This window comes from Bufo bufo, chromosome 4 (genome assembly GCF_905171765.1).
Source record: "Bufo bufo chromosome 4, aBufBuf1.1, whole genome shotgun sequence".
NCBI lineage: Eukaryota > Metazoa > Chordata > Amphibia > Anura > Bufonidae > Bufo > Bufo bufo.
Window position 1 is genome coordinate 141,793,820 of NC_053392.1, and position 144,179 is coordinate 141,937,998.

Sequence of the window (144,179 nt, forward strand, 5' to 3'; positions counted from 1 at the left end):
GATGTATGCGGCGCAGGCACAGTAAGGAAGTTCGCAGCCGGCGAGCATCCTTTCTTCACTACGCCTGCTCCACTATGGGGGACATTACATATACCATATTTTTCGCCCCATAAGACGCACTTTTTTCCCTAAAAGTGGGGGGAAAGTGCCCCTGCGTCTTATGGGGCGAATGCTGGCAATTTACATCGCAGACTGCGATGTATTAGTGAGGAGGGACTGTAGTAGGCGGGGAGAGCGGCGGGGCCGTGCAGGCACTGTACTCTGGCCCCGCAGCTCAGTATGTACTGTATTATACGTAGTGTTAATCATCAGATCTAAACCCAATAATGATGCGCTCCCCCTGCGCTTACCGGTACACGTCACGCTACTGTAGTAAGCACTAGCAGGCAGGCCGGGCGGCCGTAACTCACTGAGGTCACGTGCCTGCTCCGCCTACTTCATTCATAAAGTAGGCGGAGCAGGCACGTGACCTCAGTGAGTTACGGCTGCCCAGCCTGCCTGCTAGCTGCTAGTGCCTACTACAGGAGCGTGACGTGTACCGGTAAGTACGGTACACGTGGGGAGCAGTGGGAGCGCATCATTATTGTGTCTAGATCTGATGATTAACACTACGTATAACACAGTACATACTGAGCTGCGGGGCCAGAGTACAGTGCCTGCACGGCCCCGTCGCTTTCCCCGCCTACTACAGTCCCTCCCTAGGAATCTGTGAATGAGATAATGATGGGGGGGGGGGGGGTCTGTGGATGGCATTATGATGGGGGGGATCTGTGGATGGGACTGTTATGGGGGGGGAATCTGTGGATGACACATATAGCATTGTCATCCACAGATCCCCCCACCATCATAATGCCATCCACAGATCCCCCCCCACCATCATAATGCCATCCACAGCCCCCCCCCCCCCATCATAATGCCATCCACAGCTCCCCCAAAACAGTGCATCATCCACAGATCCCCTATAATAGTGTCATGCACAGACCGCCATTAGTCCAAACCCACCAAAAGCACACCTTTTGGTTAAAATATATATTTTTTGTCCTCAAAAACCTAGGTGCGTCTTATGGGCCGGTGCGTCTTATAGGGCGAAAAATACGGTACTGCAGCGGTTGAGCTTTAAATTTTAAAAAAAACGAATTCACTGACTTTAATCCCAGTCTGCAGATGAGAGAATATTTTTATTACCAAAGAATAAAATAACACTGCATGGATACTCAGAGGATTGAAAAACACTCAACACTTAGTTATTTTGCAAAAATAAATTGCAAGTTTATTGGAGCTCTAACTAAACAAGATTTGCACCAGATCAAAAACCAAGAAGTTTATACAAACAGTTGAATAAAGACACATGCTGTGTGGTCATATTGACACAGAAATTATCCAAAAATCTGAACGCCATCAGCAGGGTCTCCAGAATGTTCCAGACATTCCAATACAGTGATATTCTGTATTATCCAAGACAACCTGTGGCTCCCCAGATGTTGGCAAACAGCTCCCAGAATGGAGAGGTATGGCAAGGTATGCAATCTAATCGGATCAACAAATATGAGAAATGCAAAAACAACTTTACATTTGACTTTACATACAGCATAAGAAACAATCAGTGTCGTACAGCTGCACTCTATAAACCTCAGACTTTCTGTAGAAGGTTTATAACTGTAACCATTCTATAAGCTGCTCAAATATCTCTTTTCGTACTGCAGGTAACACTGTAGGCTCCTCAGGGCGGGCCGGATACATGTCTGCACAATGGGCAGCGTCTGGAACAAAACAAAATCTGGGTATATTACTATGACATATTACATAGTGAAAGTTACTGCCTGGATCAATGTGTGATTATACCCAACTCTTAATGTAATGCATGATGGACTTCTGATAATGAACATGTCATTTAAAAATATAAATACTGAATAAGACCAATCAACTTAAGTTGGTTAGGAGCTGGTTCATCACATTGTTAGATTCCTCTTCTTCTGTGACACCTCATACACTGATACTTTAGCCCCCCCCCCCCTTCCCCACTGATCCGTCCCCTATTGACTTTCAATGGTGTTCATGACGGATCAGTCATGGCTATTTAATACATAATACAACCGGATCCATTCATGACGGATGCATGTGGTTGTGTTATTGTAATGGAAACGTTTTTGCAGATCCATGATGGATCAGCAAAAAAACGCTAGTGTGAAAGTAGCCTTACACTAACGAACAAATCGGCACTACACACAATCAATTCATAAGTAGCAGCAGCCGTAATGGCGTTCTGTAAGAAGTTCACCTGATAGCAAGTGCTCAATGCTAGTGAAGACTCATGTACAGTCCAAAAGAATGGATCCATGGAACTTCAGCTTTTAGGTCTTTATTTAAAGCGGTATTCCCATCACATACAATGGGGGCATATCGCTAAGATATGCCACCATTGTCTGACAGGTGAGGGTCCCAACTCTGGGACCTGCACCTACAAGGAAAACAGAGCAGGGAGAGCTGTGGCTGGAGGACCCTGGGTTTCGTCCACCACAAAGCACTGCTCCCATAAAAGTGAATGGGAGCGCACCGTGCACTTACGGCCCCTGCTCCCATTTATTTCTATTTTCGGCTGCCCCATTGAAACGAATGGAGGGCGGCTGTGCATGCGCAGTGCACCCTCCAATAAATTCCCCGCTCCTAGCGATATGCCCCTGTTACGACACTCACCGCCAGGTAGATGAAGCCACCGTTTAGTGAATAAGCCCCTTTCTCCAGAAATGCAGTTTTTAATCCAGCCGATCGTCAAATTCCCGAATGGAGCATAGGAAGTGGCAACTCCCGATCAGCAATTCAGTCGAACTCTTTCCACAGCTAGCAATATACGAAAGCGCTGTCCCAATAAAAAATCCCTCCACAAACGAGACCAAGCTCAGTCTTGAAAGTCAAACAGGAATGTTTTATTGAGGGCTACCCGCCCGTATTTATGCAGGTCTCCATCTGGTGGACACGTCCCTAGGGGACCAGAATGGAGACTGACACAGGACAGACATGCAGCACTACAGAGACAATACATCCCCACAATGCATCATGGTCTCCTCCTCTCTGCCCTGGAGACACCCGAGGAGTAATCCCATTATCTCTCAAGACAGAGGGAAACCACAATACACATGTGGGGACAACAGAACAGACATCACCATTTAAACATACAATGTCACAACCCTTTTCAATACACAGACATTTAACATCCCAAAATGGCACGCATTAGACCAGGAGTTCAAGTTAGTTCAAGTCCTTTGTGAACAATGAGGCCATTTGGGTTAACTAGCAGCACACTCCTCTCCTGGGTGGCCGTCCGTTCAGTAGTTCCAATCTGTATTTGGGGAAACACACGAACAGGGGCATACGGGCAGGAAATCCAGCGAAATGAAGGCAAACAGACGAACCAGCAATATAGGTCTATACAGATGGATCTGTCACACGGCTCCCCCCTTGTGGGACACTGCGGCAGACCCGGCTTGAACCTTTAGCGGGTCAACTTGGGGATGACCGGACTAGGAGGTAGCAAGTACGTCGGTTTGCCGGGACAATCCATCTGCATTCCCATTCTGCTTACCGGGTCGGTAGCTGATGGTGAAGTTATACGGTTATAAAGCTAAACTCCACCGCAGCAGTCTACCATTGTCTCCTGAGACCCGGTTAAGCCAGACAAGGGGATTGTGGTCCGTCACAAGGGAAAATTCCTGTCCATACAAATAAGGGCTTAACTTTTTCAATGCCCAGACCAGGGCCAAGCATTCCTTCTCCACTGCCGCATAACTCACTTCTCGGGGTAACAGCTTTCTACTGAGATATGCGACAGGGTGCTCTCCTCCATCTTCCCCGACCTGGCTCAGCACAGCCCCCAGTCCATACATGGAAGCATCTGTATGGACGAGAAAACGTTTGTTAGGGACTGGGGCAGCCAGGACAGGGGCATTTACAAGAGCCTGTTTGAGTGCTTGAAACGCAGCTTCACAAGCCGGAGACCACAGGACCTGCTTAGGGAGATTTTTCTTAGTCAGGTCAGTCAGGGGCTTAGCAATAGTGCTGTAGTCTGGGACAAAGCGTCTGTAATACCCTGCTGTCCCTAGGAAGGCTAACACCTGGGTCTTAGTGATAGGTGTGGGCCAGTTAGCTACGGCCTCTATATTAGCCGGCTCCGGTCTCTGGCTCCCACACCCCACTCTGTGACCCAGGTATTGCACTTCAGCCATGCCTAGATGGCACTTCTCTGGCTTCAATGTCAGGCCAGCAGCCCGAATTTTGTCCAAAACTACGCCTACATGTACTAGGTGTTCCTCCCAGGACCCACTGTAGATCGCAATGTCATCCAGGTATGCACACGCAAATTCCTGGAATCCATCGAGAAGTCTATCCACCATACGCTGAAAGGTAGCCGGGGCATTCTTCATCCCAAATGGCATGACCTTAAATTGGTACAAGCCAAATGGGGTGACGAAGGCCGACTTGGGGATAGCATCCTCGGCCAGGGGAATCTGCCAATAGCCTTTACACAGGTCTATGGTGGTCAGATAGCGTCCCCTGGCAATACGATCTAATAATTCGTCTACCCGGGACATCGGGTAGGCGTCAGTGGTGGTCCGCTCGTTGAGCCGCCTGTAGTCTACACAGAACCGCGTGGTCCCATCTTTCTTAGGCACCAGGATTACAGGCGAAGCCCAAGGGCTATCGGAGTGTTCGATGACCCCAAGCTGGGTCATCTCCTGTATCTCCTTCCGCATTCCTTCTCGGACTGCTTCAGGGATAGGGTAAGGGGGTGTCACGACTGCTATCCCAGCAGCAGTCGTGTCGCACCAGACGGAGGGGAAGGAGGACCCTTATCTACGGATGGGAATAGAATGGCCACCCCTGACTAACCCTAAGCTGGCACCTGTCTGCCCTGATACCCTAGACGGGGTGTGAACCCGTGCGGCGAGCTGGATGCCTAAACCCTCAATCACCCTAACAAGCCTAGAGTGGGGAAAGGCCGATGGGAGCACTAGTCACCATCACTCATTTCTAGGAGAACAGCAGGGGAATACAGCAACAAACAAACTATAGCAGAGATAGACTTATCCAGTCACGAGCAGAGAAGGTGATCCCAATCACGACAGTCCACGCCGGACAAGAGGCTCCACAGCAACACCATCAAACGATCTCCTTCAATGGTCAGAATAGAACTGGAAGTAAGGACTATATCTGGCAATGACTGCAAGTGAAACTGAAACTAATATAGTAGCTGGGAGTGGCAGACAGGACTCACCTGAGAAGGATGCCTACAAACTCCCAGTCAGGACAAAAAGGTTCACAAGGCAAAACCCAGATGACATACCCTGAACCACGGAGCAAACTCACAAGCTATCGCGAGTAGCAAGTCGCTGCAACCTTCTCCTCCCAGACCTGTTTGGATCAGTCACAGTCGTGACAGGGGGCTGTCGCAGGGGGTTCTGTCCAGGGGTCTCTACCTTATGTACAGTTAGGGTAGTGTAGCCAGGCTCTTGGGAGAACGTCGCCTGCTTCTCCCACAGAAGCTGTCTTGCCTGTCCCTTCTCTGTGGGGCTTAATCTATCCCCTAGCTGTACAAGACTAGTAAGGTCAGTCTGGGAGTCCCTCTCTAACAAAATCGGGTAAGGGTAAACTCTCTGTATCGTCTGCAGCAGGGGCACATACTGCAGCGACATCCTCCGGTCTCTCCTGATACTCCTTTAGCATGTTCACATGAAAGGATCGCTGGATCCTTTCATCTGAACAGCTGGCTATGAGGTAGGTAGTATCACACACCTGAGCTACCACCTTATACGGGCCCTGCCAAGATGCTTGCATCTTGTTCGCCTTCACAGGTTTGAGCACTAGCACTTTCTGCCCAACCTGGAAGACTCGCTGCCGGGCACCCCGATCGTACCATCTCTTCTGTCTCCCCTGGGCCACCTGGAGATTCTCTCTTACCATCAGGGACAGTTTCTCCATGCGGTCCCGGAGTTCCAGGATATACGGTACTATAGGGGTCCCTTCCTGCTCTGTCTCCCCCTCCCAGTGGCCTCTAATGAGATCTAGGGGTCCGCGGACCCTCCTCCCATAGAGCAACTCAAAGGGGGAGAACCCAGTAGATTCCTGGGGCACCTCTCTGTAAGAAAACAACAGATGAGGCAGGAATCGCTCCCAGTCTCTGCAAGTGTCAGAAAAGGTCCTCAACATCTGTTTGAGGGTGCCATTAAATCGCTCGCAGAGGCAGTTAGTCTGTGGATGGTACGGGGAACTAAGTATCGGTTTAATGCCGCACACCCTCCACAGTTGCTGGGTGAGCACAGCTGTAAATTGGGTTCCCTGGTCAGAGAGAATCTCCTTAGGGAACCCGACCCTAGTAAAAATTCTAACCAGGGCATCAGCAACTGTCTCTGCCTCTATATTAGACAGCGCTACTGCCTTTGGATAGCGAGTGGCATAGTCCACCATGGTGAGAATATACTTCTTACCGGATGGACTAGCCCTGGCCAGTGGACCCACAATGTCAACGGCTATGCGGGCAAAGGGCTTCCCAATGATAGGCATAGACATAAGCCTAGCTCTTGGGTGGTCCCCGCGCTTTCCTACCCGTTGACAAGTGTCACACGTACTACAATATATCCGCACAGCCTGAATAAAATTTGGCCAAAAGAAGTTCTGCATGATCCTATAGGCTGTGCGGCGGGACCCTAGATGTCCGGCTAATGGAACATCATGCCCTATCCGCAGAATCTCCTGCCGGTATTTTGCGGGCACCACCAGCTGTCGATTCGGCGGATGGGCAACCCTTTTCTGGGACGGTTTAGGGATCCTATATAACCTGTCCCCCACCCATTCATACCGCTCCCCATCTACTCCTACCTCTCCAGTATCTGCTCTGTCTCTATACTTCTGGAGAGTCGGATATGCCTGAGTTTCCCTCCCAAACTCCTCTGGGGAATCCCAGCTAGCAAAGGTCTGTCCTAGGGTATCAGTCGGGGAATCGGGTCTTACCTGGGTCTCAGCAGCAGGTGGGCTGGTTCCAGCAGCACGGGTCTGAGCCCGGGTAGTCACTGGGTTGACATCAGCAGGTCCCATTGGAGCATAAGCAGAAACCAAAGGGGCCAGGTCATTCCCGAGCAAGACATCAGCAGGCAAGTCTTTCATAACCCCCACATTCACATGTCCAGAGCCCACTCCCCAATTCAAATGAACCCGGGCAACAGGTAGACGGAACACGGCGCCTCCTGCTACCCTCACTGCCACAGTATTTCCAGTGTGTTGGTGTTCCGAAACAAGGTTCTTTTGGAGCAGGGTCATAGTGGCTCCGGTGTCTCTCAGACCAGTGACCACTTTGCCATTTAGTCTAACGGTCTGCCTGTGCTGCTGCCAGTTATCCTGCTGGGCTGCTTGTACTGGATCCGCCTCATGTAGTATACCCCAAAATTCCTCCTGCTCAAGACAGTGAGCGGAAGGCTGGGGTGGCTGCTGATGTCCGCCGGCTGGTTTTCTCCACGACTGCGCTTGGTTGGTATTGTTCAATGGGCACTCCGGTCTCTTGTGCCCCAACTGTTTGCACCCATAGCACCGGATAGGCTGAGAGTAATCCCGGGCGTTGAACCGAGCTGGCTGAACATAATTGTTCGCTGGTGGTATTGTGGGGGTGCGTTGCGCTGGGGGGTGATACACAGTAGTGGTTGGAGGTGCTGCCGGTTTGTACTCCACTCGGGTAGGGACCTTGGCTGCTGTCTGGTCTAGCCTTCGTGCATCTGTGTATTCATCGGCCAGACGAGCAACTTCAGGTAAGGTAGCGGGTTTGCGGTCCCTAACCCACTCTCTGACTCCTGCAGGTAACCGATCAAAGCAGTGCTCCAACAAAAATACTTGCAGCACCTCTTCCCCAGTTACCGCTTGACACCCTGCCATCCAGTGGGCTGCGGTGCGGTGTACCCTGCATGCCCACTCCACATAAGAATCGCCAGCCTGCTTGTTAGTGTCCCGGAATCGCCACCGGTATGCCTCAGGGGTGACAGCGTATCTGGCCAAAAGGGCATCTTTTACTGCCCGGTAACTTGTAATTTCCTCCTCTGGGATGGCCCGAAAAGCCTCACTGGCCCGGCCGGATAATTTCCCAGAGAGGATAGTGACCCATTCCTCTGCGGGTACCTGGTGTAAGGCACACTGCCTTTCAAAATCGGCCAGGAACCCGTCAATCTCTCCCTCCGTTTCCACAAAATGTCTAAATGCAGCAAAAGGTACCTTTCTCCTTCCATTATTATTATGGGGTACCTCTGCTGCTGCAGCTCCTCTTCCCTGGAGCGCCTGTTGTGCTGCTACTGCTGCTTGCACCTGGACCACAATATCTGCTGCAGGGTTGGGGCCAAGGTGTGCCAGCCTTATCTGGACTGCCCGGTTAAATTGTACCTCCTCGGGTGTTAAATCCAGTATGCCAGGCACATTAGCTCTCTCCGTTCCCTGTGTTGCATCCATCTCCAATAATTTAGAAATAATCTCTCTCTTCTTGAGATTACTCGCTGATCGTCCTCTGCGTTCCAATATATCTTTAAAGGGTAGCACGCCTTAATTCCTCATACTGCATTTCCACCCTGGGATTTGTAGCTGGCCTTCTGGGCGGTGGGATTCATCCCGTTGCTTGCCACCAATTGTTACGACACTCACCGCCAGGTAGATGAAGCCGCCGTTTAGTGAATAAGCCCCTTTCTCCAGAAATGCAGTTTTTAATCCAGCCGATCGTCAAACTCCCGAATGGAGCATACGAAGTGGCAACTCCCGATCAGCAATTCAGTCGAACTCCTTCCACAGCTAGCAATATACGAAAGCGCTGTCCCAATAATAAATCCCTCCACAAACGAGACCAAGCTCCGTCTTGAAAGTCAAACAGGAATGTTTTATTGAGGGCTACCCGCCCGTATTTATGCAGGTCTCCATCTGGTGGACACGCCCCTTGGGGACCAGAATGGAGACTGACACAGGACAGACATGCAGCACTACAGAGACAATACATCCCCACAATGCATCATGGTCTCCTCCTCTCTGCCCTGGAGACACCCGAGGAGTAATCCCATTATCTCTCAAGACAGAGGGAAACCACAATACACATGTGGGGACAACAGAACAGACCACCATTTAAAGAGGACCTTTCACTAGAATAGAAAATCTAAACTAAGTATACAGACATGGAGAGTGGCGCCCAGGGATCCCCCTGCACTTACTGTTATACCTGGGCGCCGCTCCGTTCTCCCGGTATAGCCTCCGGTATCTTCATAGTTAGGCTCCACCCAGTTGAGCCTGCCGGCGTCTCTTTCTCCCATGCTGTAGCGCTGGCCAATCGCAGCGCTCAGCTCATAGCCTGAGAGAAAAAAAAAACTCTCAGGCTATGAGCTGAGCGCTGCGATTGGCCAGCGCTACAGCATAGGAGAAAGACGCCGGCAGGCTCAACTGGGTGGAGCCTAACTATGAAGATACCGGAGGCTATACCGGGCGAATTGAGCGGCGCCCAGGGATAATAGTAAGTGCAGGGAGATCCCTGGGCGCCGTTCTCCGTGTCTGTATAGTTAGTTTAGATTTTCTATTCTAGTGAAAGGTCCTCTTTAAACATACAATGTCACAACCCTTTTCAATACACAGACATTTAACATCCCAAAATGGCACGCATTAGACCAGGAGTTCAAGTTAGTTCAAGTCCTTTGTGAACAATGAGGCCATTTGGGTTAACTAGCAGCACACTCCTCTCCTGGGTGGCCGTCCGTTCAGTAGTTCCAATCTGTATTTGGGGAAACACACGAACAGGGGCATACGGGCAGGAAATCCAGCGAAATGAAGGCAAACAGACGAACCAGCAATATAGGTCTATACAGATGGATCTGTCACAGCCCCCATTGTATGTGATGGCAAAACCCCTTTAGTACATGTAATCAGGTCCATAATTGGGAAAAGATAGACAGTATACGGTGAAGACGAGTTGTTAATCAGAATTGTAGATCTTGGATTTTTTTTTCTAAAACTATATGGCCAAAGGATAACAGGTTTTTGTTTTCATTTAGGTACAACCATCTGGAGAATCAGATAAAACAAGCATTTGCATAGGATTGTAGAAGATGATAACTTGGCAGATCGGGCAAGCCAACCCCCAATTATCTTGTTCCGGAGGTTAGTTAATCGTGGTACATACTCGTAGTGAGAACTGGTTATGTATAGGGTTGAGCGAACCCAAACTGTAAAGTTCGGGTTCGTACCGAACTTCAGGATTTTGGGACCCCGGACCCGAACATTTCCGTAAAAGTTTGGGTTCAGTGTTCGCCGCTTTCTTGGCGCTTTTTGAAAGGATGCACAGCAGCCAATCAACGAACGTCATACTACTTGCCCCAAGAGGCCATCACAGCCATGCCTACTAACGGCATGGCTGTGATTGGCCAGTGCAGCATGTGACCCAGCCTCTATATAAGCTTGAGTCACCTAGCGCTGCACATCACTCTGCTGTTACAAGTGCAGGGAGAGGATGCTGCTGGACTTGTGATTTAAGGGAGAGCATAGAAGAGAATCTAACTCAGTGATCTACAGACAAATAGTTGTGTGGGTGCAGGGCACTATCATTTTACCCTGCCCTGAGCTATTGCGGATGTGCTAGCGACCATCTAGCAACCCATGTCCTCAGCTCTATACCCAAAATCCAGATGACAGGTTCCCTTTAAATACCGCCATTTGGTGCACCAATATTGAATTCAGGCCTACACTGGTTCAGGCCCTGTGAGATACCCCCTCTACATACAGGGGTTTGAATTAGGCATTTGAAATACAGCCATTTTGTGCAAAGATATATTTACTGCAGGCCTACACTGATTCAGACCGTGTGAGATACCCCCCTACATACAGGGGTTTGAATTAGGCATTTGAAATACAGCCATTTTGTGCAAAGATATATTTACTGCAGGCCTACACTGATTCAGACCGTTTGAGATACCCCCCTACATACAGGGGTTTGAATCAGGCATTTGAAATACAGCCATTTTGTGCAAATAAATCTTTAATTGAGGCCTAGTCTGGTTCAGTCTGTGTGAGATACACCCTTTACATACTGTCGTTCTTTTCTACTATTAAACACCCATTTAGGGCAAGATCCTAAATTCAAAAAATATGAGGAGAGCATCAAATAAGGGACGTGGCCCAGGTCGTGGTGCTGCTGGTGGAGCTCCTGTTGCAGGGAGAGGACGTGGTCGATCTGTGCCAGCTTCACGCACAAGTGAAACCCCTTCCTCAGGTGCGAGTAGGCGACAAAACCTGCAGCGGTATTTGGTCGGGCCTCATGCTTCTCTACGAATGGTGAGGCCTGAACAAGTACAGGCGATAGTAGATTGGGTTGCTGACAGTGGATCCAGTTCCTTCACATTGTCTCCCACCCAGTCTCCTGCTGAAAGACCACAGTTGGCACCTGAAGCCGATGTTAATTAGTCTTTCACCTCACCCCCTTGCAAATCAGCCAAGCAGTCTGAGCCCCAAGTCATGCAGCAGTCTCTTCTGCTTTTTGATGACTCTGTTAGCAGGGTTTCCCAGGGCCATCCACCTAGCCCTGCCCCAGAAGAGGAAGAGATTGAGTGCACCGATGCCCAACCACTTATTTTTCAAGATGAGTACATGGGAGGACCATCGCAGCACATCTCGGATGATGGCGAAACACAGGTGCCAACTGCTGGGGCTGTCGAAAGTGTGCAGACCGACAAGGAAGGCAGGGGTGAAGACTGGGTGGAAGATGATGTGGAGGACGATGGAATCAAGGTCATGCGAGTGACCGATGTAGTTCGGAGGAAGAGGCGGTGGTCGCACAGAGCCCCTAGCACAGCAGAAGAGGGAGCAGGGTGCAAAAGCGGAGCAGCCGTCCCCTAGACAGTACGCCTGCTACTGCCCACCGCAGCAAGGGACCGAGCACACCAAAGCCAGCTCCAAGGAGTTCCCTGGCATGGCAGTTCTTCAGACAATGTGCTGACGACAAGACACAAGTGGTTTGCACGCTGTGCAATCAGAGCCTGAATCGAGGCATAAACGTTCTCAACCTGAGCACAACCTGCATGACCAGGCATTTAAGTGCAAAGCACGAGCTGCAGTGGAGTAGACACCTCAAAAACCAAGAAAAGGTCTCTGGCTCCTCCTGCTTCCTATTCTGCTGCAGTCGCGGCCTCTTCATCCACCTCTGGAGTGACAGTGCCACCTGGCATCCCACAAACAGAGGATCTGCCAGCAACACCAACACCTGGGTCACCAGGCATCTCCACAATGTCCCACGCAAGCGTTCAGCTCTCCATATCCCAAATGCTGGAGAGGAAGAGGAAGTACCCCCCTAGCCACCCGCGATCCCTAGCCCTGAATGCCAGCATTTCTAAATTACTGGCATTTGAAATGCTGTCATTCCGTCTGGTGGAGACGGATAGTTTTAAAGGCCTTATGGCGGTGGCTGTCCCACAGTACGTCGTGCCCAGCCGCCACTACTTTTCAAGGCGAGCCATCCCTTCCCTGCACAACCAAGTAGGGGACTAAATCAGGTGTGCACTGCGCAACGCCATCTGTGGCAAGGTGCACCTGACTACGGATACATGGACCAGTAAGCACGGTCAGGGCCGTTATATCTCTATAACAGCACACTGGGTAAATGCAGTGGCGGCTGGGCCTGAGGCAGATAGCAGTTTGGCGCATGTCCTTCCACCACTGAGGATTGCAGGGGGCTTCAGTTTGCCTCCTGTTGCTTCCTCCTCCTACTCTGCTTTCCCATCCTCTACAAGCTCCTCATCCGGTCAGCGTAACACTTTCACCTGCAACTTCAGCACAGCCAGGGGTAAACGACAGCAGGCAGTTTTAAAACTTATCTGTTTGGGGGACAAACCCCACACCGCGCAGGAGCTGTAGACGGGTGATGATCCATGATGATGATCCATGATGATTATCCATGTTCACAGCAGGGTGGCACCCAGACCAGCTCATGGCCATCACTGGTGCGTGGATGGGGGGATACAGAGGACACAGACGATACACTTCCCACAGAGGACAGCTTTTCGTTGCCTCTGGGCAGCCTGGCACACATGAGTGATTACATGCTGCAGTGTCTTCGCAACGACCGTCGAGTTGCCTACATTCTAACTTGTGCTGATTACTGGGTGGCCACGCTGCTGGATCCCCGTTACAAGAAGTAGTGAATAGTGATCTGGATTAATTAAGACTTAACTTTTACTTTTGATACAATATAAAATAAATGAGATATATCCCTCAAAAAATACTAGAGGCTGAGTACACCATTTTCCACAGTCCCACACTCGGGGGGGCTCTTTTGGAAACAAAAACAACTGTGTCTACACTTGTACAACTGTGTCTACACTTGGACTAGCTTTGGCATAGGGCTCTGGACAATTCCTCTTATATTTTCATACATATAATCACTTTGTGTGCCGCCATATTAGGCATAGTTCCCAGGTTTTCAATTGGGCCATCCTAGGGTGGTCCACGGCTGGTTCCAGACTCCTCTATATATAATTATACAATTTCATACAATTTTTTATTGTTCACTTTGCATGGCACTTTTTGCACAACCCTCACCTCACTCGCACTTTCACTTTATGAGGTTTCCTTTTCTGCACGTATGCATATTAACATGTTGTTATTCACAGGGATCTCTTGCTCCCTGTTTAGCATTTTTTTCGTCCTACCATTCACTTGAATGTTACATTGTCAATTGTGCGTACCGTTGGACCTCTATGTAGGCTCAGCGGTGGCTCACCTTCATACATGCACACACCAATGTCTGGATGTGCCCATGATCTTATATGAATTGTTTTTATACTCTGTAGGCACTTACATCTGCTGGTTTACATTGTGATTGTCCATGCACTGATTGGCGGCTCATATTTATATTTGCTGTTTTATAACCTTATATTTATGGATTTTTATAATGTGTGTAACTGTCATTGCCCACTTACTGCACATGTGTGCTCTTATTGCAGGTAGCCAATAACCGGAGCTGTAGGCGGGTTCTCTGTTGTGACCTCTAATTGGGGTCATCTGTTACCTTTGATCATACTGTAGATGCGCTCAGGGCTAAGCGTTGCCACGATCCAAGATGGCGTTGATGTCTTCACCTGGGCTGATCAGATGACTCGTCAGCTGGTATGGGCGGTCCGGCACTACGTCTGTTACGGCCCACCACTCCAGCCACGCGTTAGGGGTTATGTGACTCTCCTCACGTTTCTTAGACATATGTGAGCGGTGGATCACAGTGCGCGCATGCGCCGCTGCCACGGCAGCATCGGGCGCACCTCTGTAGCATGACCACGTTGAATTCCCGTGGGATCTTGGACGTGTACGGAGAGTTACTCCTCCTCTATGTGGCGTGATTAGTTATGACACCTGGGAGGTAGCATTCGTTGTATTGTTATGGGGCGTATTGCTGACGCCTAGCTGGGTGGCACTCATAGCACACAAGTCTTTTATTGGTCTGAGGAGGGGGGAGGTCTGTGGGGAAGGGGGGTATTTATATCTGGCTGGTGATTAGGAACACTTATACGCCCCCTGAAGAAGCGAGGCGAAACGCGCATCGGGTTAGGAGCCATCATCTCCAATCCTCTCCTGGTCAGTACGGGCTGCTCCACTGTCAGTTTTTGTACCCATGTATTGCTCATTGCAGGCGGGTCAGCATTTGGTCACAGCACTGTGATCACACTTCTCCTGCTGACCTCCTTGCAACATTATTGCTACTTTTGTATTTTTCTGTGACATGTGGTGCTTTACATAGTTGCTTGTCTCCTGTGTGGTGACTTATAGGTAATTGTTACCATTTATCACATCAGTAGAGACATCGAACTTCTTTATTCAGCCCCTATGTACCATCTGTATTTCCAGCTTGAGGACTGCTGGTGACTGTGTACTTGTCACTTTATCCTCCTGCATTTTTTACCACTAATTGAAATCGCATTTTTTTGTACTACTTTATCTTTGTCTTTTAATTAATAAAGATTGATTGACTATATATGTGTGAGACTCTGAAGGTTTTCTATTTATTAACACACATATTATTTCACCTGCTAGCTTCAACATTTTTGGTTGTTTACACTTGTATAATCAGTGTCGGACACTAAGAGGTAACAAGAGCTGGTATGCACTAGTACCTAAGGTGCACAAAAACAAGGTAGCAGCAATCAATGTATACTGGCACCCCATGTGCACAATTCAAGCAGTAATGCAGACAAGACCACCCTAACCAGAAACATCGGAACGGAGGTGTCTGGAGAACCCACCATCTGTAGGGTAGGACACTGGGTTTCAATGGTGCCGCCGGGCAAACTTCTGCTGCAGCAACACTCCTGGTAGACAGGACCTTTGATGACCTCATAGCCATGTGACCAGTAATATTGCTAGGTTACTGGTCACAAACTCACATGGTGATGAGGTCATCTAAGGTCCTTTAGAATCATAGCTCTCACAGTTCACTGCCTGGAGTGCCGGCAGCCTGACAGCCTGACACCCGGGGCAGTGGCCAGCAGGGCTCAAGAGGCAGCTGCCTTGGGCCCCCCAGGAGCAACTTGGCCCGGGGCAGCTGCCCCTTTTGCCCCTTGTTAAAGACAGCCCTGCAAAAAAGACAGAACATGTCCTATTTGTGTCCATTTTACATGCAACACAGACATCATCTGTATTTTTTGCGGATCCGTGTTTTTCAGACCTCAAAATACATATGGTAGTATGAATGCAACCTTAAGGGCTTGACCACTTTCTGCTTGCTGTTCATCAATATGTTTGTAAGATAACTATTAGGCACTTACTAATGCAGCCTTGAAATTCTGTGCTTTTTTCTATATTTCCCAAGGTATGCCCCCTTGTTTGCCAAGTCTTTTGTGCTCTCCACCCAGAGGTTTTGTCCATAAAATGGCCGCTGATGGAGGGTCATGTGACCAGGCAAATCGCCTCCATGTGAAGTCTGCTCTATTCAGATACTCTGCACCTGCCATCTGTACCTGTGCTGCAGGGAGTTTAGTGCAGGTGTGTGCTTCAATAAAGGAGACATCACATGGAAGTGATTTGCCTGATCACATGACCCTCCAACAGCAGCCATCTTATGGACAGGACATCCATGCAGACAGCACAGAAGATTTTCCCAACAATGGGGGCATGCCTTATGAAATATAGCAAACGGAACAGAACATAAAAAAGGGCTATATTAGTAATATAGCCATCTTACATACACATTGGTCACAGGTAGCCAGAAAGTGGCCAACCCCTTTAAGGACCTCCATATGTCAGTTGTTATCTGTAGGGAGACCAGACTGCATGTTTATTGTGTTTCATTTCCCAACAGTGCCTCCACAGGGCTAAATAAAACATTACACTTTGCCCACTGAAAGAATAGGTTGAACATGCAATACATGGACATGGTAGGTCCTCCAGAGACACTCTTCATAGTCACTCTCTCCTCTGGCTCATATATGGACATGTCACCATTAACTTTGTTCCCAAGTAGGGTTAGTGGTTCAAACCTTTAAATCAACTAACCAGTTTCACATTCAAGTGAGGCATTGACATTCAGCTTTCTAGGACTCTTATATCACAATAAAAGTCTTACGGTTCTTCCAGAAGGGAGGAGAAAAGAGGTGTGTAGAAGAATAACTTAGGCCTCTTTCACAGGGGCGTTGCGGGAAAATGTGCGGATGCGTTGCGGGAACACCCACGATTTTTCCGCGCGAGTGCAAAACATTGTAATGCGTTTTGCACTCACGTGAGAAAAATCGCGCATGTTTGGTACCCAAACCCGAACTTCTTCACAGAAGTTCGGGCTTGGGATCGGTGTTCTGTAGATTGTATTATTTTCCCTTATAACATGGTTATAAGGGAAAATAATAGCATTCGGCATACAGAATGCATAGTAAAACAGCGCTGGAGGGGTTAAAAATAAAATAAAAAATTATTTAACTCACCTTAGTCCACTTGATCGCGTAGCCGGCATCTCCTTCTGTCTCCTTTGTTGAATAGGACCTGTGGTGAGCATTAATTCCAGGAACAGGACCTTTGATGACATCACTCCGGTCATCACATGGTACGTCACATGATCTTTTACCATGGGGATTCACCATGGTAAAAGATCATGTAACGTACCATGTGATGACCGGAGTGACGGCATCAAAGGTCCTGTTCCTGTATTTAATGCTCACCACAGGTCCTATTCAACAAAGGAGACAGAAGGAGATGCCGGGCCGCGATCAAGTGGACTAAGGTGAGTTAAATTTTTTTATATATTTTTTTTTAACCCCTCCAGCGATGTTTTACTTTGCATTCTGTATTCAGAATGCTATTATTTTCCCTTATAACCATGTTATAAGGGAAAATAATAATGATCGGGTCTCCAGCCCGATAGTCTAGCAACAGTGCGTGAAAAATCGCACCGCATCCGCACTTGCTTGCGATTTTCACGCAACCACATTCATTTCTATGGGGCCTGCGTTACGTGAAAAACGCACAAAGAGGAGCATGCTGCGATTTTCACGCAACACACAAGTGATGCGTGAAAATCACCGCTCATGTGAACAGCCCCATAGAAATGAATGGGTCGGTATTCAGTGCGGGTGCAATGCGTTCACCTCCCGCATCGCATCCGCGCGGAATACTCGCTCGTGTGAAAGGGGCCTAACTTTCTTCAAAATAAATAAATAAAAATAATGAAGTGTCATTTACTTCATGGATTTCAATAATTAACAATTAAGATAAATGATATAGAAAATAGTTACCTTGCATTGGAAAGGCTATAAGATCGCTGCTGAGATTTGTGTTAATCCCCAGGGCATGCCACGGGTCAATCAGGCCATTTGGAAAAATGATTCTGCTGCTCTGGACATTGAGAGCGCCATAATTTTCATTTGTTTGCTGAACTGCATCAGTGATCACAGATAATGTGAAGGCCTTCCCATAAATATCAGCGCACTGTTCGACATGGTAACTGCAGAAAGTGAGCACAATTGTAAAGCACGGTTTTATGGTTAAGCCTTGAAATGTTAAAGGGACAGGGCCGATTTTAGACAAAGTGTGGCTTTGGGCAAAATTGAAAGCGGAGCCCCAAATTCAGGAAAACTGTAAATATTGTACGTACAAAGATCACAATGTTAATAAAACACTTATGGCCTAAATTCTAAGGGGAATAGATATGTTTTGCAGGCACCAACATAATAAGTTGAGGGGCGCAACATTGTAGAGGAAGTGGATAAAAGTGGGAGACGTAGTTCTATGAAACACCACAGATAACAGTGACACAAAACTATCTGAGGGGAGGACCCCTTCTCCTTCAACCAACTACTTACTAAGGTGGGCACAGTAGAGTGGAGTCTCCCCATGCCTATGTACCCCGTGTCCTTCTGCCCTCCTATGCTGCATAGAGGGCCCACCAGTCACAGCCATGATGACGGCATGACATCCTGGAGGAGAAAACAAGCTTAGCACTGATGGGCTGAGGCTCCGCCAACCAGGCTTAGGCTTGTTTTGACACTAGTGGAGCTCCCCTGACCCCGGGCACCAGTAAATTCTTATCACTGTCTGCACGCTCACTATTGCAGAGGCAGCGCAAAAAGGTCAGGTGTCAGTGCAATGCTGGGCTGACATATTCTGCCTTCACACTATTCAATTGCAGGCTGCCACCATGAGCTGAGGGCCCTTCTGGGTTTGAGACCCTGGGCAGCTAGGGAATCATTTTGGATCTTCTCTTTAAAAGAGAACCTGTCACCGGTTTTTAACCATAAGAATCATCGGCATCCTGAGATAGTTCTCCCCCACCCTAATCATCCTAGGTTTTTGTTTTTTTAAAACACCTCCAAGTACTTCTTTTCCAGTCCACTGTCGCTTTTTTCAAGTTATGTATATTAAATGTCTACCTCGTCACTTCTCATTCCTAACCCCTCCAGTTACATGAGTGACAGAATCTAAAGATCCTACCCTCCTCCCGAACTCACGTCCCAAATCCTGCGCATGTGCAGAACCAGTCACCTCACACTGATCATATAATGTATACTGTGCAGCTGCGAGACTTGGAAGAGAAGGGGTGGAGATGAGCAATCGTAGAGGGTGTGTCTTATTCGTTTGTGGGCGTGGCTGCTCGCCAAGAGTCCGAGAACGGTGGACTTATCTCTGAAGCATGGAGGAGACCGGGTGCATTTACATATATGGCGGAAACATTTATTTTAGGTTTTCTCTGAACTGATTGTTTGTTCAGAATTGATTTTAATATTACTAATGTATTAAAAAGTATTTATGTAAAAGTGAGTGGATAAATAGGCTTAAAGTGATGACAGATTTCCTCCTAATGGCAAGAATAGCAGCTATGATCTTATTTTAGAATATTAATTTCTGTAGTAGTTTCTGCGATGCAGGGTTATATTTAAAGTGTTTCGGTCATCAAAAAAATGGTTATGTAGCTGGCTGACATTAGCAATGTGTTAATGTCAGCAGAACATAACTGTATGACTTGTATCACCCTGCCTGCTGCCGTTCGCGCTAAATAATGACTTTTATAATCTGCAAATGAGCCTCTATGAGCTAGTGGGGCGTTGCTGCAGCATCTAGAGGCTTCATCCTCTCACTGTTTGGCACGCCCTTGTAAAGGTGATTGACATCCTCTGTCTCCTCCGTGCCCCACAAATCCAGCGCCTTCCATTTTAGTATTAGGCGCAGGCGGAGTGAGTGAAGGACGCTCGCCTGCTGCCATCCTTCACTCACTGCGCCTAATACTAAAATGGCCGGAATTTGCGGGGCACGGAGGCGACCGAGGATGTCAATCACCTTTACAAGGGCGTATAAAATATTTTTGGGTTTCTACCTCTCCACAATACTCACTCCCATGCTGTGATTAATTAGAAACACTTGTTGAAGGGAGGCAGGCTAAATTGTGGAGTAGTAGTTTTAAACCAGTCAGTAAATGTGCTATGGTCATGATTATGTCAAAACGCGTAGACCGATTTGTACTCCGGTCAGCGAATGGATTTTAAGATAAAACTAAACGTTTGGATTTTAACAGTGGCCTGATTGCTGGAATTTTTGCACATTGGTTTGATAATTTTTCTTAATATAAAAATTCATCTTTTGGTGTAATGAGGGCTTCACAGTTGCTCTTGTAGCAGCCAAGCTCTCCTCCTTTCTGTGACCAACTCCTCCCTCGCTTTTATTGATAGGACCAGGCAGTAGTAAATCAGCAAGGGAGTGGCTAGCTGTTGTGTGGAAATAATTTGCTTTCAGCAGTCATCTCATTATTATCACAGACAGGATTACAAAAAAATATAATTCCTCTGTACAGATAAAACAGGATAACACCATTCACAATAGAGGATTGTCTTAGCATATCTACTCCCTCCCTGCACAATGACCTCTGCAGATTTCAGAGCATGCCTAGTAAACGCTCCCATAGAAGTCAAGGAATCACCTCTAGTTAGTAGTGTCCATGACTCATGTGGCTGCTGTAAAACATATCTAAATGCTGTCTGACATCTGTCAGGGCAAAAGTCACAAGCATACATGTTATAGACTATCAGACCAGTCTCGCTGAAAATGGCAGGTTCGGTCACTATTGGTTTATGGTTCCCAAGTAATTGGGTACAGTGTGTATATAGTTACTGCCATTGACTAAAGGCATGCAAAAAAATAATAATACATGAACAGCCATGAATTAAAGTAAACTTAAAAGTTCTGTAGGTCATTATCACTAGGTAAAGGTGGGCACTACACAAGGGTTAATATGTCTATTGCATTAATGTGATGTGTTATGTTCATTTCCCTGTGTTATCTGGGTGTCAGGCCTGTTAGGGTGTAGTCTCCTAGACATTAGAGGGAGCTAGAGAGCCCCGAGTATATATAGGTAGGCCCAGATAGGGGAGAGGTAGTGCATTCCAGGTGGCTAGTAGAGCAGTCTAGCCTGCCTGAAGTTCCTGAGCCTCTGTTAGCTCAGAAGATTCACCCCAAGAGAAGAGTTTGCCTCCTGGGAGAAACCTACAGTTCCCACAAGCAGAGCAGAGCCAGTGTTCCAGCTAAACAAGTAAGCTGAAGGGCAGAAGAATCATTAAATTAAAGCAAGGGATATATACCTGAGGAAGATTGTTTACCCAAGGATAAAAGCCAGCATTAGGGCATATGGGCCTTGGAATATAGCCAGCCAGAACAACTGAGGAATAGTGCAGCCTGGTCTGGAGTGTGGATTTTACCCTCTTAGTATCTTGCAAAGAACGTTATCTGCCATTTATAAAAAGCCTGCTAATCGTTACTGCTGCAATGTGGAACTGAACCTGAATTGTACAAAGTTGAACTGTTTCTCAGTAAAGCAAAGTTTGGTTCACCATAACACTGTGTTCCTCATTATAAATCGGTGTGCCACAGTTACAGGCACTGGCGTCACGTTTCTTAAAGGGACCTTGCCCCAGGCACATAAAACACCTGACACATCCAGGGCACCTCATCCACCATCAGGCCTGGTCCCTAAATACAGAGTGTGCCCCAGAGGACTACGGTGCCAGCCTCTCCTTCACTGCCGTACGCCTGCCCAGGGTTCTCCTACAAAACTGTGAGTAACCCTCGCTTTCCCAAGAACCGTGACCTCACAATCGCAATCCCTGCAGGTCTGGCGTGCTGCAAGGGGGGCCAATCTGCTCATGAGGAATCACCAACATTTACTTTTTGTTTATAAATGTAGCACCGAGATCTGTACATTTTCTAAGTCTAGTCTATGCTCTGATAACGCCCATGAGAGTCAGAAACTGGAAGACACAGACAATGCTAAATTGTTTAAGAGAATGTATCATCTTGTTTTCTTTTTCTTATTAATTCTTTTTATAATGTTTTTATTTTCTTGCTGTCAATTGCATCCTATTTACAAGAAACAGAACTTCATTTATTGAGCTCTATGTGGGAGGAGGGGGTTGTGAGCATGCTCTGCGGCTTCGAGCATGGAGGGAAAGACAAAGTTGTGTTATCTGACTCCAGCTTTATAATAGAGGTTACCTTTAGGCTCATGCACATGGCCATTGATCAGCCATTCCGTGCATTGGGGACCGCAATTTGTGGTCCATGCGGATTCCGCAGACTGATCTAGACCCATTCAACTTGAATGGGTGTGTGGTCTGTCCGCACCGCAAAAAAGTAGTGCATGCTCTACTTTTTTGCGGTGTGGAGGCACGGACAGAACCCCCACGGAGGTTTCATGCCTCCGTTCTGCACCAACCTTTCGGATTGCGATCTCATTTAGGGGAATGGGTCTGCATCCGTGATACGGGGTGCACACGGCCGCTGCCCGCATATAGTGGACCAACTGTTGGCGAGCAATGGCCATGTGCAGGAGCCCTTATTGAATTCCTATCTATTTTGTTAACGAGATAAAAAGTGATCTCTACAGAAGTATTGGCCAGTGTAAAAACCGCACCATTTCATGATATGTGTTCTATAACTTAGATAGTGGCACTGGAAATTAGAAGAAAAAAATATGTTTAAGATAATGTCTGTTTTTGCAGATTCCCTTTCCCTTTGTAATAACTATGGAATAGAAGAGGTTATATTTTAAAAGTAATATGGTTCATCATGTATCGTAACCATTGTGACTTTCACACAGTAGTACTTGTTAGGAATGTCACTGAATAATGTAACAGACAGGCAAGCAGGACTCAGGATTTCGGCACAGATGATTTAATGTTCCTGTAAGTCCAAAAATAAAATGCACAATTCTTGCCCCCATATCAGGCCCTGTACATGTTAAATGGCATCTGTCAGCAGATTTGTACCTATGAAATTGGCTGACCTGTTGCATGTGCACTTGGCAGCTGAAGGCATCTTTGTTCTGGCAGAGTGAGCTACAATACTGTACACTTCATTAATTGTAGTGTTACAGGTGTTAGATATCATGCCACATGTCCATGTGGCCTGATATATATCGGTATGACCACCCGTGAATTACGGATCCGCATACAGGAACATCAAAAAGATATTCGGGCGGCAGCCAAAATAGGTGATGGAGATAGGGACAAGCTCTTAAAGCTAAAACCGATTGCGAAACATTTTCACCAAAAACACAACAACTGTTGGAAAGATCTAAAATTTAGGGGGATAGATAGGGTTTCTTTAGGTGCGCGAGGCGGAGATTTGTTTAAACGGTTGGAGCAGGTTGAAAGCAAGTGGATTGTAAAATTAATTAAATACTCAGGTGCCTCATGGCCTGAATGACAAGATCCCATTTGCTTCGTTCTTGTAGGGTGCAGCATCATCCCTGAAGTGTGGTGTTTTAAGTAATAAAGATTTATTGTATTTTAGGTTCCTGTAGCCGGGATATTGTGGTCGTGTTGTATGATATCTATTAATATGTCTCTCTTTATTTGTACATGTAGGATATGTGTGTATTTTGGACATGGAATATGAACACTGAAAGTCCATAGTCTCCATGATGATCCCACTATTATTATTCGCTCTATGTGGATTTGTGATAAACAAATAGTTTGAATTAACTTAATTTATTTAATTACACGCGTTTTGTATAGGATGAATGTGTGTTTGGTTTTTATTTTTATTTTATGATGATGAGTGTAGGGGTGGAGTTTGGGGCTGCGTGATCCGGTTTACCGGATCACGCACTCCCAGTTCCTATGGATCTCTTGTATTCATATATATACTCCCTGCACTTATGCACATATATATATATATATATATATATATATATACACACACACTTTGGTACTTTTGATTTTCTTCTGTCACTTTACACAATCACTATTCATTACTGATTATAGTGATGTGGGTGTGCATGGTTATACTTATGCACACGTTCTTCACTTCTCACTGTTTTACTTTCCTCTTCTTCCCTTTTATTTATATTTTTTTCTGACTTCATCTGTGATGAATCACTCTGTGTTGGACTAAAAATTCAACACAAAGGGCTACTGTGTGATGGAAGAATTGTAATTTTGAACTAACACTTGCACTGACACTTTAAATGGATTGATAATGAACTCCTAATGTGTGGTTTTTTTAGGATATAATGTATATTGTGAGCTATAATAGGTTTACACAATTGACTATTGTCAGATTTTTATAAACATCAACTTAATGTATTGTCACTGTATTAACACCTTTATGATTATTTAGGATTATTTATGTAGGAAATGATTGGAGATATTATATATATGCTCACTATCACTATATGTACAGCATGTATCTATTGGCACTTAGTTTATAAATTTGGTGAATTTTATATATGACCACAAATATATTATATATATCTATGGAGAAACATGCCACATCTCATATGTATTCGTGCAATGCTTGGAAAATGGACATATGTGGACGATGGATACATACATATAGAGATGGGCCGTGATGACTACTTTCCCTCACCAAAGATGGGGCTCGTAGTGCGCGCGTCCTTCTGCGCAGCCGTGGGCGTGCTGACGCGGTCGTGGCTCTGACGTGGGACGCTCTGTGCTCCAAGGAGCGCGGCCGTCCTACGTCATCGCTGCGACCGCGTACGCGGGCACTGGCGGTGCGCGGCGGTTCGCACGCCACACTAGACTTTGCCATCAATTTAAATCCATACAGGTGAGGATTTATAGTATCCGGCCCATAATTGAATTGACTATTATTCATTGGTCCAACATAATCCATTCCGCCCACTCTTGTGACCATATATACCCGGCTATCTAGTTATTATCATTACCCCTTGAAAAAGCTGACGGCGAAACGCGTGTCGGGGCACAGTCTGACGGTGCTGTGGCAGATACTTGGGTCAGTATGCAAAGTTCTTTGCTGATTGTATGATAACTTAGCAAAGCAGTGTGTTTGACAATGTCCGTAGGATCCAGGGTCGGTAGTCTGGCTCTGTGACCATACATTGTGGACAGGATAACACCTCTTATATGCACTGATTGTATTCCTTTATATATACTTTTGCACTCGCACTTTATTTATATGAATTGTAACTGCCATACACCCAAAGTCTGACTGAAAATTTTATTTGTTCTTAATGTCTGTGAGGCCAGAAATGGTTATAACTCTGTAAGGACTAATAAAATTGATGATTATTTAAAAGCAATTATTGATGGAGTTAGAATTTGTGATTCAATTTGATCTATGTATCTATGGATTGGTTGCGCTAATGGTGATACTGGATTGCTGATATAGCAAGTTTAAGGGAAATAAGTGTTGGTTGTCTTTGTTCATATGTGCCCGCATTGCTGAGAGAAATGTTTTAATATATACAAATTAGTCTCTAGGAGCAACGGGGCATTGCTGTTACACCTAGAGGCTCTGTTCTCTGTGCAACTGCTGCACCTTTTGCACTTTGATTGACTGGGCCAGGCAGGGAAACTGTCATCACTGCCTGGTTCTATCAAAGCGGAGAGGGTGCAGCAGATGCAGAGAGAGCTCAGCCTCTAAGTGTAACAGCAATGCCCCCGTTGCTCCTAGAAGCACATTTGCATATATTAAAACCTTATTTTTCTCAGCAATGCGGACACACATGAACATGGGACCAACACAGATGCCTTCAGCTGCCAAGCGCACATGTAACAGGTCAGCCAGTTTCCAAAGGTACAAATCTGCTGATAGATGCCCTTTAAATTTATATGGCAATCCACACTAAACATTACCTTAATGGAAAACCGGAAAATGGTTGAGAAACAGAATCTGAAGACTGAAAATATCCAAATTCTGTGCATGTCTGGTACATCCACTGTCTACCTAAAAGAAGATAGAGACAAGGACTTGAATACACTGTAATAAGACTATACTGATAGGAGTGACATGTACAGCAGTGTAGAAATCAGATGCATGAGAACTTTTCTCCATAGTGTATTTTTGGCAGCTTAATACTTCCTTTTAGTGCAACTGAAATAACATTTGTAATGACAACCACATGGCGGTTTCACATATACTAAAGGAAGACGGAACTGAGGCTTCAATTTTCTGATGTGTGCTACTACTTCTATTCAAATCTACCAAGGGATAGAACTTGAAATCTTTGACTCTCATGAGAAAATAAACATATCTGTTTATGTTCTACCAAAGAGCAACATAGGTCATGGACCTAAGGCTACGGTTTACTGAGGTGGTTCCACGTTACAGTCAATAGCATGTGAAAAGAGCAGAGGCAAAGATGATAGGACGAGACAAGAAAAAAAAAAAAAAAAAAGAAGAAGGTTGACTTGGCCATTGAAACAAAGTCATGTTCAGACTCTTGTTCTCTTGTGCAGCTTTGCAGAGCAACGCAAAGTTTAGGCTTGTCTGTATTGGCCCCTTCATGATCAGGATCGGTGGAGATCTCAGAGGATAGACCCCTGCGATCAGTAGTGAAAACTTTTCTAACCATAATTATATCAATTCTAGGACTCTTTTACAAAGACATATCTAAAGTTCCAGACTATTTTTTGCCAAAGAAATAGACACGAATTGTTACAGAGCAAAGGAAAGAGTCAAGGAAAAAAGTTCTCATTGCGAAATGCAATCCCATTAGTGCAAATAAATACAGAAGGAGAACTAGACCTCAGATCCAGCTGTGTAAATGAGCCCTTGTACTGCTAATCTTCATTGGCTGAGGTCTGAAGACAAGGATTTTCATAACCGAGTGTATATAATTAGGGAGGAGCGCATCCGAAGTAGATTCGCATAAAACCTTGTTTGCATACTGTACGGAGCGAGCGTTCCGTACAGTATTAGAATGTATTGGCTCAGATTAGCCGAAGTTATTACTTTGCGAAGTCTCACCAGACTTCAGGTAATAACTTCAAAAATTAATTTCTACTGTTAAAAACCTTTTCCCGAACTCTTGTTAGGTTCCAAGGTACCACAAACGTTTTAGATGCTGGTCTTAATAAACCCCTAAGTTGGCAATGGATCTGCCGGAGTTATGAAGAGGCGCTAGCCTCTACATAACTTTGGCGGATCCTCCGCCACTTCTAAATGTAAGACAGCTTCCTTGCCATCTTACATTCCGACCATTTTCTACGCCTAAAACAGGTGTAGAAATTGGTTCCGACCCGTCCCCTTCCCCACCAGTGAAACGCCCACTTTTTTTATTTTAGACATGGCGTGAGTGGGGAGAAGCTACAGATTGCAGCGCTCCCCGATTTCGTTGGCTGGACAATCCTAAAACAAGCACAAAACATGCACTCTTCCTCTTTGAATGGTTTACTAGTTTATTACTGTGTAATGTCCGATTTTGGGTGTAAATGTGTACCCTCTGATTGTACTCCGATTGTAAACGGCTAAGGAATACAGTATATTGGTGCTATAGAATAATATTTATTATTCTCCTCTACGTTTTCCTTTCTATATCACCTCAGCCCTTAAACATTTCTTAACCATTACTGCTCTTACATTATGTATTACCCAAATGTTTTTGGTTGTACAAATAAAGCACACCAAGAACTGTACAATGTAATAATGAGGACATAGGGGGGTCATTAATCAATCTGAAATATGCCTAAAAACCTAGTTGCGCCACAATCTACGACTTATCCCCGCTCACACCAGTTCTAAAGTTGTGGGTGTGGTGGGAAAGGCGTAGGCATTGAAAAAAAAAAAGGTCTAAAAATGTAAGACAGGTCGGAAGCTGTCCTACATTTAGAAATAGCAGAGGATCTGCTGGTCTTAAAAAATGTGCCCGATAAACCACATTTTTGCCAATTCTCTCTTTTTCAATGCGCTACCAATCTTTTTCTTACAGCACTAATCTTTGGTTTATCCATATAAAATTAAAGAGGTTTCTGGGTTTCAGGTGTTTCTGACCTAACCATAGATACTATGGGTAAATTTGAATATATTTAGTATCCAAAATGTTGTCCTCCCAGTTCCTCAATGCCAGCATTCATGGTCTCTTATGATTTGGTCACAGTAACACTTTGTCCAAAATTACATAAAAGGTCAAATGACTGGTTCTTAAAGGCTCTCACAGAATATTACACCACGATGGGCAAATAGCATTGGACTTATTCATAGTGTCAAACCTACAGGCACCATCTAAGGATCACGGAGATAGAGCAGTCTGTCCATCTCTTCATAAGAAATTGCATAGATTCATATGTCAAAAGGCCTAGTTAACCATTGCTAGTTTACCAGTATGGAGGGTATACTGCTCTTTTTACCTCCAGATGAAGGTGACCCTTCCCAGTGGATGTCGCTCATGTCAATCACAAATTGCTGGTAATTTGCTTCAATGCACTTTTCTTCTCGGGCTTTCATGATTCTCTGGATAACTTCAACAAGTCTGTCATATGGAGAGCCAAAGGATTCATTGGACATAATGTCACAGACAACTTGGATAGTTATATTTCCACCCTTCACACCCTTAAAAAAAGAAACATATGGACAAATATAATATAATACACATGAATCAGTTTATATTACCTAGATAATCCTTTTAAATTATTAATCTGTGGTTCTATTCTTGTAGAGCGACAACTCCCTGTATACCCTGACTAACTTGATCCATCACTCCTTCTGGAGCCGGGAGCTCCCTATACACATTAGATTGTCTGCCAGTCCAGTAACAAACTGATTTGTCCAACAATATACTAATGTGCATGGGGAGGACAATCGGATAATAGGTTCAACCTGACTGTAAATACGTGAATAATCCCGATCTCCTAGTAGCCATGTGTGAAAATCGCACCGCATCCGCACTTGCTTGCGATTTTCACGCAGCCCCATTCACTTCTATGGGGCCTGCGTTCCATGAAAAACGCACAAAATAGAGCATGCTGCGATTTTCATGCAACGCACAAGTGATGCGTGAAAAATCACCGCTCATGTGCAGAGCCCCATAGAAATTAATGGGTCCAGATTTAGTGCGGGTGCAATGCGTTCACCTCATGCATTGCACCCGCGTGGAAATCTCACCCGTGTGAAAGAGGCCTAATAGGTGCCTGTCCAGTCTGATCATCAGGCACCGCAATATTACCTTTAGCTCATCAAATTAAGATGTCTTGAACACTCTACCCTCCTTGTTGTCCACCAACTCAGGCACTAATGAGCACAGCAGTTGGACTTCCCAAGACTTCCCTGAATCTAAGTGTTTTTTTTGTTTGTTTTTTTATTAAAAAGGTAATAGAAATTTTGCTGAAATTGGCAAAGCTGATTTGGAGCAATTATCACATTATACTTCTTTCTTTATTAAAAGAATGAAAAAAAAGCAACAAGTCCTATATAGGATATGGTTTTCATATCCTTCATCTACGGACACAGCTGACAGCAGGGAGGAAGTAAATGGCTGTAGTAATTCAGTACTTCTCCTATTCTGCACCATATAGAAATGAATTGAATTCATATTTTCTGAGAGGAGTTAACAGTATCTGAATCACTGGATGTATATTTTCATGAGTACTGAAAAATATAGTGATGGACGAACATCGTCCAGGACGATGCGAATGCGATCAAATGTTCGCGACCATAAGTTCGCAGCCAGCCCCATTCACTTTAATGGCAGGCGAACCTGAAAAACCTTCAGGTCATATTTGCAGCCACCAAATACTTAGAAGTGCACAAATGCACAAATAGTCCCACAACATGGACAGTGACATACTAGAGGGGGATTAATGACAAAAATTCCACCAAAAAAAATCTGCATCTTAAAATCAGGGGACATCTTTATGTGTCTTAAAAGAAAATTCTCAGAAACATGCCCGGCTGGAGCCTAGAAATTTTTTATTTTAGGCCACGAGAGTACAGGCCTTAAAAATTAGGCATTTACCTGACATAAAAGAAATTGTGATTATGTGGCTCAAGGTACATTATACGGTCAATGGATACAAATTTTACTGTAGGCCACTGGAGTACAGGCCCCAAACAGTATGCATTCACCGGACAGAAAGATCAAGTGATTATGTAGCTGGAGGTACATTAGGCAGTCGGCTGGATAAAAATTGTACTGTAGGCCAGTACAATGGGATAGGCATAAGGCCATCCTTCATATAAGATAGGGCCAGGGGCTATCCATAGTATTCAGTATATTGGGCAGACTAGATGGGCCAAATGGTTCTTATCTGCCGACACATTCTATGTTTCTATGTACAAATAAATGTCAAATACATATGTTTAACCCCTTAGGGACCCATGACGTATCGGTACGGCATGGTTCCCGAGTCCTTGAGGACCCATGACGTACAGGTACGTCATGTGTTGTTCCGATGACCACCGCCCGGTGATCGGAACAAGGTGCCTGCTCAAATCATTGAGCAGGCACCTCGGCTAAATGCGCGGGGGGGTCCCGTGACCGCAAACCGCAGGTCAATTCAGACATGCGGTTTGCGTTTTTTTGCCTGGTGCGGCGGCAGTGGTCGGCGGTGCCATCGGGTCCCCATGCGGCTGTAGGGGGGACCTGATGGCATGGAAGGCAGCATGATGCCTAAGGAAGGCATCGCGCTGCCTTCCGGTGAAGAGCCTGTGAGATCCAGCCCCCTGGATCTCACAGGCCGGAAGCTGTATGAGTAATACACACTGTATTACTCATACAGCCAATGCATTCCAATACAGAAGTATTGGAATGCATTGTAAAGGATTAGACCCCCAAAAGTTCAAGTCCCAAAGTGGGACAAAAAATAAAGTGAAAAAAAAAAAAAGTTGAAAAAATTACGTTTTCCCCAGAAACAATTAAAAGTTTCAAGTAAAAATAAACATAAACGTCATTTTACCCAAATAAAGTAAAAAAAAATTGGTAAAAAATAGGGGGGGGGGGGGGGGGGGGGAGTATACATATTAGGTATCGCCGCGTCCGTATCGACCGGCTCTATAAACCTATCACATGATCTAACCCCTCAGATGAACACTGTAAAAAAAAAAAAAAAAAAACACTGCTAAATAAACAATTTCTTGTCACCTTACATCACAAAAAGTGTAATAGCAAGGGATCAAAAAGTCATATGCACCCCAAAATAGTGCCAATAAAACTGTCATCTCATCCCGCAAAGAATAAGACCCTACCTAAGATAATCTCCCAAAAACTGAAAAAATTATGGCTCTCAGACTATAGAAACCCCTTTTTTTTTTTTTTTTGCTTCAAAAAAGAAATCATTGTGTAAAACTTACATAAATAAAAAAAATTATACATATTCAGTATCGCCGCATCCGTGACAACCTGGTCTATAAAAATATCACATGATCTAACCTGTCAGATGAATGTTGCAAATAACAAAAAATAAAAACGGTGCCAAAACAGCCATTTCCTGTTATCTTGCCTCACAAAAGGTGTAATATAGAGCAACCAAAAATCATATGTACCCTAAACTAGTACCAACAATACTGCCACCCTATCCCGTAATTTCTAAAATGGGGCCACCTTTCTGGAGTTTCTACTCTAGGGGTGCATCAGGGGGGCTTAAAATGGGACATGGTGTCAAAAAACCAGTCCAGCAAAATCTGCCTTCCAAAAACCGTATGGCATTCCTTTCCTTCTGCGCCCTGCCGTGTGCCCGTACAGTAGTTTACGACCACATATGGGGTGTTTCTGTAAACTACAGAATCAGGGCCATAAATATTGAGTTTGGTTTGGCTGTTAACCCTTGCTTTGTAACTGGAAAAAAAAAATATTAAAATTAAAATGGAAAATCTGCCAAAAAAGGGAAATTTTGATATTGTATCTCATTTTTCAATTAATTCTTGTGGAACACCTAAAGGGTTAACAAAGTTTGTAAAATCAGTTTTGAATACCTTGGAGGGGTGTAGTTTATAGAATGGGGTCATTTTTGGGTGGTTTCTATTATGCAAGCCTTGCAAAGTGACTTCAGACCTGAACTGGTCCCAATAAATTTGGTTTTTGAAAATTTCTGAAAAATTTGCTTCTAAAACTTCTAAGCCTTGTAACATCCCCCAAAAATAAAATATATAATTTCCAAAATGATCCAAACATGAAGTAGACATATGGGGAATGTAAAGTAATAACTATTTTTGGAGTTAAGAGAAATAGAGAAGTAGAGAAATTGAAACTTGGAAATTTGCAATTTTTTACAAATTTTGGGTAAATTTGGTATTTTTTTATAGATAAAAATGAACTTTTTTTACTTCATTTTACCAGTGTCATGAAGTACAATATGTGACGAAAAACAAATCTCAGAATGGCCTGGATAAGTCAAAAGCGTTTAAAAGTTAATCAGCACTTAAAGTGACACTGGTCAGATTTGCAAAAAATGGCCAAGTCCTTAAGGTGAAATAGGGCTTTGGGTTAAAAGAACAAAAAAAATATAAAGTTGGATTAAAAACATGGCTAACGAAATCGCCACTCTTGAATAAACCCCGTATGATAATAGGTAAAATTCAATAACACGTGGTCGTCACAGGTGTTGAATTCCTCCGAGGCCCCAAACATTAGGCATTTACCTGACAGAAAAGGCCTTTTATGCCGCTGTATTTACATAAGACAGGGACCATTATTTTTTCTGGGTGGTGGCGGATATGTGTGGGCTGGCATGAGGAAATTCAATTAAACGTGGTCGTCACAAGTGTTGAATTCCTCAGAGATCCATGCCTCATTCATTTTTATAAGTGTGAGGTAGTCATGAGCTAGGAGAGTGCACTTATAGATCACCATACCGCCTGCTGCGCTGAACGTCCTTTCGGACAGGACACTCGACGAGGAGCAAGCCAAGAGTTCCATGGCAAATTGTTCCAGCTCTGGCCACAGGTCAAGCCTGCACACCCAGTAGTCAAGGTGTTCCTTGCTTCTCAGAGAGTCCACATAGGCCGTTAACCCGATGTAGTCGGACACCTGACGGACTAAGCGTTGCCTGAGGCTGGATCCGTAGAGCAACTGTTGAAGGGGTTGGCTGCAAGAATGATCTCATATCCGAAGTGACCAACACATCTTCAAACCGCCCTCTTCTTGCAGGCGCTGTAGGATTGGTACCTGCAAATGTTTCTCTGCGGGTGGAAATTCCTCTGCCGGCGCCCGCAACAGCAGAATGCAGCATCTCTGGAAGCAAGGCCTGGAAATGCAGCATTGTGACAGCCCTCTGTGATGCTGGTAACATGTCCGCCATTTTGTGTTTGTACCGGGGGTCAGGGGCGTAGCTATAGGGGGTGCAGAGGTAGCAGTCGCTACCGGGCCCAGGAGCCTGAGGGGGCCTAAAGACCCTTGTGGTGCATAAGACACCAGTATTATAGAAAGTGCATGCTGCTCAAGTTACACCTCTGGCTCAAGGTGGTGCCGTTTCAATTTTTGCCTCAGGCAGCACAAAGGCCTTGTGCTTCCTGCCCCTGGCCACAAAGCACTGAGGGAAGGGGGGCCCCAAGCTGAACTCTTGCACCAGGGCCCATGAGCCATTAGCTACGCCCCTGCCGGGGGTCTAAGTACGTTGCCACCCACTACTGGTCCTTGACCTTTATGCTTTTTATACGGTGGTCCCTCTTGAAACACTGGAGCATGGCCCCCCATTTGCACTAAATTGGAAGCGGTGGAGCGGCCTGGCTCCTACTGTCGTCCTCAGTCTCCTTCCTCCATTAACGGACAACACCAGGGATCTCATTAAAGTTTAAAGCTTGCTCTTCTTGCTCCTCCTCCTCCTCCCAGGCACCATCCTCCTCTGACTCCTCTTCAGACTCCTGCTGACTTGTCTCAGATGGAGTAGCCCCCCCTGGGAATTCATTCAGAATTGCGACTTCCTCATCTTCCTGCTCCTCGACGGCTTGATCAATGACACAACGCAATGCACGCTCCAGAAAGGAGGCTTAAGGTACGATGTCACCCTGGCTGCGACAGACCAGTTTAGCGATCTTCTCAGATGGCCGCAGAAGTCTGCATGCGTCGCGGTAAAAAAAAAAAAAAAAAGCTCCCCAGAACCTGTCCTGCTGCAGAGTTCGTACAGGTAGTCGTTAACCGCACGTTTCTGCTGTAGCAGCCTATCAAGCATATACAAGGTGGAGTTCCAGCGCATCGGGCAGTCACAAATCAGACGTCTGACGGGCAAGTGGTGTCGCCGCTGAACGTCAGCAAGGCGAGCCATGGCCATGTAAGATCTTCTAAAATGGCCAGAGATTTTCCTGGCCTGTCCTAGACCCCAGGGTATTTGGCAACGAATCTCTGCACAACTAAGTTCAGGATGTGTACCATTCTGTTTCAGCTCGCTCAGCAGATTGGCACTGTTTTCTCACACCACTTTACCAACTGTCCAATAGAGTGGGGCTAGCCACTGATCGGCCTGTGACCGCAGAGCTGAAAGGAGTGCAGGACCAGTGTGGCTCTGGCTTCCAGGCACAACAGCAGCAGCACAGCATGGCAACGTCTCACCTGGCACGTCGAATAGGTTCTGGGGGGCTAGGGGGGGGGGGAGGGGTGCAGTGGAAGAGGCGGTAGCAGTGGAAAATGAGGAATCAGCCGAGGAGGAGATGGAGGATGGAGTAGAAAGAGGAGAAGAGGCAGGCCTGCATGCAATCCGTGGCAGTAACACCAAATCCACATGGGTTGCATGCTTGACAGCCGTCAGAAGGTTTACCTAGTGGGCAGTAAAAGTTATGTACCTTCCCTGCCCATGTTTGCTAGACCACGTGTCTGTGGTCAGATGTATCTTGGCACAGACACTGTGTGCCAGAGATACATTCACTTGCCGCTGGACATGGCCATATAGCTCTGGGATGCCCTTCTGGGAGAAATATTTCCTTCCGGGGACCTTCCATTGCGGTGTGCCAATGGCCACAAATTTTCTAAAGGCCTCCGTGTCCACCAGTTTATATAGCAGTAGTTGGCGGGCTAGCAGTTCCGACAAGTCGGCGGTCAGCCGTTGAACAAAAGGGTTATCCGGCGTCATCAACTTTTTACGTTCAAACATTTGGGCCACGGAAGCCTGCCTTTTGCCAGATGAACGCGACGACGGCACGGTGGAAGGTGGAGTGGAGAACAAATGGGAGGAGAGAGGAGAAGAGGCAAGACGTGGAGCTCCAGGAGTGTGGCTTTGTGGGTTCTGACGGTGTTGCTCTCATTAGGCTCGGTGATGGGAGGCCAGGTGTCTTCTTAAGGCAGTCATCCCTAGGCGAGTGTTGGGCTTACCGCGACTTATGCGTTGACAGCACAGGCTGCAGATGGCAACATTGTTGTCAGCAGCTGACACGTTAAAACAAGCCCACACTGCGGAGCCATGTGCCGGCATCCTGGGAACGCCAGATGTGACCATGCATGGCTTGCTCCAGATACATTTGCAGTCTGCTTTTTGTCTCCTGTGCACTGAGTTCTGCCTGCTTCTCCTACTTATACCCCATACCTGCTGCTCTGTCGCTCCCTCTGAACTCCCCTCTTCCTCTCTTGTGGGCACCCACGTGACATCCATCGACACGTCATAGTCACCTTCACCACCACTGACATTAGAGATCTCAGAGTAGGCAGAAACAGCGGGGACCTCCTTCCTTGGGCTGATCTGGGTACTGTCATCAGACCGCTGGGTGGTGGTCATTGCTACCTCCTCTTCCTGATCCGATGCCAAGAATGGCTGCACATTGGTAAGGTCTTGTAATGGATGAGAAAAAAAAAATTCTCTGACTCAAGTGGACGGGATATGGTGGTGGTGGTGTCTTTGGGGGTGCACACAGCAGAGAGTGAGGAGGGTCTCGATACAGAGGATGAGGAGGGTGCAGAATTGGAAGGCTGAGTGAGCCACTAAACCAACTCTGGTGCGTCCTTTAACGTAATCGCACGCACCTTCTCCAACTTACCACTTAGGTTCCGGCCTGGTGCACCTGACCGACCCCCTACCACCCCTGCGGAATGGCCTGCCTCTTCCTCTGCCTGTCATTTTCAAATTGACCCTGTGACAAAGTCCCTATAGAAGAGCAGTATTTGTGGAAGCAGGTATATCAAACCCCTTAAAATCAGTTTTTTGGGGGGCAACAGGTATATCACACCAGTTGCAATTAGTTGTTCCAATAGCGTTTGTCCCTCTGTATAGCTGCAGAATCTCAGCAGAACCGCACACAACTGCTGCACAGAAAGTATATTATAAGTATATGGCACCCCTCAGTATGCCACACCTATTGATAGCACACCTATATCAGTCCTTAAAAGGACTTTTGTGGCCTTATTAGCTAGCGTTTGGTGTCCCCAACAGTCTGTCAGATCGGGTTTATTTATAGGGTAGGGGGTATGTCCATGTGCTGAAACATCTCAATTGGCTGCCCTGTCCCACCTGATGGATGTGTCATGGGTCAAAGTTCTGAACAATGCAAAATAACATGGCGCCGCCAGACATCGCCATATGTTCGCCTCTTCGGCGAACCGCGAACGAGCAAAGTTCGCCGCGAAACGACCGCCGGGCGAACCGCAAGGCCATCTCTACTGAAAAATACTGTTTGACAGACAGTGAGCCATGTCTCCACTGAAGTATATGAAGAAAGCAGCGGGTGGTATCTCCTGGACTTTTATTCAGCAAAAAGGTCAGTATCCAAAGATGGCATCTAGGAGTCCCACCAAAAATGGTCACACCTGGGTTTCACAGATTTTATAGTTATAGTTGAGGAAATGGCTAGACCTCTACTGGTATTGGTGGCAGCTGCCTACTACCAGATGGATTCCCTAAGGTACCATGAACCTTGACATATATACCTTGAACTGGTGTGAAACCAATATATCTAATTGGGTGGCTAGCCACTTAGTGAAAGTGTGACAGCAATACCATACATACTTAATGTAGGGCAGAGGTGCCCTATAATACAGCCTACTAGTAAAACTACATTATGGGCCTACTGTGCATCCACACGCAATTATCACCTCACCGCTATTCCCAAAATTTCAGCCGCTGCATTCTTCAAACACTTCAATTAAAGAATAGCTGCTTTCACATGCAGCCATGTCTTTATAGAAGTATATGAAGAAAGTGGCAAGTGGTATCTGTTGGACTCATTATTTCAGTATTCAGAGCTGGCAAGTAGTTTTAGTGCAAAATGGTTGACTTTTCAAATTGTTTAATGCCTGTGACGTTTTAATGGGTGAAAAGAAATTAAAAGGGCATCTGTCAGCAGATTTGTGCCTATGAATCTGGCTGACCTGTTGCATGTGCTCCTGGCAGTTGAAGGCATCTGTTTTGCTTCCATATTCATATGTGCCCACACTGCTGAGAAAAAAAGTATATATGTAAATGAACCTCTAGGAGCAATGGGCTCAGCTCTCTTTGCAATGCCAACACCCCCATTGTTTCTAGAATCTTATTTGAATATATTAAAACTTCATTTTTCTCAGCAATGTGGGAACATATGAACACAAAAAAAAAAAAAGACAAAAACTCTATAAATACTATTTAGTCAAAAATTTGCATGACTTCCAAAATTTGGAATTTATTAGTGGCACATTTTTCTTGTGGTGGCCATTTCTGAAAACATGACACCAGGAAATGCAGCTATATTGGTTGTCAAATGTGACTTAGTTTCTCAGATACAGATGTTATAAACTGTTTTAAATGTTTGCTACTGATGGATTATGCTGGAAAAATGGCAGGTACTAGCCGAGAAGCAAATAAAATTTTGGCAAAAATGGTTGTCTTAAAGAGCATTTGTCAGCAGATTTGTACCTATGAAACAGGGTGACCTTTTGCATGCGCACTTGGCAGCTGAAGGCATCTGTGTTGCCCGCAAATTAACCTTTAGGAGCAATGGGGGAGTTACTAGTACACCAAAATACAATACACAGGAAACACGTAACAAACCAAGGTCTTATAAGCTAGCCACGAGCGGAAATGCTCACACTCTGCCCTTACCCCTGAAGACGCCGGTACACGGCGAAACATGTCGGGGGGCAGTGTGAGCCTCTAATTTTAACTCAGCATACCGCTGAAGCCTCTTACTACTGTGTTCAGTAGTCACACAGTGTCCACATGTTACACTGGCAGCGCGCAGCCAGTTAGACACTAGTGTGGAATCACACAGTAGCATATAACCCTGGTCAGGTGACATCCTGACAGTGCACTTTAAACGGATATTGAAAGGCCAGCGGACGCTGGAAGTTTTAACCATTTAGTTTAGTTAGTCACTTATTTAAGTATTAGCAGCAGTATCAATTAAAAGTTATGTCTTAGCTATTGGTAGGTACAGGATCAATAGGTGTTATCTAGCCCTAACAGGCATTAAAAGTAATAAATTGTTTGCACAATACACCTTATCCTTGTACTTAAAGGGAAAGTTTAGTAATTGAACTAGTACACCAAAAGGCTCTGCTCTCCCTGCAATTGCCTCGCTGTCTCCACTTGACAGGGCCAGGCAGTAAAAAAAGTCATCACACCTGGACCTGTTTTTTTTTTTTTTAACCAAATTATTTGGACAAAATGTTGGAAGGTTAAGAGAAGATCATTTTTGAGGATGCACGCTTTAATCTTCTCCCATGCAGACTTTAAGAGACTGCAGATAGTTTTACACACCATTCATTCCAAAACAAACAATAACAGTACAAATTTGGCTTCTTCCTTTCTAACGGGAAAACAATTTTATTTTATGCTGGGATACACTGTTCGAAGGAGTAGAAAACCACAACGTTCAGTCTGGAAATGAGTATTACGAGCTAACATCAAACATCTGATCAATTTAAATGTCAAAAGGAGGAGGAGGAGGCTACAGAGATGTCCAGGGGTTCAGGAAACTTCACGCTCTTAAATGTTGCAACAACAGGATAAACAGTTTGCAATACAAGGATGTCACGCAATTAAAAAAAATATAAAAAAATGAAATCTAATAAACCATTGGCAACTGGGGTGAACTTCATCAAATGCATATGGAGAGCAGAGCAGTAAAAACTATTTTTCAGAGTAGTTTATGCTCACTTCATACTTGCAGAATAATATTGGACAACAAATACCATAGTATATAGGGTGACAAAACTTCACCTTTCTATAAAGAAATGGTCAGAATCCGGTACACAGCGAGTACCTCTGATTGTTGGAATACCCCCCAGCTGTGCCAGACTATGGGCCCAATCATCATATTCGGAATAAAAAGATTTCCATGTATGGATTTGTGAGGCACAAAACTCTTCTCTTGATGCTTTTTAGGAGGCTGCCGACATCTGACACTTATTGCCCAGAGGTCAGTGATATTACTCTAGAGAAAATGTGGGCGGCCACAGTCAACTTTCTCATTCAGAATTTTCTCAGGAACAAGATGTGTAAAAGGATTCCCATAAAAATGGACATTGAAAAAGTGATCTTGAGCCACATGGGACACTACAAGTACGGTAGTTGGCCTGAGCATATAAATAGGTTCCTTATGTAGATTTTACTGTTACTTGGCGTTCTGCTACCCTCACACGTTGACAGGCAGCTCAACTCTTTCCTAACAATTCACCGAGGTAGACGCTGGGGGTCCTTTACAGCTTTTATTGAAAGTCAGTGAAAAACTACAACAAGGAATATAACAGTGCTTAATTATATATATATATATATATATATATATATATATACACACACACACATATATACACACATATATACACACACACATACACATACACACATACATATACACACACATATACACACACGACACAGTATAATAAGAGCATATGTAAATACAAACATATTGAAAAGCATATGGGCATGAATAAGGTGTAGGCAGATGTGGGCAAGATGGCCGACTAACCATGAGGGAGGCTGACCGCATGGTTTAACATGGGTACAGCAAAGAGCACAGCAATACAAAGATAACCAGTGTGGGATGATTAGAAAGGTAAGTATGACTCTCCAACTGTGCTATGGTTGAGGTTAAACATCAGGATGAAGCAAATGGTGGAGAGACAGACAACATGTCTGAATTCCATGAGGACAAGATGGCTTCTGCAAGAAGAAGAGGCAGATGGAAAAACCAAGGTGGCTGGAATGGCCAAACTTAAGAGAACTCAGCAGGAGCTAATTACTAGTATAGGAAGTGGTATAAACCGAGCTGCATCCTAACAGTAGATGGCGCTACAATACATTACAATGGGGAATATGAAATGCACACAATAAAAAAACAGATATTACTGCTTATGAAGGCATGACACTTAGAGAAAGCATAAAGTTATAGATAACTACAATTTAGTTGGAATCTTGCTCCATATTCTGTAATCTATAGGCATTAAAGGGGTTGTGCCCCTTTAATAGGTCATAGACATCTGATCAGTGGGGATCGCGACACCCCTGCCAATCAGCTGTTTGAAGAGTAGGCAGTGCTCCATGTCAGCGTTGCTTTCTCCTCATTAAACTTACAGCGGTGGCGCAGTGTAATTACAAGTGAATGGAGCAAGTACTTGTAATTACTCTGCACTGCCGAAACACTGTAGCTCCAGCCTTAAACAGTGTCAGAGTTGCCACAATGGCTGATGCTGGATGATAAATCTGGTGCACCCGTAGACTGTCCAGTCTAACTTTGTACCACTTATCTGTTGGCTTGGTTTTACTCCAAAAATGATCCAAAAGTTTGAGGCATTTTGTTACGCACATGACATTGCATGAAAGAGTCTTTAAATGTCTAAAACAGGGAGGCCCAACCTGCGGCCCGCCAGCTGTTGAACTGCACCTCCCACCATGCCCTGCTGTAGGCCAATAGCTGTAGGCTGTCCGGGCATGTTGGGTGTTGTAGTTTTGCAACAGCTGGAGGGCTGCAGGTTGGGCATCCGTGGTCTAAAACATTTGATAAATGTAGCACAAAGTATGCATGTGAGTGTTTTGGTGCAAACTGCGCCAAGAAACAGGCCCATTCTCAATAGAAATCTGGCTCAATGAGGTTTGTGTAACACAAGTGTCACAGAGCTACGTATGAGCTGGGATTTCCTAATCCGTACGATTTATCGGCAACTAGCTGTAACCTGTGGAGGAACATGGCAGCTAGGTTTCAACTTTCCTGTAGCGCTACCACAGAGAACATTAAAAATTATACCCCTTCCCCGTGAAACCAGCGGGCACTGCAGTTTATATCCAGATTTATTGGACCCCCAGGGCGAGGCACACACTCAATTTGTTTGTAGTTACTCTTTGCTCTTGCCAGTGCCAGGTGGCCTCCCTTCTAATAACTCTGGATTTTCTAATTTGAAAATGGGTTTTATAGACCATACAATGCCTTTGGGCTACATGCACATGAACGTTGTTTGTTTCCTTGTCCGTTCCGTTTTTTTTTGCAGATAGGATGCGGACCCATTCATTTCAATGGGTCCGCAAAAAAACACGGACAGCACACTGTGTGCTGTCTGCATCAGTATGTCCGTTCCGTAGCCCAAAATAAAAAATTTAAAAAAGAGAACATGTCCTATTCTTGTCCGTTTTAGGCATTGTTACAACAGATCCGCAAAAGAAAGGCATACGGATATAATCAGTTTTTTCAATGATCAAAACACATATGGTCGTGTGCATGTAGCCTAAAACAAATAAAGAAAAGGGTCAGAACAACAGACCTGCTCTTCTCACTACAGGGAGTGCAGAATTATTAGGCAAGTTGTATTTTTGAGGATTAATTTTATTATTGAACAACAACCATGTTCTCAATAAACCCAAAAAACTCATTAATATCAAAGCTGAATATTTTTGGAAGTAGTCTTTAGTTTGTTTTTAGTTTTAGCTATTTTAGGGGGATATCTGTGTGTGCAGATGACTATTACTGTGCATAATTATTAGGCAACTTAACAAAAAACAAATATATACCCATTTCAATTATTTATTTTTACCAGTGAAACCAATATAACATCTCAACATTCACAAATATACATTTCTGACATTCAAAAACAAAACAAAAACAAATCAGTGACCAATATAGCCACCTTTCTTTGCAAGGACACTCAAAAGCCTGCCATCCATGGATTCTGTCAGTGTTTTGATCTGTTCACCATCAACATTGCGTGCAGCAGCAACCACAGCCTCCCAGACACTGTTCAGAGAGGTGTACTGTTTTCCCTCCTTGTAAATCTCACATTTGATGATGGACCACAGGTTCTCAATGGGGTTCAGATCAGGTGAACAAGGAGGCCATGTCATTAGATTTTCTTCTTTTATACCCTTTCTTGCCAGCCACGCTGTGGAGTACTTGGACGCGTGTGATGGAGCATTGTCCTGCATGAAAATCATGTTTTTCTTGAAGGATGCAGACTTCTTCCTGTACCACTGCTTGAAGAAGGTGTCTTCCAGAAACTGGCAGTAGGACTGGGAGTTGAGCTTGACTCCATCCTCAACCCGAAAAGGCCCCACAAGCTCATCTTTGATGATACCAGCCAAAACCAGTACTCCACCTCCACCTTGCTGGCGTCTGAGTCGGACTGGAGCTCTCTGCCCTTTACCAATCCAGCCACGGGCCCATCCATCTGGCCCATCAAGACTCACTCTCATTTCATCAGTCCATAAAACCTTAGAAAAATCAGTCTTGAGATATTTCTTGGCCCAGTCTTGACGTTTCAGCTTGTGTGTCTTGTTCAGTGGTGGTCGTCTTTCAGCCTTTCTTACCTTGGCCATGTCTCTGAGTATTGCACACCTTGTGCTTTTGGGCACTCCAGTGATGTTGCAGCTCTGAAATATGGCCAAACTGGTGGCAAGTGGCATCTTGGCAGCTGCACGCTTGACTTTTCTGAGTTCATGGGCAGTTATTTTGCGCCTTCCACACGCTTCTTGCGACCCACACGCTTCTTGCGACCCTGTTGACTATTTTGAATGAAACGCTTGATTGTTCGATGATCACGCTTCAGAAGCTTTGCAATTTTAAGAGTGCTGCATCCCTCTGCAAGATATCTCACTATTTTTGACTTTTCTGAGCCTGTCAAGTCCTTCTTTTGACCCATTTTGCCAAAGGAAAGGAAGTTGCCTAATAATTATGCACACCTAATATAGGGTGTTGATGTCATTACACCACACCCCTTCTCATTACAGAGATGCACATCACCTAATATGCTTAATTGGTAGTAGGCTTTCGAGCCTATACAGCTTGGAGTAAGACAACATGCATAAAGAGGATGATGTGGTCAAAATACTCATTTGCCTAATAATTCTGCACGCAGTGTATTCTCCCACCTCCTATTTTTTCACATCACAGGTCCTCACTAGTTCCCATCAACACACAGGACATGACCGCTTAGCCAATCTGGCCGCAGCGGTGACCCACCTCAAGCTCTATTCACTACAATATACTGCAGCTAATATTTCACTGCTGACCAGTAGCGAACAATACCCTAGTATGTATTCATACACTGATTGTTGGGATTTTTAACTCTTTAGGTTGCTAAATAAAAGTGAAGGTTTATATCTGTAGACAGAAGTTACTGAGTATTACGTTAGTTTCTGGTCCTAGGGCAAAGGCCAGTGGGGATCCAGAAACTGTCAGTAAAGATGAGGTTGAGGAATTGGTGAAGAAAGTATTAGTTCTTTTTTCCCCTGCTATTCTGACATCCCAAAAAAGATAAAAAAAAAAAAAAAGAAGATTTCTCCAGCCAGACAAGCCCTTTAAAGTCTTGACTTGGCTACCAGCCTGACTTGGAGCTCAGCGCAGGCTCAAGCTGTTTTCTTTTTTGTTATGTTTATGTGTTCTTTTAAACAACAAAGGACTGAGTAAAGAAAAGATCATTTTTGGCATAGACTTCTCCATTCAGAGGCCTTCCAAAAACTGAAAGTGACTTCCTAAACAGAACAAATCCTAGTCCAAGCAATTAAATTAACTTGATAAAACTGGTTACAATTATTTCCTGGCCTTCTTTGTGGTGCTACACCCTGAAATATCATCCATAAAATCAACAAATATTAACAAATGTACTAGAGGAAAGTGAAAGGAGGGGAGCAGACAGGAGAACAAGAGAATTGTGTGTCAATGATCAAAAACTGCACAAAGTTTAGAATGGTAATGGTAGCAGTATAAGGGAAAACGCCTATCAGGAAATATTATATAAAAGGTGGCAATTAAAGAGGTTCTTTCATGGGTCCAGAAATTATGAAATAAGTAGGGGGTTGTGTAGGGCATAGTGCAAGATCACTTACTAGCTTATCTGTCCGGCGCTCCATTCCCCCACTGTGCCCCCTTTTACTTTTCCCGCCTGGTGTGGAAATGAATAGCATCGGTACAGGGAGGAGACTGCCCTGTTTTTCAATGGGTGTCTCCTTCTCCCTGGCTGTAGCGCGGTCCAATTGCAGCGGAGAGCGTCCAAGCCAGGTAGAAGAAAATAAATAAATAAAATATTTAAAAATAAATAAATAAATAAATGAATAAATAAATAAATAAATAAATAAATAAATAAATAAAGGGCTCACCTTCTTCCTGGCTGTGATGCTCTCCGCTACGATTGGACCGCACTACAGCCAGGGAGACTGACACGCCCAGGGCAGTCTCCTCCTCCCTGTACCGATTCTATTCATTTCCACACCAGGCAGGAAAAGTAAAAGGGGGGCACAGCGGGGGAACGGAGCACTGGACAGATAAGCTAGTAAGTGATCTTGCATGCCTGCACTATGCCCTACACAACCCCCTACTTATTTCATAATGTCTGGACCCATGAAAGGTCCTCTTTAAAGTAAAATCATAATTAGTAAAATTGTCCTATTGTCAAATAAAGGGGTTGTTCACTTTCATGATATAATAACAGATCAGTGGGGGGTGCTGGAAGTTGGACCCCCACTGTTCTGTTATTGATGACCTAGAGAATATCATGAAAGTGGACAACCCCTTTAGGCTGTTTTAAGGCACTGTGTGGCGTTCATGCGAGTGCTCTGTCCTCAACGTTTATATGCCGTGCAATGTTTGTCCCATTCACTTGAATAGGATAGGAAGCTATAAAGTAAACGGAGTGCCGGTAAACACTGAAGATGCAGCAGTCGCACAAATGGCACAACCCTTCAAAACAGCCGATTGGTTGGGGTGCCAGGAGCCTGAAACGTACCGATCTCATTAGTTGTTCAAACGGACTATACATGTTGAATTAAACCGGATGAGTAATGAGAGATCTTTTCTAGGAATGTTCTTTCCAAGAAATATCTTTTGCCCGACTATTGGATGAAAACTTTAAACATGGCTGACTTCTTTTCAGGCAAAAGTCTGAAACTATTATTCATTCATTGTTAAAATTTCAACCTATGAAAGTTTTGGTTGAAATCCCCGGTTTTGGTGTTCCTAACCCCCAAATGCAAGTTTCCAAAGTGCTCTGTACATTTTAGGTCAATGGCTCCACGGACAACAACCACTGCTGCACAATATTGGGCATACAGCAGAGGTTGACAATTCAAACCCCTTTCTGATTACAGTTACTGCTTTGCCATTGGTTGGAACTTCACAGCACTGATATTAGGCCCAACTCACACCCTGCATTATTTGTACGCAAAATACTGACAGCACACCCCTTCATGGTCTCCAATCAATAAATGTTTTAAACTTAGGGGGGATATAGTAGCAGAAAGAGCACAGAGCCGTAATAATTAGTAGCATATTGTAGCTACATAGCCACATTATCAAACCCACCCATGTGCACCCTCTGCTCACACAATACTACAAACAGAGTTATATTATCTTTCTTTTCTTTACCTATACTTTATATAGAATCCATCTTGTCTGCAATTTATGAAGTTCCACCTCTGGGACACTCAAATATTAGGAGAATGAGGTCCAACTGCCCATGTTTTCTAAAGTGTTCAATAAAGAGGCAGCTGTACACTTGTTCAGCTGTTTCAGTAAGTTACATAGACTTCAATGGAAAGCGTGAAACACAAAGCAAGGCCATCTCTTCACTGAGCAGTATGGACAATGCAGTGGTTTCACTACACCACAGGTGCGAGTATCACCTCTTAAGGCTAGTTTCACACTAGTGTTTAAGCAATCTGGCAGGCTGTTCCAGAAGAGGAGCATCTTGCTGGATTTTTCCAGACTCAGCCTAGCCAGATACTGCTATTTCCATCTGGGGCCCATTGACTATGGCTGGATCCCTGCCGGTTCCCATTACTCTCCAGCATTTATGCAGGGCTTCGGACAGTCAAAAACTGTTGCGCACAGTGATATTTTTCTTGCCAAATCCTGGCATAAGTGCCAGAACACAGCCGGATTCCCCCCCGGATCCCATTATAGTCTACGGAGTCTGGCAGGCACACAGCACTAGCTAGGTATGCTGGATCAGAAGAACTCCGGCGGGCTAGTCCTCTGCTGGAAAAGCCTGCCAGATTGCTTTAGCACTAGTGTGAAATTAGTCTAAACCTGCACTTATCAGAAAATATTTACAATGCACTAGTATTTCAAATTGGATTGTTCTGCTGGCTCTGTCACAAGGAAATAATCCAGATGGATCTCCACCCATGAACATACCCTCTCTTTGGTGATGTTCCCACACCATCTCCAAGCTACACAATTCTGCAGCCAAGTAACGCACGTCTACAGAATTGTGTAGATTGGACATGTGAAGGAACATCACCAAGCAGATTGGGCACTCATAGGTGGAGATCCATCTGGATTATTACCCTTTGGTTACAGAGCCAGTACCACAAATCAACATTTCCTGAATACCAGTGCACCGTTTCTACACCAGACTTAAACCAGGATACCAGGAAGGGTTGGCAGCCTGCAATGCCAATGGCCATTGCTTAATAAGTGCTCATGCTAGTTGTACCTCTATTAATACAACCGCAATAGGGGAGTTGTTACAATACAACTTTCCAACCTGGACAATTGTTGGAAATTTTCATCATCCATGAATCACCATTTCTATTTTTGCCTTGAGCTCTGCTGATCGGACATATCCTATTTATGTCAAGAATGTCTAAGATGGGAATGGCCTTTTAATACTGTGGAACACTACTGATTCTCATTCATCCACATTATCGGATACCTGTAATTAAGCAGTAGGTTCCCAGTACTTCATTAGTTACATTATTAGGTTATGATATAATGAACAGAGCACCCACTAAGGACAAACTTACCTCAAACTCTCGGTTGTCATTGTTATATTGAACTATATCACTTATATACTCAGCAATAGTGTCAAGGAGGAAGGCCTGGTCCATTTTTGTACGTATAATCAAAACTTCACATAAACTGAAGCAAAAAAATAAATAAATAGGAAGGAAATTAGAGAATATTTTTTTTTCGGAAATTGTAAACGCAGATAAAAAGGTATTACTTCATGTGAGAATAAGGATCCATATTAAGGAAGTTCTGTAAATGAATGGCAACAGTCTTTCAGGTGCAGGTCGCTATTGTACAAAGATTGTAAAATATGGAAGTCATGACAGATGTGTACAGAGCCTAGGTAACAGAATTATTCAACACACATGTTTAGACACAACTATAATAAAGTCTTAGATTTATCCCTACCTTAAAGGGTTTCTGTCACCCCATTAAACCGTTTTTTTTTTTTTCTTTAATAATAATCCCTATAGTGCGATCTCATGATACATAATCAAATTAATAATTTTGGTTCAGTAGATTTTGCTAAAAAACGATTTTTAAAATATGCTAATTACCTTGCTACCAGCAAGTAGGGCGGCTACTTGCTGGTAGCAGCCGCATCCTCCGATGGTAATGACGCCCCCTCGGCATGCTGATTGACAGGGCCAGGGAAGGTAATCCTTCTCTGCTGGCGCTGTTAGAATTTGAAATCTTGCGCTTGCGCCGTACCTGGCTTCAATCGGCGCAGGCGCACTGAGAGGCGGCCGCTCTGCTCGACCGCTCCATCCTCAATGCGCCTGAGTCGATGACGTCATCGCATACACCCGGAAGAAAAGACGCCGGCGTCTTCTCTTCCGGGTGTATGCGATGACGTCATCGACTCAGGCGCATTGAGGATGGAGCGGTCGAGCAGAGCGGCCGCCTCTCAGTGCGCCTGCGCCGATTGAAGCCAGGTACGGCGCAGGATTTCAAATTCTAACAGCGCCAGCAGAGAACGATTCCCATCCCTGGCCCTGTCAATCAGCATGCCGAGGGGGCGTCATTACCATCGGAGGATGCGGCTGCTACCAGCAAGTAGCCGCCCTACTTGCTGGTAGCAAGGTAATTAGCATATTTTAAAAATCGTTTTTTAGCAAAATCTACTGAACCAAAATTATTAATTTGATTATGTATCATGAGATCGCACTATAGGGATTATTATTAAAGAAAAAAAAAAAAACGGTTTAATGGGGTGACAGAAACCCTTTAAAGGATCTAATTAATGACATAAATTCATTTACTGTCAATTCCAGAAAGCAGATCCCTGAAGAAGTTTGAAGTTATGATGTTTAAGGAGTAGCTACAGTCTTTGGAGAAAAGGAGCAGTAATCTTTATACAGGCTTCAATACAGGACTGCAGAGTATACTCAAACAGCAAATTAAATTGAAATATATCCAAAATTATAACTTGGCTCTGGCCTACAGGCAAGAGAAAATTGTATGCAGATTGTAACAGTACTGTAGAAGTTTCTAAATTCTCCCATAGTTTGCTGTCCCAAGTGACCGATAGCTTCAGTTTTGTAGGACACCCACCAAATATCTAATAGGACAACTGTAGAAGCTAAAACTGCACCCCTGTCTCTTCCGAGTCCTGAATGGCAAGTGCCTAATTATGTAGTGATAGGAGGGTGGGTGGAATCCATCACAATGAAACTGCAGCCCAATCTGCAAGATTTAGTCCAACTACTAATTAATTCATTTACCTTTAAGTTTATTCTGGGCAGTCCTACTTTGTGATTGACAACTGTGTACTTATACAGGGAAGACTATTAATCACTGAATAGGACCACCTACTGGACTCCTAAGCCCACAATGACCAAAGGTGTAAATGAATAAGTTACACCAAGTCTTTTTCCCAAAATATACAGTATATTACAACATGCTCAGCTCAGTCTGCTCTACAACATGTTGCCCACAGTCCGGACTGCAATTTTTAATGTGATCGATTTCCTTTAAAGGCATTTTCCTGGGATTATTAACAAATACTGTATGTTCATCTAGTTTTTCCTTATCTACATCTTCCCCATGTTTTTTTTTTCTACAATTTGGACCCCCCTGACCTGTTTTCAACATGTAAATTAATCACTCTGGTTTGTTCACACCTTGTACGTAGCACTTCCTGTTCCTGCATCCAACCAAACCCATGATGCACTTCTCCTTTCTCTGCCACAGCTTCAGCACCTCCCCAACAACACTCAGCTAGTTTATAGCTCTTCCCACCCAGCTTGTGACAGACACTCCCCCTTATCACAACCAGAATGGGAGATACAGCAATGAAGATAAATGAAATGCATCACAAAATTACAGCTACCTTTATAAATTATTATTTTAAGGGATGTTGATGCAAACCAGAAATCCCCTTTAAGGAAACCTTGGTGGAAGTCCTAGTAGAAGTGGTCACTGAGGCTATATAGCCCAGTGCGATTCCCAGAAAGAGGCTTAAAGGGGTTGTCCAGTTTACAGTGGAAACCTGACAACTCAGGGGATCGACTTGCAATAAAGAATAGATCATTACTTACTGGCAGATTCCTCGCTGCCCAATCTGGTTCTCCTGGCAGGGCTTTGTGATCCTAGCTGCAATGGTTACATCACATTGACCACATGTAACTGCTACAGTCAATCACTGGCCTCAGAGATGCACTGTAGAGGCTAGTGATTTGCTCCAGCTTTCACAGGATGTTGATCTGACATCACCATTGCAACTGGGGAAAAAAAGTGTGACAGCGCAGGATCCGTAAGGCAAGTAATCATCTATTCTTTATTGCAGGTAAATCCCCTTAGTTGTCTGGTTTCCTCTTGAAAATGGACAACCCCTTTAACTTTTGTTATAAACTGGTTACTAAAAGACAAATGGCTGACAACAAAGTTTACACAATTTAAAATCTATAGCGTGCACGATATTTAAAAACAAATTCTTACATAAACCACTTACTAAAAGTCTTTGGTTATTTTTACATAATTCTCCTTGTAATCCAAGAGCTGGAGCAACGTGTCCGAGGCCAACTTGACCATCCTAGGGCACTCGGAATGATTTCTTGACAGAGAAGCCTGAACAACTTCCAGGTATTCTACAAAGAAAAAGTGAAAAACCTTGACACTACATACAGCAAGTAAAACCACACAACACCCTTGTCACAAAGTCAGATTCCATATTTAATTCCTCTAATTGGACTTGAAAAATGAAATTCATTTGTTGGGATTTGGTACATGAGACTCAATTCTATGTCAGGCCATCACTTTGAATGCTTACATAAAGACAAATTTAAAGGGTTTGTCCACCTTTCATTCTCAGGAAAGGCCATGACTAGCTGATCAGCCAGTGCTGGTACCCCGCACCCCCATTGACTTCAGCGGGAGCAGCACTGCAGTGGTGAGCTCAGTCCACTACAAAGTAGACAGAACTGTCTACTTTCAGGGAGCCATTGATGGATGTTGGACCCCCACGATCAGCTAGTGATAGTTTATTCTTAGGATAGGTCATCACTTAAAGGGGTTGTGCAGGATTTGATAAGTCATTTAATTGTGCAAACCTTGTCTAGCTATGTCTTCATTTCAATCTCCATGCTCCCGCAGTGCTCCATTGTTTATGACCCGAACTTCCAGGTTGTGGGCGTCAGCCACAACACTTCTCATAGTGCTATGCACTGCAAGATCAGGCAAACATTTGAATGCCTACTACATCCTTCCCAGGACTGAAAGGTTTCCTCCCACACTGCTTTGATATGACAAGCTGTGGACTCTGCTCGTGGATTGAGAGCATCGACCAGCCCATTCCAAGATTATGACCATTTGGCCAGGGATTCTGACAGAGGGCCTGATGGGAGGTTTGGTTATGATGCGCAGTCGCGCAACCACTCACCCGATCTCCGGAGTGAGACAGAAAAAGTAGTGCAAATACATTAGTAAGTAGCAGGACCTGATAGGGTTAGCACAGGGAAAGGGAATAAGAAAATGATACAGGATAACCCCTTTAATAATAATAATGGGTGTACAACTCTTTTAAAGCAAAGAAGTTACTATTCCATCTAAATCTCAATGCGTACACACTAACACTCAAACTTTAAGGGTAGGTGCACACAATGCAGATTTATAATGGTATTCCTGCACTGATTTTTGTGCATAAAAAAAAAAAGTTTAATACAGTACCAGCAAACAGAATGAGAGTTGATAAATCTCATGTTCACTTTGTTTTTTTTTTCTTCCATGTGAAAATTGACCTGCTGTGTGGATTTTAAAACTGTTTGTACGATTCCACACCTTTTGTAGTGTGGCTTTCCCCAGACTTCAATGGGGTTGTTGACAAACCAAAAAAAAAAACAAAAAAAAACGAACACACATAAAAAAGGTACCAAAACGGCTATAAATAGTGCAGCTGTATGTGCATTTTTGTGCAGATTTACTGCATACAACTCTACACCATGTGCAAGTACCCTAACCGGATATTCACACAACGGATTTTAAAAACACAATGATTTTCTGCACAGATTTGGTGCATTCTTTTCAGCTTCCTATTATTTCATTTGGAGAAACAGAGTGGATTCTGCTCTAAGGTAGAGCATGCTACTTCTTTTTTTCCATGCTGAAATGAATTGGGAGGCTTTTTAGAGGTGGTCTTTGGTGCAGATTCCGCGTAAAAAAAAAAAAAAATAAGTCAAAATAGGTTGTTTGAACTGGCCCTAAGGGTCCATTCACACGTCCGTAGAATGTGTCTGCACCCATTCTGGAGCCGAACTTCTGGTCCGCGGCTCCGTAAAAAAAATTGCAGACAAGAATAGGCAGTTCTATGGGGGTGCCGGACGGGTGTATTGCGGATCCGCAATACACTACGGACGTGTGAATGGACCCCAACAGTGCAAAATAACTTTAAAATGTATGCCAAAAGAGTGTCCATACAGTTAGTCAGTAAATGTCAGGATACTAGTTACAACTGTACTGGAGCTCCACCTGAATTCTATAATGGGGATCTCTAGTAGAGATGGCCTTGCGGTTCGCCCGGCAGTCGTTTCGTGGCAAACTTTGCGTGTTCGCGATTCACCGAACATATGGAGATATTCTCGTCCGCTATATTCTTTTACATTGTGAAGAACTTTAACCCATGACACATCCATCAGGTGGTACAGGACAGCCAATTGAGATATTTCAGCACATGGACATATCCCCTACCTTATAAATAAAGCTGATCTGGCCGCCATTTTACATTCAGTCTTTTGCCAGTGTAGGGAGAGGTTGCTGTGTGGAGCAGGGACAGACTGTTAGAGACACCAAACGCTAGCTAATAGGGCCACAAAAGTCCATTCAAGGACTGGTATAGGTGTGCTATCGATAGGTGTGACTTACTGAGGGGTGTAATATACTTATAATATACTTTTATAATGAGTTAAAAAAACACATAGATCTATATAGCGATCACCTTGAAGTCAGGGGGCTAGGGGGTCTGTGGTTAGGCTATCAGGGCCAGAATAGCACCCCCCTGTAGGGCAATATCAGGGACAGTTCTTTGCCCACCCTGTCCTTCAATACCACATCATCATCTAGCCCAGGGATATATGTTTTTTGCTTTCCCTCCGGGATTCATGGATGTGCACTGGAACCCCCCGGATTGTGGTAGGACATATGGTTTCTGATTTAGTGCCGCCGAGCACTTGTTATTGCCTACCACATCTATGCTTTTTGGTTAACTTTAATAATTAAATTTATTTTCATTTTGAGGTATTTTTTTTTTCCATTTACATGTCCGCAAAATGGGTTCGCATCCATTCCGCAACTTTGCGGAACGGGTGCACACATTTATTTTCAATGGGGCCAGAATGTGCTGTCAGCATCCGCATTTGCCGATCCGCTTCCGTTTCAGCAAAAAAATAGAACATGTCCTTTTCTTGTCCGCAATTGCAGACAAGATTAGGCATTTTCTATTATAGTGCCAGCGATGTGCAGTCCGCAAATTGTGGAATTCACATTGCCGGTGTCCATGTTTTGCGGATCCGCAAAACACTTACGGACGTGTGAATGGACCCTCATAGTAAAATTATTAAAGGTTACGTTTTATCTTCATGTATATTCTAATGGATTGCCTTCCTTGTACAATGCTATAATATACTTTCTATGTTAGAAAGTATATTATAGTGCATTTGTATTGTGCGGCAGTTGTGTGAGGTTCTGCTGCGATACTGCAGGTATATAGAGGGACAAGCGTAATTAGGACAAATAATTTCTACTGGTGTGATATACCAGTCGTCCCCCAAAAAAAATAGATTGAAGCGGGGTGTTATATACCAATATACTTTCTTTATAGTGCATTTGGGTACTGTATAGTGCATTTGCGCATGCACGTACGTGAAAATTATATTGCCGATATTTCACATTGAAAAAAAATTATGACTGGAGATCGCAAATTTGAATAATACATCTGGTATGTCACTGTCCATGTTGTGGGACTATTTGTGCACTTCTAGTAATTATTTCTTGGCTGCAAATATGAGCTGAAGGTTTTTCAGGTTCGCCTGCCATTAAAATGAATGGGACCCGGCGCGAACTTGCGGTTCGCGAACATTTGATAGTGTTCGCGAACTGTCCCAGCAGATGTTCGTCCATCACTAATCTCTAGTCGCTGTCCTCCCCACCAGCATATTGTGTGAATTGGTGACTTAACTCTCGGCAATGAATGCTCACGGGTGGAAAGCCCCTATATAAGCTGTATCTGTGCTGTACATCAGCAGCTGGGTTATTAATGCACTGCTAGCCACAAGGGCATTTAAATTTTTTTTTTTACATATCCCTGAATGAGATTTATACATTTCATTGGAGAGAAATATATACACAGCTGCCTTTGTAGAAAAGCCTTCATTTTCTATATCATTTCTGGTCATGCACTGGACTTAAAATCCTTCTGGGAAAGTTTGGCATTGTTGTTGAGCAGGGTATAAAGATATAACAGCAAGCTGGACCCCTGGCTCTATACAGAGGAGTAACTAGAAATTTTAATTATATTATATAATACATTTACTTTATTATAAATATATTCTCAAATACCTCATTAGTTATAGCAGGTGCTCCGTACAGTATTCGAATGTATTGGCTCTGTTGAGTCAAAGTTATTGCTTCGTGAAGTCTCTCGAGACTTCGTGTAATAACTTCATAAATTTGTACTGTTAAAAAATAAAAAACATTTCCCGAACTCTGGTTCGGTTCCAAGCGGTACGGAAATGCCTGCTGGAATCCAACAACACGAGTGTGAAAGTACCCTAACAATTAAAATTCAGAGAAGGTCAGAGCTCAGCTATACAACTAGCAATTATTACTACGAGCTCAGCTGCTACATGGCCTCTGCTACCAGAGATGCACCATTGAATCAGCTGCACAGGAAACCAGCCTGCATCACATTTGCCACATGGATAGAGCTGGGTTTTAACTGTGGAAAGAAAAAAACATTGCACTTGTCTCCATACAGCTGTCATCAGTCAAAAAAACAAAACAAAAAGCCTATATACAGGAACACACCTATACAAAAAATGTGGGAGACATTTATCAAAACTGGTGAAGGTAAAAATGGCTGGGCTACCAACCAATCACATTCCAACTTTAAATTTTTAGAGCTCCTTTGGAAAATAAAAGGTGAAATTTGATTTATTGCTATGGACAACTAAACCAGTTTTCCTTTACACCAGTTTTGATAAATCTACCCGTGTTCCATCTGTACCGGCTAGTGCATGATATTAATGGGGAACATAATATAGGTAAAGTGACAAACACAGAAATAATCACAACCTATCAAAAAAAAAAAAGGCAGCCTACTTCACACTTCAGTTATTGAGAGCCAAAACCAGGTGTGGGTCAAAAAATACATACAGTAACTGGTGCAAATCTTTTCATTATACCTCATCTCTGTAGCCACCACTCATGATGTATGAACTGGGCCTTTATTGTATTACATGATTAAAATGGAATTTATAAACAGTGAAGGAAAAATGGCTGCATCACTGAAGAGGAGACACCAAACAGGTGGTTTGCCATTCCCGGACAAAGGCATGCTGAAACACACATCGGGGTTGGCGCTATCCTGAATTGGTGGACACACCATGGGTTATATGCGATTCCTGAGTCCTATAGTTCTTTATTATTCCCTTTGCAGTGTGGCAGGGTAATTATTTTATATGCACTTTAGATCGACCTTTATTGCATTGTGGATATATATTTCTTTACACTTTAAAAGGGAACGTGTCATCAGAAAATGACCTGCTGTTTAAATTGCTTTTTTGTGTTTAACTTTGTTTTAAAAAAATAAAATTGGATGATTTTTAAAAAAAAAATTTCCATATATTTAAAGCAAAAAGATAAAATCATGCAGTTTTCACACTGGCCACTAGGTATAATAAAGGCTACTATCTGATTTTAACTGGCAGATTAAATTTTTTATGACATATTTCCTTTACTATATATTATTGCTCCTTTTTTGTGTCTCCTCTCCAGTGATGCCGCCTTTTTCTGCACTCTTTTTTTAAAGAGGCTCTGTCCATACGATCATCCCTATTAAACCAGGTGTTCCGTTATATTTCCCTACCCTCGTCACTTCCTGCTGTGACGCGGCCGCACCGGACATGACGTGAGGAGGTGTGCTGGAGGTGTGGCGCGCCGCATAACGACGGGGTAGGGAAATTTCACAGTAGAGTTAGCTGGACAGCTAATATAACGAAACAGGCATAGTTTTAATCAGCATTAGGCCTCATGCATATGGCCTTTGTGGGTCCGTTCCGTGCACGGGGGACTGCAATTTGCAGTCCCTAATGTACAGGCAACGTCCGTGCGGCAGATGGATCGAGACCAATTCAACTTCAATGGGTTCGTGATCCGTCCACACCATATTTATTTTTTTGCAGTGCGGAGGAACGGCCAAAAACACCACAGAAGCACTCCGTAGTGCTTAAGTGGGGTTCCGATCCGTGCTTCCGTTCTGCATCTCCGTGACTGCAGACCCATTTAAGTGAATGGGTCCACATCCGTGATGCGGAGTGCACACGGGCCAGTGCCCATGTATTGCGGACCCGCCGTATGCGGGCCACAATACGGAAACACAATGTTCGTGTACAAGAGGCCTTATGAACCCTTTCTTTTGTCTATATGATAAATAGCTGCAGGGATATTTCCATTTTTATTCATATGCAATAAAGCACAAGGAGGTGGGACTGAATCCTTTGAGCACAGCTTTGTAACACCCCCTGTCCTCTGCACTCCCCTTACACCTTGATTGACAGAGCTAAACATCAGCATACTGAGGGTGGAGATGTGTCCTAAAGCTGTCTCCTAGCATCTACATATATACACTATGGGCCAGATTCATCATTAGCTCAAGTCAAAATAATGGAGTGAAAAAGTCGCAAGTTTTTGCGCAATACCTAAAACTGCGCAAAAATTTGCTACTTTTATTGGCTCTGCTCGCCAGTTTTATAAAAAGTGGGCGTGTCTTCTTATGTAAATGAATCTCTAGACAGGATTTACTATTGCGACAATTTTAAAAAAAGTCAAAAAAATTGCACAATTTCACTCTAGTCAGGACCATGCTTATCTTATGCGAATTTTTAATAGAACATGCGACTTTTTCGTAAAGACGTGCGACTTTTGTAAAGCCGCTTACTGAAGGAAAAACTGCCGTCAAACCACATTTATCACAGTATTAAAGGACCATTAATAAAAGGGACTTTGGACATATGTAAAAGTGGAGTAAGATGTAAGTGTAATGATAAATCTGGCCTATATGTACTATAGCTTTACTACATTGAGACATGTATATTAGCTTTCTGAGCATCCTTTATTCACAGGCAGAATATATAATTATAAAAGACACCAGTAATGTGGATCAGAACATGCAGATCTACGTAAGTACGCCTTCACACGCTGCTGATTTTTGAGCAGAATTTTCAACGACTGAAAAGGAGTTACATTAATTTCACTGGGGCAGCAAGCCCCATCCAGGTGAATTAAACAGATTTTCAGTCGTGGACGTTTCTGAAACAAACTACGCAGCATGTGAAGGCGTCCTTACATAGCTGTGACAAGCTACACGGTACTGATGGAGAACCGCAGCAGAAAGCCAGTCTACTCTCAGAGAGGGTTGGGGCAAAGTACAATGAAAACCAGAGGGCTGATACAGACTTTAAACACAACTCCGGCCACAGTAAGTAGGGTTGCAAGCTAGTGAGTGGCCAGGTAAGTCTATTTAGGTTGCCAGTCCGATTTAGTCTCATTTACTAAAATTGTACTTTCGATCTATACAGTACTTCACATTAGACAGTATCTCATATCCAAGTACCAACTTTTAGTATCACAAATACAAAAAAGCTTTTTTTTCAGTTAAAGGGGTTGTCCGGGTTCAGAGCTGAACACATCCCCATTTTCACCCAGGCAGCCCTCCTGACTTGAGCATCCAAGCAATTCATGCTCCGATGCTCTCCTCCCGTGCTAAATCGTGCAGGGCAAAGGCATTTTCTGGAGTTCCGGTGACTAACTGGGCTCTCCATAGGGCTGCCAGGCGGAGACTGGCTGTCCTAGCCTATAAAACGGCTAGGGCAGCGCTAAAACCGGCCCATCAGAGCCAGTGACGTCACCGAACACACTGCCGTCTGTTATTGTAAATAAAAAAGACCGCAGGGCAAGTCAGAGCATCGAAGCATGAAATGCTCCGATGCCAACATCATGGGGGCTGCCTGCATGAAATGATGGCTATGTCCGGGTTCAGCTCTGAACCCGGACAACCCCTTTAAAGCAATACAACCATACAAGTCAGCAAGGCATAGGTACACCAAGACTTCTAGTGCTATAGGAAATGGGTATACTCAACCTATGATTTGCACAGAAATGAAATTAAAGAAATCATTCAGTACAGTTAATATTATAAACAGACATGAAAACTGAAAGATGCCATCACTGTCTTGGCAGAAACCGGTCTAGCACATCATGAATGAGAAGGGTGGGCATTTCCCCGAGTCTGCAGTGGTGACTCCTGGTTAGATGGCTACTTCTTAAAAATTGAACATTGAAGACACAGAATTAGGGCTCAGGCACACGAACATATTTTCTTTCCGTGTCTGGTCCGTTTTTTTTTTGCAGTCCATTATTCCGTGTATATTCCTTTTCCGTTCCGCAAAAAAAAAAAAAAAAAAATTTAAATACAACATGTCCTATTATTGTCTTTGTACTGGATAGTACTGTTCTATTAGGGGCCAGCTGTCCTGTTCTGCAAAATACGGAGTGCACACAGATGTCATCTGTATTTTTTGCGGATTCATTTTTTTCTGACCGCAAAATACATATATCGTGTGCATGAGCCCTTAAACCCTTAAGGATCGGGCTCATTTCGGGCTCATTTTCATCTTAACCCCTTAAGTACACAGCCTTATTTCACCTTAAGGACCAGGCCATTTTTTGCAAATCTGACCAGTGTCACTTTAAGTGCTGATAACTTTAAAACACCTTGACTTATCCAGGCCATTCTGAGATAGTTTTTTCGTCACATATTGTACTTCATGACAGTAATAAAAAAAAATTTGCATAGAAAAATACCTCATTTACCAAAAATTTAGAAAAATTTGAATTTTTCAAAGTTTCAGTTTCTCTACTTCTGTAATACATAGTAATACCCCCAAAAATTGTGATGACTTTACATTCCCCATATGTCTACTTCATGTCTGAATTATTTTGGGAATGATATTTTTTTTTTGGGGGATGTTACAAGGCTTAGAAGCAAATCTTGAAATTTTTCAGAAATCCAATTTTTAGGGACCACTACAGGTCTGAAGTCACTTTGTAAGGCTTCCATAATAGAAACCACCCAAAAATTACCCCATTATATAAACTACACCCCTCAATGTATTCAAAACTGATTTTACAAACTTCGTTAACCCTTTAGGTGCTGCACAAGAGTTATTGGCAAATGGGGATGAAATTTGTGAAATTTCATTTTTTTGCCTAATTTTCCATTTTAACCCATTTTTTCCACTAACAAAGCAAGGGTTAAGAGCCAAACAAGACTGTATCTTTATTGCCCTGACTCTGCCGTTTACAGAAACACCCCATATGTGGCCGTAAACTACTGTACGGCCACACAGCGGGGCGTAGAGTGAAAGGTGCGCTGTTTTGTTTTTGGAAGGCAGATTTTGCTGGACTGGTTTATTTACACCATGTCCCATTTGAAGCCCCCCTGATGCAACCCTAGAGGAGAAACTCCCTAAAAGTGACCCCATCTAAGAAACTACACCCCTCAAGGTATTCAAAACTGATTTGACAAACTTTGTTAACCCTTTAGGTGTTGCACAAGATTTAATGGAAAATAGAGATACAATTTCCAAATTTCAGTTTTTTGGCATATTTTCCATTTTAATATTTTTTTTCCAGTTACAAAGCAAGGGTTAACAGCCAAACAAAACTCATTATTTATGGCCCTAATTCTGTAGTTTACAGAAACACCCCATATGTGGTCGTAAACAGCTGTACGGTCACACGGCAGGGCGCAGAAGGAAAGGAATGCCATACGGTTTTTGGAAGGCAGATTTTGCTGGACTGGTTTTTTTTGACACCCTGTCCCATTTGAAGCCCCCCTGATGCACCCCTAGAGTAGAAACTCCAAAAAAGTGACCCCATTTTAGAAATTACGGGATAGGGTGGCAGTTTTGTTGGTACTAGTTTAGGGTACATATGATTTTTGGTTGCTCTATATTACACTTTGTGCGGCAAGGTAACAAGAAATAGCTTTTTTGGCACAGTTTTTTTTTTGTTATTTACAACATTCATCTGACAGGTTAGAACATGTGGTAATTTTATAGAGCAGGTTGTCATGGACGCGGCGATACCTAATATGTATACTTTTTTTATTTAAGTTTTACACAATTATTTCATTTTTAAAACAAAAAAAAGTTTAGTGTCTGTATAGTCTAAGAGCCATAGTTTTTTCAGTTTTTGGGCGATTATCTTAAGTAGGGTCTCATTTTTTGCGGGATGAGATGACTGTTTGATTGGCACTATTTTGGGGTGCATATGACCTTTTGATCGCTTGCTATTACACTTTTTGTGACGTAAGATGACAAAAAAATAGCTTTTTTTACACAGTTTTTATTTTAATTTTTTTTACGGTGGTCATCTGAGGGGTTAGGTCATGTGATTTTTTTTATAGAGACGGTCGATACGGACGCGGCGATACCCAATATGTATACTTTTTTTTAATTTATGTAAGTTTTACACAAGGATTTCATTTTTGAAACAAAAAAAAATATATAAAAATCATGTTTTAGTGTTTCCATAGTCTAAGAGCCATAGTTTTTCAGTTTATGGGCGATTATCTTGGGTAGGGTATGATTTTTGTGGGATGGTGGGCAAAATTTCAATTTTATCATGTTTTTTATTTTTATGGCGTTCACCGTTCGGGTAAAGTAACAAAGTAACATGACCGTTTTATATATCAGGTCGTTACGGACGCGGCGATACCAAACATGTGTAGAAAACTTTATTTTTTTCATTTTTAATCAGTGATAAGTGTTTTTTTATTTTTCCATATTTTTTTCACTTTTTTTTTTTACTTTTTTTGACCCAGATCCACTTGGTTCTTGAAAATCCAGTGGGTCTGATGTCTGTATAATACAGTACAGTACACTATATAGGGTACTGCACTGTATTTTACTTACACTTTGTCTGAACAGATCTCTGCCTTTAGCACAGATCTGTTCAGCACCATGGACAGCAGGATGCCTGAGAAAGCATCCTGTTGCCATGGGAACCTTCCCTGTCTGCCACAACTTCGCAGACGGGGAAGGGTAAGGACGGGTCTGTCGGGGGGCTGTCTGGGGGCTCTCTCCCTCTCCATCGGGGGGCTGCAAAGGCACAGCAGCCCCCCGATGGGAGAGGGAGGGAGCTCCCTGCGCTGTTAATCTTTTCCATACAGCGGTCTGTACGGACCGCGGTATGGAAAGGGTTAAACGGCTGACATCGCAGCACAGATGTCAGCCGTTTATACCAGGGTGCCAGCAATGTGCTGGCACCCTGGTATACCCACTAGCCACCAACGATTATTCAAGGGGAGGCGGGCGGGGGATCGCGATCCCACCTGCCGCACCGCCTGCCTCCCGCAACCCTCCCCCTGCACCTCCCACCGGGCTAAAATCATTCAGGGGTGCAGGGGGGAGGTGAAATATATATATATATTTTGGGCATTATAAAGTTTCTGATCCCCGCGGATCAGAAACTGCAGAAAGCGCATCAAACCGCAGGTCTGAATTGACCTGCGGTTTGTTGCAATTGCTGACATGGGGGGGATCACGGGACCCCCCCGCGCATTTAGCCTAGGTGCCTGCTCAATGATTTGAGCAGGCACCTTGTTCCGATCACCGCCGGCCGGGCGGCAGTGATTGGAACACCACATGACGTACCGGTACGTCATGTGTCCTTAAGGACTCGGGAAACATGCCGTACCGAAACGTCATGTGTCCTTAAGGAGTTAAGGACCAGGCCATTTTTTGCAAATCTGACCAGTGTCACTTTATGTGTGAATAAAGTTATATCTGACCAGCAACAGGTTTCCACTGGTAAGGGCATGGGTCTCAACCCTGGGGATAGGTACCTGGAGGGGGTGGGTAGGGAGGCCGCGCTGATTTTTTCCCCGCACGGTCCCACAAGCAGACGGATCTGGCGGCGAGGTACTGGAACAAGGGGATACTAGTTCAAAAGTTATCCAGGTACAGTGTGTGCGTAAAACTTTACTGTGCGTGTGTGTGGGGGGGACGGGTGTTCATGGTCACTTATACCCTACCCTAACCCACCCTAAACCTAACAGAAAAAGTTAAAAATGAAAGCCCCAAAAAAGCTTGCACCCCAAAAATGTGTCGGGGGGGCAAGCTGCAGCACCCCTGGGGGGGTCTAGGGTCGCACAGCTGAGTGTGCTGTGGACCCCAGACACCCGATCAGGGTGAAGCCCAAAAAAAAAAAAAAAAACTTTTTTTCCACCCTAAAACTATCCCTCACTCTCCCTGCCTAATCTAACCTTTCCCTAAACCTGTCCCTAATAACTTGAATGTCAGATGGCACTATGGTGGCTCACGTGGGGGGGGGTGCTGGGCTCAGAGATGGATGGACGGACTCCTCTCTCCTGGCTCTACGGAAGCAGTGTGGAGGAGAGCAGGTCACCACCACCTCTCAGGATCTAAGGATGGTGAACACACCACTGATGATCACCATCCTAGGGGGGGGGGGGGACGACCCCCCTCGGCATTGTCACAGAGTGCCTGCTGAATTATTTCAGCAGGCACTCTGTTCCGATCACTGCCCGCCGGTGATCGGAAATACACAGGGCGTACCTGTACGCCCTGTGTCCTTAAGGACTCGGACATCAGGGTGTACCTGTATGCCCTGTGTACTTAAGAGGTTAAAGGGGTTTTCTGGGAGTAGAATATCTGAACGGTGGAGATCTCACTCCGAATCTGATGTCACTGGTCTAGGGAGCGACCACAGTGCACGTCATGTTAATTTTTCACATGGCCTATGTGCAGCTCAGTCCCATTGAAGTAAATGGACCTGGGTTGCAATTCCAAGCACAGCCACTATGCAATGTATGGTGCTGTGCTATGAGGAGGCCATATCACTCACCAGAGTGCCGCTGCCTCTTCAAAACAGCTGATCGGTGGCGGCCCCAGGAGTTGGACTTCCACCCGAGGATAGATCATCAATATTCTAATATTCTGCTCCAAAAAAAACCCTTTACAGGTGCCTTCCCAAGAGGCAGATTTTGATGTGTAAATTTCTCAGATTTTTGTAAGCCTTATTTAGATGGAACTGATTTTCAGTTGAAGACATTTCAGTAACAAGATCTGCCACATGTGAAGGTACCCCAAGCTGGCAAAACACAATAGATCGATGTCACAAGCCTGTGAATTTAGGAGGGACTGACTAACATCTAATGTGTATAGGGTCCTCCTGATTCTTCCCCAACAGCAGGTCGCTAGACAGCTTTTTTCAGTGAACAGCTTAGACAGCCATTTTTCATCAGTAAAAAGATCTCGGAAAACCTTTTTAATATTATGGTAATTTTAGACAACTTAAAACCAGACCAGTGTTAGGGTTAGAGTTGCACCAAATGTATTACAAGTTTTTGTGCATCTTGCTGCTAGATGATCTGATACTTTTCTCTTGCGATTTTATTTGCCATTTATATTAATAAAGATGTATTGCTTTACAGTTTTGCAAGGAGTATTTATTTTTGCTATTTTAGTATTTTTTTGTGTGGATCATTATGGATGTCAATATACCATACTAAATATGTGGAAGGGTTTTAGGTTTGCAACTTGTTGCATTGAAAAGCATTTTTTTTTTCCAATGGAAAAAGGGTGTATTTTTTTAACTTGAAGTTTTTTTTATTTAATTAAACTTTAACGCTTATTTTCACCACTCATTAGTCCGATAAGGGGACTTTGATATGTGATCCTTGTGATATATTGATCGCTCACATAGTACACTGTACTTATTTAGTACAGTCTACTATACACTGTCGGTACTGACAGACACTGTATGTACACCTGGGGGCATTCATTAGGCCCCCAGCTGCCATACTAAGATACAAGCACCCCTCGATCACATTTGTGGCTGTGCCGATGACAGAGGAAGCTCCCTCCCTCTAAACCACTTAGATGGTACGGTCGCTATTGATAACGGTATCTAAGGGGTTAAGCGGCCCAGTCCAGGCTGTTGGAGCAGGAGCCCGGCTGTAGTACAGAGCCTATCTCCTGCTCTCCGCTGCACAGGATAACTGTGGCTGTAAAAAGGCAGCAGCCTAGCCTAAGGCCTGTTAGTGACTGTAGAAAAAAAATAAAAAAAAATTATATATATATATATATATATATATATATATATATATATATATATATATATATATATATATATATATATATATATATATATATATATATATAATTAACAACAGGTTAAGGCAAAAATCTGGCATTTACATATGCCAAGTAGCAGCAGATTGTCTGGTAGGAAGCATTCCTTCCCGACAGTCTGCTGATCGTTCCGTGTAGGTGACTGCTGCATTTACATGACAGCCATATTTTAAAAAGTCAATTTATTCACCCTTACCTGAAAAATTGAGGACAGCATTAACAGGTGCGCTGCTAGCAACAGCTGCATGTGCTAGGTGAGGATACTTTAGCCGATACCATGCAGCAAGATTCCCAGGATAAGAACCTCCAAAAACAATCCATTTCCTGTCACCTAATCCCAGTTTGTCAGTCATTACAGTCTGGAAATGGGCAAGATCTGCCAAGGCTTGCTGACTGCTCAGGTAACGTAAATTCTCCAAACTCATATCCCTGTAGGTAAAAAAAAAAAACAGCCTGTCAAATGGAAGACATCTCAGTTGAAATATCATTCACGGTGATTTACTATTCTCCTGTATTCCAAAAACTGGTGTTAAAAAATAAAAGAAAAAACAACAAGGGGCGTTTCTACGTCACTTTAACATAGGGAGAGTAGCAGGTGCAGTGCATTGGTATAAATGATGATGAAGTCTACTACTAGCTACCAGCTGGAGTAGATGTCAATCTAGGCACACAGATTGTCAGAGGATGTGCTTCATTTCTAACGATGCTTGCACCTTTTCATAAATTCAAATGGTTTTCCAAGATTTTTTAATTGATATCCCATCCTCTGAACAGGTCATCAGTATATATGATCAGTGGGGGTCTGACACCAGTGACCCCCACTGATCAGCTGTTCGAAAATGTACTGGCGCCCCTGTGAGGACTGCGGCCTTCTCACAGTTCACCAAGCACAGCACAGCATTCACTTCTATGGGGCCGAGCTGTGCCTAGGCCGCATAACCAATGAATGTGTCGTCACCCGGCCTAGGAATAGCTGGTGAAGGCCGCCCCCAGAGGCTAGGTCATCAGTATTCAAATCTAAAAAAAATAAACCTTTAAGCACATCTTCTAGTGGTGCAGAGGGTATCAAAGACTGACGTAAAAGGTCAGGCTTTGATAAGTTGCCCCATTACGCTCTACTCAAAACTCAAGAGTGACACAGGCCATCAATGAGCATATCATGCCAACTACCGTATCCATAATGTTGGATTTTGATACGGATCTGCAGCCAATGTCGTCTTATGGATACCAAGTGGCCGCAAGTGCCCTCCTGAATGCAAGTGTATCACCATCTTTAGTATGGTGATCAGGCAACATTTTATGCTGCACTGGGATATTTGGATTTGCTGGGTGGCATTTTGTGCTGTACTACTGTATTGTTGTCCCTGTCTACTTGTGGTTTGTGTTGGCCATGCCTACGTGTGTTGCCCCACCTTCTGTCAGTTTTGACACATCTACAACATAGGGCCACTTTTGTCTTTTTCCAGGGGCACTTTACGTTCCCAGTCCACCCCTGGTTCAGATGACAGTAAAGCTAATGTTACGATTACAGGATCTACTACTAGCCACCAATTTCCATTGCAAATCATTAGCATTCTAGACATAGTGATTATTATTCTTAAAGGGTTTGTCAGTTGTTTTATTATAGATCTAACCTGCCATGAACCACTAGTGGACCGGGTGTCTTAATCATAAAATATAACTTACTAAATATACCTTAAAAGCCAATAACTAACAAAGACAGTAAGAAAACAAATTACAACAGAATCTCAATCCACATATCAGCATGCTGTCTAGGTCAGAACAATAGTAGTAAGATACGGTCTTACCACTCTCTGACGTTTGGACAATAGACCAGCAACTGGTGTGCAATTACAATACATCCTTCACTGCAGTGGCCGAAGTATGTTGGTGGCTGGTGCTTCTGATGTTAGCAGCATAAGGTTGGAATACTCCTATAGTACCCTTGTCATAATGCCCTACTTTGAGTGGCTAAGATTTGGCGGCCTAAGGCCTCTTTCACACTTGCGTTGTCCGGATCCGGCATGTACTCCACTTGCCGGAATTACACTCCGGATCCGGAAAAACGCAAGTGTACTGAAAGCATTTGAAGACGGAACCGTCTTCAAAATGCTTTCAGTGTTACTATGGCACCCAGGACGCTATTAAAGTCCTGGTTGCCATAGTAGGAGCGGGGAGCGGGGGAGCGGTATACTCACAATCCGTGCGGCTCCCGGGGCGCTCCAGAATGACGTCAGAGCGCCCCATGCACATGGATGACGTGTCCATGCGATCACATGATCCATGCGCTTGGGGCGCCCTGACGTCACTCTGGAGCGCCTGGGGAGCCGCACGGACGGTAAGTATGCTGCTCTCCCGCTCCCCGCTCCACTTTACCATGGCTGCCAGGACTTTAGCGTCCCGGCAGCCATGGTAACCATTCAGAAAAAGCTAAATGTCGGCTCCGGCAATGCGCCGAAACGACGTTTAGCTTAAGGCCGGATCCGGATCAATGCCTTTCAATGGGCATTAATTCCGGATCTGGCATTGCGGCAAGTGTTCCGGATTTTTGGCCGGAGCAAAAAGCGCAGCATGCTGCGGTATTTTCTCCGGCCAAAAAACGTTCCGTTCCGGAACTGAAGACATCCTGATGCATCCTGAACGGATTTCACTCCATTCAGAATGCATTAGGATAATCCTGATCAGGATTCTTCCGGCATAGAGCCCCGACGACGGAACTCTATGCCGGAAGACAAGAACGCAGGTGTGAAAGAGCCCTAACAGACACAGAGCACCCGCCCCGATCGGGATGGTCACTGGTTTTAAGATAGTCTTGAGATGTCCTGGACAGAAAATGGGCAAAGCCAACGCCAACATCGTATACAAGTTGACATTCTTGGGTAGAGCTGGGGCATCGGCTGTGAAGTCCTGTATAGCACTGTAGTCAATCACTGGCTTCAGTTATCTCGTACCTTACACTGCTGTGGCCAGTGGTTGGCTGCAGCAGTGTATGGGCGTGACCACTGCAGCCCCCAAAAAATACATCACGGCAGAGAAGCCCTGATGGAAGGTAAGATATGTTTTGTTTTCATTATCTCAACATGTCCCTGGCAGGTTAGATCTATAATAAAAACTGTAAAATCCTACAATGATTATAAAACCTTTTGGTTGCCCTGATCCTAAAAATTCACTGAATCATAGCCAATAACAGGGAATATATTTTAATAAACCAAGCATCATGGGAGGAACTGGTGCAGCAGGCACAGCAACTGCTATGGGCCCCCCTCAACTTACAGGTGAGGGGCCTTTCAAGTCCTGAATTTAATTGCAGGTGGAGTGGGGCTGCATTTCCTGCTTTGTATGGGGCATCGTGGTTACTTTCTACAGCCTGCCTGTGTTTTGGTGTATTCCAACAAAATTTTGTGACAATGTACTTGATGGGAATATTGTGGAAAAGTTAACTTCGATAATGTTAGAGTTATTGCTGATTCTGGGATTTTATGAGGAGAGTAGTTGGATAAGTGGTAAAGAGTAATATGCCACTGTTTCCCTCGGTGGAGTATACAAAGTCACTGTTTATTTTTCAACCAATTCAGAAATATGCCATCTGACCCCAACTCCATATATTTTCATTGCAAACGCAGCAATAAATCAGCTTTGTTAATTTATTTCCTGCTTTGTTACTTTGCCATACCCTCAGTTTATGTGGGTTAGGGTGCTGCCACATGTTCAGGTTTATTGATGCAGATTTTGAAGCCAAAATCAGGAGTGGAATAGGAAATAAAAAAAATAAAAAAAAACACGCCCTGATGTCCCGGTACTTAAGGACACACCTGTACCTGTACGCCCTGTGTATTTCCGATCACCGCCGCGCGGTGATCGAAACAGAGTGCCTGCTGAAATCATTCAGCAGGCACTCTGACAATGCCGAGGGGGGGGTCCTGTGACCCTTCCCCCCCCCCCCCCATATCGGTGATCGCGGCAAACCGGTGGTCAATTCAGACCTGCGGTTTGCTGCGTTTACGGGTTATTTGGGTCTCTGGTGACCCGATAACCGGGAATAGGATGGTGATCAGTGGTGTGATAATACACCACCAAATCACTATCCTTAGATCCTGAGAGGTGATGGTGACATCACCTCTCTGGATCGCTTACGATTGGCTGCACGGGTGGTTGACTTCCCCCAGCTCTGCCTCCTCCTCCACACTGCGTCCTGGAGCATGGAGAGAGGAGCCTCGTGGAGCCCAGCACCCCCAGAACCCCTCATCTGTGCCCAGCACCCCCCACAGGTACCTAGGGACAGCTTAGATTAGGCAGGGAGATTAGGGAGAGTTTAGAGGCGCAGGCACTTTTTTTGTGTGCGTGCGCTGACTGTGGCCGGCGCTCTTAGCGTCCAGCCACTATTAGCGCATCGCCCACCCCACCGCTGATAAGAGAGTTTGAATTTTGTTTTCACATTTTTTTGGGCTTCTTTTTTTTTTATTGAGTTTTTTTTTTTCTGTTAGGTTTAGGGTAAGTACGCAAACACCCGTGCCCCCACACACACCAAATAAAGTTTTCCCCACACACACTTCCCTATGGCCGGCCAGATGTTCTTGGCCGAAGAGGCATACGCCCTGCGTGCCTCCGACTCTTCTCTTGTCATCCACGTCCTCTTAATCATCTTGTGATGAGCCCCCAAGGAGGCGGAGCAAGGGGACCCCCATGCCAGGGACCCTGTGGCCCACACTAGTATGAGCAGCACTGGGGCTCGTACTAGCTTTCCGGCCCACCAGATAAGTCCACCTGAGCCCCCTACCGGTGAACTTGCATGGTGTACCCCAGAGGATTTTGAACCAGCGATTCCTGATTTTGTTGGCCAATCAGGAATCCAGATTCCCACAGTGGGCTTCACTGAATATGACTATTTTAGTTTTTTTTTTTTTTCAGTGACCATTTTGTGAATCTGATGGTGGAGCAAACGAACTTGTTCGCCCAACAGTTCATTGCTGAACACCCAGGCTCCTTTTTGGCTAGGTCCAGTGGCTGGACTCCGGCCAGTGCAGCCGAGATGAGGACATTTTGGGGCCTCTTGCTGCACATGGGCCTAGTCAAAAAACCCAGTGAGGCAGTACTGGAGTGGGGACGTCCTCTACCAGACCCCACTCTACTGTATGGCCATGACACGTTTCCGTTTTGAGGCCATTCGGAAATGCCTGCATTATGCATGTCCTGCCTATGACCGCTTGTACAAAATCAGGCCGGTCATCGATCACTTCGGGGCCAAATTTTTGAAAGCCTATGTACCTGGAAGGGAGGTCACTGTTGATGAGTCTCTCATGGCTTTCAAGGGGAGACTCATTTTCCGCCAGTATGTTTCCTCTAAGCGGGCGAGGTATGGCGTGAAGCTGTACAAACTTTGAGAGAGTACCTCAGGGCACACTTACAAGTTTCGTGTGTACGAGGGGCGAGATTCCCGTATTCAACCCCCAGAATGTCCCCCCACTCTAGGTGTTAGCGGGAAACTTGTGTGGGACCTTATGCACCCACTGCTAGATAAGGGTTACCACCTGTACGTAGATAACTTTTATACTATTATCCTTGTTCCAGTCCCTCGCCGCCAGATCCACGTCCGCTTGTGGGACCGTGCGGAAAAATCAACGCGGCCTCCCTACCCACCCCCTCCAGGTACCTATCCCCAGGGGCGAGACCCATGCCCTTACCAGTGGAAACCTGTTGCTGGTCAGATATAAGGACAAGAGGGATGTTCTTGTACTGTCCACAATTCACGGTAACGGCATCACCCCTGTCCCTGTGCGAGGTATCGCGGCAACGGTCCTCAAGCCCGATTGTATAGTCGACTTTAAATCGGTATATGGGAGGAGTTGATCTCTCTGATCAAGTCCTCAAGCCATACAACACCATGCGCAAAACCCAGGCATGGTACAAAAAAAGTTGCGATCTACTTGGTACAGGTTGCCTTGTACAACTCTTTTGTGCTGTCCCAGAGCGGGAAATTCCTCCAATTCTATGAGGCAGTCCTCAAAGCCCTGATCTTTTCTGACTGGGAAAGAGCAGGCCGAAGTACCTCAGGAACTGGAGGCGCCTGGCCAACACATTCCAGGTGTGGTCCCCCATACTGGAAAGAGGGGACGGACCCAAAAAAAGTGCAGAGAGTGTGTCACAGGAGGGGGATACGGAAGGACACCACCACTCATCCAGGCGTCTGCATTGACGGTTGCTTCAGGGGAGTACCACACTTCCATGGAGTACTAAATTGATAATCCGCTTCCTCAATTCTAATTCTATTTAGCCACTAACAATCGCACAAAAAAAAAAAAAAAAAAAGGCTTTTTACACAGTTTTTTTTTTTTTTGACGGTGTTCATCTAAAGGGTTAGGTCATGTGTTATTTTTATAGAGCAGATTCTTACGGACGCAGCAATACCTAATATGTCTACTTTTAAAATAAAAAAAATTAGGTTTTACACTATTATATCCTTTTTTTTAAAAAAAGGAAAAACATTTTAGTATCTCCATAGTCATTTTTTGCGGGATGAGAGTACGGTTTTATTGGTACCATTTTTGGGGTGAATATCACTTTTTGATCGCTTGCTATTAACTTTTTTGTGATGTAAGGTGTGGCGAAACCAACCTCGCCACTGGGTTTTAGAGAGGCCTGGCTGCTGGCCTCTTGCCCCAGGATTATGGGCCATATACTAACTTTTAAACCCCTGAACCTATTCAAGTGAATTTTGGATAGGTTTGTCCCCAAGTTATACTGTTTAAATTGATGTAAGTTATATGTATGGCCAATGTAAACTCACAAAGTTGTAACAATTTATAATAAGTGTAACTTGTCAGCTTGGGAAGAAAATGCTGGGTGTGTTTCTATTGTGCCATTGTCCCATTGTGTGTTTAAAGGGTGATGTCTGTCCTGTTGTCTGCACATGTGTATTGGTGACTTCTCTTTGTCTTGAGAGATAATTGGATTACGCCTCGGGTGTCTCCAGGGCAGAGAGGAGGAAACCATGATGCATTGTGGGGATGTATTGTCTCTGTGTATCCTACAGTGCTGCATATCTGTCCTATGTCACAAGTCTTCATTCTGGTCCCCTAGGGGCGTGTACACCAGATGGGCTTGGTTGTTTTATACCTCCCTGTGGGCAGACCTGTAATTGCAACTGTAATAAAAAACAGGCTGGGTGTGCCAGCACCTCAGACCACTGCTTGACCCTCAACACGGAGCTTTGTCTCGTTATTGGGGGAATCCGCTGTATGCTGTTAGAGACTGATTGCCAGGAGTGTAAGATGATTCCTGTTCGTCTGCTAGCAGCTATTCGTGAGGTTCCAGTTTGGAGTGCTATTTTGTATCCAGTTCGGGAGTTGGTGTTCTGCAGTAGCTGGGCCTGTCTCTCAGAAAGGGGCATATCGCCTAAACGGATTTTAACCCCTTGTCTGCTGAAACGGTCCATTACATAAGGTGACCAAAAAAATGGCTTGTCTGTCACCTTACATCACAAAAAGTGTAATAGCAAGCAATCAGAAAGTCATATGCACCCCAAAATATTGCCAACAGTCCTCATCCCAAAAAAAAAAAAAAAAAAAAAATGAGCCCCTACTTAACCACCTCAGCCCCCAGTGCTTAAACACCCTGAAAGACCAGGCCACTTTTTACACTTCTGACCTACACTACTTTCACCGTTTATTGCTCGGTCATGCAACTTACCACCCAAATGAATTTTACCTCCTTTTCTTCTCACTAATAGAGCTTTCATTTGGTGGTATTTCATTGCTGCTGACATTTTTACTTTTTTTGTTATTAATCGAAATTTAACGATTTTTTTTGCAAAAAAATGACATTTTTCACTTTCAGTTGTAAAATTTTGCAAAAAAAACGACATCCATATAGAAATTTTGCTCTAAATTTATAGTTCTACATGTCTTTGATAAAAAAAAAATGTTTGGGTAAAAAAAAAATGGTTTGGGTAAAAGTTATAGCGTTTACAAACTATGGTACAAAAATGTGAATTTCCGCTTTTTGAAGCAGCTCTGACTTTCTGAGCACCTGTCATGTTTCCTGAGGTTCTACAATGCCCAGACAGTACAAACACCCCACAAATGACCCCATTTCTGAAAGTACACACCCTAAGGTATTCGCTGATGGGCATAGTGAGTTGATAGAACTTTTTATTTTTTGTCACAAGTTAGCGGAAAATGATGATTTTTTTTTTTTTTTTTTTTTCCTTACAAAGTCTCATATTCCACTAACTTGTGACAAAAAATAAAAACTTCTATGAACTCACTATGCCCATCAGCGAATACCTTGGGGTCTCTTCTTTCCAAAATGGGGTCACTTGTGGGGTAGTTATACTGCCCTGGCATTCTAGGGGCCCAAATGTGTGGTAAGGAGTTTGAAATCAAATTCTGTAAAAAATGACCTGTGAAATCCGAAAGGTGCTCTTTGGAATATGGGCCCCTTTGCCCACCTAGGCTGCAAAAAAGTGTCACACATCTGGTATCTCCGTACTCAGGAGAAGGTGGGGAATGTGTTTTGGGGTGTCATTTTATATATACCCATGCTGGGTGAGAGAAATATCTTGGCAAAAGACAACTTTTCCCATTTTTTTATACAAAGTTGTCATTTGACCAAGATATTTATCTCACCCAGCATGGGTATATGTAAAAAGACACCCCAAAACACATTCCTCAACTTCTCCTGAGTACGGGGATACCAGATGTGTGACACTTTTTTGCAGCCTAGGTGGGCAAAGGGGCCCATATTCCAAAGAGCACCTTTCGGATTTCACTCCTCATTTTTTCCTGAATTTGATTTCAAACTCCTTACCACACATTTGGGCCCCTAGAATACCAGGGCAGTATAACTACCCCACAAGTGACCCCATTTTGGAAAGAAGACACCCCAAGGTATTCCGTGAGGGGCATGGCGAGTTCCTAGAATTTTTTATTTTTTGTCACAAGTTAGTGGAAAATGATGATTTTTTTTTTTTTTTTTTTTTCATTCAAAGTCTCATATTCCACAAACTTGTGACAAAAAATAAAAACTTCCATGAACTCACTATGCCCATCAGCGAATACCTTGGGGTCTCTTCTTTCCAAAATGGGGTCACTTGTGGGGTAGTTATACTGCCCTGGCATTCTAGGGGCCCAAATGTGTGGTAAGTAGGTAAATGACCTGTGAAATCCGAAAGGTGCTCTTTGGAATGTGGGCCCCTTTGCCCACCTAGGCTGCAAAAAAGTGTCACACATCTGGTATCTCTGTATTCAGGAGAAGTTGAGGAATGTGTTTTGGGGTGTCTTTTTACATATACCCATGCTGGGTGAGATAAATATCTTGGTCAAATGCCAACTTTGTATAAAAAAATGGGAAAAGTTGTCTTTTGCCAAGATATTTCTCTCACCCAGCATGGGTATATGTAAAATGACACCCCAAAACACATTCCCCAACTTCTCCCGATTACGGAGATACCAGATGTGTGACACTTTTTTGCAGCCGAGGTGGGCAAAGGGGCCCATATTCAAAAGAGCACCTTTCGGATTTCACAGGTCATTTTTTACAGAATTTGATTTCAAACTCCTTACCACACATTTGGGCCCCTAGAATGCCAGGGCAGTATAACTACCCCACAAGTGACCCCATTTTGGAAAGAAGAGACCCCAAGGTATTCGCTGATGGGCAAAGTGAGTTCATGGAAGTTTTTATTTTTTGTCACAAGTTAGTGGAATATGAGACTTTGTATGAAAAAAAAAAAAAAAAAAAAAAATAAGCATTTTCCACTAACTTGTGACAAAAAATAAAAAATTCTAGGAACTCGCCATGCCCCTCACGGAATACCTTGGGGTGTCTTCTTTCCAAAATGGGGTCACTTGTGGGGTAGTTATACTGCCCTGGCATTTTCCAGGGGCCCTAATGTGTGGTAAGTAGGTAAATGACCTGTGAAATCCTAAAGGTGCTCTTTGGAATATGGGCCCCTTTGCCCACCTAGGCTGCAAAAAAGTGTCACACATGTGGTATCGCCGTATTCAGGAGAAGTTGGGGAATGTGTTTTGGGGTGTCATTTTACATATACCCATGCTGGGTGAGAGAAATATCTTGGCAAAAGACAACTTTTCCCATTTTTTTATACAAAGTTGGCATTTGACCAAGATATTTCTCTCACCCAGCATGGGTATATGTAAAATGACACCCCAAAACACATTCCCCAACTTCTCCTGAGTACGGCGATACCAGATGTGTGACACTTTTTTGCAGCCTAGATGCGCAAAGGTGCCCAAATTCCTTTTAGGAGGGCATTTTTAGACATTTGGATACCAGACTTCTTCTCACGCTTTGAGGCCCCTAGAATGCCAGGGCAGTATAAATACCCCACATGTGACCCCATTTTGGAAAGAAGACACCCCAAGGTATTCAATGAGGGGCATGGCGAGTTCATAGAAATTTTTTTTTTTTGGCACAAGTTAGCGGAAATTGATATTTTTAATTTTTTTCTCACAAAGTCTCCCGTTCCGCTAACTTGGGACAAAAATTTCAATCTTTTATGGACTCAATATGCCCCTCACGGAATACCTGGGGGTGTCTTCTTTCCGAAATGGGGTCACATGTGGGGTATTTATACTGCCCTGGCATTCTAGGGGCCCTAAAGCGTGAGAAGAAGTCTGGAATATAAATGTCTAAAAAATTTTACGCATTTGGATTCCGTGAGGGGTAGGGTGAGTTCATGTGAGATTTTATTTTTTGACACAAGTTAGTGGAATATGAGACTTTGTAAGAAAAAAAAAAAAAAATTCTGCTAACTTGGGCCAAAAAAATATCTGAATGGAGCCTTACAGAGGGGTGCTAAATGACAGGGGGGTGATAAATGACAGGGGGGTGATCAATGACAGGGGGGTGATCAATGACAGGGGGGTGATCAATGACAGGGGGGTGATCAGGGAGTCTATATGGGGTGATAACCACAGTCATTGATCACGCCCGTGTAAGGCTTCATTCAGACGTCCGGATGCGTTTTGCGGATCCGATCCATCTATCAGTGCATCCGTAAAAATCATGCGGACATCTGAATGGAGCTTTACAGGGGGGTAATCAATGACAGGGGGGTGATCAATGACAGGGGGGTGATCAGGGAGTCTATATGGGGTGATCACCACAGTCATTGATCACGCCCCTGTAAGGCTTCATTCAGACGTCCGGATGCGTTTTGCGGATCCGATCCATCTATCAGTGCATCCGTAAAAATCATGCGGACATCTGAATGGAGCTTTACAGGGGGGTAATCAATGACAGGGGGGTGATCAATGACAGGGGGGTGATCAATGACAGGGGGGTGATCAGGGAGTCTATATGGGGTGATCACCACAGTCATTGATCATGCCCCTGTAAGGCTTCATTCAGACGTCCGGATGCGTTTTGCGGATCGGATCCATCTATCAGTGCATCCGTAAAAATCATGCGGACATCTGAATGGAGCTTTACAGGGGGGTAATCAATGACAGGGGGGTGATCACCACAGTCATTGATCATGCCCCTGTAAGGCTTCATTCAGACGACCGGATGCGTTTTGCGGATCCGATCCATGTATCAGTGCATCCGTAAAAATCATGCGGACATCTGAATGGAGCTTTACAGGGGGGTGATCAGGGAGTCTATATGGGGTGATCACCACAGTCATTGATCATGCCCCTGTAAGGCTTCATTCAGACGTCCGGATGCGTTTTGCGGATCCGATCCATCTATCAGTGCATCCGTAAAAATCATGCGGACATCTGAATGGAGCTTTACAGGGGGGTAATCAATGACAGGGGGGTGATCAGGGAGTCTATATGGGGTGATCACCACAGTCATTGATCACGCCCCTGTAAGGCTTCATTCAGACGTCCGGATGCGTTTTGCGGATCCGATCCATCTATCAGTGCATCCGTAAAAATCATGCGGACATCTGAATGGAGCTTTACAGGGGGGTAATCAATGACAGGGGGGTGATCACCACAGTCATTGATCATGCCCCTGTAAGGCTTCATTCAGACGACCGGATGCGTTTTGCGGATCCGATCCATGTATCAGTGCATCCGTAAAAATCATGCGGACATCTGAATGGAGCTTTACAGGGGGGTAATCAATGACAGGGGGGTAATCAATGACAGGGGGGTGATCAGGGAGTCTATATGGGGTGATCACCACAGTCATTGATCATGCCCCTGTAAGGCTTCATTCAGACGTCCGGATGCGTTTTGCGGATCCGATCCATCTATCAGTGGATCCGTAAAAATCATGCGGACGTCTGAATGGAGCTTTACAGGGGGTTGATCAATGACAGGGGGGTAATCAATGACAGGGGGGTGATCAGGGAGTCTATATGGGGTGATCAGGGGTGATTAGGGGTGATCAGGGGCTAATAAGGGGTTAATAAGTGATGGGGGGGGGGTGTAGTGTAGTGTAGTGGTGCTTGGTGCTACTTTACTGAGCTACCTGTGTCCTCTGGTGGTCGATCCAAACAAAGGGGACCACCAGAGGACCAGGTAGCAGGTATATTAGACGCTGTTATCAAAACAGCGTCTAATATACCTGTTAGGGGTTAAAAAAAACACATCTCCAGCCTGCCAGCGAACGATCGCCGCTGGCAGGCTGGAGATCAACTCTCTTACCTTCCGTTCCTGTGAGCGCGCGCGCCTGTGTGCGCGCGTTCACAGGAAATCTCGCGTCTCGCGAGATGACGCGTATATGCGTGACTGTGCGCAGCGCTGCCACCTCCGGAACGCGATCCTGCGTTAGGCGGTCCGGAGGTGGTTAAGACAATAGGCAAAAAAAAAATAAAAAATTATGGAGATACTAAAATGTATGTATTTTTTTGGTTTAAAAAAAAAAAAAAAAAGATATAACAGTGTAAAACCGAAATAAATTTAAAAAAGGAGATTAGGTACTGCCCCGTCCGTACGAATCTGCTCTATAAAAAAGAACTCCTAACTCCTCAAATGAACACAGAAAAAAAAAAAAAAAAAAAAAGCTATTTTTTGCCATATTTTCCATTTTAATCCATTTTTTCTGTGAACAAAGCAAGGGTTAAAAGTCAAACAAAACTCAATATTTATTGCCCTGATTCTGTAGTTTTCAGAAACACCCCATATGTGGTCGTTAAATGCTGTATGGCCAAACGGCAGGGCGCAGAAGGAAATATATGGTTTTTGGAAGGCAGATTTTGCTGGACTGTTTTTTTTGACACCATGTCTCATTTGAAGCCCCCCTGATGCACCCCTACAGTAGAAACTCCATAAAAGTGACCCCATCTAAGAAACTACATCCCTCAAGGTATTCAAAACTGATTTTACAAAGTTTAACCCTTTAGGTGTTCCACAAGAGTTATTGGCAAATGGAGATGAAATTTCAGAATTAAAATTTTTTGTAACCTTGCCTCAAAAAAATGTAATATAGAGCAACCAAAAATCATATGTACCCTAAAATAGTCCCAACTAAACTGCCACCTTATCTCGTAGTTCCCAAAATGGGGTCACTTTTGTGGAGTTTCTACTCTAGGGGTGCATCAGGGGGGCTTCAAATGGGACATGGTGTAAATAAACCAGTCCAGCAAAATCTGCCTTCCAGAAACCATATGATGTTCCTTTCCTTCTGCGCCCTGCCATGTGCCCGTACAGTAGTTTACAACCCCATAAGGGGTGTTTCTATAAACTACAGAATTAGGGCAAATATTGAGTTTTGTTTGGCTGTTAACCCTTGCTTTGTTACTGGAAAAAAAAATGGAAAATTTGCCCAACAAACTGGAAATTCTGAAATTTCATCTCCATTTGCCAATAACTCTTGTGGAACACCTAAAGGGTTAACAAAGTTTGTAAAAATCTGTTTTGAATACCTTGAGGGGTGTAGTTTCCAAAATGGGGTAATTTTTTGGGTGGTTTCTATTATGCAAGCCTCACAAAGGGACTTCAGACATGAACTGGTCCTTAAAAAGTGGGTTTTGGAAAATTTCTGAAAAATTTCAAGATTTGCTTCTAAACTTCTAAGCCTTGTAACGTCCCCAAAAAAATAAAATGGCATTCCCAAAATGATCCACACATGAAGTAGACATATGGGGAATGTAAATTAATAACTATTTTTGGAGGTACCGGTATTATAGAAGTAGAGAAATTGAAACTTGGAAATTTGCAAATTTTTCTAAATCTTTGGTAAATTTTGTATTTTTTTTTATTAATAAAAATGAATTTTTTGGACTCCATTTTACCAGTGTCATGAAGTTCAACATGTGACGGAAAAAAAAAAAAGTCTCAGAATAGCCTGGTCAGATTTGCAAAAAATGGCCTGGTCCTTAAGGTGAAATAGGGCTGTGTCCTTAAGGTGCTAATACTTTCTTTCCTATTGTGGCGCACTCCTGATTTTCTCCTGCATAAAAATACAGAACGTGTAGCCATACCCTCAGGGTTAACTAACAGCCTAATCTAGTGTAATAACATTTTATAAGGCAATACATGTCATTATTAGTCATACTTAGTTGGGTGACTTTTGCCGTAGAACCTGTGCTCCAATAGTAGACAAATGGCACCCATCTTCTCTGCATACGTTATCCAAGTGCCCTGCGTCATCCATCCTGGATTAGCGGCACCTTCTCCTCCAATCATCAGGAACACGGGTCCATCACTATGGCTGAAGGAGTCATTCATAAAATATCTCTGGAGAAGAAAATACTATCTGATCAACACAAAAGTAATTGAATAGATAAACCACATTACTATTGAACACAGCCAACTGGTTTTAAAAAGTGACAATTCCACCTGTTTAACACAAAAATGCTCAGAGTAACATGTTTTATTGGCGCAGTATTTTCTTCTTACCTTCTAAAAGTATAATCCACATTTTTAAAGCTTACTTCTAACAAATCTCTTTAATAAAAAAAAAAGGTTATCATACAATTTAATGGCTGCTAAAGTAATAAGCAAGATAATTATTTCATAACAGATTATATTATTGCAATATATGACCCCAGCCCTACCACCCTTGCTCGCCTATGAAATACTGTAGGACTGCAAAAGGCTAAAAGTTTTTTTCCAGGTTTTGGTTGACACCTGGTGGTCATTTTGAGAATTACACTGTATAATTCCTTCCACCTACAATATGACTTTGCACATGGATCTAGCGACCGATGTTGCAGCAATATTTGATTTAAGGTTAAACATCGTTGCTTCCCATGATTTGCGTAACAGACTGTCAGCTTTCCTGTCCATGGGATCCCGTAACTGGGATGAGTCTTCAAAGGGTAATGCTGTCTTCTTATTGACCTTTGCCACTTGCACGTCTATCTTAAGTATCTCATCTAATATCTTAGATTCTGTTGGATCAAAGAGCAGACGGTTTTTGAAAGCCTTGGACACACCCAGACGTTTTTCAGGGTCCGAACATTCCTCCAAAATCATGTGTCTTAGGTATTCATTAATGGGAAATACACGTGTCTTTATATAAATGTTAAAAAGTATAAATCTGAAGGTGTCGGCCCTTTAAAGAGTAATGAGGGGGGAGTTGCAGAGAGCGACGAGGAGAAAGCAAAGCTGTTAAATATTTTTTTCTCCAATGTATTCACTGAGGAAAATAAACTGTCAGATGACATGCAGAATGTAAAAATAAATTCCCCATTAAAAAAGTGTCCTGTCTGACCCAGGAAGAAGTACATCAGCGACTTAAAAAGATTAAAATAGACAAATCGCCAGGACCGGATGGCATACACCCCCGTATCCTAAGGGAATTAAGTAATGTGGGGCGAAGACTTTTGGAAGATGGCAACAAAGAAGCCACTTCTCTCCAAAAAAAACATCAGGGACAGATTGATCTTCTGCAGAAAGTATGGTGAATGGACTGCTGAGGACTGGGGCAAAGTCATATTCTCCGATGAAGCCTCTTTCGGATTGTTTGGGGCATCTGGAAAAAGGCTTGTCCAGAGAAGAAAAGGTGAGCGCTACCATCAGTCCTGTGTCATGCCAACAGTAAAGCATCCTGAGACCATTCATGTGTGGGGTTGCTTCTCATCCAAGGGAGTGGGCTCACTCACAATTTTGCCCAAAAACACAGCCATGAATAAAGAATGATACCAAAACACCCTCCAACAGCAACTTCTTCCAACAATCCAACAACAGTTTGGTGAAGAACAATACATTTTCCCAGCACGATGGAGCACCGTGCCATAAGGCAAGAGTGATAACTAAGTGGCTCGGGGACCAAAAGGTTGACATTTTGGGCCCATGGCCTGGAAACTCCCCAGATCTTAATCCCATTGAGAACTTGTGGTCAATCCTCAAGAGGCGGGTGGACAAACAAAAACCCACTAATTCTGACAAACTCCAAGAAGTGATTATGAAAGAATGGGTTGCTATCAGTCAGGAATTGGCCCAGAAGTTGATTGAGAGCATGCCCAGTCGAATTGCAGAGGTCCTGAAAAAGAAGGGCCAACACTGCAAATACTGACTCTTTGCATAAATGTCATGTAATTGTCGATAAAAGCCTTTGAAACGTATGAAGTGCGTGTAATTATATTTCACTACATCACAGAAACAACTGAAACAAAGATCTAAAAGCAGTTTAGCAGCAAACTTTGTGAAAACTAATATTTGTGTCATTCTCAAAACTTTTGGCCATGTATACTTTGACGGATTTTTAGGTTTCTTCTTCGCCCCCTTGGAAACCTAAGAGGCGAGAACAGACCATAATATATTTATATATATATATATATATATATATATATATATATATCCCAGGGGTTTGGGGGAATCAATTCCCAAAATGACAGTAAATTCTTCAGTCTCCCCCCTACAGAAAGGCTCTAGTGTGGAGCCAAAACGTTGCTTTTCTTCCACTATAGGTGAATAAAGTTTTTTTTATATACTTTCATCTCTGGAGTGCTGCCCGGTTCTTGTTTTTTTTTTTTTGGGACTGTGCTGGTCCCTCATTTGGGCTCTGCACCCGCATTCATTTTGGACGGTGCTGCCGCTGGTTTTTTATATATATCTCCCAAAAAACACACAAGTGTATTGACAAGAGGAGAGGGGGATCAAATGACACCCTGACCAGACATAGCACACTCGACAGAGTGGACATGAATAATTTCTCCCCACAGGGGAACTTACAGAGAGCGGTGCTGGAATATCTCCTGGTGATCGCGGCTCTGGACCCGACATGAAGCCAGTCGCAGCGGTTTGGCAGCCTCCATGTGCTCTGCCGCTTATGCCAGTCAGGACACTGCTTTCAAAGCACCAAACGCGCTGGGCATGCAAACCCCGCTTAACCCACCAAGGGCAAGGCGGGAGACGTGGCCCTGGGAGCAGGCTCCAGATCAACTGAAGCAAGCCCTCCCGATCCTCCCCCAGCCCAGCGTTAGTACTAGACCACTGGAGAGCAGGGGGACACCATGATCCAAATATGATGTAGCGGTAAGCATCTTAATCTCAATCTCACACTGGTGTTGGTGGGGGGGGGGGGGGGGGGGGAATTTAAACTTCTCTCTGTTCCTGCCCCTGCAGAGGTCAATCTCCTCGTGTACCATTGTGGTGATGATATGAAAAAATAGAAACCCAGTGGGTTGAGAGAGTATAAGGGAAGACTAGTACATACCTCACAACTTTTGAAAAGAAGAGGGACATTATGTGTGGCGTGAGACTTTTTTCCACACTAGGCCATGCCTTTAACTCTGCCCAAAACATAAACTATATACCTAATCCCAACCAGTCCCCTAAATGCCCCCACACAGTAATTATTCCACCTTTATGTAACCACACAGTAGTCATGCCCATATTGTGCCCCTTCACAGAATATGCCCCAGATATGTACCCCCCCCTCCCCCCCTCACAGTAGTTATGGCAGATATGTGCTCCCATCAAAGTATTATGCCCAGGTATATACCCCCTTCACAAGAAGGTGCCAGAAGAACCTGTTGTCACAGTTCCCCTGGCCGGCGCTGCTGTGACATTACCACTGCCACTGCTGTAGGCTTACGGTTACCAGGGGAACCAAAACAATGAAGCGGCCAGCCTCAGGATAATTTAGGGGCATCAGAGCACCAGCACGCTCAGCTGTCGGCTCCACCAGAGGCACACAAAAGCCAGCAGCTAGTGATTGCTGGCACACTATATAAGGCCAGTTTATGTATGTTCAGGTGCTGGTGAATTTCTTGTCCCGTGGCTCCCCTTGCTGTTCCCTTGTGGTATTTCTGAAGACTCCACTGGCTTGTGAATTTCTGGGCAGGTTTTGGGACTACTCTTTGGCTTCTGGCGATTTTGGTACTACTCTTTGGCTTCCGGCGATTTTGGTACTTCTTCATCCGTCTGTTTTTTTTAACCATTTCCATATGACTACTCTTTGCATGTCTGTGTGTGGCTCCCTACTTGGGATTTGTCCATGCACGTATATATCAACAAAAAGGGACTGCCGCCCAGTTGTGGGGTCACTGCCTAGGGAGACTGTGCAAGTAGGTAGGGATAGTGAGTCTGGGTAGTTTTAGGGCTGCACTATCCCTGTTTCTGTGTGACAGTTGTCTTGACAACTGTTCCTAGCCCCCCCAAGAGCTTCAGGCCTGGGTTTGTCGATTTGGTTCATAGCAGTGGGCTGGAAGCTGGAACAAGTGCAGGCTGCACAATGGGTCACTTGAAGATGACACAGACCTGGAGGACCTGAGGTACTGGAACAGGACCACATAGCTCTGTTGGATCTCAGGGTCTCTACCTCTCTGCAGGCTCAGCTCTAATCCCAGATTCTACTCATTGTGCACCAACCACCAGTTTGTTCACCAAGGCTCAGCATCACGTACTGGTCATACAGACTGACTACAAGATGCTGTAGCTCCTCCTGTTTATAACCTGGCTCGACCTAGGAACCAATCCATGCTTTGCAACACTACAGCATCAGCATGTGTGCCCATGACAACAGATGCATGGAGTTTATATGTTCTCCCAGACATACTGATAGGGAACTCGGATTGTCAGCCCCGATGGGGGACAGCGTGATGCTACTGGCTGTAAAGCGCTGCAGAATATGTCAGCGCTAGATAAGTGAGTAAAATAAACCTCCACAGTCTTAAATAGTACAGAACATCACAATAAAGGTTCCTGGGGGGAAAAAAATGCATGTTAAAGGGAACCTGTCACATTGAACATGGTGTTGAGGCTGCAGGCAGCAAGTAATAGAGCAGGAGGAGCTGAGCAGAATGATATTAGTTTTGTGGGAAAATATTAAGTATTTTATACATTTAAAGATGACCTATCCTTGAGTCCCAGCGCTCCTGCCGATCAGCTATTTCAGGGAGCCGCTGAGGGTCCCGGTAGCTCTGCAAGCACAGCACCATACATACTACAGAGGCTGTGCTTGGCATTGCAGCTCAGCCCTATTCATTTTAATGGAGCTGAGCTGCAACTAGAACATTTGACCAATGTACAGTGATAGACACATGGTCTAGTAAGAGGCCGCGGCGCTCACAGAGCGCCAGTCTCTTCTATCAGCTGATTGGCCAGGCTCCCGGGTGTCAGACCCCTGGCAATCTGATTCTAATTGAAAGTGATCCGGTCAGCACCAGGTCGCAGATAAGAGTTGCTAGCGGGAAGGAGCGAACTTCACAATCACTTCAAAATAAAATCCCGGCAACTGTAGCTTGCTTGCGAGTCTTGTACTTTAAATTGTAGATCCAATAATACATAGCGTATACAAATGAAGTTGATTAAGGCTTATCAGCCGAAAGGAGTCCTTGTATACACAATTAAAGTATAAGACTCGCAAGCAAGCTACAGTTGCTGGGATTTTCTTTCCAATCTGATAACCTATCTAGAGGATAAATCATCAATATTACTTATTGGATAGCTCCTTTAAATTCCCGCACATTCAGGTCCTTGAAGTCTAAGAGAGGTCCCATCAGTGATTGACAGTCATCTCTGTATACACAGTCATAGAGGGTAGGCTGTCAATCACTTCAAAGCCCAGAATGAGCAGGAATTTAAATGATTAAATATTTTCTTATAAAACTAAAGATTAATTTGCTCAGCTCCACCTGCTCTATATCATGCTCGTGTACTACACAGATGTCACAGTCGTGTGCATGAGGCCTTCGGATTCTCATAAAGTCCCCTTGTTACTTCACTGGCTTATATAGTTTGGTCCAGTATATGGCTAGGAAACAGTTAAATCATGTAGATGTTATTTTTGAAGAGGAACCAAATAACATGACAATGAGGTGAGTTTTATTTTTTTCACATTACACAAGCCAGCATAGCTGAGAACCGCCTGCACAGCAAACATTCAGCAATACAGAGTTATAAAGTTCAAGAGCAAGAAAAGAACAGGTGGAGCAAACATTACTAAAAAATGGACAAAAGAAGCCTAAATAGGTGTAGATTTTGGTGAATCATCTGGTATATGTCTGCATAGAATTATATTACTGTCCATACATCTGGGGGAAAATGTGTTGCGATTTTGGTGCAGAGGGGATAACCTCAAACAACCAGAATACCCCTTTAATACAAAGCACTTACTAATGTATTATTATTCATATTGCCTCCCTTGCTGGCTGGATTCATTTTTCCATCACATTATATCAGACATCCCAACCTGCAAAAACTCATTTCAGGGAGTTTTTTTTTTTTCTTTCACAAACTTTTTATTACATTTTCCAAACATATGCAGTATCTGCACACTTTTCTCTATGGTGTGGAGGACTGGGCTCATTACCCTGCCCCAATTTATCATATTTATGTATATGATTGAAGGGTTTCTGTCACCACCTATAAGCCCTGTGAGCTAAACAGATGCTCATGTTTAGCATTCTGATTTCTAAGGTGGCCTTATAAAAGCTATTTGTGGCTTTATTCTGCGGAAAAACAGGTTTTACTAACCTGTCAATCATTGAATTAGGGTGCCCAAGCAGGGGAGGTCTGTGGATGCATGGTGCCCGGCCGCACGCATCGCCGTTCGTGCCCAGCGCCGCCTTCTACTCCTCAGTGCCGCCTCTCCCTCCCCCCGCTTTGAGATCCCGCACGTGCGCACAGGCTCAGCCTGATACGCCGTTGCGGACTACTGTCATCTGCTTCTTCTTGCACTGTGCTCACGCGCCGAGAAGGGGATACTGCTACAGGTTGCCGGAAAGGTTTACTGCGAGTAAACTAGAGATGGGAAGTTCGGATCTTTCACATGAATCGGTTCATTCGCTGAGCTGACAAGAAGCAAGTGAACCGAAGCTTAGGTTGCGCAATGCGCATGCGCGGATGCTTCGATTCACTTGCTGACTCGCTGAGTCGGCTCTTGGTCTGAGTCAGGAAGTTTATTCTTTAAAACCCTGCGTGTAATTATCTACCCCACTGTAGGAAAAAAAAAAAAAGCATCCGGGGGGTGTGAATTTAACACTGGGGTAAATAATATAATTAAAATGGAGGGTTAAATGTGTAAATGTATTTAAAAAAAAAAATACATCTCTCTCAATAGTTATATAGCTACTGAATGAGACAGAAGAAGGGATGCCTTTAACATATATATCTCCTTGAGAAGCCAATTTGACCCTAAAGGGTTAATTCAACCTGTAATCTAAACTCTGTCCTGTCACTTCTCTTATCTCTCTGCTCTGCTATAAGTAAACCTTTCCGGGATATATGGTTTCACATGTGGGCGTCAGGGAGCCGCTATCAAATAGCGGGAGACTCCCTGAACGTCCGGGAGACTTGAGATCCCTGTTATATACTACTCGTATCCAGGGGTTACGACCACCACTGCAGTGCAGATATGAGGTGGTCGGGAAGGGAACTGCTGCGCATGTGTCTATGCACGCTCCCACAGTCCTGGCCACCAGAGAGGCTGACACTTTCCTATAGTGTGCAAGCACGGCCACCGATGCAGGAAATGAGCAGTGTATAATGTGATGGAAAGATGAATCCAGCCAGCAAAGGAGGCAATATGGACAACAATACATTAGTAAGTGGGTGGTATTAACGTTGTCTACGTGATAAATGCCATTTGCTGAAGACAGACAACTCCTTTAAAACTCTGCACAGCAGGTCAATTTAGGTTTGCAAATATTCTGCAAATTTGTTAATAATGAGATTTTGGATCTCTCAAACTTTAAGCTGTGGATTTGCCCACAAAAAAAAAAAAAATCTGTGCTTAATATGCAATGTGTGCATGTGGCCAACCCCTTAAAGTGGTTATCCAAGACTAACAAATGACCCTTCCCCCCTCCATATGCTGAGCCCCTCACACTGCATCTATGTACCTGCCTGGCTCCCGTGCCACTCCCGATCCCCGCACTGCCGCAGCTGATTCTTCCCTTGCACAGATGAAAACATCTGATGCCGGGGAGGGGGCAGGTGACGCCAGGGAGGCTCCACCCCGTCGCAGCCTGCTATTTGCCCCCTTGCTATTTGTTTTCATCCACACACGGGGAGAAGCAGCTGAGGCAGTGTGGGGACCAGGTAAGTAGATTCAGTGTGAGGGGCATATGTTAGTCTCGGATAACCCCTTTAAATATTATATTCCAGCTCCTCACAGGTTATGGTCCTAATGCAAGTAACGGTTATTGTTTTTATTGCATACTGATAGATAACTATACTACATCTGTGTGTATATATCTAACACACATGCCTTATGACACGTGTTATCTAAACTAAATGCGTTAAGCAAACACCTTCAAATGCTTTTGTTTCAAGATAACGCGATGAGTTCAGGCTACTTTCACACTCTCGTTTGGTGCGGATCCGTCATCGATATGCACAGACGGATCCGTTCAGATAATACAACAGTCTTCATCCGTTCAGAACAGATCCGTTTGTATAATTTGTAACAGCCAAAACGGATCCGTCTTGAACACCATTGAAAGTCAATGGGGGACGGATCCGTTTTCTATTGTGCCATATTGTGTCAGTGAAAAGGGATCCTTCCCCATTGACTTACATTGTGTGCCAGGACGGATCCGTTTGGCTCAGTTTCGCCAGACTGACGCCAAAATGCTGCAAGCCGCGTTTTGGTGTCCGCCTCCAAAGCGGAACGGAGCCAAACTGATGCATTCTGAGCGGATCCTTATCTATTTAGAATGCATTAAGGGCAAAACTGATCCGTTTTGGACCGCTTGTGAGAGCCCTGAACGGATCTCACAAACGGAAACCAAAACGCCGGTGTGAAAGTAGCCTTAAGACATTTCAGTTAAGAGTTTGTGTCACCCTGCTACACATATATATAATTTTATTTTTTATTCTTGTTGTACAGGTCCTGATGGTCTGCTGAGGTAGGTGTAGGTCACCCTTTGTCCAAACTAAGATAATGAGGAAATATGACCCCGAACAACATGACTGGCAGGAATAAAGCTACTTTGACACTCTCGTTTTGGGCGGATCAGTCAATAATACAACCGCACGTTTGTATAATCTGGAACATAGCCAAGATGGATCCATCTTGAACACCATTGATGACTTACATTGTGTGCCAGGACGGATCCGTTTGGCTCAGTTTCGTCAAGCAGACAGCAAAACGCTGCAGGCAGTATTTTGGTGTCCACTTCCAGAGCAGAATGGAGACTGATCGGAGACAAACTGATGCATTCTGAGCGGAGCCTTTTCCATTCAGAATGCATTAGGGCAAAACTGATCCGTTTTGGACCGCTTGTGAGAGGCCATGACGGATCTCACAAACGGAAAGCCAAAACGCGAGTGTGAAAGTAGCCTAATATGGTAGTTATGCAGTACCGCAGACCTGGGGTATATGCATTTGTTTAGCAATGTACTATAATGTAATGTTGTTATACACTGCTATGTCATGTGACAACCCCAATATAAGCATGAGCCAGGCCTGGCCAGAGTTAGCTATCCTGGACCAGCCATCTCTGGAGCTTAGGGTGTGGGCTGGTTCCATCCATCCTGGAGAATATTCTAGTTGTGCTACTAGGCAGTGTGAGGACAGGCCTGGAGGAGGCAGAGAGCAAATAGTATGTGTTCCTCTTCTCAGGCATTCAGCTTCAATGCTTCCAAAGACTAACAGATCTATGCTCGTCCTCCACTACCAAGAAGATACTAGATAATTTTCATGGCTACAGCATGAGAGTCAAAGTAACCAGCATAAAGCATTACAGACTTTGTTGCTGCATTGGGGAAACAAGTTAAGACACCCTATGAGCCCCAAATTAGTGGTTTCAACAGCTACAACATTTTAGTCAGTAATGTGATCAGAATTCTCAGGCCCTGCTGCAATAAAGGGATAATGAGTTAAGACACCCTGCACACTTCAGGTATGATTTGGCCAGTCATATTATTGAAACCGTATGCCACAGTACAAATTGTGGACACTGACAGATCACGGTTGCTAGCCAAAGATCCCAGTATTAGAGATTGTAAAAGAAAGAGTAATGAGAGGGCCATTGCTGCAAACAACTTGCTTAGTTCAGGCTTGGGCATCTGGGTGGAATTTACACTGTGTACAGATAATTTCTGGATGTACTACAATTTGGTGCACAGTAAAAACAGACTTTTGTTAAGTTTAATCTGGTTACTAACCCTCCTAACACTACACGCTATCCGGTGTATCATTTCAAGCCCTGCCTTGCACCCACATCGACATTTCACAACAAGGGCAGGCCAAACTACCATCAGCCAGGAGTCCTAGCTTCGGGGTGTGCGTCAAGGGAATATAGGGTGCCCCTCCTTCACTGTACAGCACCCTGGGAGCGACGGCCTGTGGGAGTACACCAGGACATATCACCATGAGTTCCACTACATCTCCCATCCTCCACTTTGGCTCCTAAGGGGCTCTATGCAGTTAGGCCCAGTAGAGGGTAAGAACACATAGGCATGGTTATGTAGGCAGATCAATTAGTCTTTTAGAGGAATGACCCTTCCCTCCAGCGGGAGCTCGGCATATGCTAGTAGTGAATGAGTGTCCTTGTGTAAAGGTAGGTTGTGCTAGATGGTAGTGGAGTGGATGCAGAAGGGGAGTGTGTCTCCGCAAATGGTCATGCTAGCAGGTGCAGAATGTGTCTTCCCCAAATGGTGCGACTTCGTGGGTGCAGAGTGTGTCTCCCCATAAATAAAGAGACTGTAGAGTCTGTGAAACTGGCAGAAAATATATATATATGTGCTGGCAGAGTCCAATGGACAAAACAGCTGACGACCAGTGAAAGAGCAGCAGTCTACAGCATCCAATAAAGTCACCTAAAAAGAGCTGCCTCATGAAGGATTGTTGTCCTGACCATTTAAATATACACTGTTGGTTATGAAATCAGATGCAAATAAGAGCAATGGTGTCACTAACTGTACATATCGTAGATGTCTGGAAGGGCAACAATATGCGATTTCCTCTGCCATACCCACATAACGGGACTGAACGTGAATACATAGGGGTGTTGAGCGGGTGCTATGCTGCACATCAGAACTACTACCTAAGCACAGTTCGCTGATCGTCTGGGACGGTCAAATTGCAAAAATAATAGATTAGGCTACATTCACATTGCAAGATCAGCAGCAGATTACGATCTGAAAGCAGTTTGCTTTCGGTGGCAAATTTGTAGGGAGTTTTTACAAAAGTATTAGAATAGAATTTGGTTGAGGTTTCTCTGCCTCCCCATTGACTTCTATGGAATCCTCAATCAAATTGGTTTCCAAGAAGCAACGTGTCACTTCTCAATTGTTTTTCAAATCAGCTCCTGAGAAAACCTCTACCATTTTACGCTGCGTGCACAAGGTGGAGTTTAACATTAAAGTCAAGTTTTGATTGTGGATTTAGCAGCTCAAAATGCCAGTTTTCCGCTGCAGAATCAGTGGCAGATTTTAGCCGTGTGAAGATACCCTCAGAGATCCGCTACTAGCATAGTTCCCCATTCCTACCACTACTGGGTCTGGAAACCTTGGTTTAGGTGCTATCTTTAGTCTATGCAATATTCTCTGCAACAGAAAAGCAGTATATGAGTGCCCCACTGTAACTTGCCTGCTCCCACTCTCTGGGGTCAGCCCCATTGAAGTGATCCAGTCTTTGTGTAAACCAGCGATCCTGTTCTGTGACCAGCACTTCTGATCTGGTTGGAAACCTCCTGCGTGTGTATGCATGGCTGGCTGCCAACCAGAGACAGGCCAGGAGCAGCACTAGCTGTGTGCTCGCCATATCCTCACTGCTGTCTCCTGCTCTGTCACATGACCACTTATATCAGCTGACAACCCCCCTCCTTCCTCAGAAGGGTGATGACGTCTGGGGGGATCAGTTCCTTTGTGAAGTCAATGTTTCAGCTATGCTGTGCACTCTGAAAAGTAATCTGAATAAGGGTACGGCCACACGTACAGGTTTTTTGAAGCCAAAACCTGGATAGAATTAAAATATGTAGAGAAGTCGTATCTTTCTTTTATACTTTCTCTCCTTTTATGATCCACTCCTCATTTTTAGTGTTGAGCGAACTTGTGTTTTAAGTTCGGCGTCTAAAGTTCGGGTTATCGAAGAATCGCGTTATGGATTCCACCGGTAGCGGAATCCATAACGCCATTCTTCGATAACCCGAAATTTGGACGCAGAACTTAAAACACAAGTTAGCTCAACACTACTCCTTTTGACTTCCAAAATTGCACCAGAAAACCAGGTGTTTCAAAATCAGGTGTTTCAGCTCCAGATATTAGCTGAACACCTGTGGGTAATAGGAAAGGCAGGCTACACAAGTCTTTTTGTTTGTTTTGCCTAGTGACATTTTTTTTTCTGGTTGGTGTTTTTTTTTTTGTCTGGTGTGTTTTATTTTTTTATGCAGCATGTTGAAGCTTTTGGTGTTTTTTCGTCCTCTTCCCTATAGTGAAATAATGCCATCCATCCATTTGTTGCACAAAAAATGCTACCTAAAAACCACCATAAAAATCACATCCAGTACGGAAACGCCTCAAGCGCTCTATATGGCATTTTTTTTTTTTTTTGTGGCTGAGAAACACAATGCATGTAGGTACCCTATGGTTGTTGTCACACAGATTTTTTTGCAATATTTTAGTTCAAAAACCTCACCTCCAGATGTGGCAAAGAAGGCTATGGGTATTTACAAAAGCAGGACACTGAAAGGGCTCATGCACACGGCCGTTCCGTGCATTGGGGACCGCAATTTGCGGTCCCCAATTGACGGGCAACATCCATTTTGATTCCGCAGACAGATGCAGACCCATTCAACTTGAATGGGTCCGTGATCCTTCAGCGTTTTATGATAGTTTCCTGTTTTGTTTTTGTCCCTTGGTGTTTTTTCAAATCTCAGCATGTGGCGTTTTTTTTTCCGGACATTTACCCATATCCCACATCCTTATAGGAAAAATAAATTATTTGTGTGCCTTTTTTTTTTACTTGTACTGTGCTCTTTGTGACCATGGCGTTTTCTAAAGATCACAGTATGTTGTAGCAATGGCTTTTGCCCAAACCATTAAAAAAAAATTGCTTGAAAAAAAATCTTTTTCAACTTGAGTTAACTTTTATGTGTGCAGGAGAACATAGGGTCTTTTCATACACAGAGTTTTATTGGACAAACACTGCAGTTTTTGTGGCAGTTTTTCATGTTTCGCAGCCAGCCCAGGAGGCTGATACTTCTCACTCTATTTAAAATCTGTAAAGTGACGTCATCACGTCTCCTGCACCGTTTGCTTTCTAACCGCCTGCACCGTTGATTCAGCATATCATAGGCTTCAGGCCTAGTGGCTTGCAGCCTATAATTTTAAATGGCAGGACAGGGAGCCATCAGCTCCAGTGTCCCACAGCAGTATGCAACTGTATCACTACCTCTGCAATACAGTTGAATTCAGGAAGGTGGCCTGTATCTGACCCCCCGACCTTTCCGGCCACAGGCCAGGTACATAATGACCTGATGCTCCCAATGTTAATTAATTCTGGTAGCATCAGGTCGTTACCTACCTGGCCAGTGGCCGTGAGGAGGGTGCTGGTGGCTCGGATGGCCCTACAGGCATTGGCCCACCCAGAGGTTTCACAGTGGGGTCTATGGCCAGTTTGCCCTTGGGTGTGAATCATAAAGGGAGAGAACATTTAAAAGATAGATATTAATTATTTTTTTTCCAATCCACTCCTGGTTTTGGCTTTAAAAAGTGCATCTAAAAACCTGAATGTGTAAGGGTCCATTCACACGTCCATAGTGTATTGCGGATCCTCAATACACCCGGCCGGCACCCCCATAGAACTGCCTATTCTTGTCAATTGCGGACAAGAATAGGACATGTTCTATTTTTTCCGCAGGGCGCGCTCCGGAAATGCGGATGCGGAGAGCACATAGGGTGATGTCCGCATCCATTCCGTCTCCATAGAAAATGAATGGGTCCGCCCCCGTTCTGCACAATTGCGGAACGGATGCGGGCCACAATTGCAGACGTGTGAATGGAGCCTAAGTGTCCATTCACACGTCCGCAAAATGGTTCCGCATCCGTTCTGCAATTTTGCGGAACAGGTGTGGACCCATTCATTTTCAATGGGGCCGGAATGTTCTGTCCGCATCCGCATTTGCGGATCCGCACTTCCAGATCCGCACTTCCGTTCCGCAAAAAAATAGAACATGTCCTATTCTTGTCCGCAATTTGCAGATCCGCAAAACACACACGGACGTGTGAATGGACCCTAAACACAGTCTTGATATTTCAATCTTGTTTCGGTTGCCACAGTAAGATGTGATATTGTAGTGAATAGAGTTTTTTAAAATTCTGGTCAGAGAAACTGAAAACTGTGTTGGGAATTTATCAACTGTGGCAGTTGTGCAAAAATCGGAAACAAAATGCTAATTGCACACACATTCACTTTTTACGCGATGCTTGACGAAAGTTGAAAAAGTGAGTATGGGTTACCCCAAGGAAGCATTTCTTAATACTAAAGTCAGAAATTGGAGCGCCTGCTCATTTTATCTCGTTAGAAAAGTACTAAATGTGCCAAATTTTTGCCCATGTTTATGCAAATGAGTTTTTACATGACAAAACCATATAGAAAGGTCATTGAATATTATGTTAGGACAATCAGAAAACTTTTTGTCTCCCTAATGATATTGATCTAGGTGCGCAGGTCCTCCTAAGCCATCCAACAGATCTGAAGTAACTTTGAGGTTTACTGGCTCTCAGTCGGATGAGAGCTGGTTTGGAATGTCTCATAGTGCACAAGACTGCCATTGTAAGGTATGCGGACTGTTATCTGTCTCATGGATAGATTGATGGCTTGCATATACCTGGCTTTTGACATATAGCCTTTGTGTGGTTGTCTATTGTATTTAGTAGATAATAGGAGTCCAAGATGCATCCAGCCATCCTCTTAATGCTGTTTCCAAACCATTTTGATGGGGTTTCCATCAATTTCTAACCTTTTTTTGTGAACCAGACACCCCCTCTTCTTCAGAGCAAGGGGTGCCTGGTTTGATGCTCGTGTCTCCCATTGATTTTCATTGTATTAAATTGTACTCGAGCACTCGCAGTATTCGGCTGAGCACTCGGATGTGCCGAGCATATCGATGCTCGAGCCGAACATCAGGTGAGCATGCTCGCTCAACACTTTTAATGACTAGAGTTGAGCAGACACCTGGATGTTCGGGTTAGACGAGTTCGGCCGAACTTGAAAAAAAAGTTCGGGTTCGGGACCTGAACTTGACCCAAACTTGACCCCGAACCCGATTGAAGTCAATGGGGACCCAAACTTTTGGGCACTAAAATGGCTCTAAAATAGTCCTGGGAAGGGCTAGAGGGCTGCAAAAGGCATCAAAATGTGCTTAAGAGCATGGCAACTGTTCTGCAAACAAATGTGGATAGGGAAATGACTTAAAATAACAAAATACAGAAAAATTAAAAATAACAATCTGGATCTAGGAGTAGGAGGTTGAGGAGGTGGTGTAGGTGGAAGCGGCGGTGAAGGGGGAATAGGTAGCCAACACTGATTTGTGTTATTTTTTATTTTTAAATTGGCGTATCCCCCAAAATATTGGGACATATAACAAAATAAAACAAAGAATAAGTGCACTTGAGTACAAGAATGGATGGTTGAGGCTGGTATAAATGTCTATTCTGCACAAGGTACGGACAAGTCCTGTGGGATCCATGCCTGGTTCATTTTAATAAACGTAAGCTTGTCCACATTGGCTGCGGCCTGTGATAATGCTCTCTGCCGTGCTAAACACACGTTCACACTATACACTGTCTGCAGGGCAGGTCAGCACCTCCAAGGCTGACAAAGCTTTTCCATATTTTGGCCATGCCAACCCTGCCTTCTCAGGTGCTGGCGGTGCCCCAGCTGCGTTGGCAACCTCTTCCTCCTCCTCTGCCTTCGCCTTGTGCTTCCACTGTGCCCCCGCTGTCAGGTGGGAATGCCATCATCAGCGTGCGCTTGTAGTCGCGCATCTTCCGATCAGTAACAGATGTTTTCACTAAATTTACTTCCCTGTCAGCAATGCAGAGCAGGCGTTCATTCACGGCAAAAGGGGGTTCATGTCCCCCAGCAATAGAACAGAGGATTTTGAGAGATTTAGGCCCATGTCACCCAGGCACAGCAGGGGTTCATTCACGGCAAAAGGGGGTTCATGTCACCCAGCAATAGAACAGAGGATTTTGAGAGATTTAGGCCCCTGTCACCCAGGCACATCAGGGGTTTATTCACGGCAAAACTAGCTTCATGTCACCCAGCAATAGAACAGAGGATTTTGAGAGATTTAGGCCCATGTGTAGTGTACGGGGACTGTAATACCCGTCACTACAAAGGGTCACTTGATGTGCTGTCGTCCCTCCTTAATTATGGGGAAGTTGGTATATGTCAGTTTTATAAAATGTCATGTAATGTAATGCTATGTATTTTTCTGTTACTGGAAACTTGCACGTACAGGCCTGCTAGGGGTGTCATTCCAGCTTCTAGTCACTAGAGGGAGCTAGAGAGCCCTAGTTTATATAAGGCCCAGTCAGGGAAAAGAAAGTCAGTCTAAGAGAGTCTAGTCTAGAGTTGGAGTTGGAGTCTGTAGTCTAGTCTAACCAGAGATTAGACTATGTCAGAGACCAGTCCAGGCCTGAAGCCTGCAGACCAGGAGAGGGTATTGCAGTCCCTGTAACCGGGTTCCAAATCCAAGGAGAAGGTTCCCCTCCTGAATATATAGAAATGCAGAAGCAGGAAGACCACTGTGCAGAAGTTTCTAGAGCCTAAGGAAGCTGAGAGGGACAGAGGCAAAGTGCAGAGAAGTAAGAGGTACTCAAAATAACAGAGGAGGTACTTTCTAAAGCTACAACCAAGGATATAAAGCCAGAACTAGGTTATTGGGCCTTGGTGAAGATTTGCTACATTCCAGGATCAGTCAGAGATAGAGTGCAAGCTCCTGTACTGCAAGTCCTGTGTTCAACACTCTGTAATCACCTTGCTCAATCTGTAATTGCCTGCATCAACCGTATTGCAAAATCGACTGTATGCCAAGGAACTGCGATTCCATTATTGTCTCTATGAAACCTACTAAAGTTGGAGTTCTGTTTTAAGATCACGTGGTCCCTCATTTATTCCTGCTATCCGCAAACGGCGTGCCACCGTTTACTTGGCACTGGCGTCACGAACAATTTCTACCATCACCTGCCTATGCAGAGAGTCAGCCGTCTCAGGTTAGTGTTTATTGCACTACTACATCCAGGAACATTATTACACACAACTTGAGTACGCTGCACCTCTCTTTTGGCGGTCACGAACAGGATACGCACGCTTTATAGTGCAAGAAGCGTGAACTTTGTGCCTTATACAGTTGCCCTGTGACCAAAGTGACAAAATTACCTGTTTATTGAAAGTGGACTTTGTGGACTGAAAAACATACCCAAAGTGTACCTAAAACTTCTAAAAAGCGCTGTGCAGTGTTGCGATACCAAGAGGAAGAAAATCGCCGCATTGGAGTGTGGTTTTGTGGACTTTTTACAATCCTGCTTGCTGTCAGTGAATGGACAGCGTTTTGCTAAAGATGGCCACCGGCTGCCTGGAGTAAAGTTTCCCGCGCCGCTGAGGACCTTCGTGGGCGGATCCCTGCAAAGACACAGCGAGTCCCGCCCTCTTCATCATCGCACCGCCGCGGCCCTGTTTCTTCTACGTCATCGGGTGCTCAGGACGTCCGGAACCTCGCGAGACTTGGCCTGCGCAAGACCAGCGATACCGGTAAGCACTTGTAACCGGAGGGAAGGGGAGTGTACCGGCCCCTTTAGTCGCCAGCGGCCACCTCTCAATAGACTTCCATGTCAGAGCCAGGAGTGCCTGAGCAGCCGGCCCCAAGAGAGCTTGCGGCCCCTAATCATCCTACAGCCCCCAGCATGATGCCCTTTACCATGCCTTACTATTTCGGGGCCCCATGGTTCCCTCGCTACAGGGGAGAGACCCATACCCTAAGGGACTTTAAAGAAAAGTTGCTGGCACTATTCCGATTGTACCCTATAAATGCCGACCAGCAAATTGAAATCCTGCTGGCACAACTGGAGGGAGCTGCCCGTAGAGAAGTGTTATCCTGGCCGGCTACTGAGCGGAGTACTCTAGAACAGATATTCACCCGCCTCAGAGCCACTTTTGAAACTAGGACTGCCTCAGAGATAAAGATGCACTTCTTTGGCAAGAAACAGAAGTCCGGTGAGTCCCTCCGTGATTATGCCCTATCACTTCAGGAGGCTTTAGGGGCTGTAGTTCAGATAGATCCCAAAGAGGCCGATAACCGGGACCAGACCCTAAGGGAACAATTTATAACCGGGGTGTCTAGTGAGCAAATAAGGACCCAATTAAAGATGCTGTCCGCCCAGCACCCTAACAGTACCTTTCTGGACTTTAAAGAACTGGCTATAAAAATTCTGGGGCCAGCAGTATCTCCAGAGTTGAACACCCCACCTGAGTCGTCAGCCTGCATACCGAAACCGCTTGTCCCTAACCAAGCTCAGGTCGGTCAAGCTGTTCAAGCTTCAGCTACTGAGACTATCGCCATGCTGACAGAGCAAGTAAATCACCTCACTAAAAGTCTAGAGAGAGTGTGCAGAAAAATAGAGGAATGGGAAAAACCCATAATGCTAGAAGAAGAGTTCCTGTCACCTCCTAGGCCGTTCCCACCTCCTTACCAAGAGACTCACCCCAGGGATCCTGGGAGGCGTAATAGAGATCGCAAGCGGCCCGTGTGTACATACTGCAAAAAGCTGGGACACACAGAATCCACGTGCTGGCAGTTAAACGGGCATCCCTGAGGCTGAGGACCACCCCTCGGGAGGTAGAACACTAGGTCCAGAGGATCCAAATTGGATGCCACGGTATGTAGGATCCCATCCTAAAATCAATATAGAGATCAACGGGGTCCCCTTTGAAGCCCTATTAGATACTGGGTCTCAGGTCACTACTATTCAGCTGCCTGCATTTGAAAAGTTCTGGGACACCAACCAGTTGACCCAACCGCCTGAATCCTGGGTGGAAATTATCGCCAGCAATGGCAAACCAGTAAAGGTTCATGGATACTGGGAACCCACCCTGCAGGTGGGAGAAGTAACCCTGCCTCAACAGGGAGTGATCGTAGTACAGGCCGGTGACAGAGGAGGACATCCTGTCATTCTAGGCACCAATGTCTTCAAAAACTGTTATTCAGAAATACTTGCTGTATTACATCAGACTTTGCCCACAGCTTCCTCTGCATCCAGGAGGGTGATTCAAAAGACTATTACTGTGTTAAGTGCCCAGCAGAGGTTTGCTAATGGGAGAGGAGAAATTTGTACTGCCAGGATTAGTGATATTAAGCCTGTGACTTTGCCTCCTAATTCTCAAACTCTTTTATGGTGTCGTGCTGTCCTGGGAGTCCAAGGCCGAGACTATCCAGCCCTGGTGGAACCAATCCAGATGGAGGATTACCCTTTTGTGAGAGCTGCCAAGTCCCTGGTGAATGTCTCCCAAGGTAAAGTACCTGTCCGTCTGATTAACCTGAGTGATCATCCTGTGGCGCTTAATAAGCATTGCCGTGTTGCCCAGCTTTCTCAGGTATCCTTCCAAGACATCATTCGTCTTCCAGTGACAGAAAAGCCGCCAGCCGCAGTCAGCGGATGCTCGCCGGTGACCCAGCCACAAGTGCCCTGGTGGGAAGAGCTCCATGTCGGGGACGAGACTACCCCCCAACAACAACAAGAAGGGATCCTACAGCTGGTCAAAGAGTACCACCAGGCCTTCAGTAAGCATGCTACGGATTATGGAGAGGTGAGTGCCATACAACACACCATACCTACTGGCTCTCATCCTCCTATCAAGGAGAGATACAGACCCTTACCGCCTACTTCATATCAGACTGTAAAGGAAATGATCCAAGAGATGAAAGACTCTAATGTGATCCGGGACAGCCGTAGTCCGTGGGCTTCACCCCTGGTTCTTGTAAAGAAGAACGACGGTAGTATCCGTTTCTGTGTGGATTATAGGAAAATTAATCAAATAACCCACAAAGATGCATACCCACTGCCCCGCATTGAGGAGTCACTAACTGCTCTGGGCTCTTCTGTCTATTTCTCCACATTGGACTTGACCAGCGGCTACTGGCAAGTACCCATGGCCCCCGAGGATAGGGAAAAGACTGCTTTCACTACTCCCATGGGCCTGTTTGAATTCAATTGTATGCCGTTCGGGCTATGTAATGCCCCAGGAACTTTCCAGAGATTAATGGAACGGTGTTTGGGTCACAAAAACTTCGAAACAGTGCTGCTGTATCTAGATGACGTCATTGTGTACTCAAAAACATATGAGGACCATCTGAAACATTTGGCAGAAGTATTTGAAATCCTTATCAAATATGGCTTGAAGGTAAAGCCATCCAAGTGTCACCTGCTCAAACCTGCAGTAAGATACCTGGGGCATGTGGTAAGCGGAGAGGGCGTGCAACCTGACCCTGATAAGTTAGCAGCTGTCCGTAATTGTCCGGTTCCTACTACTGTCAAGGAAGTGAGGGGTTTCCTTGGTTTTGCCGGCTACTATAGACGTTTTATCCCCCATTTTGCTCAAATAGCTGATCCTATCCAGGAACTTCTGAGGGGACAACCCAAGAAAAGTCCTAGAACTCCTGTGCCCATTGAGTGGAATGAGGAAAGAGAGATAGCGTTCCAACTGCTAAAAAAGAAACTGACCGAGCCTCCTGTGTTAGGTTATCCAGATTATAGCAAGCCTTTCCATCTTTATACCGATGCTAGCAAGCGAGGCCTGGGAGCTGTGTTAGCCCAAATCCAAGAGGGAAAGGAGAGAGTGATAGCATATGCAAGCCGTTCCCTGAAAGGAGCTGAGAAAAATGACCAGAATTATAGTTCCTTCAAACTAGAGTTCCTGGCATTAGTGTGGGCAGTGACAGAAAAATTCAAGGATTATCTAGCCGCCACCCCGTTCATTGCATTCACTGACAATAACCCTCTGGCGCATCTAAATACAGCTAAATTGGGGGCCTTGGAGCAGAGATGGGCCTCTCGCCTTGCCAACTATGATTTCTCTGTAAAGTATCGTGCTGGACGCACTAATGATAATGCTGATGCTTTATCTAGACTTCCCACAGAGACAGCTCCTGATGATGTACGAGATGCTTGGGAAGATGTAGAGATGCCGGCTTTCTATAACAAGTTTGCTCAACAGGACCAGGCTCGAGCTACCAATGGCAGAGCTGCAGTTCCTTCACCCTCCAGTAGGCCTGATCCTAAAGAAGAAAGGTGGGTGAAACTACAGTCTGAAAGTAGAGTGCTGGGTGAGTTGTTGGACTTCATTACTAGTGGCAGAGCCCCTGAGAGGATTCGGCGTAAGAGTGCAGATCCTGAGCTCATCAAACTGTGGAGACAGCGCCATCAACTCTTCATACAAAAGGGCCTATTGCTACGGAGAAGCCTAGACCCAGTGTCCAACGAAAGAGTACACCAGATTCTCATACCCCGACGAGATGCAGGTATGGTGTTGGAGATGTACCACAATCAATCCGGTCACTTTGGGGTCCAAAAGACTGAGGCTACTATCCGCCAGCGGTTTTATTGGGTGGGCATGAGAGAAGACATGGAGAAGTGGTGTCGAGAGTGTGTAGCCTGTGCCTTGAAACGAAGTGAGCACCATGATCAGAGGGCACCACTGAGACCCATTGTAAGTACCCGTCCTCTTGAACTTGTCGCCATCGACCATGTGAAATTGGAGCCTAGTCGCTCAGGGTATGCTTATGCCATGACTATTATTGACCATTTCACCAAGTTTGTTGTAGCAGTGCCTGTGAGAGACCAGACAGCCAAGACTACAGCCGAAATGTTCTGGAAGCACTTCCTCCTGCCCTACGGATGTCCAGAAAAGATCCTCACCGATCAAGGACCTGCTTTTGAGTCCCATCTGTTCCATGAACTGTGCTGCTTACACAATTGTAAGAAGATCCGGACAACGGCCTACCATCCTCAAGGTAACGGATTATGTGAAAAAATGAATCAGACCTTGATAGAGATGCTGAGGGCCGTGCCTCCTGAAAACAGAGGAGATTGGCCCAGTCTGTTGCCACAGCTCATGTTCACATACAATCATACCATACATTGTTCCACTGGGTATACCCAGGGCCGCTGATAGGCCAGTACAGCTGGCCCAGTTGTACCGGGCCCGGCTGGCAGGGGGGCCCGGGCAGCCTCGACATAACCAAACCACCTCCGGACCGCTGTACGCAGATTCGCGTTCCGGAGGTGGCAGCCCTGCGCTCAGCGACGCATATACGCGTCATCTCGCGTGAGCCGGGATTTCCTGTGAACGCGCGCACACAGGCGCGCGCGCTCACAGGAACGGAAGGTAAGAGAGTTGATCTCCAGCCTGCCAGCGGCGATCGTTCGCTGGCAGGCTGGAGATGTGTTTTTTTTAACCCCTAACAGGTATATTAGACGCTGTTTTGATAACAGCGTCTAATATACCTGCTACCTGGTCCTCTGGTGGTCCCCTTTGTTTGGATCGACCACCAGAGGACACAGGTAGCTCTGTAAAGTAGCACCAAGCACCACTACACTACACTACACCCCCCCGTCACTTATTAACCCCTTATTAGCCCCTGATCACCCCATATAGACTCCCTGATCACCCCCCTGTCATTGATTACCCCCCTGTCATTGATCACCCCCCTGTAAAGCTCCATTCAGATGTCCGCATGATTTTTACGGATCCACTGATAGATGGATCGGATCCGCAAAACGCATCCGGACGTCTGAATGAAGCCTTACAGGTGCGTGATCAATGACTGTGGTGATCACCCCATATAGACTCCCTGATCACCCCCCTGTCATTTATTACCCCCCTGTCATTGATCAACCCCCTGTAAAGCTCCATTCAGACGTCCGCATGATTTTTACGGATCCACTGATAGATGGATCGGATCCGCAAAACGCATCCGGACGTCTGAATGAAGCCTTACAGGGGCGTGATCAATGACTGTGGTGATCACCCCATATAGACTCCCTGATCACCCCCCTGTCATTGATTACCCCCCTGTCATTGATCAACCCCCTGTAAAGCTCCATTCAGACGTCCGCATGATTTTTACGGATCCACTGATAGATGGATCAGATCCGCAAAACGCATCCGGACGTCTGAATGAAGCCTTACAGGGGCGTGATCAATGACTGTGGTGATCACCCCATATAGACTCCCTGATCACCCCCCTGTCATTGATTACCCCCCTGTCATTGATCAACCCCCTGTAAAGCTCCATTCAGACGTCCGCATGATTTTTACGGATCCACTGATAGAAGGATCAGATCCGCAAAACGCATCCGGACGTCTGAATGAAGCCTTACAGGGCTTACAGAAGGCGGCGTCTGGGGAGGGGCCAAGGGCGGGGCCAGGGGTGTGGCTGAAGGAGGGATCAGGGGGTGGAGCTGAAGGGGGCCCCGTCATGTATGCTGTACGGGGCCCCATGATTTCTATCAGCGGCCCTGGGTATACCCCTTTTTACTTGATGTTTGGGCGCCAAGGGACATTGCCTGCTGATCATTCATTGGACATACACGTACCTGATTGCATTAACCCATTACCTAACACCGACTGGGTTGCTGAACATCAAAGGCGATTGAATACAGCCAAAGCCATTGTTCAGGAGCGTATGGACTATGCTAGGGACCGACAGCAGAGAGACTATGATCAAGCAGCCCATGCAGAACCCTTGACAATAGGGGCCGTGGTATGGTTAAAGAATAACCGCCGTACCAGTAAATTGGACAGTAAATGGGAGCGAAGTCCCTATGTTATCACTGCCATCCCAAATGTTGGAACTCATACTTATGAGATCACCCGGGAAGACAAGGGATCCCAAATTGTACACCGAAACCGGTTGAAGCTCTGCCTGACACCAGAACCCAGTGCCGAGAGTTCTGGATCTGAATATCCTGTGTCAGAGTCAGCAATACAGCCCGAGGATCCTATGCAGGCTGTTAGTAATCTGAGGTATGACGCTGATCCCATGCATTGGCTTCTGACACCTTGGTTGAACTTGCTGGTGCCTGCTCCGGCACCTACTGTAGCTTCACCTCCGGAGGAGTTGGTTCAAGATGCCCCGGATCCAGTTCCCCCTGTAGTGGATATTGTTGTTCCTGTTGTTCCTGACCAAGATCTCCCTGATGGAGACCCTCCTGTTGCTCCTCTCTCTTCTACCTCGTTGCTAAGGGAAGAGGAGACCCCTGTTTTGAGAAGGTCTACCCGGATGACCAGGGGACGCCCGCCAGTCCGTTTAGGAGACTTTGACTATTCTGGTGGTGTCTCCTCCCAAACAGTTGCTACGGGCAATACCTTACTTGACATTTGTGCGCAAGAATGGACTCCTCCACGTGAGCCCTTGCCTGTGATACACCCGCAGGAAACTCCTGGGTAGTTCCGTTTTTATACTGTTTTATCTATTTTGCTGTTCTATTATGGACTTATTCATTGTCATGGACTATCCTGGTTATAATGTTACGCTGTGCCAGGTCAGCGCCCCAGTTCCATTCCCTATCCTGAGAGAAGAGAACGACGCCCCTTGTCACCACACTTCACTTTTGCCAATTGGACCTGATATGAATGTAAATGCAGATGAATTACATGTATGTATGCCTGCATGTCTCTTTTTTCTGTTTCAGGTAGAGATTCCAGTTGGGCGAGCCCTGATGGAGTACGAGGCCGTACTCAGCTTAAAGCAGTGGGGTATGTAGTGTACGGGGACTGTAATACCCGTCACTACAAAGGGTCACTTGGTGTGCTGTCGTCCCTCCTTAATTATGGGGAAGTTGGTATACAGTATGTCAGTTTTATAAAATGTCATGTAATGTAATGCTATGTATTTTTCTGTTACTGGAAACTTGCATGTACAGGCCTGCTAGGGGTGTCATTCCAGCTTCTAGTCACTAGAGGGAGCTAGAGAGCCCTAGTTTATATAAGGCCCAGTCAGGGAAAAGAAAGTCAGTCTAAGAGAGTCTAGTCTAGAGTTGGAGTTGGAGTCTGTAGTCTAGTCTAACCAGAGATTAGACTATGTCAGAGACCAGTCCAGGCCTGAAGCCTGCAGACCAGGAGAGGGTATTGCAGTCCCTGTAACCGGGTTCCAAATCCAAGGAGAAGGTTCCCCTCCTGAATATATAGAAATGCAGAAGCAGGAAGACCACTGTGCAGAAGTTTCTAGAGCCTAAGGAAGCTGAGAGGGACAGAGGCAAAGTGCAGAGAAGTAAGAGGTACTCAAAATAACAGAGGAGGTACTTTCTAAAGCTACAACCAAGGATATAAAGCCAGAACTAGGTTATTGGGCCTTGGTGAAGATTTGCTACATTCCAGGATCAGTCAGAGATAGAGTGCCAGCTCCTGTACTGCAAGTCCTGTGTTCAACACTCTGTAATCACCTTGCTCAATCTGTAATTGCCTGCATCAACCGTATTGCAAAATCGACTGTATGCCAAGGAACTGTGATTCCATTATTGTCTCTATGAAACCTACTAAAGTTGGAGTTCTGTTTTAAGATCACGTGGTCCCTCATTTATTCCTGCTATCCGCAAACGGCGTGCCACCGTTTACTTGGCACTGGCGTCACGAACAATTTCTACCATCACCTGCCTATGCAGAGAGTCAGCCGTCTCAGGTTAGTGTTTATTGCACTACTACATCCAGGAACATTATTACACACAACTTGAGTACGCTGCAATGTCACCCAGGCACAGCAGGGGTTCATTCACGGCAAAAGTGGGTTCTTGTCACCCAGCAATAGAACAGAGGATTTTGAGAGATTTAGGCCCCTGTCACCCAGGCACAGTAGAGGTTCATTCATGGCAAAAGGGGGTTCATGTCACCCAGCAATAGAACAGAGGATTTTGAGAGATTTAGGCCCCTGTCACCCAGGCACAGCAGGGGTTCATTCACGGCAAAAGGGGGTTCTTGTCACCCAGCAATAGAACAGAGGATTTTGAGAGATTTAGGCCCCTGTCACCCAGGCACAGCAGGGGTTCATTCTCAGCAAAAGGGGGTTCTTGTCACCCAGCAATAGAACAGAGGATTTTGAGAGATTTAGGCCCCTGTCACCCAGGCATAGCAGGGGTTTGTATACACCAAAAATGGTAAAATGTCACCCGACAATTGAAAATAAGAATTTTTTCAATTTAGTGCACTTTTTTTGCATTAAAATGGCTCTAAAATAGTCCTTGAAAAGGCTAGAGGGATTTCAAAGGCAGTAAAATGTGCTTAAGAGCATGGCAACTGCTCTGCAAACAAATGTGGATAGGGAAATAACTTAAAATAAAATAAAATAACTAAAAATTATTAACCTGCAACTCAGAGAAGGAGGTGGATATAGAGTCAGAGGTTGAGGAGGCGGTGAATGTGGTGTTGTAGGTGGAGGCAGCAATGGAGGAGGAGGAGGAGGTAGCCAACAATGTTTATTTTTTATTGGGCCCCCCAAATATTGGGACAAAAAAAAAAGAAAGAAAACAAAGAATCATTGCACTTGACTTGAGTACAAGAATGTATGTTTGATGGTGGTATAAATGTCTATTCTGCACAAGGTACAGACAAGTCTTGTGGGATCCAAGCCTGGTTCATTTTAATGAACGTGAGCTTGTCCACGTTGGCTGTGGACAGGCGGCTGCGCTTGTCTGTGATGACGCCTCCTGCCGTGCTAAACACACGTTCAGATAATACACTGGCTGCAGGGCAGGCCAGCACCTCCAAGGCGTAAAGGGCAAGCTCAGGCCATGTACCCAATTTGGAGACCCAGAAGTTGAAGGGGGCAGACCCGTCATTCAGTACGTGTAGGCGTGTGCACACAAACTGCTCCACCATGTTGGTGAAATGCTGCCTCCTACTAAGACGTTCCATATCAGCTGGTGGTGCTGGTTGTTGTGGCGTGCTGACAAAGCTTTTCCACATTTCGGGCATGCTAACCCTGCCTTCTGAGGTGCTGGCGGCGCCCCTGCTGCGTTGGCGACCTCTTCCTCGTCCTCTGCCTTCGCCTTGTGCTTCCACTGTGCCCTCGCTGTCAGGTGGGAATGCCACCAGCAGCGTGACGGAATTAAGGACGGTACGTTGTCCTTGTAACGGGGATCCAGCAGCGTGGCCACCCAGTAATCAGCACAAGTTAGAATGTGGGCAACTCGGCGGTCATTGCGGAGACACTGCAGCATGTAAGCGCTCATGTGTGCCAGGCCGCCCAGAGGCAACGAAAATCTGTCCTCTGTGGGAGGTGTATCGTCTGTGTCCTCTGTATCCCCCCCATCCACGCACCAGTGATGGCCATGAGCTGGTCTGCGTGCCACCCTGCTGTGAACATAGTTCCTCCTTCTGCATCTCCTCCTCCTCATCCTCCGACTCCTCATCCTCCATAACTGTGCCCTGGCTGGACAATTGTGTACCTTTGGTTTGTGGGTGTAGGAACTCACCTTTGGAGCCACTTGGGAATGACTGGCTGGAAACCCTACGAAATGATCCCTCTTCCTCCTCCTCCTCCTGTGCCACATCCTCTTCCATCATCGCCAGAAGCGTTTTTTCAAGGAGGCATAGAAGTGGGATAGTAACGCTGAGAACGGCGTTATCGGCACTGGACATGTTGGTGGAGTACTCGAAACAGCGCAACAAGGAACAGTCATTGGTGGTGAAGTGGTGCTGTTCAAGGTAACATGTGCAAGGTAGGGTTCCACCTTGGGGGCACGTCGCATATGAGGCAGTAAGCGGGAAGGCCGAAGTTACGCTGCAGCGCTGACAGGCGAGCAGCAGCAGGCTGAGATGCCGAAAGCGCGCACAGACGGCCCGCACTTTATGCAGCAGCTCTGACATGTCGGCGTAATTTTTAAGGAATCTCTGCACCACCAAATTCAGCACATCCGCCAGGCAAGGGATGTGCGTCAAAGCGGCTAGTCCCAGAGCTGCTACGAGATTTCGCCCATTATCGCACACCACCAGGCCGGGTTTGAGGCTGACTGGCACAAACCACTCATGGTCTGTTGTTCAAGGCCCGTCCACAGCTCCTGCACGGTGTTGGGTTTGTCCCCCAAACAGATAAGTTTTAAAACTGCCTGCTGTCGTTTACCCCTGGCTGTGCTGAAGTTGGTGGTGGAGGTGTTATGCTGACCGGATGAGGAGCTGGTAGAGGATGAGGAAGCGGAGTAGGAGGAGGAAGCAACAGTAGGCAAACTAAAGTGCCCTGCAATCCTCGGTGGTGGAAGGACATGCGCCAAACTGCTATCCGCCTCAGGCCCAGCCGCCACTGCATTTACCCAGTGTGGTGTTATGGAGATATAACAGCCCTGACGGTGCTTACTGGTCCACGTATCCGTAGTCAGGTGCACCTTGCCACAGATGGCGTTGCGCAGTGCACACCTGATTTTGTCCCCTACTTGGTTGTGAAGGGAAGGGATGGCTCGCCTTGAAAAGTAGTGGCGGCTGGGCACGACGTACTGTAGGACAGCCACCGCCATAAGGCCTTTAAAACTATCCGTCTCCACCAGATGGAATGACAGCATTTCAAAGGCAAGTAATTTCGAAATGCTGGCTGGGCTAGGGATCGCAGGTGGGTAGGGGGGTACTTCCTCTTCCTCTCCAGCGTTTGGGATATGGAGAGCTGAATGCTTCCGTGTGACATTGTGGAGATGCTTGGCGACCCAGGTTTTGGTTTTGCTGGCAGATCCTCTGTTTGTGGGGTGGCAGGTGGCACTGTCACTCCAGAGGTGGATGAAGAGGCCGTGACTGCAGCAGAAGAGGAAGCAGGAGGAGCCAGAGACCTTTCTTGGTTTTTGAGGTGTCTACTCCACTGCCGCTCGTGCTTTGCACTTAAATGCCTGGTCATGCAGGTTGTGCTTAGGTTGAGAACGTTTATGCCTCGCTTCAGGCTCTGATTGCACAGCGTGCAAACCACTCGTGTCTTGTCGTCAGCACATTGTCTGAAGAACTGCCATGCCAGGGAACTCCTTGGAGCTGGCTTTGGTGTGCTCGGTCCCTTGCTGCGGTGGGCAGTAGGAGGCGTACTGTCTAGAGGACGGCCGCTCCGGTTTTGCACCCTGCTCCCTCTTCTGCTGTGCTGGTGGCTCTGTGCGACCACCGCCTCTTCCTCCGAACTACATCGGTCACTGGCATGACCTTGATTCCATGTGGGGTCGAGGAACTCATCGTCCTCCACATCATCTTCCACCCAGTCTTCCTTGTCGGTCTGCACACTTTCGAAAGCCCCAGCAGTTGGCACCTGTGTTTCGTCATCATCCGAGATGTGCTGCGATGGTCCTCCCATGTACTCATCTTGAAAAATAAGTATAGTGTCCCACTAGGTAATTGTGGGCACTACACAAGGGTCAATTGGGCCACGTTGTTCTCCACCTCCTATGGAACAGGGCCATTGTATTTTATATGTCATTTTAATGTACAGTATAATGTCATTTTTATTCCTGTTATTTATGTTGTCTCCAGTTGACCAGGCCTGTAGGGGTGTAATTCCTCCTCCTAGACACTAGAGGGAGATAGGGGGCCCCTAGTATATATAGCCAGGTCTAGACCAGAGAGGGAGCTCAGTCAGAGTTGTGGATTCCTGAAGTCAGTGGGCACTCTAGGCAGAGGGTTGCTGGGATCCAGCCTCTGATATGCAGCTAGATAGCCCAGGCTTCTAGTTGCATTCAGGAGAAGAGCCTGCCTCCTGAGAAACAAGTTCCCATAACAGAGCAAAGCAGAACCAGTATTCCAGCCAGACAAGAGAGCTGAAGGGCAGAAGGATTTTATAGGAAAGCAAGGATATATACCTGAGGAAGTTTCCCTAACCAAGGATAAAGCCAACAATACGGCGTACGGGCCTTGGGATAAACACAGACAGGATTTCTGAGGAAAAGTGCAGCCTGATCTGTAAGTGTGTTAACCCTCTGAGTATCTTGCAAGAACATTGTGCCTGCCATTTGTATAAGCCTGCTTGTGACTGCTGCTGTCATATGGAACTGAACCTAAGACTGTAAATAGTTCCTTGTTTCCAGTAAAAGGAAGTTTTGGTTCACCACAACATCGTGTTCCTCAATTATTCCTATTATAAATCGGTGTGCCACCGTTACCGGCACTGGCGTCACGAACTTAAAGGGACCTTGCCACCGGCACATTAAACCTGCAACATCCAGGACACCTCACCTACCACCGGCCTGGTCCCTATACACTGCTGTACGCCTGCCCAGGGTCTTCCTATAAACTGTGAGTAACCAAGAGCAACCCTCCTTTGCCTATTAACCGTGACATCACCATCGCAATACCCTGCAGGGCTGCCTACTGCAAGTGGTTGGGCATCGGTGCACTCAATCTCTTCCACTTCTGGGGCAGGGCTAGGTGGATGGCCCTGGGAAACCCTGCTAACAGAGTCATCAAAAAGCAGAAGAGACTGCTGCATGACTTGGGGCTCAGACTGCTTGGCTGATTTGCAAGGCGGTGAGGTGAAATATTAATGGACATCGGCTGCAGGTGCCAACTGTGGTCTTTCAGCAGGAGACTGGGTGGGAGACAATGTGAAGGAACTGGATCCACTGTCAGCAACCCAATCTACTATCGCCTGTACTTGTTCAGGCCTCACCATTCGTAGAGCAGCATTAGGCCCGACCAAATACCGCTGCAGGTTTTGTCGCCTACTCGCACCTGAGGAAGGGGTTTCACTTGTGCGTGTAGCTGGCACAGATCGACCACGTCCTCTCCCTGCAACAGGAGCTCCACCAGCAGCACCACGACCCTTATTTGACGCTCTTGTAAGCCGTGTACCGGGGTGGGCTCCCCAGGATACAGCGAAGTCACAGACGAGAAAAGCGACACTGACACCAGCTTTATATGCAAGAACAGAAACTTTACTTTAACAATAGTGAAAACACAACAATATACAATATACTCCGACTAAGTTATACCCCAGGCCCACAGTCACCACCCCTGTCCGAGGGACAGGCCTAGCCCGATGGCGCACACAGCAGAGCCTGCAAGTCGTGCTGTGCCGCTAAAGAGGACACACCTAGCCGGTGGCGGACGCAGCAGAGCCTGCAAGTCAAATACTGTGCCGCAGTCCAGTACAGTAAGGCCTAGAAAAAATATAACCCTAACTATCTAACTACTATAAGGCCTAGGCTAGTCTCTGTTACTTCAGGCGCCACACAGTAGAATACAATCAGTAAGCAGGTGTACTGACCTGCGTCCGTTCTGGGCCAGAAGATGCCGCTTACCCGGGATGGCCACCAACCTCTCAGCAACCGTGCGGCCTTGCTTGATAATAAAACTGTCCACACGCTGTACACTGTCTTCCTGGAACAATCTCTCTTTCAAAGAGCCGGATCCAGTAAGGGGACAACAGCTAATCTCCTTCCTCTGAGGGACAGGCCTAGCCCGATGGCGCACACAGCAGAGCCTGCAAGCCGTGCTGTGCCGCTAAAGAGGACACACCTAGCCGGTGGGGGTAAATTGCTGTTCTTGATTATTGAAAAGTCAGTGGGGAGAATGTACTAATAATTCTACAGCAATTGTCTTAAGAGTTTTCCACCAAGCCGCACTTAACGCAAGTCTAAAAATTCAACAGGAAGGTGCAATGACCATGCAGCCCAACAGATTTGAAATAACTTAAACCTAAATGCTGGCGTTAAGCTAAACCTGCAGTCCATGCCAACTACTAGTTAGAATAGATTTCGGCTTCTGGTGGACCTACCGCGATTAGCCCAAATTATTAAGAGATGTGTACTTGTTATTACTTTTAGTATATCTTAAGCCAATGTCCTCACTGGTGTATGAAATGAAAGTCTTAGTAAGTTTCCCCCAGTTATTTGTAGATGTCTGTCGTACTTTAAATTCTGGGTAAAACTGCGGATATATTCTACAGCATACAAAGTTCACAATGCATCACTGTGAAGGAAGAAAATGTTCTCTACCTGCAATTTTATACTATGTAGGCACCAAACAGCTGGAAACATATAGACAGACCCCTCTTACTCTCTCAACCTAGCATTGAAAAATCATATCCAGATTGTTCCCACTGAGTATTCTCTCCACCGTGCGGTTTTAATTGCCATTTACTGCAGTTTTCAACATGAAAACAAAACAATTTCCATCTGTAGAACATTCCATGTAATTTATGGTGTTCATTGTTCTTAACAACTTTTGGAGACTAACATAGTGCTAGTCCCCAGCAGGTGCAAAATGTTCTGTTAAAAGGAGTCACTAAAAGATATAGAGATAGATGTACAGCATGTCCTATTTCTTCTGGAAGTCATACAGTTCTTACCTGGAATACTTTATATTTAGACACAGTTGTCTGTCAGCACTATAATAGGGGGTCACAATATGGTTAGCATCTTTTTACTTAAGGTTTATGTTCTTTTTATATTGACACAAATATATGGATATATGAAAGCTATCTGCTATCTATGTTAATGGCCCAGATTTACTAATCCTAAAAATGTGGTGAGCTTAGGGAACTCTTTGGATTTGGGGTTCTCCTGTCTGATGATGGTTGAGGTGCCCTTGGTGTTGGTGGATTTGAGTTGCAAGGCAGCGTTCCCTTGGTGCAGCTATGGATGTCGGGGCAGTTGTAGCAATCCAAGAAGTAATGAAGCCAGGTTAACAGCAAAAGGTTCTTTACTGAAGATTCAAATGCAAACATGTTACACAGTTCTTGGCATGTATGGACTGCCAGTTAGTACACAAATGCAATTTCCACAGATTTTTCAGGTTTCACACCTGCGCAGGTAGTTAATAGGCTAAGGTGTCTCTTTAACCCCTATTTCACCTTAAGAACTTGGCCATTTTTTGCAAATCTGACCAGTGTCACTTTAAGTGCTGATAACTTTAAAACGCTCTGACTTATCCAGGCCATTCTGAGATAGTTTTTTCATCACATATTGTACTTCATGACACTGGTAAAATGAAGTAAAAATAATTTATTTATAAAAAAATACCAAATTTACCAAAAATTAGTAAAAAATTGCAAATTTCCAAGTTTCAATTTCTCTACTTCTATAATACATAGTAATACCTCCAAAAATAGTTATTACTTTACATTCCCCATATGTCTACTTCATGTTTGGATCATTTTGGGAATGATATTTTATTTTTTGTGGATGTTACAAGGCTTAGAAGTTTAGAAGCAAATCTTGAAATCACTTTGCGAGGCTTACATAATAGAACCCACCCAAAAATTATCCCATTCTATAAACTACACCCCTCAAGGTATTCAAAACAGATTTTACAAACTTTGTTAACCCTTTAGGTGTTCTACAAGAATTAATGGAAAATAGAGATACAATTTCAGAATTTCACTTTTTTGGCAGATTTTCCATTTTAATTATTTTTTTCCAGTTACAATGCAAGGGTTAACAGCCAAACCAAACTCAATATTTATGGCCCTGATTCTGTAGTTTACAGAAACACCCCATATGTGGTCGTAAACCGCTGTACGGGCACACGGCAGGGCGCAGAAGGAAAGGAATGCCATACGGTTTTTGGAAGGCAAGTTTTGCTGGACTGTTTTTTTTGACACCATGTCCCATTTGAAGCCCCCCTGATGCGCACCTAGAGTAGAAACTCCAAAAAAGTTACCCCATTTTAGAAACTATGGGATAGGGTGGCAGTATTGTTGGTACTAGTTTAGGGTACATATGATTTTTGGTTGCTCTATATTATACTTTTTGTGAGGCAAGGTAACAAGAAATAGCTGTTTTGGCACCGTTTTAATTTTTTGTTATTTACAACATTCATCTGACAGGTTAGATCATGTGATATTTTTATAGACCAGGTTGTCACGGATGCGGCGATACCTAATTTGTATACTTTTTTTTATTTATGTAAGTTTTACACACTGATTTCTTTTTTGAAACAAAAAAAATCATGTTTTAGTGTTTCCATAGTCTGAGAGCCATAATTTTTTCAGTTTTTGGGCGATTACCTTGGGTAGGGTATGATTTCTGCGGGATGAGATGACAGTTTTATTTGCACTATTTTGGGGTGCGTGTGACTTTTTGATCGCTTGCTATTACACTGGCTTTTTTACACCGTTTTTATTTTTATCTTTTTACGGTATTCACCTGAGGGGTTAGGTCATGTGATAATTTTATAGAGCAAGTTATTACGGACGCTGCGATACCTAATATGTATACTTTTTTTATTTATGTAAGTTTTACACAATAATATCATTTTTGAAAAACAAAAAAAATCATGTTTTAGTGTCTCCATATTCTGAGAGCCATAGTTTTTTCAGTTTTTGGGCGATTATCTTAGGTAGGGTCTCATTTTTTGCCAGATGAGATGACGGTTTGATTGGCACTATTTTGGGGTGCATATGACTTTTTGATCGCTTGCTATTACACTTTTTGTGATATAAGGTGACAAAAAATGGTTTATTTAGCACAGTTTTTATTTTTTATTTTTTACGGTGTTCATCTGAGGGGTTAGGTCATGTGATATTTTTATAGAGCCGGTCGATATGGACGTGGCGATACCTAATATGTATACTTTTCTTTATTTATGTAAGTTTTACACAATAACAGCTTTTTTAAAACCAAAAAAATGATGTTTTAGTGTCTCCATATTCTGAGCCATAGTTTTTTTTATTTTTTGGGCGATTGTCTCAGGTAGGGGCTCATTTTTTGTGGGATGAGGTGATGGTTAGATTGGTACTATTTTGGTGAGCAAACACCTTTTTGATCGCTTGCTGTTGTACTTTTTGTGATGTAAGGTGACAAAAAAATCGTTTATTTAGCACAGTTTAAATTTTTTATTTTTTACGGTGTTCATCTGAGGGGTTAGGTCATGTGATTTGTTTATACAGCCGGTCGATACGGACGCGTCGATACCTAATATGTCAACTTCTTTTTTCCCCCCTATTTTTTACCAATTTTTTTTAACTTTATTTGGGGAAAATGACGTTTTTGTTTATTTTTACTTGAAACTTTCAATTTTTTGGGGGGAAAACTGTGTGTATTACTCATACAGCTTCCGGCCTGTGAGATCCAGGCCGGATCTCCCACTGTAGACTGGGAATACTAAATCTACCAAGACAAATCCCCCTCCTTCTAAACAGTTTCACAGCTATGCAGATTTGCCTTTCAGGATCCTGGAAAGGCTGAGTTATAACCATGTGAAACTGTAAAACAATACAGAATACTAAATATACCAAGATAAATCCCCCTTACTAGTGTTGAGAGAATCCGAACTGCAGCAAAAGTTCGGGTTCGAGTTCGGTGTTTGGGCATTTAATAAAGCTTGTTGAAAGGCTGCAGGGCAGCCAATCAACAAGCTTTAAGCTGTGGGCACTTAGAAGCCATCACAACCATGCCTAGTAATGGCATGGCTGTGATTGGCCAGTGCATCGTGACCCAGCCTCTATACAAGCTGGATCACGTGTAGCACCACCCATCAGCTCTGCATCCGTGACAGGGAAATGAATATAGTTAATCCATCTATTAGATCGGTGGGTGACATATACCCATTTTTGGTGTGAGGTACAACTGCACTGCATCCGTGACAGGGAAATTAATATAGTTAATCCGTCTGTTAGTTCGGTGGGAGACATATACCTATTTTTTCTGTGAGGTACATGTGGATTCACTGAAAGAAAGTAATAAAATGTTATGTTCCCCTAATATAATGTAATCACAGCCCTAAGAAACGTTGTGAATGAGATAAAGCTCTAACTTTATTTGATATACATTAAAAGTAGGAAGGACCTATGAGTCTTCAAAATACATACATTGGGAGTTAGATATAGTATTGTCATCTGAACATATATAAATAATAGTCGAAAGACTGGTTCTGTGTGCAGCTCTATGTAATATCCAGTACCAGGATCCAGTGGCTACCATGTATAATGGCCTGCAGCATACTGTATGTGCTTGTAACGCTGCACAGACAGAGTCCACTGTAACTCTTTGATACCTATTACGTCTGCTGTAGCGCAGAGTGATAATAGGATGGTATCAGCCACTATATGTACAGATGTTCAAATAGCAAGAGTTGCCAGAGTGCTCTGAGCAATGGAGCGGGGACACTGAAACACCAGAAGTACCTTAATCACAGTACTGCCATTCATGGTGTACACTAGTGTTGATCGAGCACCAAAGTGCTCGGGTGCTCGAGTAGAACACCTCGGGATGCTCGGGTGCTCTACCGAGCAACCGAGCACAATGGAAGTCAATGGGAGAACCCGAGCATTAAACCAGGCACCTCCTGCTCTGAAGAGGGGAGGGTGTCTGGTTCATAGGAAAGGTCAGAAATTGATGGAAACACCACCGAAATGGTTCGGGAACAGCATGGGGAGGATGCCTGGATGCATCTTGGACTCCCATGTCGCTGCTGGGAACAATGTTGTCTGAGTACTACGCCACTTTTACAGACTGACAAAATACGCACCAAACAGAAGATTAAATAGATTTTAGAGGACAAATTGTTATGAAACATTCTTTCCTGTATATTTACTTGTATATAAAGTGCAAGTGCTGCCAAAAATTACAAGGAAGAGGCACTCCGATACAACCTGTATATCACATAATGGAGGGCCTCATTCACATTGTGGTACAATTGTTCAGGTAGTGGGACTCCTACACTCATAAAGCCTATGCACTAAGTGAAAGCGCTTCCAAAAATTACAAGAAACCGACACTCCAATACACCCTTTATTACACATAAAGGAGGGCATCATACACCCTTGAAGAATTATGATTGATGGCCTGCTGGTGACCCTTCAAAAACATTAGGAGCAAGGGCCTGCTAGTGACCCTCTAAAACATTATGGGCGAGAGCCTGCTGGTGAGCTGATCCTGTAAAACATTATGGTTGAGGGCCTGCTAGTGAGCTGACCCTCAAAAAACATTATATGTGAGGGCTTTCAGGTGAGCTAACCCTCTAAAAGATTGTAGGTGAGGACCTGCTGGTGAGCTGACCCTCTAAAACATTATATGCGAGGGCCTGATGGTGAGCTGACCCTCTAAAAGATTGTAGGTGAGGGCCTGCTGGTGAGCTGACCCTTTAAACATTATGGTTGAGGGCCTGCTGGTGAGCTGATCCTCTAAAACATTATATGCAAGGGCCTGCAGGTGATCTGACCCTCTAAAAGATTGTAGGTCAGGGCCTGCTGTTGAGCTTCTATAACATTAGGAGTGAGGGCAGACTAATAAGCATGTTGATATGATGGAAGAGGAGGAGGAGGAGGACGAGAAAAGGAAGATTGAACCATATACGCTTTTTTGTGGTGGAAGGGGTGCATGGGAATACAGTGTATTCAGTACATTATAAAAAAAACACATTTTAAGTGCCTTTATGTTCAGCCGCTTTCCTCTGGTGGAGTAGAGAAGTCAGGGGCAATCCAGGCCTTGTTCATTTTTATAAGAGTCAACCTGTCAGCATTTTCAGTTGACAGGCAGATGTGCTTATTAGTTATCAGTGACCTGGATTTCTTTCACCCTCCTCCATAAAACCCGCTAGCAGGCGTACATCCTGCAGCTCATCTGGGTTAATGCCCAACTCCACACATTGTTGTTTATCATGTGTAGCAAAGAACTTCTTCCATTTCAACCTTCTTACAAATAAGATCAAGTCCTTGACCCACTTGTAGAGGTTGAATGCACTGGTGGGGACGAATGAGAGGCCTTTTTTGAGAACCTGCATTTCAGAGGCACTCAGGGACCTATCTGATATGTTAATAATCTGCAAATCATCCGAAGGTCTAGTTTTGTCAACCATTTCATCCCTTCTTTCTGTCCCTGAGTGCATATGTCGGCGGCGGTGTACCTAGAAAAAAAACACGTTGGCCTGGTCTTCTTTCTCTGCCTCCCCTACCTCTTGATCTTCCCCTAGATGTTAAAAAGATGGGGAATTGTGTGGTTATGTGAGAGGGGCCTTCAGATTCCGTTTCACCCTCTGAGGATGAGGGTTCAGTCTCACCTTCTATTATCCTAGTAGTTTTTCCTGCAAAGTCCAGACTATGACCCTCCTTAAATTCGGAAGTGTCGCGCAAATATTGAGAGTGTTTCTGTGCCGTCAGCTGGGACGTGAAACGCTCAATAGTTTGTTGTAAAATCAGTTCTTTGCGGGCAAAGTCGGGATTATCAGTGAATTTTTTTATCGCTGCAATTTGATCCTGTAATATACGTGTATTTTTCTCATGGATCACCTTTTCCTCTTTCCGGAGTAGTGTCATAAGGCGTAGTGAGCTATCTATGGATTATCTTTCCCATTTTTTATCAATTTTAGTTGACTGAACCCTTGCCGTTGGAAGGAATGGGATACGTAGTCCCCTTGGTACAATTCAATTCCTGATATAAGTCTCCAACGTCAGCGTCTCCCACCAGCCCCTCACATGATCTTTATACATATTGGTCAGTTGCTTGAAGGAACCCGAGAAACTAAGGGTGCAAGGTTCTGATGGTAGCTGTGCTTCATAAAACACTAGTTTAGCCTCTTCATCCCATTTATCTGGACCAGTAAGCACAGGCAGGGACGTTATATCTCCCTAACTGCACGCTGGGCAAATGCAGTGGCGGCTGGGCCTGAGGCGGATAGCAGTTTGGCACATGTCCTTCCGCCACCGAGTATTGCAGGACGTTTCTCGTTGCCTCATATCGCCTCCTCCTCCTACTCCGCTTCCTCCTCTACCGCCTCCTCATCCAGTCTGCGTAACACCTGCACCACCAACTCCAGCACAGCCAGGGGGAAACGACAGCAGGCTGTTTTGAAACTCATCTGTTTGGGGGGAAAAAACACACCGTGCAGGAGCTGTGGATGGGCATGGAACAACAGACTGATGAGTGGTTGGTGCCACTGAGCCTTAAGCCCGGCCTGGTGGTTTGCGATAACGGGCAAAATCTTGTAGCAGCTCTGGGCCTTGCCGATTTGACGCACATCCCTTGTCTGGCGCATGTGCTGAATTTGGTGGTGTAGAGGTTCCTGAAAAAGTTACCTCGATATGTCAGAGCTGCTGCAGAAAGTGCGGGCCGTCTGTGCGTGATTTCGGCATTTTCACCCTGCTGCTGCTCGTCTGTCTGCGCTGCAACGCAACTTCAGCCTTCCCGCTCACCTCCTCATATGCGACGTACCCACAAGGTGAACATGCTGGAGAGACTGTGCGAGCAGCAGCAGGCGATAGTGGAGTTCCAGCTACAGCACGCATGGGTGTGTCGCTCTGCGGAACAGCACCACTTCACCACCAACGAGTGGGCCTCCATGCGGGACGTGTGTGCCGTGTTTCGAGTACTCCACCAACATGGCCAATGCCGATGACGCCATCCTCAGCATTACTATCCCACTTCTATGTCTCCTTGAAAAAACGCTTCAGGCGATGATGGAAGAGGATGTGGCAAAGGAGGAGGAGGAAGAGGGATCATTTTGACGGTTATCAGGCCAGTCATTCACAAGTGGCTCGTAGGGTGGGTTCCTGCACCAACAGAGGCCAGGTACACAACTGTCCAGCCAGGTCAAAGTTTTGCAGGATGAGGAGGATGATGATGAGGAGGAACCGTGTTCACAGCAGGGTAGCACCCAAAGCAGATTATGGGCATCAATGGAGCATGGCTGGGGGGATACAAAGGACACAGACGATACACCTCCCACAGAGGACAGCTTGTCGTTGCCTCTGGGCAGCCTGGCACACATGAGCGACTACATGCTCCAGTGCCTGCGCAACGACTGCCGAGTTGCCCACATTATAACCAGTGCTGATTACTGGGTGGCCACCCTGCTGGATCCCCGCTACAAGGACAACGTGCCGTCCTTAATTCCATCACTGAAGCGTGATCGGAAGATGCGCGAGTACAAGCGCATGCTGGTAGACGCAGTGCTGATGAAATTCCCACCTGACACTGTAAGCACAAGGCGAAGGCAAAGGAGGAGGAAGAAGTCACCAATGCAGCTGGGGTACCGCCAGCACCTCAGAAGGCAGGGTTAGCATGGCCGAAATGTGGAAAAGCTTTGTCAGCACGCCACAACAACCAGCACCACCAGCTGATACAGAACGTCTTAGCAGGAAGCAGCATTTCAGCAACATGGTGGAACAGTACGTGTGCTACAAATGGGTCTGCCCCATTCAACTTCTGGGTCTCCAAACTTGGCACATGACCTGAGCTTGCCCTTTACGCCTTGGAGGTGCTGGCCTTCCCTGCGGTCAGTGTATTGTCCGAAAGTGTTTAGCACGGCAGGGGGGGTGATCACAGACAAGCGCAGCCACCTGTCCACAGCCAACGTGGACAAGCTCATGTTCATTAAAATGAACTAGGCCTGCGCCGCAAGCCGGTCTGAAACAAATGCGGTCACCGGGAGCAGGCAGTTCCGAGAACAGCCCGATGAAGGCCCCCAGGTGGCTGTTCTCGGAAATGCCTGCTCCCGGTGACTGCATTTGTTTCAGACTGGCTCGCGGCGCAGGCATAGGTAAGGGCTCACCTGTGCCTCGCCGGACTTGTGATTTGAGATGGCAGCTCGCATGTGTTCGCGGGCGAACACTGCGAACTAGCCATCACTGGTTGTAATGTAATGTGCCTAGTTCACTAGAGGTGGCAGTAAACATGGCAGAGCTTCTTTTGAGGAGGATGGAACCCTTCTTTCCATTCTCTACTCCCTCTCTAATGAGAGGAGGAGTTTAATTAGTTGCAGTTGAGTTTTGGCCCTTGCTAAGGGAGGGTGTTCAGCAGTTGCACGTCCCTGTTGGACGTGCCTTGCTCCAGCCAGCTAGAGAACCTTAAGCTCTGCTGGATGTGGAGGCCACAGCTTGGAGACTCATCAGCCAGAAGTCCCCTGGAATTATCTAGAGTCAGACTACAGAGAGAGAAGTTGCAGCGTAAAGCAGAAAGCAAAGATTCTATTTAAGCCTGTCAGTGCAGCAGAAAGAGAGAAAGCAAGCATAGTTATTGAGCAAGCCTGCCAGTTTAATGCTAAAGCCTGCTGGAACCAAGATAAAGTCTGTAAACCGTTTGGAGAAACGTTTATCCCAAGTAAAGACGCTATTGAACTTCACACAAGGTCTGGACTCAGTTTATTACTTTTCCTTTGCACCTAACGGTGCTGGCGTCACGAACAGCAGGGACCCTGCCGCCGAGGCACCTTACCAAAAACTCATTCCATTCAGGGCACTCAAACACCATCTGGCGGGATTCCCTGGACAAACCGAGAATGCCCCGAAGGAACTGGTGCTGTCCCTCCCATCACTCCACGCCGGCCCAGAGAAGCTCCGCTAACTGTGAGTAAATCAACTACTACGCCCATCGGCCCACCATGCACTGGCGTACATACAGGGGTCGCAGGGGTCACAGTTGCGACCGGGCCCGGCACTCCAGGGGGCCCAGCCACCTGTGGACACCCCCAAGGCCGCCCTAAAGCATGTGCAAAATGGCCGCTGGCAGGGGCCCCGCTGTACTCACATGTAATGGAGCGCTCTGATAGGGCCCGGCATGAAGTACAGTGGCAATTTCAGGCCCCATCAGAGCGCTCCATACCTCCATTACATGTATAATATGGGGGGGAGGAAGCGCGCACTCACTCACACACACCCGGCGATGGGGAGGGGGCCCCATGGATTGTGTGTACGTCACTGCCACCATGCCTCACGTGTTGCCGCTCCTGGACCCGGGCGCTGCAACTTATAAATTGGTGTCATGAGCAGAATCAAAATCCTCTGCTCCTAGTGTGAATAGGAACCCAAATTATATGTGTCTTATGAGAGACTTTGAATGTGCTTTAACTCATAACTGACACTGGAGAGACATTAAACGCTTTTATTGAGCTGAAAAAGTGTTTATGTGGATTGAAAACTGCATGGAGAGACTTTGCAAGACCCTTGCTACCAAATCACATTGTCAAAAGTTGGAAAATTGCATATTTTTGTGTCACTACCACTGCTTGCTGTCATTGAATGGGTTCACAGATTGCACCAAAATGGCCACCGGAGGGCCTTCTTGTTGTTTTTTCTGCGCCATCACTGTGAAAAAGCCTCGCTACCAGCGGGAAAAAGACACCCCCTAAAGAGAGGGAAAATTGAGTTGACGCCCTAACGCAGGATCGCGTTCCGGAGGCGGCAGCCCTGCGCAGAGTCACGCATATATGCGTCATCTCGCGATGGCCGAGATTTCCTGTGAACGCGCGCACACAGGCGCGCGCGCTCACAGGATCGGAAGGTAAGCGAGTGGATCTCCAGCCTGCCAGCGGCGATCGTTCGCTGGCAGGCTGGAGATGTGATTTTTTTAACCCCTAACAGGTATATTAGACGCTGTTATGATAACAGCGTCTAATATACCTGCTACCTGGTCCTCTGGTGGTCCCATTTGTTTGGATCGACCACCAGAGGACACAGGTAGCTCAGCAATATGTAGCACCAAGCACCACTACACTACACCCCCCCCCTGTCACTTATTAACCCCTTATTCACCCTTGATCACCCTTGATCACCCCTGATCACCCTATATAGACTCCCTGATCACCCCCCTGTCATTGATCACCCCCCTGTCATTGATAACCCCCTGTATGGCTCCATTCAGAGGTCCGTATGAATTTTAACGGATCCACTGATAGATGGATCGGATCCGCAAAACACATACGGACGTCTGAATGGAGCCTTACAGGGGAGTGATCAATGACGGAAGTGATCACCCCATATAGACTCCCTGATCACCCCCCTGTCATTGATCACCCCCCTGTAAGGCTGCATTCAGATGTCCGTATGATTTTTACGGATCCACTGATAGATGGATCGGATCCGCAAAACGCATACGGACGTCTGAATGGAGCCTTACAGGGGAGTGATCAATGACGGAGGTGATCACCCCATATAGACTCCCTGATCACCCCCCTGTCATTGATCACCCCCTGTCATTGATCACCCCCCTGTAAGGCTGCATTCAGATGTCCGTATGATTTTTACGGATCCACTGATAGATGGATCGGATCCGCAAAACGCATACGGACGTCTGAATGGAGCCTTACAGGGGAGTGATCAATGACGGAGGTGATCACCCCATATAGACTCCCTGATCACCCCCCTGTCATTGATCACCCCCTGTCATTGATCACCCCCCTGTAAGGCTGCATTCAGATGTCCGTATGATTTTTACGGATCCACTGATAGATGGATCGGATCCGCAAAACGCATACGGACGTCTGAATGGAGCCTTACAGGGGAGTGATCAATGACGGAGGTGATCACCCCATATAGACTCCCTGATCACCCCCCTGTCAATGATCACCCCCCTGTAAGGCTGCATTCAGATGTCCGTATGATTTTTACGGATCCACTGATACATGGATCGGATCCGCAAAACACATACGGACATCTGAATGGAGCCTTAGAGGGGGGGGGGTTGACCCCATATAGACTCCCTGATTATCCCCCTGTCATTGATCACCCCCCTGTAAGGCTGCATTCAGATGTCCGTATGATTTTTACGGATCCACTGATACATGGATCGGATCCGCAAAACACATACGGACATCTGAATGGAGCCTTACAGGGGGGTGATCACCCCATATAGACTCCCTGATCACCCCCCTGTCATTGATCACCCCCCTGTAAGGCTGCATTCAGATGTCCGTATGATTTTTACGGATCCACTGATACATGGATCGGATCCGCAAAACACATACGGACATCTGAATGGAGCCTTATAGGGGGGGGATCAATGACAGGGGGGTGATCACCCCATATAGACTCCCTGATCACCCCCCTGTCATTGATCACCCCCTGTCATTGATCACCCCCCTGTCATTGATCAACCCCCTGTCATTGATCACCCCCCTGTCATTGATCAACCCCCTGTCATTGATCACCCCCCTGTAAGGCTCCATTCAGAAATTTTTTTGGCCCAAGTTAGCGGAAATTATTATTATTTTTCTTACAAAGTCTCATATTCCACTAACTTGTGTAAAAAAATAAAATCTCACATGAACTCACCATACCCCTCACAGAATCCAAATGCGTAAAATTTTTTAGACATTTATATTCCAGACTTCTTCTCACGCCTTAGGGCACCTAGAATGCCAGGGCAGTATAAATTTCCCACATGTGACCCCATTTCGGAAAGAAGACACCCCAAGGTATTCCGTGAGGGGCATATTGAGTCCATGAAAGATTGAAATTTTTGTCCCAAGTTAGCGGAAAGGGAGACTTTGTGAGAAAATAAAATAAAATATCAATTTCCGCTAACTTGTGCCAAAAAAAAAAAAATTCTATGAACTCGCCATGCCCCTCATTGAATACCTTGGGGTGTCTTCTTTCCAAAATGGGGTCACATGTGGGGTATTTATACTGCCCTGGCATTCTAGGGGTCCTAAAGCGTGAGAAGAAGTCTGGGATCCAAATGTCTAAAAATGTCCTCATCAAATGAATGTGGGCCCCTTTGCGCATCTAGGCTGCAAAAAAGTGTCACACATCTGGTATCGCCGTACTCAGGAGAAGTTGGGCAATGTGTTTTGGGGTGTCATTTTACATATACCCATGCTGGGTGAGATAAATAGCTTGGTCAAATGCCAACTTTGTATAAAAAATGGGAAAAGTTGTCTTTTGCCGAGATATTTCTCTCACCCAGCATGAGTATATGTAAAAAGACACCCCAAAACACATTGCCCAACTTCTCCTGAATACGGCGATACCACATGTGTGACACTTTTTTGCAGCCTAGGTGGGCAAAGGGGCCCACATTCCAAAGAGCACCATTTGGATTTCACAGGTCATTTACCTACTTACCACACATTAGGGCCCCTGGAAAATGCCAGAGCAGTATAACTACCCCACAAGTGACCCCATTTTGGAAAGAAGACACCCCAAGGTATTCCGTGAGGGGCATGGCGAGTTCCTAGAGTTTTTAATTTTTTGTCACAAGTTAGTGGAAAATGATAATTTGTTATTTATTTTTTTTCTTACAAAGTCTCATATTCCACTAACTTGTGACAAAAAAATAAAAACTTCCATGAACTCACTATGCCCATCACGAAATACCTTGGGGTGTCTTCTTTCCAAAATGTGGTCACCTGTGGGGTAGTTATACTGCCCTGGCATTCTAGGGGCCCAAATGTGTGGTAAGAAGTTTGAAATCAAAATGTGTAAAAAATGCCCGGTGAAATCCGAAAGGTGCTCTTTGGAATGTGGGCCCCTTTGCCCACCTAGGCTGCAAAAAAGTGTCACACATAAGGTATCGCCGTATTCAGGAGAAGTTGGGCAATGTGTTTTGGGGTGTCTTTTTACATATACTCATGCTGGGTGAGAGAAATATCTCTACCCCACAAGTGACCCCATTTTGGAAAGAAGACACCCCAAGGTATTCGCTGATGGGCATAGTGAGTTCATAGAAGTTTTTATTTTTTGTCACAAGTTAGTGGAATATGAGACTTTGTAAGAAAAAAAAATGAAAAAAAATCATCATTTTCCGCTAACTTGTAACAAAAAATAAAAAGTTCTATGAACTCACTATGCCCATCAGCAAATACCTTAGGGTGTCTACTTTCCGAAATGGGGTCATTTGTGGGGTGTCTGTACTGTCTGGCCATTGAAGAACCTCAGGAAACATGACAGGTGCTCAGAAAGTCAGAGCTGCTTCAAAAAGCGGAAATTCACATTTTTGTACCATAGTTTGTAAATGCTATAACTTTTACCCAAACCATTTTTTTTTTTACCCAAACATTTTTTTTTTTATCAAAGACATGTAGAACAATAAATTTAGAGCAAAATTTATATATGGATCTCGTTTTTTTTGCAAAATTTTACAACTGAAATTGAAAAATGTAATTTTTTGGCAAAAAAATCGTTAAATTTCGATTAATAACAAAAAAAAGTAAAAATGTCAGCAGCAATGAAATACCACCAAATGAAAGCTCTATTAGTGAGAGGAAAAGAAGGTAAAATTCATTTGGGTGGTAAGTTGCATGACCGAGCAATAAACGGTGAAAATAGTGTAGGTCAGAAGTGTAAAAAGTGGCCTGGTCTTTAAGGGTGTTTAAGCTCTGGGGGCTGAGGTGGTTAAAAAGCGGGAAGATAATTATTACTGGGACACCATAGACTTTACATTATTCCTCTCGGTGCCTGTACTGCCCTCTGTGCGGCGGGAAATGGTGGTGCCACCCCCCTAAAGGTGTGGTTTTTGCTTGTTCCTCAGAAAGAGAGGAAGTACTCTGCTGCACCGTGAGAGAAGAGCAAAATTCTTGTCAACCGGAGGTCAGTCAAGAGGTCTTATCTGCCGGAGACCCAGCATAACCTCCACGTGGGGCAAGTAGTGGAGTTTACCCCCGCCGAGGGACCGCGCAGCTCTTATGCCACCGGCGTTGTACGTCCCCTGCCGGAGCTGGAGGTTTGGGAGAAAGTGCAAAGGCCTGAAGGAAAGGGAGCCGCTGCTCCACCATCACCTACCCGGAGAGTTGAAGCCTGCAGTCTGCCATTACGTACGTTGCAGGTGGGATATCTATCCACCAATCGATTACATGGGCCTGTTGTGGTATGGCAACCTGCAATCGCCACCATGGAGCCTGACCAGCCCTCACCAATTCGTCCACGTTCATGGATAGAATGCATAGCCCCGACACCAGGATTCAAGATGTGGGAAGCTGGTATGAAGAAGATGCGTTGCATGGCTGTACAGCGACACCTGGAGAGTCTGAAGATTCCCCATGGTGGGCTGGAGCCCATATCTACAAAGATGATTGTTAAAGGGATACCAGAGATATCTTCTGATGAATGGGATTCTGGAAGCCCACTGGAGACATACATTCCATAATCACCTGACCCTTATCCCTGAGTAGGCCGGCTGGTCTTGATTCTATGGAGCTGTGAGAGAAACCTTTAAATAACTTTGTTTTAGTGGCAGTTCCCCGGGTCTCCTCTGAGCCCATTTTCCTTTACTAGACTCCGTCTTGGACTCCAGTTTTACTTCAAAAAAGTCCCAGTTGTGCCAGGTTTGCACCACTTTATATACTTTTTACCCCCTTCTCAGGTTTCCTGGGACTCTAAGTCAAGTTATTGCAACGTTCCAAGTCAAGTGCCCCGAAATACATTTTTCAGCGTTTTATCCTATGCAAAGCTCGTGTTTTGCCCATCAGAGACTTTGTACTTCAACCGCCTTATTGGATTACAAATGACATTATTATTTCCCATGAATTACAAAGGACAAAGGACAAAGGACTTAATCCTCAAGCATTGAAGAAAAGAAATCAAACGTGATTTAATTGCATTATTCTATTGCACTATTAATTGCATTCCTTATCTAATGTGCCCTATGTAATTAGCCTTATCATTGCACTAACATTTTACTATTTCAGCAACGTTCAAGTATATTGTGCCCATTGTGTTCCTTTTCAAGTACCTCGTGTGATCCTATGCACTACAAAAGGACTCTGCATTTTATTACTGTCAGGGCTCATGCACACGATCGTATGCCCTCCGAGACATATGGTCCGTGAGAGGGCCATATGTCCCGGAGAGGCATACATCGTGCGCACGGGAGCGCACAGCATCATAGGTTACTATGATGCTGTGCGCATCGGGCCGCCCTTGCGACTATTGTCCCGCACTCATATGATCTTATGAGTGCGGGACAATAGCCCCGCGGGCGGCTGATGTGCACAGCATCATAGTAACCTATGATGCTGTGCGCTCCCGTGCACACGATGTATGCCGCCCCGAGGAGGGCATACGGTCATGTGCATGAGCCCTTAGCCAGAGAGTCAGTACCTTATGCCCCTTGCAGACGAGCGTGAGCGGATTAGTTCCGGATGCGTTCAGTGAAAAACGCGATTTTGCAAGCAAGTTCATTCAGTTTTGTCTGCGATCGCGTTCAGTTGTTCAGATTTTATCGTGCGGGTGCAATGCGATTTAATGTGTTTTGCACACGCATGATAAAAAATGAATGTTTACAAACAAAATCTCTTAGTAACCATCAGTGAAAAATGCATCGCATCTGCACTTGCTTGCGGATGCGATGCGATTTTCATGCAGCCCTATTCACTTCTATGGGGCCAGCGTTGCGTGAAAATCGCAGAATATAGAACATGCTGCGATTTTCACGCAACGCACAAGTGATGTGAGAAAACCAACGCTCATTTACACAGACCCATTGAAATGAATGGGTCCGGATTCCGTGCGGGCGCAATGTGTTCACATCACTCATTGCACCCGCGCGGAATACTCACTCGTGTGAAAGGGGCCTTACTTTTACAGGTCAATATGGACTGCCTCTGAGGAGGTCTGGTTTGAAATTGTTAATGTTCATGTAATGTGCCTGGTTCACCAGCAGATGGCGACACCTATGGCAGAGCTAGTTTACATAGAATGGAACTTGTCTTTCCATTCTAGCCCTCTCTAGAGAGGGAGGAGTTTTAGTTATTGAAGGTCAGACCAGAGTAACCCCTGCAAGGGAAAGGTCGTGTGGAAGCCAGCAGAGCACACCTACAACTCTGTTGGGCATAGAGGCCCAAGCTGCAAGCCTCACAAGCCTGGAGTAAAGTTCCCTGGATAAAGATAAAGACAGACCCGACTACAGAAGGTTAAGTTGCAGTATACAGCAAAGAAAAAGTTTCTATTTAATCCTGATAGCACAGCAGACATAAGAGAGTACAGATGTAGCAGAGCCGAGTGTGTTTGCCTACCAGAAGTTAAGCCAAAACCTGCTAGTAACCAAGATGGAAGATTGTTTCCTGATGGAAGTTTATGCAAGTAAAGCTGTTTCAACGTTAATATAAGTCTGGACTCAATTTATTCTACAAAATTCCTCAACTATTCACCCTATTTGCACTGCTTCGGACTACAACTCCTTTGGTTCCAGGATATCCAGGTAGGAGCACCGTGACACGTACACAGCCACACCTAAAGGGACACTATAGGCGACCCTTACACAACTCTGGCATTCCTACACCTGGGTACCACCTATCATCAACACCATCTACTTAAGGGGACTCCGTTCCCTGTTGCTGAAATGAAACTGGCGTCACAACAAAACTCTTTCACTTTAAGGGACCCCTGGTAGTACCCCGAGCTGTTGCAACCATCTGAGGGGTTATTTAGAGAGAGGGGGCTCCCTCCGATGACCAAACGACCGCCCAGCAACAAGAACACGGGAGATGTTCAGTTACTACAAGGAATGGTACATTACAGACTCCCAAGTGATTGGGAAGATCATTGGAATTACATTGCAGCACTGCAACCCCTTTAAACAGCGGATCAGTCAGGGTGCCAGAAAACTCTAATATTGATGACCTTTCCTCCATCAGCGCAAGGGATATCATATACCAACGAAGAATGCTGGTCTATGATTATTCTCCACTATAGTGCCATTTAATATGTATGTATATGAGCAAAATGTCAAATGTGTCGTAGGGGAAATTCTAGCAGTCAACGATCTCTCACCAAGGAGTACACTACCCAAAAGCAGCTTGTTAAAGCCTTTTTATACGGCAGTGAGGGAATAACTTTTACGCAGGACCCAGTTGTCAATGAGTGTATAAATATACACATACATAACATATATAACAAAGTTTTGATCTGTGAGGATCCTTGTTTTAGTAAACAGCAGGAGTCTCAGCACTCAGACCCCACCAATCAAACCTTTGATATGTCTCTATGACATATCAAAAATGTTTCTAAAGTGTATTAATTACACATTTGCCTATATATTAGTAAATATCTGCTAAACCATGGATGCCCAACCTTCAGCCCTCCAGTTGTTGCAAAACTATAACTCCCAGCATGCCCAGAAAGCCTACAGCTGAGCATGATGGGAGTTATAGTTTTACAACAGCTGGAGGGCCACAGGTTGAGCATCCCTGTGCTAGCCCAATTGTGACAGGGCCATCTAATGTGTATGGGGTGTCCCAACTCTCCCCAGATGACAGATGCTGGAGAAAAGAAGGTCCAGGCATAATGAATCTCCCTATTCCCGATCCTTTTGTTCTCAGGGAAAATAAGTCACCACACATGTTTTTAACAGCAGCTTCTACACCACTCTCCACTGAGAACACATGTAAGCTTAACAGAATGTCAGGATTAGCTGGTAGCTGAATGAGCATTTGGCGATATAGAGTATTTACTACTCTCTCTGTGACCCTAATGTTTTATTCTTCTGTCTCCTATTCAATAGCAGATCACCCAAGATGGAGAAATAACTTAAAACTTAACCTTTAATAATTGTGGTTAAACTGAACACATTGGATCAACTTGCTGAGTGCTTTCAAAACTAGCCTGACTCTGGTATAGTCAGAGCACTCGCCCTGAAAAGAGTGACCTCGGCCAGCCATGGAACCTAAACCTCCCTAGCTATCATGCCCCTGTCTTAGTCCTATGCATTTCAGTAGATCTGCTAGCCCCTCAGGGACTCATAGGAGCAGCATGTTAACGGGTGCGAGTTCAGAACAGCAGTAGTGAGTTACCCCAGCCACTGCCTTCCTTTTAACTAGAAGGCTCCTCCCCCACTGGGGGGCTCATCATGTTCAGCAGCCAATCACTGCTTTAATGGGTGGAAACATCTCAACCTGCAGCAACACAACACTGCTCATGACTATCTAGGAGCCTCTGATGTAGAGTTGGCAACCAAACTTTTTCTTTTTTCTGGACAACTTATCCCAAAATCACAGACAGCTAATATTTTTTTTAAGGAGAAATAGAAAAATCATAATGAGTGATAAAGATTATAAGTAATCCATGTCTATAACTCAATATATTGATAATACCTCATTACGAGCTTTTACTGTGAGCTGTAAAATTATAATAATTACTACCAAAATACTATAGTCAACTACCACTAGCCTCAAAAAAATCACGGACACATAAAAAAAATTTCACGGACACAGGAAAAAAGTTTTCTATTTTTACGGACTGTCCAGAAATTTCTGGACGGTTGGCAACCCTGTTCTGATGTTATCAAAGGGACCTTTTCTACACGTCCCCTGGCCATTCTGTTGGTCCATTTAAAAGAATAGCACACAGTTATGTTTATTAAATGGGCATTTGGTTTTGAGACGTATTTTCTTTATAATATTGACACTGCAGCTCATTGTTTTCTGTTCTATATAAAGCAACTGTAGTTTAGGCTTTCATTCAACTCAAATGGCATACATAATTTAAAGGGCTTCTGTCAGCCCACTAAACCGTTTTTTTGTTTTTGTTTAATAATAATCCCTACACTGCGATCTCTGCATACATAAGTAAAATAATAATTTTCGTTCAGTAGAATTTGATAAAACGCTATTTTTATAATATGTAAATTACCTTGCTACCAGCAAGTAGGGCGGCTACTTGCTGGTAGCAGCCGCATCCTCCGATCCTAATGACGCCCCCTCCGCATTGTGATTGACAGGGCCAGGGAACGGAATCGTTCTCTACTGGCCCTGCCTGTTTTCATTCAATATCTGGCGCCTGCGCCACGACCGTACCTATCTTCAATCTGCGCAGGCGCACTGAGAGGCGGCCACTCACTCTGCCGCTCGCTCCTCAATGCGCCTGCGCCGGGTGTAGATGTGACGTCATCGGCGCAGGCGCATTGAGGATGGAGCGGCCGAGTGAGTGGCCGCCTCTCAGTGCGCCTGCGCAGATTGAAGATAGGTACGGCCGTGGCGCAGGAGCCAGATATTGAATGAAAACAGGCAGGGCCAGCAGAGAACGATTCCGTTCCCTGGCCCTGTCAATCACAATGCGGAGGGGGCGTCATTAGGATCGGAGGATGCGGCTGCTACCAGCAAGTAGCCGCCCTACTTGCTGGTAGCAAGGTAATTTACATATTATAAAAATAGCGTTTTATCAAATTCTACTCAACAAAAATTATTATTTTACTTATGTATGCAGAGATCGCAGTGTAGGGATTATTATTAAACAAAAACAAAAAAAAACGGTTTAGTGGGCTGACAGAAGCCCTTTAAGTTTGTAGATCCATTTAGATTCGACTTGCAGCAGTAATCTATCCCATTCACCCCCTCTACCATCAGGGGGTATTTTGGTAATTCTGGAAAATATAATTGACAGTGATGAGCGAGCGGCAGGGGCAATATTCGAATTTGCGATATTTTGCAAATATTTGGGCGAATATTCGGCATATATTCGCGAATTCGAGAATTAGTGATCTCGTCATAATTTTCTTGCTTGCAAACATCGGCAATCAGAAAATTTGCGATAATAATTTGCAGTCAACACTACTCCTAAATTCAAAGATATTGCAGCCTTCTCATTGGCCCACAAGCAAGAAGCAGTGAGGGATCATGAGAACTGATGAAAAAAAATCTAGAATATTCGCGATTACAGAGATATAGCACTATATTCTAGATATTTACGCATTCTCGAAGTGCCGATATTCACGATAAAAATTTGCGATTAGAATATTCGCGATTACGGCATACATATTAGGACATCGTCAGACATCATCCACAACTCCATCCTCCGTCAGGCAAAACTCCCTCCTACCTCAGACTTTAGACAAAACTCGGTCCTCCCTCATCCAAAACTCCATCAGACCTCAGACAAAACTCCGTCCTCCCTCATCCAAAACTCCGTCCTCCCTCAGACATCAGCCAAAACTCCATCAGACCTCAGACATCAGCCAAAACTCAGTCGTCCCTCATCCAAAACTCCGTCGTCCCTCATCCAAAACTCTGTCGTCCCTCATCCAAAACTCCGTCGTCCCTCATCCAAAACTCCGTCGTCCCTCATCCAAAACTCTGTCGTCCCTCATCCAAAACTCCGTCGTCCCTCAGCCAAAACTCCGTCGTCCCTCAGCCAAAACTCCGTCGTCCCTCAGCCAAAACTCTGTCGTCCCTCATCCAAAACTCCGTCGTCCCTCATCCAAAACTCCGTCGTCCCTCAGCCAAAACTCCGTCACACATCAGCCAAAACTCCGTCACACATCAGCCAAAACTCTGTCACACATCAGCCAAAACTCCGTCAGACATCAGCCAAAACTCCGTCGTCCCTCAGCCAAAACTCCGTCACACATCAGCCCAAACTCCGTCACACATCAGCCAAAACTCCGTCAGACATCAGCCAAAACTCCGTCAGACATCAGCCAAAACTCCGTCAGACATCAGCCAAAACTCCGTCAGACATCAGCCAAAACTCTGTCCTCCCTAACTCAAAATATGCCCTACTACACACACTCTTCACCTGACAGAGCTGCTAGCTGCTGGAGAGGCAAAGGACCTGTGATGATGTCATGACCATGTGATGAGTCACGTGTGTGGGAGGGGTCAGATGTGCACAGCAGCTGGTAGAATGTACAGAACTGTAGCCATCAAATAGAGCTCTGTACTAGAGATGTGTGTGTAACCTGCATGTAGCAGTGTTATGTACTATGTAGCAGAGCTGTATGTGTAACCTGCATGTAGCAGAGCTGTATGTGTAACCTGCATGTAGCAGAGCTGTGTACTGTATAGCAGGCTGTATGTATAACCTGCATGTAGCAGAGCTGTGTACTGTGTAGCAGAGCTGTATGTGTAACCTGCATATAGCAGAGCTGTGTACTGTGTAGCAGAGCTGTATGTGTAACCTGCATGTAGCAGTGCTGTGTACTGTGTAGCAGAGCTGTATGTGTAACCTGCATGTAGCAGAGCTGTGTACTGTGTAGCAGAGATATATGTGTAACCTGTATGTAGCAGAGCTGTGTACTGTGTAGCAGAGCTGTATGTGTAACCTGCATGTAGCAGAGCTGTATATGTAACTTGCATGTAGCAGTGCTGTGTACTGTGTAGCAGAGCTGTATGTGTAACCTGCATGTAACAGAGCTGTATGTGTAACCTGCATGTAGCAGAGCTGTGTACTGTGTAGCAGAGCTGTATGTATAACCTGCATGTAGCAGTGCTATGTACTGTGTAGCAGAGCTGTATGTGTAACCTGCATTTAGCAGAGCTGTATGTGTAACCTGCATGTAGCAGAGCTGTGTACTGTGTAGCAGAGCTGTATGTGTAACCTGCATGTAGCAGATCTGTATGTGTAACCTGCATGTAGCAGTGCTGTGTACTGTGTAGCAGAGCTGTATGTGTAACCTGCATGTAGCAGAGCTGTATGTGTAACCTGCATGTAGCAGTGCTGTGTACTGTGTAGCAGAGCTGTATGTGTAACCTGCATATAGCATAGCGGTGTACTGTGTAGCAGAGCTGTATGTGTAACCTGCATGTAGCAGAGCTGTGTACTGTGTAGCAGAGCTGTATGTGTAACCTGCATGTAGCAGGGCTGTATGTGTAACCTGCATGTAGCAGTGCTGTGTACTGTGTAGCAGAGCTGTATATGTAACCTGCATGTAGCAGAGCTGTGTACTATGTAGCAGAGCTGTATGTGTAACCTGCATGTAGCAGAGTTGTGTACTGTGTAGCAGAGCTGTATGTGTAACCTGCATGTAGCAGAGATGTGTACTGTGTAGCAGAGCTGTATGTGTAACGTGCATGTAGCAGAGCTGTGTACTGTGTAGCAGTGCTGTATGTGTAACCTGCATGTAGCAGAGCTGTATGTGTAACCTGCATGTAGCAGAGTTGTGTACTGTGTAGCAGAGCTGTATGTGTAACCTGCATGTAGCAGAGATGTGTACTGTGTAGCAGAGCTGTATGTGTAACGTGCATGTAGCAGAGCTGTGTACTGTGTAGCAGTGCTGTATGTGTAACCTGCATGTAGCAGAGCTGTATGTGTAACCTGCATGTAGCAGTGCTGTGTACTGTGTAGCAGAGCTATATATGTAACCTGCATGTAGCAGAGCTGTGTACTGTGTAGCAGAGCTGTACGTTTAACCTGCAGGTAGCAGTGATGTGTACTGTGTAGCAGAGATGTGTACTGTGTTACAGAGATGTGTGTGTAACCTGCATGTAGCAGAGCTGTGTACTGTGTTACAGAGATGTGTGTGTAACCTGGGAACTATAAAAAAGTGTTAAAAAAAATAATAATAATCAGATCACCCCCCTTTTCCCAAAATGAAAATAAAAGAACTGAAAAAATACACATCATGGGTGTCGCAATGTGTAAAAACACCCATTGTATAAAAATATATTCCCCATACGGCAAACAGCAAAACAGAAAAAAAAAAGAGTCCAAATGTCCGATTCGCCGTTTTTGGTCGCTTCATTTGCTACAATTTTTTTTATAACAAGTGATCAAAAAGTCTTAAACACCCCAGAATGGTATCAGTGAAAAGTTCAGATTGCCCTGCAAAAACTGAGCCCCACGCAGCTCCGTAGACATAATTACAAAAAAGTTATAGGGGTCAAAATATGGCGACAAAAAAAAAAAATCAGATTCTGGAAATCTCCTGTCACTTCGAGTTACTCAGAATTGGTAGCCCTAATTAATAAATACATGCAACATGAATGCATATATGCCGCTTCACACAAAACTAGATCACAAGTGTTAGGCCTCTTGCACATAAACGTTGTTGACCCATTCCGTGCATTGGGGACAGCAATTTGGGGGCAATCTGAACTTTTCACTGATACCATTCTGGGGTGTTTAAGACTTTTTGATCACTTTTTATTTAAATTTTTGTAGCAAATGAAGCGACCAAAAACGGCGAATCAGACATTTGGACTCTTTTTTTTTTCTGTTTTGCTGTTTGCTTATGGGGAATATATTTTTATACAATCGGTGTTTTTACACATTGCCAAAAATCATTTTGGGAAAAGGGGGGTGATCTGAATTTTTATGTTTTTTTTTTTTACACTTTTGTATAGTTCCCAGGTTACACACACATCTCTGTAACACAGTACACAGCCCTGCTACATGCGGTTAGACACACTGCTTTATATACACAGTACACAGCTCTGCTACATGCAGGTTATACACATACAGCTCTGCTACACAGTACACAGCTCTGCTACATGCGGTTAGACACACTGCTCTATATACACAGTACACAGCTCTGCTACATGCAGGTTATACACATACAGCTCTGCTACACAGTACACAGCACTGCTACATACAGGTTACACATACAGTCTGCTACACAGTACACAGCTCTGCTACATGCAGGTTACACATACAGCTCTGCTACACAGTACACAGCACTGCTACATGCAGGGTACACATACAGCTCTGCTACATGCAGGTTACACATACAGCTCTGCTACACAGTACACAGCTCTGCTGCATGCAGGTTACACATACAGCTCTGCTACATGCAGGTTACACATACAGCTCTGCTACATGCAGGTTACACATACAGCTCTGCTACATAGTACACAGCTCTGCTATATGCAGGTTACACATACAGCTCTGCTACACAGTACATAACATTGCTACATGCAGGTTACACACACATCTCTAGTACAGAGCTCTATTTGATGGCTACAGTTCTGTACACTCTACCAGCTGCTGTGCACATCTGACCCCTCCCACACACGTGACTCATCACATGGTCATGACATCATCACAGGTCCTTTGCCTCTCCAGCAGCTAGCAGCTCTGTCAGGTGAAGAGTGTGTGTAGTAGGGCATATTTTGAGTTAGGGAGGACGGAGTTTTGGCTGATGTCTGACGGAGTTTTGGCTGATGTCTGACGGAGTTTTGGCTGATGTCTGACGGAGTTTTGGCTGATGTCTGACGGAGTTTTGGCTGATGTCTGACGGAGTTTTGGCTGAGGGACGACGGAGTTTTGGCTGAGGGACGACGGAGTTTTGGCTGAGGGACGACAGAGTTTTGGATGAGGGACGACGGAGTTTTGGATGAGGGACGACGGAGTTTTGGATGAGGATCGACGGAGTTTTGGATGAGGGACGACAGAGTTTTGGATGAGGGACGACTGAGTTTTGGATGAGGGACGACTGAGTTTTGGCTGATGTCTGAGGTCTGATGGAGTTTTGGCTGATGTCTGAGGGAGGACTTAGTTTTGGATGAGGGAGGACGGAGTTTTGTCTGAGGTCTGATGGAGTTTTGGAGGAGGGAGGACGGAGTTTTGTCTAAAGTCTGAGGTAGGAAGGAGTTTTGCCTGACGGAGGATGGAGTTGTGGATGATGTCTGACGATGTCCTAATATGTATGCCGTACGCGATCAACACTAGTAATTGACCTAACATCCCCTCCATGTTTTTCACACATGTGTTTCTTATTTGGCATACAGTCTAAAAAAGTGAATCCCCAAAGGGCAATATCTGAGAATTAGGGTACTTTCACACTCGCTGCAGAGGATTCCAGCAGGCAGTTCCGTCGCCGGAACTGCCTGCCAGATCCGTCAAAACGTATGCAAACTGATGGCATTTGTCAGACGGATCAGGATCCTGATCTGTATGACAAATGCATTGAAACGCCGGATCCGTCTCTCCTGTGTCATCTGGAAAAATGGATCCGGCATTTATTTTTTTCTAATTTTTTGTGGTCTGAGCATGCGCAGACCGCAATGCTGGATCCGTTTTGCCGGAACACCCGGATTCGGTATTAATGTATGTCAATGGGAAAAAATGCCTGAAAAGTCAAAAAGACTAAACTGAAGACATCCTGATGCATCCTGAACGCATGCCTAAGCATGCTGTTTCAGGATAGAGGATACCCAACAGGGTACTAAGGGAGCCTCTTGCCATAGTGGCTAAAACCCAAAAAATAGACCTACTTACATCCCAGAAAAAAGAGGAGATAAAAAAAGGGAGTATTAGACACGTTTAATATTGCAGATCAGAGAGTCAGACAAGTGCTAGAAATACACTGGAGCATCCTGAGTACTGACCCCAACCTATGGAAAATAGTGGGTGAAACACCCATGATCACATTCAGAAGGAGCCCTAACTTGTAATACCTTTTAGTTCGGAGTCACTTCACCTCCGTACCGAAGAAAGAGTCCTGGTTAGGACAACAACTCCTTGGCACCTTTAGATGTGGGATCTGTGTAGCCTGCAGCCAAGTCTCCCCATCTAAACAATTACTAGAAGCACCATAGAAGATGTTTTCACAATCAGAGAATTCATCAATTGTAAATCAGAGGGAGTCATATACTTGGGCAGATACACAGGATATGTGGGCAAAACTAAAAGGGATTTACGCAAAAGTATCTGTGAACACATAGGGGATATCTGAAATAAGAGGGACACCCCCCTAGAGAAACATGTGTGAAAAACATGGAGGGGATGTTAGGTCAATTACATTTAACGTAATTACCAAAATACCCCCTAGAGGTAGAGAGGGTTACTGGGCTAGATTACTGCTGCAAGCTGAATCCAAATAGATCTACAAACTTAAATCATATATGCCATTTGGATTGAATGAAAGCCTAAACTGCAGAAAATAAGACTCAGAACCAAATGCTCACTATTTAATAAACATAAATGTGTGCTATTCTTTTAAATTAACTGAATGACCAGGGGACATCTAGAAAATGTCCCCTTGATAACATCAGAGGCTCCTAGATAGTCATGAGCAGTGTTGCGTTGCTGCAGGTTGAGATGTTTCCACCCATTAAAGCACTGATTAGCTGCTGAGCCTTCTAGTTAAAAGGAAGGCAGCATCTCGCCAATGCCATTCTGAACTCGCACCCGTTCACATGCTCCTATGAGTCCCTGAGGAGCTAGCAGATCTAGAGAAATGCATAGGACTAAGACAGGAGCATGATACCAAAAGAAGTTAAGGTTCCAGTGCCGGCCATGTTCGCTCTTTTCAGGGCGAGTGCACCGACTATGCCGGAGTCAGACTAGTTTTGAAAGCACTCAGCAAGTTGATAGGGCAATCCAGTAATAGAGGCCAGCACTGAATAAATTAATACCTAACTCCTAAAACGGGTTTATATGTGATCTGAGCATGAGAAATGTATAAAATGCTCCAGAAACATACAAAGATATTAGCTATATGTTTACAATGTGTTCATAGCAAATGTGTTCATTTTAACCGCAATTATTAAAGTTATTCCTCCATTTTGGGTGGTCAGCAATATAAAGTATGGCCAGCTGAAAAGGAGTTCTCCAGGAGTTAAGAAAATGAAAATACTTAAATATTACTTTATTATAAATATATTCCCAAATACCTTTCATAAGTTATAATGGCTTAGGGAGCAATCATTAGGAGAAATAAAATGGCTGCCGTCCTATTAGTACACACAAAACATGTTCTACGAGCCATTATAACTAATGAAAGGTGTTTAGGAATGTATTTATAATAAAGTAATATTTAAGTATTTACATTTTCTTATTTCCCAGAGAACCCCTTTAATGCAGCTATAACATACTACAACTCAGGATTAATATAGGATACGTAGAGCATTGTACATTTCACTTTTATGTAGAATATTTCAAGATGTAAATGTAACACCCCAGAGTGGTGTTACCACTTCTGCACTTTACTACTGTCTTTATTGGTCTAACCTCATGTCATCTTATGCATTTATTCCAGGGCCTCCACACTATTGCATTTCTAATGTTATGTAACTGTTTATAACATGTAATATGCCTGGATCACCAGCAGGTGGCAGCAAACTCGGCAGAGCTGTAATTATGTAGAATGTAGCTAATCATTCCCTTCTAGCCCCCCTCTGGAGAGAAGTGGGCGAGTCTTATTTCCTGAAGGAAGGAGGGGGGTTTACCAGTTAGAACTGGTTCTAGTGCTAGTGGTAGTGTGTGTGCTGGTAGGGACTCCATGTTGGAGCTCACAGGATTCTACCACATCCCTTGGCTCAACATAAACCCGACCAAAGAGTGAAGCACAGCATCACAAAGAAAGCAAAGACACTAATTAAGCTTGTCAGGAAAGCAGAGTTGAGTTTGCCTGCAATTTTAATGCTAAAGCCTGCAGGAGCCAAGACAAAGCCTGTAAACTGTTTGGAGAAACATTTATTCAAGTAAAGCTGCCATTAAACTTCATCTCAAGGTCTGGACCCGTTATTCTTTTATCCCTCAAGTATTCCCCTTATTTATTGCTTCGGAGCCAAAGCCTGGGTTTGAGCGGTATCCAGGTAGGAGCACCGTGACACACATAAAGAGACATTTGGGACACACCATTACACCACTTGGCATTTCCTACACCTGGGACGCGTTATATAGAGGGCCCTAGGGGGAGGCGGCCCGTTGCATAAACTGTTAAAGGTGACCCGTTGATTTATTACGGCAATATAATCCCTTTAAGAAGTTAAGTCCCATTGTGACAATAAATGGTAGTCCATCAATTGAAGGTGATTAGAGGCAGCATTAAATGAAAAATTCCTCTGTGAGCGCCATGCTATTGCTATGGAGTTGTTGAGGTCTCTCAGAAGGAAATATTTTGGTTCTGCTGTCAGTCTCTTTGTTCCCTTTGACATCAAGAGGGCAACTAGAGACTCCTATCTTGGAGGGTAAATCTTGAATTTCTTTATTCCATGGAATATTTTGTAGATCCCTTGACATCCTGATAACAGAAGGCAGCTGGTGCCTCAGATTTATAACTCTGTGTCCAGTATCCACATTGGTCTCTGTCTCATCTATTTGTGGATGGGTCCTTGGCATCAGTTTTGAAAGATTGTTATCAGTAATGCTGTACACGTTTTGTCTTAGTTCTGGTTTTTTGAAGGACTTTTTTAAAACCTGCTTGAGATTCAGGTTTCCTATGACATTTTCATCCCCTGTTTGTGTAGTATTCACTGGCTGCGTTAATGATGATAGCTGAGCAGTTAAAGGATTTGACCGAGGCTCTGGATTTTCAACACTTTGGGACACTTTGGCGCTGCTAGTTACCTAAATACAGATAGAAAGTATGTTAGAAAAAAATAACTAATTCAAACGTTAACATAATATATTTACAGTGCTTTGAAAAATGATTCATACCCCTTCAACTTTTCCACATTTCTTTATGTTACACCCACAAACTTAAATGTATTTTATTGGGATTTTGTGTGATAGACTAACACAAAGTAGCAAGTATTTGTGATGCAAAAAGGAAATAATACATGATTTGTTTTTAATTTTAATAAATAAAAATCTTTTGGGGTGTGTCTCTACCAGCTTTGCACATTATTTTTTGGAAAAATAGTTGAAGCTCAGTCAGATTGGATGGGGAGCATCTGTGAACAGCAATTCCCTGTCCCTCCTGAAGAAAAGCATCCCCACAGCCTGATGCTGCCATAGTGTGTTCAGTGTGATGTGCAATGTTTGTTTTCCGCCACACATGGCATTTTGCATTTAGACCAAAAAGTTAAACTTTGGTCTTATCTGACCAGAGCACCTTCTTTCACATGTTTGCTGTGTCCTCTACATGGCTTCTGGAAAACTGCAAACATGACTTCTTATGACTTGCTTTCAAAAATGGCTTTCTTCTTGCCACTGTTCCATAAAGGCCAGATTTGAGGAGGACACGTCCTGTGGACAGATTCTCCCACCTGAGCTGTGGATCTCTGCAGCTCCTCCAGAGTGACCAAGGCCTCTTGGCTGCTTCTCTAATTAGTGCTCTCCTTGCCTGGGTTGTCAGTTTAGGTGGACAGCCATGTCTTGGTAGGTTTGCAGTTATGCTTTACTCCTTTCATTTTCGTATAATGGATTGAACAGTGCTCCATGAGCTGTTCAGAGCTTGGGATATTTTTTTATAAACTAACCCTGCTTTACACTTCTCAACAACTTTATTCCTGACCTGTCTGTTGTGTTCCTTGGTTTAATTATGCTATTTGATCACTAATTTTCTCTAACAAACCTCTGAGGCCTTCACAGAACAGCTGTAGTTATAACAGAGAATAAATCACACACAGGTGGACTCTATTTACTAATTAGGTGATTTCTGAATGCACTTGGTAACACTGGTTTTTATTTAGGGGTATTAGAGTACAGGGGACTGAATACAAATGCGCTCCACACTTTTGATATTTTTTATTAATATTTTTGAAAACCATATATCATTTTCTTTTCACGTCACTCATACTTGCTACTTTGTCTTGCTCTATCACATAAAATCCCAATAAAATACATTTAAGTTTGTGGGTGTAACGTGATAAAATTGAAAAGTTCAAGAGGTATGAATACTTTTTCAAGGCACTGTGTGTGTGTGTGTGTGTGTGTGTATATATATATATATATATACATACACATACACATCAATGGTAAGTGTGCTTCAGATGGGTAGATCCGCAAATATTTAGTCAAACACCAAGGACCTTGTAAATTGTGTCACAGATACCAGTAAGGGCTTATTCACACATCAGTGAATCACGGAAAGTTCACATATAAATTGACTTATATCTGTTTATTCACACATCCTTGGTTGTCCACCTCCACAAGTCAGAGAAAAAAAGCAGAAGCATGTGCTGCACATCTATGAACATCTATGAACACACCCAAGTGCTATAACTTTAAGGGTCCTTTACACGGGCCGAGAATCCCATAGATAATTGCTAACAAGTGTTAATAGGAACGCTCATTATCGATTATCTGGCGGTGTAAATGTACTGCCGATTACCCGAAGAACAAGCGAAACGATCATTTAAGCACACACAAAAATTATCATTTACTGGCAGCAAATTGTGCTGTGTAAACACAATCTGCTGCCGGCAAACAACGAGTCAGTATGGGGAAGAGCGATGGCATTAGCGATCGCTCCTCCCCATACTGTGGAGGAGATCACTGCATGTAAATGCAGCTGTCTCCTCCACTGACGAGCAGGCGATTGTCATGAAGGAACGCTTCCTTGGTGAAAATCTGCTGCTGTGTCGTCCTGTGTAAAGGGCCTTTAGACTAGACAGTCTGAATGTGCCCCAGAATTATCATCCAGTATTAGTCACTTTGATAAATCTCATGCACCTTTAGGCCACATGCACACCACTCTACAGTCCGGGACACATGGCCTGTGTGTCAGACACATCTCCTAGAATGATGGCAGCTCTTCTGACCTGAACTCAGGGCTTGATAGTGATTTATAATACACTGAGTTCCTATATAACTGAGGATATATTGTACAGTACAATCGACCCACAGTCAGATAGGAACTCACTGCTCCATAAATCACTATCATCAGTGAGTGCCGGTCAAATGAGCAGCAGTCGGTCCGGGATATGCGACCAACACATAGGCCATGTTTCCTGGACTGCATAAGGTCATGTGCATGTGGCCTTAGATTGTCTAAGTCATAGACAGTATTGGGAAATCTGTGTAAAGTCCAGTATGGGCCAGAAGATTTTCACTGGTAGCATATTGGAGATCTATATGATGGATACACAAGACAACTATGGACATAAAGCTGTGTGCTATGTATGTAACAAAACATGACGGGAAAACAATATTAAACACTATAAAATGTTATACTGGTTGATCATTCATAATTCACAAGGCATGAAAACCATATATAAGGTCGGAACTGAGGTCGGAACTATGTAAATGAAACAGAATTCATTACCAAAAGTAAGATTTTGTTTCCATCATAGTCTTGAGTTTGCCATCGCATGTCACTTATTGGCACACAAGGGTAAGGCAACAAGGGAACCAGCTGTCCTATAGCTTGTATAGTGAACTGCAGAGCACAGGCATGTTTGACTTGTGCACAGACACCAGGTGGCAACTGTTTTAAGGAGAATTGTATGGAAGTGTGCTTAGTAGAATGCAAGTCAAAGAAGCAGAATCCAATCTTTTGGCTGGTTGCTTCCATTCCCAGAATCATTTCATAAAGTCTTACTGAGTCCTCATAGTTATCAAAATCACAGTACAGAGTCACTCTCAAGATCTCTGTGCCATAGTGTACCTGTCTTATTCCCCACACGGGCATGTGCACATCAAGACAGTAAAAGTCATCACTAGTTTGACATGATGGTGATGGTCCTTGGCCAAACCCTGTGTTGACATGATCCCATGGGGGTAGCTGGAAAAAGCTTTGTAGAAGAGATATCCTTTCTTCCCCTAGGTCTTCACGGAGGAAGAGTATGACAGATATCCCTGGAAATTCAAATCTTCTCTTTCGATATTCGTAGAATTGAATTGGGGCTGCTCTTTCGGACACCAGAAAGAGTTGAGTATCTAGACACAGTCCCTGAAGAATTCTCTTCACTGCCTGTCGAAACACAGCAGAGTCACCAGGGTTGGCAAGAAGGTGAATGGTGACAGGCAGAACCCTGTGGCTGCCATCCATTTAAATTCTGTGTTAAAAAAGACAATATTACATTATAACCTCAGTTTTTTTTTAACAAAGCCACAGTGCAACTTTTGTTTCTGTACAAAGCTTCTTTCCATAAAACATACCCATAAGGGTGATGTAACACACAGCTTTTTGTGGCAGTGTTTTAACCAAAGCTAGAAGTAGATCCAGCAGGAATGAGAAATACAAGCCCGTCCTTCATATGTTTAATTCCCTACTAACCCACTTATGGGATGAGCTCAAAAAACTTCATCAAAAACTGCCATAAAAAATTATGTGTGACACCATCATAAAAGTGTCTTGTACCATATACAATTGTGCAATAAGGTTTCAGTTTTAGATTGCTTGATATGCACAGATTTAATAAGTGCCATATAAGGAGACAGGAGGACTGTTTAATTAGGAACATTTGCCATCTACTTAATAGATATTTTTGTCTTTGTTTCTTCTGTACCAAGATAAAGTAATAGGTTTACAGGGGTTGCCTCATGCAGAGAATCCCTTTGCAAATAGATATTGGATTAGCTTCTCAAAGGCCTGTTATCAGCTGTTATCACTGGATGAAGCCTCTTCTGGCATTTACATTTGAATGAATAGCCTATCTTGTGATGGAATGGGCCTTGATTCGCCATATTGGTAACTGCTTAGCAGCTGTTAGCTCTGGTTAACAGAGGAGGCTCAAAGTGGGGGGCACCATCTATGAAGTCCATAAGCTCCAATACAGCAGAAGGACAGGGAACGTCTAAAAATATAGTAAGTCTCATTATTCCAATCTAATAAATGTTACTAAATGTATGTTTATGGCAAAAAGAAAAAAACACAAATGCTATCCCGTTGGTCATTTGTGGCTTTCACATATATGGCAGAGCCTCCGGCAGGCTGTTCTGGTAGAGAGCAGTCTTCCAGAATTCTCCAGATCTAGCACTGCCGGATACTGCAGCCTGCTCTCCAAACCCGGCCACTACCCGGCATGCAGAAGTTTTTGTCCGGGCAGTTCCATGCATTCTCTGCCGAAACAGCTTACAGGAAGTAGCCTTAGTGTTAGTGAAGGAGTACAAGGTAGAAACTAGCATACTCTATGGAAGACACTTTTATAGCAGACATTTTTTATAAGATTTTTTATTTTGAAATTGTAGGGGTCCAGCTGTTGGATGTGGCTGATTGTACAGATTAGTTAGTATATCAGATATACAGGGTGGGCCATTTATATGGATACACCTTAATAAAATGGGAATGGTTGGTGATATTAACTTCCTGTTTGTGGCACATTAGTATATGTGAGGGGGGAAACTTTTCAAGATGGGTGGTGACCATGGCGGCCATTTTGAAGTCGGACATTTTGAATCTAACTTTTGTTTTTTCAATAGGAAGAGGGTCATGTGACACATCAAACTTATTGGGAATTTCACAAGAAAAACAATGGTGTGCTTGGTTATTTACAAGTTTCTGACCACTTATAAAATGTGTTCAATGTGCTGCCCATTGTGTTGTATTGTCAATGCAACCCTCTTCTCCCACTCTTTACACACTGATAGCAACACCGCAGGAGAAATGCTAGCACAGGCTTCCAGTATCCGTAGTTTCAGGTGCTGCACATCTCGTATCTTCACAGCATAGACAATTGCCTTCAGATGACCCCAAAGGTAAAAGTCTAAGGAGGTCAGATCGGGAGACCTTGGGGGCCATTCAACTGGCCCACGACGACCAATCCACTTTCCAGGAATGCTCGGACCTGACACCCATAATGTGGTGGTGGGTGCACCATCTTGCTGGAAAAACTCAGGGAACGTGCCAGCTTCAGTGCATAAAGAGGGAAACACATCATCATGTAGCAATTTCGCATATCCAGTGACCCCCTTAGACTTTTATCTTTGGGGTCATCTGAAGGCAATTGTCTATGCTGTGAAGATACGAGATGTGCAGCACCTGAAACTACGGATACTGGAAGCCTGTGCTAGCATTTCTCCTGCGGTGTTGCTATCAGTGTGTGAAGAGTGGGAGAAGAGGGTTGCATTGACAATCCAACACAATGGGCAGCACATTGAACACATTTTATAAGTGGTCAGAAACTTGTAAATAATTCATAAAAGAATAAAGTTACGTTAAAACCAAGCACACCATTGTTTTTCTTGTGAAA

General features: G+C 44.7%; 2 protein-coding genes across 2 annotated transcripts in view; both read right to left on the reverse strand.

Moving 5' to 3' along the window:
- Positions 1 to 1,244: 1,244 nt before the first annotated feature.
- LOC120997745 (putative serine protease K12H4.7) lies at positions 1,245 to 89,848 on the reverse strand. The gene is made up of 9 exons (XM_040428011.1): positions 89,652 to 89,848; positions 78,219 to 78,400; positions 63,943 to 64,175; positions 49,769 to 49,904; positions 46,830 to 46,944; positions 28,122 to 28,323; positions 25,629 to 25,719; positions 17,760 to 17,968; positions 1,245 to 1,760 (listed from the first exon to the last, which is right to left on the reverse strand). Exons 1-9 carry the CDS (start codon positions 89,823 to 89,825, stop codon positions 1,651 to 1,653), a joined length of 1,452 nt encoding a protein of 483 aa, XP_040283945.1. The 5' UTR covers positions 89,826 to 89,848; the 3' UTR covers positions 1,245 to 1,650.
- A 48,082-nt stretch (positions 89,849 to 137,930) lies between these two features.
- FAM124B (family with sequence similarity 124 member B) overlaps positions 137,931 to 144,179 on the reverse strand; it is a 76,666-nt gene continuing 70,417 nt past the window's right edge. The window contains exons 4-5 of the mRNA XM_040428012.1: positions 141,311 to 142,043; positions 137,931 to 138,669 (exon numbers count right to left, since the gene is read on the reverse strand). Coding sequence (XP_040283946.1) covers positions 138,148 to 138,669; positions 141,311 to 142,036 — 1,248 coding nt within the window. The 5' untranslated portion in view covers positions 142,037 to 142,043 and the 3' untranslated portion in view covers positions 137,931 to 138,147. The remainder of the gene's footprint in view (positions 138,670 to 141,310; positions 142,044 to 144,179) is intronic.

Excerpts from the sequence above, each read along its gene's own strand:
- LOC120997745 (XM_040428011.1), bottom strand. The coding sequence starts at position 89,825 with ATGGCGAGCACACAGCTAGTGCTGCTCCTGGCCTGTCTCTGGTTGGCA. Across the intron at positions 49,905-63,942 it reads TGCTGTCCTCAATTTTTCAG|AATACCTGGAAGTTGTTCAG; the intron begins GTAAGGGTGAAT and ends TTTTCTTTGTAG. Across the intron at positions 46,945-49,768 it reads AAAATAACCAAAGACTTTTA|TTTATGTGAAGTTTTGATTA; the intron begins GTAAGTGGTTTA and ends TTTTTGCTTCAG.